This window comes from Melanerpes formicivorus, unplaced genomic scaffold, assembly GCF_026170545.1.
Source record: "Melanerpes formicivorus ecotype bairdi unplaced genomic scaffold, bMelFor1.0.p_v2 SCAF_23, whole genome shotgun sequence".
Taxonomy (NCBI): Eukaryota; Metazoa; Chordata; class Aves; order Piciformes; family Picidae; genus Melanerpes; species Melanerpes formicivorus.
The window spans coordinates 4431774-4574859 of record NW_027142375.1 but is presented as its reverse complement, the minus strand read 5'-3'; the positions used below and the strand labels follow the sequence as shown (position 1 = coordinate 4574859).

General features: G+C 46.6%; 2 protein-coding genes across 5 annotated transcripts; one reads left to right on the top strand and one right to left on the bottom strand.

The window, feature by feature from the left end:
* Positions 1 to 29487: 29487 nt before the first annotated feature.
* On the top strand, positions 29488 to 75463 carry WIPF3 (WAS/WASL interacting protein family member 3). Of its 3 annotated transcripts, none has more exons than XM_068152365.1 (8): positions 29488 to 29555; positions 44088 to 44229; positions 63315 to 63447; positions 64074 to 64202; positions 66763 to 67527; positions 69833 to 69979; positions 71029 to 71130; positions 72258 to 75463. In XM_068152365.1, exons 2-8 carry the CDS (start codon positions 44143 to 44145, stop codon positions 72296 to 72298), a joined length of 1404 nt encoding a protein of 467 aa, XP_068008466.1. In that variant the 5' UTR covers positions 29488 to 29555; positions 44088 to 44142; the 3' UTR covers positions 72299 to 75463. The 3 variants fall into 3 exon arrangements, with proteins under 3 accessions (XP_068008466.1, XP_068008467.1, XP_068008468.1); XM_068152366.1 differs by lacking the exon at positions 29488 to 29555 and adding an exon at positions 30123 to 30925; XM_068152367.1 differs by lacking the exons at positions 29488 to 29555; positions 44088 to 44229 and adding an exon at positions 60651 to 61240.
* A 702-nt stretch (positions 75464 to 76165) lies between these two features.
* SCRN1 (secernin 1) lies at positions 76166 to 129643 on the bottom strand. 2 transcript variants are annotated; one of them, XM_068152363.1, is made up of 9 exons: positions 129322 to 129643; positions 117933 to 118092; positions 103776 to 103957; positions 95356 to 95558; positions 88079 to 88273; positions 86392 to 86557; positions 83991 to 84171; positions 80166 to 80325; positions 76167 to 78640 (listed from the first exon to the last, which is right to left on the bottom strand). In XM_068152363.1, the coding sequence occupies exons 2-8, from the start codon at positions 118089 to 118091 to the stop codon at positions 80167 to 80169; spliced, it is 1245 nt and encodes a 414-aa protein (XP_068008464.1). In that variant the 5' UTR covers position 118092; positions 129322 to 129643; the 3' UTR covers positions 76167 to 78640; position 80166. The 2 variants fall into 2 exon arrangements, with proteins under 2 accessions (XP_068008465.1, XP_068008464.1); XM_068152364.1 differs by lacking the exon at positions 129322 to 129643 and having other exon boundaries at positions 76166 to 78640.
* Between the last annotated feature and the right edge of the window lie 13443 nt (positions 129644 to 143086).

Here is a 143086-nt window from a genome sequence, read left to right as displayed (position 1 = left end):
AGATCAGGGGACATAATGGTCTCAGAACACCTATAAAATTGCTGCGAAAGAGAAGAACCTGCTTCCTGTGTCCTTGGTAGCTAATGCAAGGAGTAATGGCTCTCAACTAGCCAGCAGTGTGGCCAGGTGGCCAAGAGGGCCAATGGCATCCTGGCCTGCATTAGGAATAGTGTGGCCAGCAGGAGCAGGGAAGTCATTGTGCCCCTGTACTCTGCATTGGTTAGGCCACACCTTGAGTCCTGTGTCCAGTTCTGGGCTCCTCAGTTTAAGAAGGACATTGAGACACTTGAATGTGTCCAGAGAAGGGCAACAAGGCTGGGGAGAGGCCTTGAGCACAGCCCTGTGAGGAGAGGCTGAGGGAGCTGGGATTGTTTAGCCTGGAGAAGAGGAGGCTCAGGGGTGACCTCATTGCCCTCTACAACTACCTGAAAGGTGGTTGTAGCCAGGAAGGGGTTGGTCTCTTCTCCCAGGCAACCAGCACCAGAACAAGAGGACACAGTCTCAAGTTGTGCCAGGGGAGGTTTAGACTTGAGGTGAGGAGAAAGTTCTTCACCGAGCGAGTCGTTCGTCATTGGAATGTGCTGCCCAGGGAGGTGGTGGAGTCACCACCCCTGGAGGTGTTCAAGAGGGGATCGGACGTGGCACTTGGTGCCATGGTCTAGTCATGAGGTCTGTGTTGATAGGTTGGGCTCGATGATCCTCGAGGTCTCTTCCAACCTTAGTGATACTGTGATACTGTGAACTAAAGAAAGGAAGCCTAGCTTTGACATTTGAGAACAGCAAGACTTGGAAGGCTGAGCCTTTGCCATACATGGCTTTAAAATAAGGGCCTCTCTGAAATATGTCTGACACTGCCTTGGGGCACGAGACTGCAGCCAGCCATCGCTTGGGATTCCTTCCAGCCTTCCAAGCAATCGGCTGTAAAGGGAGAAATACTGGCTGGCTGGCTCTGCTGGTTTATGGACACAGGAGGAGCAGTCCCACTGAGGAGACAAAATGTATTCTAGTCTGATCTTGCTGAGAACATTTGTTTAGCCCTGGGAAACGTGCTGAATGATTGCAATCCCTGTATGGACCTGGGATGATTTTGACACCAGCAAAGAGCATAAGCACCTTCACAATACCTGGGAAGGCAGAGGAGCAGCAAGAAAAGCCCTTGACTGAGAATTATGGAGGATCTTTCTCAGCAGCAAGATTTGTAGGGGGTCGTAGCTGCCAAATGCAGCCCTTTCCAGAATGACTCTGAGGAGCGCAGCCATCTGGCCTTGGGGAAGCTGAAGCCATAAATGACTTCTGCAAAGTGCATGCTAAAAGGAATTACTAGCTCAGATAAAGAAGACATAGATAAGGCTCCCTAAGAAGCAGAGAGGGCAGGTGTTTCCAGGCTCCAGAGCAAACCAGAAGGGGAGGATTCCAAATTTCACACCAGCCTGTGTGCTTTGCCACCACTTCTCATAGTGTGCCCACAAGCATTTACCTCTCCCAGTCTGAGCTGAAGCTAATAATTTTCTAACCAAACAAAAATGCTTTTCAGGGAGTTTGGTCTGCAGCTAGGGAACCTTAAACCAGCTGTGAATCGGTGAGAGGGAATGCCTCCGCGCGGCAGGCATCACAGTGCCCACCCTGGAGCGGCACAAATCCAAGGAGACAGCAAACATTCACAATCACATCTGTCAGCAGCAAGCACAGCCTTGGAGCAGTCAATCTGCCAACTCAGATTAGCAATTAGCAATAAAATTTCAATTATTAAATAGCAGCTAAAGACCTTGGCTGAGAAGGTTGAGAGTACAGAGCGGGAACTGCCGTTTGCTGGCCACCCATTCAGCTAGCAGGAGGTTCATCTGTTCACCTAATGTGTCTCTGGGTCTCCTCAGAGCAAGAGGAGGAGAGGCTCTCACTGCTTACTTGTAAACTGGTTTCACAGACTTCTCACTTTCTTAGGGGAAAAAGGAGAGCAGGTTACAAGGATGGTTAGAGGGCTTAAGCACCTCCTCTATGAAGAGAGTCTGAGAGACCTGGGCCTGTTTAGTCTTGAGAAGACTGAGAGGAGATCTGATCAATACCTGTAAATATCTGAGGGCTGGGTGTCAAGTGGAGGGGGGCAAGCTATTTTCAGTGGTGCACAACAATAAGCCAAGGAACAACAGGTTCAAACTTGAACATAGAAGGTTTCACCTCAACATGAGGAGAAACTTCTGTAGAGTGAGGGTGAGGGAGCACTGGAGCAGGCTGCCCAGAGAGGTTGTGGAGTCTCCTTCTCTGGACACATTCAAAACCCCTCTGGATGCATTCCTGTGCAGACTACCCTGGGTGATCCTGCTTGGGCAGGGGGGTTGGACTCAATGATCTCTGGAGACCCCTTCCAACATCTAATGTACGTGATATTGTGATACAAAGTTGTCTGGGTACACCTGTGTCCTGTTCAAACACCAAAATACCAGCATCTTCAAGTAAGGCTTACAGAAGTGAAGGAGAGGAGCTAGCTGCAGTACTAGTGCCAGTCCAAGCACAGGCCAAAACTGTCAAGAGGAAGGGAGACTGCAGAGGAGCATGTCCCTGAAGCAGGGAGGTTTAAGCATGGATGGGTGCTCCTTTAGGAGCACAGGCTCTGCAGGAAAGGCCTGCTTCCAGCTGCTCCTCTGGTTTTGATGTGGAGTTGACCTAGCTTTCCTTCTAAACAGAAAGATTTGGCCAGTGTCCTGGTGCTTGCTGAGCTAGAAACCTGCCTCACTCCCCTCTGTCTCTACACACAGCAATGGAGATGGGACACTGAGGGTATTCTTTCCCTTCCAAAGGTGTTTGGATTTCAGTTTTAAACACCATATGGAGAACCTGCAGAGGCTGGGGGGGGGGGGGGGGGGGGGGGGAAGATTAAATACCTTGACTATAAAGTAGAAGCCCTTATGCACAGAGCTATTAATGGAAAGAGACTAGCTTTTTAGTAAGTCAAAAGACTAGAAAATAATGTTAAACATATTTTTAACAGTTACAACTTGGCAGACACAAAATCTCACTGTCAGTGGGAAATTAGCATGGCTGTGTTGCCAGTAAAATCTCACATCAATTTGCCTCTTATTTTCATGTCATTTAATTTTTCTCCAGCAGTGACAGAGAATAAAAAATAATTCCCAGCCTCAACAATTACTGAAAGCTTGAGCTGAGAGAGAACTGGAGTTAGTGGATACAAACCAAAGACAAGCTGTCATGGAGAGAGACCAGTCTGGGTCTTTTGGTCACATCAAGCAATATGTAGTAAGAAAAATTAATTCTTAGAGAGATCCTAGGGCAGCCAGCCCATGAAGCCTTCTTTTCAAGCCTCCAGTGGCCAAAATATCTACTACCAATTGACACTAACCTTGTTGTGTGAGCAGGAGAATGGTAAGGATGAGTGCAGTAGGTGTATGGCCTCCATTGTTCCACTGGTGTAGCCATTGCTTAAAGAACATCAAGTTAGAATAGAATAGGATAGGATAGGATAGGATAGGATAGGATAGGATAGGATAGGATAGGATAGGATAGGATAGGATAGGATAGGATAGGATAGGATAGACCAGGTTGGAAGAGAGCTTCAAGATCATCGTGTCCAACCTATCATCCAACACCACCCAACCAACTATGCAACCAAGCACCCCATCAAGTCTCCTCCTGAACACCTCCAGTGATGGTGACTCCATTCCAATGGGCAATCACTCTCTCTGTATAGAACTTCCTCCTAACCTTCTGACCTCCAGCCTAAACCTCCCCTGGTGCAGCCTGAGACTGTGTCCTCTTGTTCTGCTGCTGGTTGCCTGGGAGAAGAGACCAGCCTCTGCCTGTCTACAACCTCCCTTCAGGTAGTTGTAGAGAGCAATAAGGTCACCCCTGAGTCTCCTCTTCTCCAGGCTAAGCAACCCCAGCTCCCTCAGCCTCTCCTCATAGGGCTGTGTTCCAAGCCCCTCACCAACTTCGTTGCCCTTCTCTGGACTCATTCCAGCAAGTCAACCTCCTTCCTAAACTGAGGGGCCCAGAACTGGACACAGTACTCGAGGTGTGGCCTAACCAGTGCAGTGTACCGGGGCAGAATGACCTCCCTGCTCCTGCTGGCCACACTGTTACTGATGCAGGCCAGGATGCCATTGGCCCTCCTGGCTGCCTGGGCACACTGCAGGCTCATGTTCAGCCTACCATCAACCAGCAAAGTTCATTTATCTGGGAATGATTAGAGAGAAGACTGATCATACAGGAGTGATTAAAGCACTGGAAAAAATACCTCACAGTGTAAGACAAGAGGATTTCAATCTGTTTAGCTTAACAGAGGAGCCACAGCATGACAAAACTTTGATCTCAGGCTCCTTGATCTAGCAGGTGAAGATATAACAAGATCTGGCAGCAAAGCTAGATTATAAAGAAGATGTAATTTTTTATTGGATTGTTGCCATTTTAAACTGGTAATAGAAGTATTTGTAGAGAAGAAGCTCTAGTTCAAGCAAGAAACGATTCATGGTACATACAAAATCAGATTGGATAACCAAAATAATCCCTTGACACATCAACTAGGGGTCACTAAGAAAAACTCCCACAACTACTACATTATCATTTCATTAAATGTTACAAGGATGTCACAAGGCTCTCAATAAAAGCCACATTTCTTTGTAGCCAATACTGCACAGCTATCTCTGAGCAAGAAAGTCTCTGCCCCAAAGGGCTTCTAAAAGGAATTATTTTATGCCTTATTTTGCACATTAAGTAATTTGACCACAGTCTGGCAGGAAGCTTGTGCAGCAGATGGATTTGAGTTTACATAGTATCATAGTATCATTCAGGGTTGGAAGGGACCACATGGATCATCTAGTTCCAACCCCCCTGCCATGGGCAGGGACACCTCACACTAGATCAGGCTGGACAGAGCCTCATCCAGCCTGGGCTTAAACACCTCCAGGGACGGGGCCTCGACCACCTCCCTGGACAACCCATTCCAGGGCTTCACCACTCTCATGGGGAAGAACTTCCTCCTCACCTCCAGCCTGAATCTCCCCACCTCCAGCTTCATTCCATTCCCCTAGTCCTATCACTACCTGACATCCTGAGCAGCCCCTCCCCAGCCTTCCTGTAGGCCCCCTTCAGATACTGGAAGGCCACAATGAGGTCACCTGGGAGCCTTCTCTTCTCCAGACTGAACAGCCCCAACTCCTTCAGTCTGTCCTCATAGGAGAGGTGCTCCAGCCCTCTGCTCATCCTCGTGGCCCTTCTCTGGACACGTTCCAGCACCTCCACATCCCTCTTGTAATAGGGGCTCCAGAACTGGACACAGTACTCCAGGTGGGGTCTCAGCAGAGCTGAGTAGAGGGGGAGGATCACCTCCCTTGACCTGCTGGCCACACTTCTGATGCAGCCTGATCCTGATACATAGTCCTCAGTGCTGTCTTAACCAACATCTGCCAATATTATGTTCCTGCAGAGTGTACTTACAGCCCTTCCTAAGACCTTTGCAGTGCCCACATGCTGCTGGCTGATCCCTTGCACTGCAAAATGATGATGGAGGAGTGCAGAAGGACTATTGCTATGCACAGAGTTCACAGGGAAGGCATATTGGTTGTTGTTGGTGGGATGCTATGGATGGGATTTCTGGATTGGTGTTCATGCTTTTCATTAGGCCCTGCAGAGGGCAATGAAGTAAGAATCACACAGTGTGAATGAGCTGTTAACCTGCATGTGTCAGAAACAGAGATACAGAGTGGGGTGCATGGTAAATGCAGGTCCACGCTCCTGATGTGGGCAAAGCTGAGAAGGCTTTCAGGACTGCTATTGCTCTGAAAGCATCTGAAATGCAGCCCAACAGCTATGTCTCAGCTCACTAAGGATGCAACCACACTTTGCTTGTGGGAAGCCATTGTGTCAGAAACTTGTACCCAGCTACTGGCTGGCTTCAAACTAGAGAAGGGCAGATTTAAGTTGGATATCAGGAACAAGTTCTTTACTATGAGGGTGGTGGAACACTTGAACAGGTTGCCCAGGGGGGTGGTTGAGGCCCACTTCCCCAGAGATATTCAAGGTGAGGCTCAATGAGGCCCTGAGCAGCCTGATCTAGTTGGGGATGTCCCTGCTGACTGCAGGGAGGTCAGACTGGATGATTCTTTGAGGTCCCTCCCAGCCTGGACCATTCCGTGATTCTATGATTGCATAGTGCAGGGTGCCCTGTGGTCCTAATGCCATTAGTTTCTCCCCAGTTTCCTGTGCCTGTGTTGCTCCCTGAGCACTAACAGCAGTACAATGGGATGGGGCAGAGAGGCTGGGTACACAGCAAGAGCTCACACCAACTTGCCCCCCACACAGCACAATGGATGCATTCCCAAACTATGGATTACCTTTGCAAGTGGCTTCAACTCATCCTGAGATTATAACTGCTCCAGGTTTGTCCTGTGCATGTGGACAGCCTGGCACAGAGCAGCCCTGAACAAGGCAGGCAGGCAGTGGAACTGTGATGGGAAAGATTTTTCTTGGAGATCTGAGCATACTTCAAGAACTGAAGGGAACTGTTTTTTGTTGACAGCTATTGCTAAAAATACTGAACCACTTTAGGTTTAAATTTATTCCCTGTCTTCCTTCTTCTCCCCATTTACAGAAAAGGAGGAAATTATTTTTCTCTGCCTTCATTTTAATTTTCTTTTTTCATCCTGCACTTTCAGACTGCATTCCTAATGAATCACAACACTTTGAGTGCTCCTGGATGGGAGAGGAAGCAAAAATCTAGGCATTTCACTGGAAAAATGGAGGCCTGTTGTCAGAGAGCTCTTTTACAGCTGCTACTGGAATGTATATGCATCCTCTGGGGACATTAACTGCGTAGGAAGAATCACCCATCCTGGCCTGTATCAGGAATAGTGTGGCCAGCAGGAGCAGGGAGGTCATTCTGCCCCTGGACTCTGCACTGGTTAGGCCACACCTTGAGTCCTGTGTCCAGTTCTGGGCCCCTCAGTTCAAGAAAAATGTTGAGATGCTGGAAGGTGTCCAGAGAAGGACAACAAAGCTGGGGAGGGGTCTGGAGCACAGCCCTGTGAGGAGAGGCTGAGGGAGCTGGGGTTGCTTAGCCTGGAGAAGAGGAGACTCAGGGGAGACCTTATGGCTCTCTACAACTACCTGAAGGGAGGTTGTAGACAGGTGGGGGTTGGTCTCTTCTCCCAGGCAGCCAGCACCAGAACAAGAGGACACAGTCTCAAGCTGTGCCAGGGGAAGTTTAGGCTTGACCTTAGAAAGAAGTTCTTCACAGAAAGAGGGTTGGAACACAAGCCCTATGAGGAGAGGCTGAGGGAGCTGGGGGTGTTTAGCCTGGAGAAGAGGAGACTCAGGGGTGACCTTATTGCTCTCTACAACTACCTGAAGGGAGGTTGTAGACAGGCAGAGGTTGGTCTCTTCTCCCAGGCAGCCAGCACCAGAACAAGAGGACACAGTCTCAAGCTGCACCAGGGAAGGTTCAGGTTGGATGTTAAGAAGAAGTTCTATACAGAGAGAGTGATTGCCCATTGGAATGGGCTGCCTGGGGAGGTGGTGGAGTCACCATCATTGGAGGTGTTCAGGAGGAGACTTGATGGGGTGCTTGGTGCCATGGGTTAGATGTTTGGGTGGGTTGGATTGGTTGATGGGTTGGATGCAATGATCTTGAAGGTCTCTTCCAACCTGGGTTATTCTATGTATTCTATGTGTTCTGTGTATTCTAAGAGAGATTGCCCATTGGAATGGGCTGCCCAGGGAAGTGGTGGGGTCAATGTTCCTGGAGGTGTTTAAGAGACTGGATGAGGCACTTAGTTGATTAGTTAGGGTTGGGTGATGGGTTGGACTTGATGATCTTGGAGGTCTCTTCCAACCTGTCTGATTCTGTGGCTCTGTGTAACTCAATGGCTCTTCCTGCAGTGGAGACATCCATATGCTTCATGGCTAGATGTGGTAGAGAGTGGAGAAGAGAAGACTTTTCACGTGTAGTGCCTTCAGAGATGCACATGGACATGCACACACATTCAAGACACACTGTGCTTTGCCCTGCATCCCAAGGATCGGGCTGGTGCTGTCAAGTGTTTATGTAACACTCTCATTGCCAGCTAATGCATTGGAAATGCTGATCAGCAATTAAATAGCAATTAGCATGCCGAATGCTTTATTGTGGGCATAATTCCTCTCGTTATCCTCAGCGAAGGCAAGAATGTCTTGGCTGCAAGCCAAGTGATGGCTCAGAAGGGAGATTATGCATTTCCACAGCATCCAGAGGGTTAAGTCTCCTGATGAAACCCCAAAGCCAGCAAGGAAGAATTAATTCTGTGAGGAGTAACTACTATAGCTTGTTACATATGGACAAACAATTCTGTGGGAGAGGAGTCATGCTCCACTGGGCTTGTAGCTAAGTGAAGGACATGTTTGCCCCTTAACAGCATTTTTATTGTTTTATACTTTGAACACTGATGAATTCCAAAAATTACAGCACTTACTTTCTTATCTCATTAGGATAAGCAAGAGATGAAAGACTGTGGAGATCCAAAGACCTGTCGATTTGCTCTTGTGGACTGCTCCAGCCTGCCATGTGACTGCAAGAAGCCATATCACAAGCTGTTGAGCTGAACTAAGCTGACTAAATGAAAATAAAAGAGCTAAGGGTAGCTGGGTGTGGTGCCAACCTTTGCTCATGTGCTTTTGTTTGCAGTTGGCAGGGTCCAGGCTCAACTTACTTATCTTATTCACTGAAAACCATATCTCTGTTTTTAATTGTTGTGAGAAGGAAATGGGCATGTCCCATAGCTCCTGATTGGGCTGGGGAAAGACAGTGGTCACCTTATGCTAAATCTAAGGTTCTCTCTGCAAGGCTGTGGTGTCATTGAGGACAAATGTGGAGCTCCTTAGCACTGGAGTTTTTAAACAGTAGTTGAAAAAAAACTATAGCTATATAAAAAAAGACTTCCTCAGTCATGTTGCAACATTAGTCAGAGTTATCCTTAATCTTCAAGTACCTTTTCAAATGGATGCAGTACAATAATCCACTCATCTACCAGGTATCACTTCTGTAAACCTTCTCCAACCTGGGAGAGCCTTGCAAGACTGGCTGCCAGTTTTGTGCCTAACCTGCACCTCACTCTCATTTGAAAAAGCAGTTAAGAGATCTTGAAGTACTCGTTGGTGCTCCTGTACAGACAGTGGCATTTTAAAGCTATGTTATAAACTCACTGAGAAATGAGTGGACCATGCATACACTTAGGATATTGAGAACCTTACTTGCTAGGTTTCTTGAGAAAGAAATCACTACCTTTGTCCATCTGGTTGCTCACATTGTCTCCTCTCCTTTCATATGACAAAGGAACGAATGCAGATGCAGAACTGCACTTGGTATGCCATCACCCTTGGCTCCTGATCTGGACAGTACCCAAAGAATCAGGGGAAATATATTTTAAGCAGCTAATCCACTCTGTCCAATGCAGAGAAGGATGGCAAATGACAAGCACAGTGACATTACATGTATTGAAAGTATGGTGAAAACCCAAAGGGCTTTGACTTTAGGAAGCAGCACTTTGTTGTGAGAGAATGGCCAGAGTTCTCTCTCAATATTATAGAATGAAAACTCTTTAAAAGGAAAGACAAATTCAAAGATAGATTAGCTAATGTGCCATTGCAGTCCTAGAGAGCTTGATTTCATTTAGGTGTCACCTTTAATAGTTCTTATACTAAATAGGTACACATTTGGGGCTTACTGATGTGACAAAGTCCCTTAAAGCTCTAAGCAGAAAAGTTTTGCTGACCTTCCAATGTGTCCAGATCAACAAAATCTCAGCCAGTGATTGCAAAGCAGCTACAATTCACTTCAAAATGCATGTCAGGCAGAGAGGATTTCCACCCAAAAGATTTCTCCATAGCTGTGAGTTACATTTGTCTGTGCAGGAAGCCCTTTGCTGCTTCTGAGAAGTCCTAAGAAACCCTGCAGTATTTGAATGCTTTGGCACAGGTGCCACATAATGATGGCATTTTTTATCAGTGTAGTCTGATCTGAGATGCCTCACGCTTAGAAAGCAGACCGAGGGATGTTATTTTCCTTTAGACTGACTTTACCACTGCTGTTCGGAAGAACTGAAGTCTTACCACTCAGTTTTGCTTTAGTTATACCGGAATTAGAAGCTACTTTGAGCTTTGATAACTGTTAAGCGATCGCCCCCCGGTGGCAGAGGAGAATCAGTGCCGGTGCTGAGCTGCTGCAGGCAGCAGCGAGGTGTGTGCGCGGCGCGCTGAGCAAGGACGCTGCAGGTGAAACACCGCCCTCGTAACACATTCAAACAAACATTAGGTTGAACCTGATGATCTCGAAGGTCTTTTCCAACCTGGTTAATTCTGTATTCTGTATTAAGGATCGTGCAAACAATCCTTCTTTTTCTAATTGTTTTTTTTTTTAGGCTAGTGGTAAACTATTTGGAACGTGTCCAGAGAAGGGCCACGAGGATGAGCAGAGGGCTGGAGCTCCTCTCCTGTGAGGTCAGAATGAGGGAGTTGGGGCTGTTCAGTCTGGAGAAGAGAAGGCTCTGAGGAGACCTTCTTGTGGCCTTCCAGTATCTGAAGGGGAGCTACAAGAAAGCTGCTGAAGGACTTTTTAGGTTGTCAGGGAGTGATAGGACTAGGGAGAATGGAACAGAACTAGAAATGGGTAGATTCAGACTGGATGTTAGGAAGAAATTCTTCCCCATGAGGGTGGTGAGACACTGGAACAGGTTGCCCAGCAAGGTGGTAGAAGCCTCATCCTTGGAGGTTTTTAAGGCCGGGCTGGATGCAGCTGTGAGCAACCTGATGTAGTGTGAGGAGTCCCTGCCCATGGCAGGGGGGTTGGAACTGGCTGATCCTTGAGGTCCCTTCCAACCCTGACAATTATATGATTCTATTTGAAATATAGATGGCATAGCTTTCACTACCATTCTCTGCTGTAAAAGACAGAGCCCTAAGAGGGTGACTTATTATTTGCACTACTGGCAATGGTTATCATGAAGACAAGGACCACCTGGAGTGCACAGCTATGACTTGTCATCATTCAGAAAACTCAATAGAAGTGATTGCAGTAATACTTCTGCTTCTTTGCTGTCTGGGTTCCAAGCAGCTAATTCTCTTTAAAAGATTCTCGTAGTGCAACCAGAGATGTCTTTGAAACAAAGTCATCTTTTCAGACCAGTTTGCTTCTGTGTTCCACAAGCACCATTGGAGGGGTCTGCAAACAGGAGGCACATCATCTGATTTCACATTACTTATTGTTCAGAAAAGCCAACTGTGCAGAAAGAAAAGTCTCTGTTTAGGTGCAGCTACAGAACCCACCATCACTACACTGCACACAGAGGGTATCCTCCCCATGTGCCTTGAATTCAGGAGAAGTCACTGCATCCAAAAATTCTGCAGGCTAGGATCTGCCACCTACCAAAAGCAAAGGTACTAGGGATCCTGCCCTTTGTGAAATGCAGTGCTCATTTGTTTATCCCAGGTAAATTTCACTCACAATGTGGGGGACAAGTCTCTAGTTTCACATGATTTATTCAATAAAAATTAAAATGCCAACCAGCAACTTTTTCCTGGGCACTTAGACAAAGAAAGTCTTTTATGTCACCAGTGATCCATGAATCTTATCATCATGAGATCTTTGTGATAGCAATTCATTGTGATATAACCAATCACAGACCCCACCTGATGCAATCAGCTCCATGGATGGCAAACCACACACCTACACAAGATCAGTTTCTCCTGGTTCTCTGGAACAAAGAGCCTCACGCAGCTATGTTGTACCCTGCTTTGAGCCAGTGATCCAACACAGACAGTCCTGGCTTGGGAACCCTGGCTTGTGTTTCAGCAAAGGTCATTCTCCAAACTGCTGATACCAACAGGACCCAGTGCCTCTGAGGAGTGGATCCAAAGAAAATGTTACATAAGGATTGCTGCCCTGTGAAACAGCTTTATCTTTCAAGACAGACTGCAGGTTAAGTCCAGCTTCTGGCAGTTGTGTTGGAAGTCAAACCTGAAAACAAACTCCAGATCCAGTCACCCCATGGGGACCAGAGCAGACTGCTCAGGTTGTGGCTACTACTACTGTCCTGATCACTGTCCTGCTGCACAGTTCATGTCCTGAAGACACCTGAAGATACGTGACAGTACTGACATTCCCAGTGATTTGTCATGCATGTAGTTATACAAACATCACTCCCAGTCAGAATATGTTCATAAAGCCATGCAGCCAGGCATGTGTTTGTTTAAGACCTGGGAGGATGCCAGAACTGTATTTTCCTGCTTCCTGTTGCTTAAAGGAACAGGGTGTAGTTGAAATTTGTTCTGTAGTGGGCAGGATGTACTCCTGAAGAGTGTGGGAGATGCAAGGCTCCACTGCTCATGGGTGCACACCAACTGTGAGGATTCTGTTAGATTATGACAGTGGCCTTGGTGCAAATGGACAAATTTGGAACAAATTTTAAATTCAATGAACTGTCAGCCTTGCTTGAGCAGGATGATGGGTAGAATGTGAATTGTATTGGGGTTTAAGCTGCTATGGTGTAAGCAATACAAAACCTAGAGTTAAATTGGGCAGCATTAGGGAATGCAGATGCAAAGCACCTCAATACCAGTGTATCAGTATCTGTCCTCCACTCATGAAGCTGTTGCTGGACTAAATCCCCTGATTTGTGCACCTTGTAATAATTATGCTTCCAAATTAATCAAACAATTGCAATTCCTTGATTAGTGTAAAGCTTGACTTGGTGAAGGCACCATTCAAATTTAATGCCCCAGTCCATGACATGAAAATCTCATGATGATCAGAGGGCTGGAGCACCCCTCCTAGGAAGTCAGACTGAAGGAGTTGGGGCTGTTCAGTCTGGAGAAGAGAAGGCTCTGAGGAGACCTTCTTGTGGCTTTTCAGTATTTGAAGGGGGCCTACAAGAAAGTTTGGGAGAGACTTTTTAGGGTGCCAGGGAGTGATAGGACTGGGGGGAATGTTAAAAACAAACTAGAAATGGGTAGATTGAGATTGGATGTTAGGAAGAAGTTTTTCCCCAGGAGGGTGGTGAGACACTGGAACAGGTTGTCCAGGGAGGTGGTAGAAGCTTTATCCCTGGAGGCTTTTAAGGCCAGGCTGGATGTGGCTCTGAGCAACCTGATGTAGTGTGTGGTGTCCCTGCCCATGGCAGTGGGGTTGGAACTAGATGCTGCTTGTGGTCCCTTCCAACCCTGACAATTCTATGATTCTATACCCCAAAAGCTGCTGATGCTGTGGTGTTGTCCAATCAGATTTCCTAGGCTATCTTCTCAATCATACCAAGGTCTCATATGCCATTTTTTTTGCAACTGACATTCACATGCAGTCTGCTGCCTTTACTGATACATTGATAAATGAACCATGGACCTTGGGAGAAAAAACCCAAATCTCCAGGATCTATGTGCTGCTGCAGTTTGAGATGAAGAGTTAACAGCAGTGTAGCTGTGAGCTGTAAAGTGCTGCTGTGAATCAGCACAGATGGGATCTGTATCATATGCCACAAGGGGTTTGCACTTCAGTTCAGATGCATCTGGCTACCACAAGCAGGTGAAATTTGGCCAGGGGATTGAACAATGAACTGCTGTGTTTAAACTCCTGCTCTTTTAATGAATTCATCATGCTATCAGAATGGTCTCTCAGTCTATTTGCCTTTATTCTCATTTCCAGTTGCTGCTACAGTGTCAGCTTGTGACTTACAACCTGTGTGATGTGACAAGGTTATTAATACGTTGGTCAGCTTAAGCCATGCTGTGAGAGATTGAAGCAGAAAACAGGGACCAGCTTTCATTACCAGAATCCTCTTGTGTTTGGGTGGGTGCATACCTCACTGCAGAAATTAGTCACATTTATGTCAAGCCAACCCCTTGTTTCTTTTTAGACACTCATATACACAAATGGCAATATAATATGGCTCATGCAGATTTTATTTCTCTGTGTGGAAGAGGATGATAAAAATGGTCACAATTTTGGCAGCTGCCTCGGAATAGAAAGATCTGCTCAGGGGTCTAAGGCAATGTTTGGTTGTTTCCATTTGATCTGTGCAATTCCCTTGATTATGATGTGCTTCATTCAAGTGAAAGTTATGAAATACTGCAGTAGGCCTACTGTCTTTTCTTCACAGACCCAACATCACAGTGAACAACCTGTCAAAAAGATAAAAACTCTTACAGAAACTAGTCACTCAATCACTAATCACACCTAGGTGCCCCATGGTCACACTAATCTATTCTGAATGTGTGGCAGCCTCCTGCTGCCTTGGCAGGATGATATTGCTGCACCCAGCATTCTTCATTTCATGGTGGTCACCTAAATGACTGCTTCACTTATTAGACAAATGAGATGAGAGAAGAATAGTCCTAGAGTTATCAACCACAGGGAAGACCCTGGGGTGCAAAAATTCACTCCACATTCAGCCCATATTTAGTTCATTTTCGGAAAGAAGGCTGAGTTCAGACTCTAGTGAGACTTGGATTTCAGGATTGCTTTAGTTCCACCTTGGTGTGTTTGCAGGGTAAGACAAGGCCCCAAAGGCTGAAAATGTGGACAGGAAAAAATTAATAGAATAGAATAGAATAGAATAGAATAGAATAGAATAGAATAGACCAGACCAGGTTGGAAGAGAGCTTCAAGATCATCGTGTCCAACCTATCATCCAACACCACCCAACCAACTATGCAACCATGCAACCAAGCACCCCATCAAGTCTCCTCCTGAACACCTCCAATGATGGTGACTTCACCACCTCCCCAGGCAGCCCATTCCAATGGGCAATCACTCTCTCTGTGTAAAACTTCTTCCTAACCTCCAGCCTAAACATCCCCTGGCACAGCCTGAGACTGTGTCCTCTTGTTCTGGTACTGGTTGCCTGGGAGAAGAGACCAACCTCTCCTGTCTACAACCTCCCTTCAGGTAGTTGTAGAGAGCAATAAGGTCACCCCTGAGCCTCCTCTTCTCCAGGCTAAGCAATCCCAGCTCCCTCAGCCTCTCCTCATAGGACTTGTTCAAAACCAGTTCTGTTCATTTGTTTCAGACATGCTGATTTTCATGCCATGAGAACAAAGTGCTCTCAACCCAATACTTCCCAGAGGTGTCCCCCTCTAATAGCTGCACCCCCAAAGTATAGCCCACTCCTGATGCTGTGCAGCTGCTAAACCACAATTGGCTGGTCCTAAATTGATTTCAAATCCTATTTTCCCAAGAACCAAATTCACTCACAGACTTGCTCAGCCACAGACCTCAACCTGACACTAGATTTATCATTAGCCTTATTTTATTAAGGCAGGATAACAAACATCAGTTGTTTGCTGTCAATCAAGCAGTGGTCAGCTGTCCAGCTACCTGAATCCCACAACCCTTAAGCTGCAAGCCTCTTTTCTATACATTTATTTAGCTTCTTATAACTTGTAGCATATTGTTGGGCATTATCTTTTATCACACCCTTTCTAAATGGTTACACACTTAGCTCAAGCCTTGAAGAGGCACACAAGCAACAGGCCTCAGTCATGATGGGGAGTCAGGTCAGGCTATGTTTCTTTTAACACTGTTCTGGTTTGCAGATGCAATACTACAGGTTCTGGTTTGCAGATGCAATACTACAGGTATCTTTTGTAGATCATTCTTAGTTCCTGGGTGGACTACAGGCATTCTGCTCAATTTTCTGCTATCTGAGCCCTTAGCAGTCAGACTCTCCTCTTTACTTCAGTTGCAGAACTGCCATAATTAGACTTGCTGTTTTCCAGGCCTTCTTTGCATTGCATTAACCTGTGTCTCACTGCAGAGTCTGCACCTCTAGCATTTGCAATACAAATGTACCTGATGTGGCCTGCAGCTCCAGCAGGGCCTCCAACACTTGCATCGTAACCAAAGAACTGCACCAAAGTCACCCCCAAGCAGCAGCCACGCACCCCAATCTTGCATCTGTCAGGCAGTCTCACGCTCTTGGGTACACCCATTATACTTCTCTCTTCATCCATCACTTCTGACCAGACCTTTGGAGTCTCATGCCTCAGCAGTCAGGTAAGATGAGAGGTCTGGTATACAGCAGGCGTTTGTTTGGGAAAGGGTTCGCTGCCTTTGTGTACAGACTTGTTTGCATCTACTCTTGTTCTTGCTTTCCTTTGTACTGAAAACCTGCCTCTAGCCAGCCTGTAATGTTTAGTACAGGCTTCCATGAAAGAGCAGAGTATGATAAGGTATAAATGGCCAGCAGGAGCAGGGAAGTCTTTGTGCCCCTGTACTCTGCATTGGTTAGGCCACACTTTGAGTCCTGTGTCCAGTTCTGGGCCCCTCAGTTTAAGAAGGACACTGAGACACTTAAACGTGTCCAGAGAAGGGCAATGAGGCTGGGGAGAGGCCTTGAGTACAGCCCTGTGAGGAGAGGCTCAGGGAGCTGGGATTGTTTAGCCTGCAGAAGAGGAGGCTCAGGGGTGACCTCATTGCTCTCTACAACTCCCTGAAGGGAGGTTGTAGCCAGGAAGGGGTTGGTCTCTTCTCCCAGGCAACCAGCACCAGAACAAGAAGACACAGTCTCAAGCTGTGCCAGGGGAAGTTTAGGCTGGAGGTGAGGAGAAAGTTCTTCACTGAGAGAGTCATTGGTCATTGGAATGTGCTGCTCAGGGAGGTGGTGGAGTCACCATCCCTGGAGGTGTTCAAGAGGGGATTGGATGTGGCACTTGGTGCCATGGTCTAGTCATGAGGTCTGTGGTGACAGGTTGGACTCGATGATCTTTGAGGTCTCTTCCAACCTTAGTGATACTGTGATACTGTGAAATGCATAGCAGGAGGTGATTTAATTCCTTACAGGATAGGGGCATAAAGAGTCCAAACAGACAAATCAGTGCAACTGGAATGACAACACTCAGCAGACTCCCAGGAAAGTAGAGAGAGTGAAGTCCATCGTGAAACAAGCTTAAGATAACTCACACTATATCATACTTGCTGTGGGCTGAGCCTGGACACAGGACAGTTGCCATGGCTTAGCTGATGTGCAGTACCTTCTGAAGTACCTTCTTAACATCAATTGTGCTTGAGCCCTACGACTGCAGAAACACAACACTAGAGCAGATTTGCAGAGTTCCATAAAAACATGCAGAACTTTAAACATGAGGAAAAGAAAACTGAATTTGATTTAGAAACAGAGAGAAAAATGCTCTCTTCTGCCTTTTGTAGATTCAGTTCAAATCTGCAACACCTTAACCTTGCACATTGCTGTTAAATAATGTGGAACTTGTAAAACCAATTCCATTTGTGTGCTGAATTGGGTGAAAAGCAGACTGGAGAAAAGGGTATTTTGGTGTGACTCACAGAATGAGTTGAGTTGGAAGAGACCTTTAAAGGTCTTTAAGGGCTGTTGCTTAAACAGGGAATCAGCCATTTCAAAATCAGCAGTTGTCATCCTCACCCGTTCCTCCAGCAGCAGCAATTCTGGCTCTCCTGAACTGTCCTCTCAGATCCTCATCATAGCTCTCTCCCTTCCTCTCTTCCTCTGGTAGGAAAAACCACAGTATAACTAAGGTTGGAAAGGACCTCGAGGATCATCGAGCCCAACCTATAAACACAGACCCCATGACTAGACCATGGCACCAAGTGCCACGTCCGATCCCCTCTTGAACACCTCCAGGGACGGTGACTCCACCACCTCCCTGGGCAGCACATTCCAATGACGAACGACTCGCTTGGTGAAGAACTTCCTCCTCACCTCGAGTCTAAACCTCCCCTGGTGCAGCTTGAGACTGTGTCCTCTTGTTCTGGTGCTGGTTGCCTGGGAGAAGAGACCAACCCCTTCCTGGCCACAACCACCTTTCAGGTAGTTGTAGAGGGCAATGAGGTCACCCCTGAGCCTCCTCTTCTGCAGGCTAAACAATCCCAGCTCCCTCAGCCTCTCCTCACAGGGCTGTGCTCAAGGCCTCTCCCCAGCCTTGTTACCCTTCTCTGGACACGCTCAAGTGTTTCAATGTCCTTCTTAAACTGGGGGGCCCAGAACTGGACACAGTACTCAAGGTGTGGCCTAACCAATGCAGAGTACAGGGGCACAATGACCTCCCTGCTCCTGCTGGCCACACTATTCCTAATGCAGGCCAGGATGCCATTGGCCCTCTTGGCCACCTGGGCACACTGCTGGCTCATATTCAGGCCAGATACCTTCTCCAGGCAGCAAGACTCAGTTTTGCTGCTGCTGCTAAGATGCTTTAAGCTGAATCTGGTATAAGCGTGACATTGCTGTCTGAGAAGTCTAATTTCATTCCAAACTGTATGTGCTTTTCTCACAGCTTACAAAGAAATGTATCACCCTCCAAAAAGGGAAATAAGTTTGTTTCATTCATAGGATAACTATAAACTGTAAATTTATAAATTGAAGTTTTTTAGTTAAACTGAAGGGATTTTTGGTAGTGTTTTTGTTTCAAGTACCAAGCCAAACCCTCAGGAATCTTAGAAAGAAGGGAAAGTGCAACCTATTGTAAATCAGAATGAAAGAGACATAGATGACCTCAGAGATGAGTAGAAACAGCTATCTGTGAAAGACAGAAAACTAACTACATGAAAGGCAGAAGATGTGGCAGAATCCACTTGGTGTGAAACCTCCACTTTCAACAAATTCTGCACCAAAATCCCTCTTTTTTTTTAGTGAGGTCTCCAAAACTCTCCCACAACGGGAGAAGAGGATGGTATTCACAAGCTGGAGAGTACTAGAAGGCAAAGAAAAGGCAGAAATTAGCTAAGAGAAAATAGTTTCCTGCTGGGTAAAAAGCAAATGGCATAACTGGTGAATACAAGGTGACCTCGTTGCCTGGAAACATTTGAAGTGTGTTTTGTTAGTGACTTTTCAGTTGGCTGGGGTAGGCTTGGCAGCCCAGTGCAACCTAAAGGTGTTGCCTGATTGCTAGCAATGCTCCAGCAGCACGTTTCTGGGGGGTCACTCTGCCTTTTGTATCAAGACTAATCAACCTGGAGAAACGTGCTGCAGGAGGTTTGCTGCTGCAGAGCACTCACAGAGTTTGGCACATGCCCTGCTGCAGAGTTTTCCAGAGGGAAAGGGAAGTACAGGCTACACAGGTAGCTTCAGGGGAAGACTATCCAGCTTAGCCCTCTCGTGCTAAACACTGGAATAATCAGCCTGCTTAGCATGGAGCTGCTCCTCTGCACTGTGTCTTTGCTAACCTTGGAAACTCAATTAGAAAGTATTTCATCTGATCTGGATTTGTTCTGTTTAGTTATTCATTTAGCTTGTGGGCTAAAGTGCACACCATGCTTGCAGGATGATCTGGCTGGGCAGTTCTGGATACTGAAACACTTTAAAGGAACAACTATTCTTCTATTTTTTCTACTGTTGCAATATCTACACTCCTCAGCATCCTTCTCTGACCCTAACATAATCACAGACAACAGCTGGTTGGAAGAGACCTCAAAGATCATCCAGTCTAACCTTTGATCAGCACTGGGTCCACATGCTGCTTGAACACCTACAGGGACACTGGCTCCATCACTGCCCTGGGCAGACCATTCCAATGTTTGATAGCCCTCTCTGGGAAGAAATATTTCCCAGCATCCAGCCTGAACCCCCCCTGGTGAAGCTTGAAATCATTTCCTCTAGTCCTGTCGCTTGACACCAAGGAGAAGAGGCTGCCCCCTCCTCACTCCAACCTCCCTTCAGGTAGTTGCAGAGAGCAACGAAGTCTTCCCTCAGCTTCCTCTTCTCCAGACTGAACAACCCCAGCTCCCTCAGACACTTCTCATAGGCCATGTGCTCCAGGCCCCTTACCAGCCTCCTTGCTCTTATTTGAGCAGGTTGCAGCACCTCAAAGTCCCTCTTGCAGTTAGGGGCCCAGAACTGAACACAGTACCCTTGGTGGGGCCTCACTGGTGCTGAGTACAGGAGGATAATCATCTCCCTGTTCCTGCTGGCCACCGTGTTTCTAATACAAGCCGGGATGCCATTGCCTTATGTAAAGCACAGTCCAGCCTCAGAATAGGAAGGAGATCTCTGCCTTGATACATTTAATCTACCAGTATTTTCTGAGAATATGTTCAGCTTTGTCCCATTTACCTCATGTGCAGGTAAACTTTCTTTATTTGTAAGAGCATATCTGAGGATGAACATAGTGACTTGATAAATATATGATCAAAACCAAATGACAAAGCACAATAATAGCAGTAAATGAAAGAGAATGTGATGGCAAAGTTTTATAACAGAGAAAGTGGGAAAAAAGATCTGGTCCCAAAATCTCTTCATACATTTTCTACCTGGGACTTTGGCATCTTTATAAATAATCACCTCCTCTGCACAAGTCTCAAGCTGCACCAGGGGAGGCTTGGGCTGGATGTTAGGAAGAAATTCTTCACAGAAAAAGTGATTGGCCATTGGAATGTGCTGCCCAAGGAGGTGGTGGAGTCACCATCACTGGAGGTGTTTAAGAAGAAACTGGATGAGGCACTTAGTGCCATGGTTTAGTTGATCAAATGCTGTTGGGTGATAGGTTGGACTTGAGGATCTCAAAGGTCTTTTCCAACCTGGTTAATTCTGTGATTCTGTGAGAATTATTAATGCTTGTGGTCATGTGGGCTGGGTTAGCACAGGTGGAGAAATCAGAGGGTAAGAGCTGGGTTATTTTCTTTGTGGGTTTTTTCCTCCTTACACAGGGCAGCAGCAGATCTCACAACAGCAGTTTTTTGCTTGCCAATGAAGGCAAGGCCTCTTTGTCTGCATCAGTAAGAACTGTACTGGAGTTCTCTCAAACTCACACCAACTCAAAGCGATCCTGCTGCCTCAGTAATGGCATTCTGTTTTCCCTTCCATCCTTTAAAGTCATTTACTTCACAACTAGATGAAACCCACAATTTTATTTTCATCTCAGCATTTAGAAAAGATGAGCTGGCAATTAAGCCTTTTCTGTGTCCTACAGGGGAAGTGGATGCAAACAAGAAGATGAAAAGAGTGTTTTTGACACATGCTGCCTTTTACACCTTACCACAAGGTAACTGAATGCCTTCTCTGGAGAGTTTTACCCCAGAGACCTAAACATCTGGCTGTTAATGCAGATTTCATTAGCGCTTTAAGTTATTATAAGCGGAAAGTGCATTGAGACCCTGAAACAAAAACAGTTGTTATTGCAAAGCATCAAACACTGAGCAAGAGAACCAGCTCCTCAGTGGCACGTAATAGTTACAGCTCTTATTCCACAAATCACTTAAAGCCACTTATAACTACTATTATTAGCTATAAAAGCCCACTTGGGTTTTATGAACGCTGGAGAACTGAGACAAAAAAATGGCTTTGAAAAGGATTGTGTCTTGATCACCGTTAAGTCTTTTGGCCCCTGCACAGGCACAGTCTAAAGAAAAAATGGAGATTATATGAGTACAATTACTCAGAAAAAATGCCTCAAGATTCAAAGGCAGGGTATCTAGGAAGATTTTATTCTAATTAGAACCCAGCAGAGTAACAGCAATCTGCAGTGATATCATCAAATCAAGGCTGTTTCTATGGGAACACCACCAACTCCCAGAAATTACCCTGTCAGTTTGCCATAAATAGAAAACACAAGATTTAAATTAAAAAAAAATAAAAAGACAGATAGAGAGAGAGAGAGAGAAAGGAAAGGAAAAAAAGACCAAGGGAAAAAGAGGAGAATCCAGTCCTCTCCTTTTGATGCTTATTGCCAATATGTTGTCAAGTCTTATTCTCCAAAAAGACAAAAAAAAGAGTTACAAATTTCAGTAAATTTATGTTGCTTCTGCCGCACATGTGAGGCCTTTAACACCTTTTCTGAAGACTTTCTAAAGGGTTTTACTGGAAAAAGACCCAAACATGCAGTGCACCATTCTATAGTGGTCTCCCCACTTCCTGCACTTTCTACCGTCCAAGGGAGTTCATGATTGGGGCGGGAGAGAAATGCCTTTGTTCATAGATGTTCACTCTGCTTCCATTTTTCTGCTCTGTACTTTGACAGTCTGGTCTGAAAGGGATACAACTCCAGAGCAAGAAAAGGAAACAATGAATATCACAAACACAAACTAGTCTTTCTATCTGCTTAGCTGATTGTCTCCCTTCTCCAGCAGACTTCCTCACAACAGCTGCCTCCAGCCTAGTGCCTTCACCACCACATAAACACAACGGAAACCACTCATGTTCCTCCCAGGAATATCTAGAGATGTTCTATCCCTTTGAGACTCCAGTCCAACAGCATTTCTGCACTCTGGCACTCAGCAGGCTTGTATTTCTGGCTTTCTTCACCACTGCAACACACTCCCTTCCCCAGAGGAAGTGCCTTCCTGATGAGCTGCCCAGGCCAGAGGCAACAGCTTCCTGATGCTGTATTCCTAGCTATAAAACTCCCTCTTGCTTCTGGTTTGTGACTACCATTTTTCTGCTTACAAGATATCTGTTCTATTCTCAGTGAGTCTCATTTATTTCCCCTTTGCCAGCCACTACTCCTGCAATTATTCATTATAATCTTTTTCAGCCCTGCCCTATTGTGGCTAGTAATAATACCTGAATGTCACACCATAACCTGTATCATTTGTTTCCTATGTAGCGAGAAGAAATTCTCCACTTAGAAGTAGCCCATGATAATAAATTATTATTGAATTTTGTCTTATTGAATGACTGAAAGTAATAATGTCACTTTGGACAAAACCAGACAGTGATATTATCAGTAAGTGCTGCTGAGAATATTGATGGTGAATTTGATGATAGTCTTTCAAATGTAATCTTTCCCCTTCAGCAAGTGGATTAAGCTCCGGTCTGCACATAGCGCAGCAGAGGGCATTCCCTTCCTCAGATCCCTGTAATGTCTAAAGTACATTAAGCACTCTTGTGGGCTGGGAGAGGTATCAACTATATTTCAAAGAGAAAAATGCCTTTAAACACCCTTTTAAAATGTTGATAGCATCACTTTTAAAGAATATGAGTGAGTCTAATTGTTCCACCAGGACATATCTGTAAACTGCTTCAGGTTTGGTTAAGTGCTCAAAAGCTGAATAGGTATTTACCAACAGTATGTTTAAACCTAGGTTTCAAATGAGATTACATCCTTCCTTAGATACAAAAGGCCAAATGACTACTTCCAAGACAATCTGAAGGATTCACAATAATATAACCACATGCCAAAGCTGCAAATTTGCTTATGCAAGCAAACCATGAGACCTGCTGCCTGTCCACCTCCCTCTGTCCAACACAGACTGGTCCTACTATGTGAACTTGATTTCAGTATTCAGTATCACTAAGGTTGGAAGAGACCTCAAAGATCATTGAGTCCAACCTGTCACCACAGACCTCATGACTAGAGTAGGGAGGACACTACAGTATTTCAGTACTGGTGGTGACCTAGGTGAAGAAAAGGTGCAGTCCAGAGGCAGAGTATAAAGGAAGTACAACAATGTGCTGAGAACAGTCAGATCTGCCTGAGTTACAGTCAGGAACTGCAGGGTCTGCGTGGGCACTTGTACCCAAGATGAACAGATAGAGCCTTGTACCTCACTTTGACTAAACTAATACTGTGTGCAATATTAATAGCTGTGTACACCACGATGTAGGAGACTTTCATTTGCCGTTTAGCATCCTGTGCAGGGTAAACTCAGAGCTAAATCTTTTACCCAACATCAATGCTTAAAAAAAGAAATGTTCAAAATCTGTTTAAAGCCCAGGATGCAGAAAAACATTCCTGCTGCTTCTTTGCCATGATGTGATAGCTGAAGCAAAAGTAATTTCGGGGGGGAAGAAAATTGCTAGTAAAGATCACAAAGTCCCTTTCTATTTCAGGAAAATGGCAAAGGAAACCATCCTCTTTAGACAGACTACTTGTGCCTACTAATTAACATCTTCAAGTACACTCCCCCTGGTGGGGATGAAAAGATTTCACTCTGAAACGCAAGATTCAGAAATGGTGCTCTGATTCCTGCCATATTTAACTTTTCACCCTAATTGCAGGCCAGCACTGGGCACGCTTTCAGCTCATTATTCTCTGCAGAGGCCTGCTAATGGTATTTCGTCAACTGCCTAATTCTGCGGCTTTAAGGTGGAAAAATTCCTCTTGAATTCAATACCAATGGAGAGCAAACAGTAGGTCTGCCTCTCTGCTTTTTTGTTTAGCTGTTCAGTAACTGGATAAACATTAACCAGCTGGGTAGTGCAATTATAATTTTTTTTAAGGTACTGTAAATGCCTGCAACAGCATACTGTCTGGCACCCTCACAGATATTAATGAATGCTTTCTTGTTCCACTCATGCTATTAAGAGCGATTAAGTACTTTCACAGAGGTCATGCAGAAAATGGTTGTCAGGACCAAGCACTGAAGAAAACCCAAGGCTTTTTTTAGCTAGGAGAGCTTTTTAAGACAACTCACAACAAAAACAGACATGAGCAAAAGAAATACCATTAGTGGAATACATTGACATTAGGTACTAATTATTTGCAATGAGCATGATGAACATGTTTCCAACGAACTCTGCAAACAGCTTGCTCAGTAAGATCAGGAGCAAGGGTTTAGGATTTGGATTAAAAACACAGGAAAAAAGTAAACACTAATATTCCCCACTAGGGAAATCATCTCTGCTAATTATTTGTCTACAGCTTTCCTCTGCATTGCACTCTAGATTGCATTTGTAAACATCACTGTTCTGCAACAAGCAACCCAGTCACTGTAATGAATTTCTGACTGAAACGCGTCAGAGCAAAATTAGATTTGAGTTACTATCAACAAGGAAAAGATCAATCCAAATACACAGGAATATTTCTCTTCATACATAGAAACATCTCTTTTCATTGTGGAATTAGAACTAACAAAGTCTCATAGTTTCATAGTTTCATTCAGGGTTAGAAGGGACCACAAGGATCATCTAGTTCCAACCCCCCTGCCATGGGCAGGGACACCCCACACTAGATCAGCCTGGCCAGAGCCTCATCCAGCCTGGTCTTAAACACCCCGAGGGACGGGGCCTCGACCACCTCCCTGGACAACACATTCCAGGGTTTCACCACTCTCATGGTGAAGAACCTCCTTCTCACATCTAGCCTGAATCTCCCCACCTCCAGCTTCATTCCATTCCCCCTAGTCCTATCACTACCTGAGATCCTGAGAAGTCCCTCCCCAGCCTTCCTGTAGGCCATCAAACAATGGCTGAGACTATTGTTCCAGAGTTTTCAAGGGCTGAAAGCTGTTCAGAAGTGTAAACAAATGGCAGGCTAAGAGCAAGAAACTTAATTTCTTTCGGCTCTTACCTTTTAAGTTCCCTGCATTTCAATGCAAAACCTAATCTTCACATTATGCACAAATGCCCCAACCTATAAAATGCCTTAAAAATACATGCATAAATAATGACAGATATAAACCAAGCCATATTTTCTGAGAGATGCATTAAGCCCTGACCAAAGTTTAAAGCATTTTCTTACTTCCAACTTCAGTATTTTTTGCTTTTGTTCAGTAGTGATTAGAGAGCTTTACATGAGCCTCTTATGCAAAATACAAAGGTTAAAATTATGTAAGGGACTGAAGATTTTCACCTTTTTATTATATTTGCTGGAAAGAATAAAAGTACCAATACTTATGAGGAGTGCTTTCTTTGGCAAGCACTTATGTTGACACATGACAGTGAATCATCCCAGATCTTTCTACCCCAAATCAGTAACAGTACACCAAATGGGAGATCCAGTACTGCTTCCTCTGTTTCAGACACCCTTTAACTCTTCTTAATTTTTGGTTTATTTCTGGTATTTTTCATGTTCTTGTGTGGGATTTTGAGGAGTCTTGAAGACAACAGCCTCAAACCTTCTTAAAGAAGAAATGGTCGGCAACGTATTTGCTATGGATAATTGTAATTTAGTATTGAACAAGGTGATTCTCCCTCTCCACTCTGCTGTGGTGAGACCCCACCTGGAGTACTGTGCCCAGTTCTGGAGCCACTGTTTCAGGGAGGATCTGGACATGCTAGAGCGTGTCCAGAGAAGGGCCATGAGGATGGTTAGAGGGCTGGAGCACCTCTCCTATGGAGACAGACTGAGAGAGTTGGGAGTGTTCAGTCCGGAGAAAAGAAGGCCCTGAGGAGACCTCATTGTGGCCTTCCAGTATCTGAAGGGGGCCTACATGAAAGCTGCTGAGGGACATTTTAGGGTGCAGGTAATGCTAGAACTAGGGGGAATGGAACAAATTTGCCATTGGAGTGTGCTGCCCAGGGAGGTGGTGGAGTCCCAATCCCTGGAGGTGTTCAAAAAAAAGATTGGAAACCATGGTTTAGTTGTCACAAGGTATTAGGTAATAGATTGGACTTGATGATCTCGGAGGTCTTTTCCAACCTGGCTGATACTATGATTCTATGAAAACTAGAAATGGGTAGATTGGGTGTTAGGAAGGTGTTCTTCCCCATCAGGGTGATGAGACACTGGAACAGGTTGCCCAGGGAGGTGGTGGAAACCTCATCCCTTGAGGTTTTTAAGGCCAGGCTGGATATGGCTCTGAGCAACCTGATGTAGTGTGAAGTATCCCTGCCCATAGCAGGGGGGTTGGAACTAGATGATCTTTGAGGTCCCTTCCAACCCTAACAATTCTATGATTCTAAGTTATGAATGGGAGGAATCTTAACTGAATTTTAAAATTTGTTTTAATTTAAATTTGTTTATAGCAAAACCAAATCAATCAGAATGGAATTTCTTTTGCTACAATGCATCACTTAACCACTACATACTATAGCAGGTCACCATAGGCCATTCACACCTCTCCTGTCTTTAATGGTAATGGCTTCTCAGTATAGAGGACCAAGGTACTGCTTCTTCCTAGTTTAGGTTACATTGATCCTGCCTTTCACTTGCACTCTTGTGAAACTACACACTTATAATCTCTTAGAAATTTTAGGCTTGTAGTGAATGGAGCTTTCTACAGAAGGGCTAGAACCAGAAATGGAAGGGTGTAAAATTTCACATTTAAGCTGTCAAGGCTGAAGGTATGAGCTGGAGTTCAGCTGTGCAAGACACAGCAAGGCAAGGAAACGTAGAAGAAAAGCACCAGGTATAGCAGCTGTGTGTGCCAAAATAAAAGGATGGCAGACTGGGCCTGTTAGGCTGTTCAGCACAGCCACCCAGAAAGTACTGCCTAGATCAGCATGCTGAGACATGTTCCCAACCTGTGGCAAAACCCAACATAAGCCTTGAGGTTGCTTGCAACATGGTAGCAAGGAGCTATGGAGAATGTCGCACCAGTAGCCTGCTTCTGGGTTCTCCTTTTCTGTAAAAATGGATATATTGAGACACAGACACATTGTTTGAGTCCTGTTTAAATGCATTTGCCAAGTAAAATAAAATTTCAGTAGACAGCATAATTTTTTAGTTACACAGATGGGACGGATGGAAAATAAACTTGTGTTTATGGCAATGTTTTGTAAAACATAAGAGTGTTAGCTACAAATATGTTTGAGGCAAGTTTTCTGTCTGAAGTTCTTCAAATAACCTTAAACTGGGAGATAATAAACCCCAGAGAAAGCAGATCCTATATAATTATCTGAGGTCACTTTTGTCCCTGTTGCATTGTCCTTTCAGTGATCTTGGATGCAGCTGTGAGGAGGAGGATTTAATGTGGGTAACCACTCAAAAAATAAAGATTTCAGTGCATTAACCTTCACAAAGCTACTTGGAGTTTGTACAGAAGTCTTTAGCCTCTTCCACTGTGTGCTCCAGAAATGCCTTTGTTCCAACTCAGCATTGGAAAGGGAGCACTTTTTTTCCCCTGCATGTTTGCAGTTTGTTCCTCTGAACCTCTGTTTTGATCTAAAACAAAAGGTGGACTAAGTCAGCATTAGCAATCTAAAATCAAATCTCAGCTGAGATTAATTTGCATGAATACTGAATGCTGCTTCCAGGTGTGGTGTCTTATATACACATATATATATTTATGGCTTTTTGTTGGTGGTTTGGTTTGGGCATGTTTCTTTTTCTAGGACACTACCTATGGCACTCTTGGCTTTGTTTTGTGCTTTGAAGATCAAACTAGTGACCAGCTGGTCACTAAACCAATGGGTTTAGAGCTCCCTAACCACTGTGGAAGCAATCAGGACAGATACTTAGGACTAAGAATTATTTAGTCTGACAAGCAACCAGGAGTGAGAAGAGGGACAGCCTCTTCTCCTTGGTGTCAAGCTACAGGACCAGAGGAAAATATTTCAAGCTGCACCACGGGAGATTCAGGCTGGATGCTAAGAAATACTTCTTCACAGAGAGGGTTATCAAAGACCAGAATGGTCTCCCCAGGGCAGTGGTGGAGTCATTGTCCTTGGAGGTATTGAGGCAGCGTGTGGACCTGGTGCTTAGGGACATGGCTTAGTGTTGACCCTTCAGTGATGGTTGAAGGTTGGACTGGATGACATTTGAGGTCTCTTCCAACCAGATGTTTTCTGTGATTCTGTGATTGTGTGATAATTTCAAAATAATTTACACATCTAGACCAAAAGGACAGAGGTATCTAGAGTATGGATTTTTGTGCCCCTGCCAGGTCAAGCAGAGGTACCACAGTCCACCAATGACATTCCACCAGTCTGAGTGGCTGGTATTGTCAGAATCCAAGTGATGCTGACTTCTCCAGACTTCTTCATCATGAGTCAGGGCAATGAAAACCTCAATTTTACATCTCTACAATACAACAGGTTTTCCAGGAAAATTCAGAGATGAACCTACCCTCTTGGTCTCCTGCATGCACGATCCAAAGGCCACTGGGCAGACAAGAGCCCGCTGCCATTTTGAAGTAATTTAGCAGCATCCTCATTCCTGAGGTGTTCGCTGTATGATATAAGTGGGGTGCCTTGGAGGCCAGCAGCAACTTCCTCACCCTGACAGCGACATGGAAGGTTCACTAGGGTGAGGCCATAATGTTTCCATCGGCAAACCACACTAGCACAATCTGGGGCACAAGAAACGAGGACACCTAGCTGGCTCCAAGTGGAGGTCCTGATGAGCCTGCTAGGCCGAGGCAGTTTCGCAGGTGGATGGCTTTTGGCAGGTGGACAGTACAGTGGTTATCTTTTCTCTGTGACGCGGAGCAGCATCTTGGCTTCCACATGGAAGGCATCTAGGGGTGAGAGAGTGCGAACTGCTGCTGAGCTTCACCCTCCCGAAAGCTGCCGCACTTCACGGGCAGGGATGGGACACAGGGCCCCCAGCTGCACGCCCGCAGCACGCAGCACGCATCCCGCCGAGGCTCGGCCTCGCCAAGGCAGGCGCCAGAGCCAGGCGCCGTGGGGCTGCTGCTGCCAGAGCCGCCCGGATCCGGCCAGCGGTCACCTGACGCCGCGCTCCCTCTTCAGTTCGTTTCTTGCTCGGGGCGGCGTGTGTTAAATTACTACTGAAATATAAAGAAATAAATAATCAAATAGTTGTTTTCCCCGAGGACCGGGACGGCCTTTTTCCCCCTCAAGATCTTAAGATCCTCCCCCTGTCCCCGCTGCTTCCCCCCGCCCCCCCAGCTAACTCCCCTGAGGGGAGGCGGGCGGCCGCCGTACCTGGCGCCCTCTGCCCGGGGAGGAGCGCGCAGCGCCGCCCCGGCCCCGGCGACACCGACACCGGCCGCCGAGCAGGTGGGCACGGACGGGGCGCGGCGGCTGGGGTTGGGAGGTGCCCGGTGCCTCTGTCCTGTCTCGCCGCCCCAGTCAGCCGGAGGCGCCGGGGTGGTGGGCGCGCTTCCTCCCGCCGCTGGGGCCGGGGGCCGCGGTGGGCGAGGCGGGACGGAGCTCCCGCCGCTGGGGCCGGGGCTGAGGCAACTCCGCCGATAAACTTGCTGCCGCGGCCGGCCGCCGCCGCCCCACTCACCCGCTCCTCACCGGCAGGGCCCTGCCCTCCCGGTCAGCGGCCGGTCTTTGGGCCCAGGAGGGTGCCGGGGGTAGCCAAGCCTCTGAGGTGCGGGTACTCACCGCCGTGGAGTAAGCATTGGCTGCGTGTTAGATACGGGCTTCGCGGGGTGCTGCTCTTCTGTTCTGCCAAGTGACGGAAAACAGGCTGTTTTCAGGCGGTGGTGCAGAGGATGAACTTTTTCCCTCCTAGCTTTCAGCCTTGAAATAGATGTACTGGACTAGGTCAGCTGAGAAAAAGGGGGGGGATGAGTAACAGCCAAAGCTACCGTGTATCGAATGCGTGTGCGCCTATTGCAAGGGGAATGCTGCAGAAGCGCTGGAAAGAAGCACTGACGGCTTTGATGATAATTAGCATGGGTGAAAATGAGACCGAAATCTTGTCACATGCATCAGCCTGTCTGCACTGATACAGAGTGAGGGGGAATGTGTTGGTGAAAGGTAGCCAGGGAGTTTGTTGTCATGATTCTGAGGGTATGCTTGGAGTTGCAAAGGCACCGCAGCTGAGGGTTATGTCACAGCCCGGGTGGGGAGGAGTGGAGGAAGGGTGTCTTTGTGTCACGCAAGAAGTTCAGGAGTTCTAGGAATAGGAAGGGCACAATTGGGCCAGCATACCTTTGTGTGTGTGTCTGTGTGTGTCTGTGTTCATTACTGAAAGTGGAATGTTACTAAGCAAGATTTCTGAAGGGTAGCGAAATAAGTCTAATTTAGGAGAGAAGACACAGATGTAAGACAAGGGTTGGTGATTTCAACACAGAAGAGTCTTGGGACGGTCTGCGTTTATGGGCTAGAATTTGTAAGTGCTTCTTCTGATTCAGACAGTGAGACATTACTGAAATTATGATAACAGTGATACCTGTTACTGTGCATGCTGCATGGATCGAATTGTTGAACTGCTTCCTGATACAGACTGTGTTCAGCGGCTCCATCTGTTTATCCAGCACAAACTCCTGTGCATTTAACACCTTGTGTTTGTATCATCAGTGTTAATGTTGTCAGTTTGCATCTTTTGTACTGAAAGACGTGAGTCAAGGAAGATGATGAAGAAAATGAGTACAACTTGATTCCACGATGGCAGTAGGAGCAGAGACACTTGTTAGGTATGTGTGGGTGAGGATGGTTCCCGTTCACCGCGTGAACCTGTGACCCAAAACGGTGCCCCCGCTGTGGAATGTGCAAGCGCTGCAGACGCTGCTGCCACCCACGGCTCGTAAGGGACATTGCCCAGCGTGAGGTGGAAGGAGTGAGTCTGCTTTGACATTATCACCTTCTGGTACAAGATACCATACAAGAAGCTCAGCTTTGGCTCTTAAAGAGGATTGCATGAAGCGTTTTGTTTCTCCCATAGAATGCTTTGGGTGCTTTGCTGTAGGTGATGACAAAATGCATCTAAGGAAATTGTGTGGGAGGCAATTGTTTTACTTTTGAAGATTCTGGTCAAGGAATGGGGCTGAGTGGCCATCCTGCAATGCCTCTCAATGTTCCAGTGAGGTTGATATTAAACATTTTGAAGTATTTTCTACATCACTGTGTTGAGATTGAGGGCCCAGTAAGGCTAAGTGGCATGCAAACTTGCACAGAAGGGCCAGTACCAATTTGCAGTTTCAAAAAATCAGTCGAGGATACACATCATTCTGTGCAGGCCGGTGTATACAAATAGTTTGATTAGCTTTGCATACAGACTTTGGTTCCTTAGGGGCAGATGCAAAGCTTAATTCGTTAGCTACAGTGCTCAGGTCATTGCTGGTTTGAATCTTTCTGATTTGAGATGCACTTGAGATTCTGATTCTGTGATTGTACTGCACTGGAAAGAGCAACACATGACTGTATTTATCAAATAGTGTAATACAAAGCAACTTCCTCTTATTATTTTTCTCTCTGTTGGCAGATCTGAAAGGAAATGCAAATAAAGGTCATGTAACATCTTAATTTCTCTTACTGCAGTACATTAGGAAGGGCCATGCTAGGATTGTGTACATAACGACTGCTAAATCGGAACTTGCAGGAAGTCCTTAGGTAAATCAGACATAATTCAGTAACACAAACACAGCAGTGTCACATCTCAGTTATCACACCATAAAAGTCAGAAGTGTTTGTTGAATGTCCTTAACAGAATATAGCATGGATCCTAATAGACACTCTTTATACTGATGAAGAATTGGTTTCAATGGTTGAGGAGATGGGTGTTTTGGGAAGCTCGTTGTCCTCTGAAAAGGAGACCTTGAACTGAAAATAATACCATAGTCACAACAAAGAGGAAACTGCTTGCACATTTTAAGGCAAATATTAGAAGCTTCAAAGTTGAGTAAGACCATTTACTATTTTTTATTATACTTAAAATTATTAACTGATGTTAAATTGTTTAATATAACTATCTAAAAATAGTCTAGCTCTAAAGAGATGCAGAGCAGCCAAAGGATTGGTGTCACATTTCTTTGTGTGTTTGTTAGTCATAACTCACTGATGAGAATTACATGATTTTGCAGAAGCAGCTGCTTCTGTGAAGGAGATGAGACTGCACTAGCACAGCACAGCTCTCCTAACCTTGACTTATGTAAGTTCCTGATCTGGCTGCTGCATTATTATGTGGGTATTTTATGCCATTCATTTTAAGGTCTAATAAATGAGATCACAGGTGAAAAGTTAAAGCAGATGATTGCTTTAATGGTAGTCAGATCTGTTGTGCCAGAGTAAAGATTCAAGGCTTCTTCAGAATATATGTAAAATGAATAGCTAAATAAAGGTAGCAATCAAATAGTGCAGCAAATAAATGATTTTATCTGAAAGTCTTCAATACTCACAAGAAGTTACTCTGCAGTTTTGAGATACAGCTTTCTGGGGGTGGGTAAAAATGCCTTCTTTGCCAATATTCTTATAGTCTGTGCTCTTACCCAGAGTACTTACTCTCTTTGGGGGAAAAGAAATGAAGCTTTCTGAAAATTGACTTATAATAGCAAAACCTTAATGAGACTTCACAGTTACTTTTTCATTTGTGGTCATTCTGCTTCAGGATTGTCCAGTGGCTTCATCACAGCCAGAATGAAGAGTGATGGAAGCAATGCTGTGTTTGCAAATAGGGGGGTGGGGGAAAAAGTCATCCATGGAGTTTCCAAATTAGAGAGAAAAAGAGGGTTTTTATTTAGACAAAATCGGGGGTTCTTTTTTTTAACATGCCCACCTTAATTTCTGAGTATCATTGAGTAAACTCTTGCAGTATTACATACATGACAGCTGTAAATCTGCCTTTGGATTGCTTTGGAAGTATGTGAAGCACCTAAAGAATCTTCATAAGGTGTGAAAGGCGTGTGTTCATGCCTCGGTAATACAGACAACAGCTGAAATGGTTTTCCTTTAGACTACCAGCAATATCTCTCTCTCAAATAAGATCATGCATGGGGAGCCTGAGTCTTTGCACTGACCCTGTGTCATCTTTCACAGCTGTTAGGCGTAGTTGTATAACCTTTTGTGGTGAGAATGGGATCATTTTGTAGCCAGCCCAGGCAGGGGTGAGCAATGCAACAACTATACTGTAGCTACAGCGTAAGTGATACTACAAAGTAAAAGGCAGAAGGGGATTGGACCAAGGGTCCCTATGAGATAAATCATAGAATCATAAGATCAGTAAGGTTGGAAAAGACCTCAGAGATCAAGTCCAACCTATTACCTAATACCTAACACCTCATGACTAACTAAACCATGGCTTCAAGTGCCACATCCAATCCTTTTTTGAACACTGCCAGGCATGGTGACTCCACCGCCTCTCTGGGCAGCACATTCCAATGGCCAATTACTCTTTCTGTGAAGAACTTTCTCCTCACCTTGAGCCTAAACTTCCCCTGGTGCACCTTGAGACTGTGTCCTCTTGTTCTGGTGCTGGTTGTCTGGGAGAGGAGACCAACCCCCACCTTTCTACATCCTTTGAGGTAGTTGTAGAGAGCAATAAGGTGTCCCCTGAGCCTCCTCTTCTCCAGGCTAAACAATCCCAGCTCCCTCAGCCTCTCCTCATAGGGCTTGTGCCTAAATTTCACTGAACATAAGAACAGAAAATTCTCCATAAAAGCACTTGCTCGATCTTGACACTGCTCTTAAACACATCTGAGGAAAGTACCTCCTGTGTCTGCTCTGCAGCTTCCATGTAATGGATATGCTGTGTCCTTCATTTACACTGTTGGCAATTGCAATGTCTGCCTGGATAAATTAAAGTGTTGGCTAGAAATTACAGTGCTTCTGCTTGAGACACAAGATAGGAGTCAAATGCTTCCTTCTAGATGGACAAAGTGAATGAATGGGTCTAGGGATAGTACTCCCTTTGTGCTGGCCCCTTACGCAATCTGTACGCAGGTGTGTATGACTGCTGCACCATTACACATTTTCTGGTTACTGTATCATGTTTTACTATTCATTAAAAGCAACAACAGCAACAAAAAAGGGGGGAAAAGGGGGCAGAATATGGTACTGCATCACAAGGGAGGTCTTGGGATCTTTTGTTCCTCCTTTTTATCCTCTGGCTTGGAAGGTGTTATCTTACCGGCTTTCCTAACTGGCATAATTTGTGCCGTGAAAAATTTGCATGCACCAGTCTGCTGCCTGCATATAAAACGGTCCTGGCAGGTTTTGGGCTTTTGTCCAAGCCAGTTACACTTTTGTTGTGTGCTAAAGAAGAGAAGAAGCAACACTTTATCCGTACCAAATCCATAGATCTGCTGTGCTAGTCGAGTAGACACAAAATCGTGAGGTGCAGAGAAAGCACGCTAGGCTTCCACCTAAGGAAAACAGACTGATGTTGTTTTTAGCAACTTATTTTCAGTAGGGATATTTTTCTCCTCTTGGGGTGCATGAATCCCTGCAAAAATATCTTGTCAAATTCTGCCCAGGATTTGAGCAGAAAGTTGCCTTAATTGTCCACTTGTGCGAGCGTAAACAGCTAAACACATCAGTGGTGGTGCTTGTGCTTCTGCAGATTTTATTTGCTTGGGTGTTTTCAGACTTAAGCCCTAAAGAGATGACCTCACTTCTGCTCAAGGAAAATCTGGCATAAAAATGAATAATATGGATCAGTCCCTAAATTGATAAATTGACAGAGAGGGTGGAGAATATCAGTGAAGTGTGGTGTGTGAATGACAGCTGTAGGGCCCGACAGGGTATTTAATGCAGAATGAAAGCCTTTTTTTAGCCTTGAAATGACTGTTGAGCAAGGAAATTATGCAGAAGCCGATGGTACAAAATGTATTGGATCGAGTAATCATGAGTTTACATTGACTTAACCGTGGGATGAATGATGCAGTGCCATGTGGGGATACTCGAGCTTGCTCTGAACAGGCTGTTCCAGGAGCTGCAAAGGCCTAATGTAGCTGCAGCATGTGTACACTGTGGTTGCTTTGCTGCTTTCCTCAGCCCAGACTTGTTTTACCTAGGTGTTTTTCTTCAGTATTTCAATCTTTCATGCAGTCCATCAGGTGAGGCTTTGTATGTTGGCTCTAATACTTTCTGTGTCACAGTCCAAACAGTGGACTCATGATGGTTCGTTAGTGCAGTCTCAAAGTGCGCACACCAGGGGGTTCACTTCAGTCAGCAGTAAAACTTTATTGTTTGCCCATGAGAGGTAGAGAAAAGTCAGAGGAGAAAGCTGAAAAGTAAAATAAAGTGGAATGAAAATGGAAAAGAGAAAGAGGTCTATAGCTATCGATGTGAGGGTCCAAAGACACCTCTCTGGTCCAAGATCCAGTCCTGCTGTTCCTTCTGATCTTTTCTTGATCTTGGTGGGGAAAGCTTTCCTTCAAAGTCTTCTTTGTCACATTACTTTTCCACCTGCTTTTTGTTACTTGTCCTATTGCTAGGGAGACATCTTTTAGAATCAATTTCACACCCACTGATGTCCAAACTCCAACTCCCTCTGCCCCTCATGCTCCCCATGAGTAAAGCTCCCATGCGTGCCCAAGGAAGAGTGGCCAAGGTGTGGTCTAGGCCCAAGGGCGTGTGCCCAAGGTGTGGTCTGCCTTAGAGGCAGGTAGCCTTAGGCCAGGAGGTATATTTTCATATTATAATGACATTGTAATGAGCAGAGTTCACTAAGGTTCATGGTTCCCTTAGCTACACCAGGGCGTCAGTCTCTTATGGCAGAAGTTATATTCCCTCATTCTGAAGCAATAATCATGGACAGTGAAATTGTCCATCATACTTGGCAGGTACAGACCATTGGTACCAGGCAGGTCTCTTCCCTTGGGGCCTGCACCTGTAAATCCATGGAGACTGCACTCTGTTGTACAGGCTCAGTAATTTAACCAGTAACTTATTATGGAGTAGGCTGCTGCAAAACTCATGCTAAGATGGTAGCCTGAATATCAGTCCAAGTCTTTGGGGTATGGGGGTCCCAATTCCTGATGACAGATAATGCTCTTCAGACCACTCCTTGCAAGCTGTAGTCAGGATATGACTGCTTATACTTCCTAGAATCACATTGTGGGGTTTTGTTTCAGAGCCAGATGAGCCTAGTTCTGCATTTCTTAGGTCTTTTCCAACCAAACTGATTCTATGAATCTGCTGTTTTTCTCAGTACCAGGAACCTGTGCTGAACCTCTAGTATCATCATGCAGAGTTGCCTACTTTTGTAGGATGTGCAGTGTCATTTCAGCAGCATTGACAGCTAAGAGCATGAATGTAGTACATAAGCACATTCAGAAGTTGTTGTTTGATTTGCTAGGACCTTGGGGATAGCTTTTTTACCAGTGGAAATAGATTTGGAAGGCAAATGGGTAGTCACAACTTCACTGAAAACCAGGATCATAGCTTCTTGGAGGAGGTGCCTGGGAGACCAGCAGCCTTCCAGTACCTGAAGGGGGCCTACAGGAATGATGGAGAGAGACTGATTGTAAAGGCCTGCAGGGACAGGACAAGGGGCAATGCCTTCAAACTAGAGAAGAGCAGATTTAGATTGGATGTTAGGAACAAGTTCTTTACTGTGAGCGTGGTAGATCACTGGAACAGGTTGCCTCGGGACATGGTTGAGGCCTCTCCCCTGGAGATATTCAATGTGAGGCCTTGGGCAACCTAATCTAGTTTGGAATGTCCCTGCTGACTGGGGGGAGGTTAAACTGACCTTTGGAGGTCCCTTCCAGCCCAGCCCATTCTATGATTCTATGATTCCCATTCTTTGAGGTGAAGATTGACTACCCTAGGTGATCCTGCTTTGGCAAGGGGGTTGGACTTGATGATCTCTGGAGGGGTCCCTTCCAGCTTCTAATGTTCTGTGATTTTATAGTTTCCCTGGTAACTTATTTTTGCAGGTGAGCAGATCATCACATTTTACATCCCTTATGAGAGACAATTCTCCTTCCAGCATAGGGTGACCACAGCCCATGCTGGGGCATGATGCTGATACTCTATTGTAGGGAAGAATGGCTCACACTGAGTTGCCAGATTTATTTCCCTTGTATTACCAGTGTTAGACCATGTTTCTTAAGCTGGTAGGTATAAGCCCTACATGACAGGCAGACAGGTTGCTATAAATTCATGCTTTCAAGATGGAAGGCACCAAAAATTGGATCTCTGATGAAACATCATCTGGCTAAAAGTGAAAATTTTAGAGCTGAGACATGAGTTGTGAAAGTCCTGTGGCCTCCTCATAGCCACGTTTGCAAAGTGCCTTTAGCTGGCTGCCTGTGAGAACAGACATTTGTTGAACAGTGTATGTAGCACAGTTGAACACTAGCTACTTACCTGGAAAGCAAAGCTTTCCTCTGTTAAGGGAATTTATTTGGTGGGAATCATTCTGTGTACAGGTTATGCTTCTCAAAGATAATATGAATTACAGTAAATATAGGAACGACTGTAAAGAAACATATCAATAACAATTCTGTGGAAACATGCAATTTACTTCTCTGCAGAGACCAGAAACCTTGCAAGTGCTAACTTGGAAACGTGGAGAGCTCAAGTGCTGCTCACAGTGAAACTCCTGAGGAGTGTGTGAAGAAACAGCTGTCTTCAGAATGTGGCAGTGACCTTGAACTTCCCCCGAGCAGCACTTTATTTAGCTTAGGCTGATGATTAACTTTGCTAATGAGTATATCAAATTCACCATTGTTTAGGTCTCTGGCAGTGTCTGTCTGTGCGGGGACATTGAGGTACGTTTAAAGGAAACCCTTTGTTAAATCGTTTCTGTTGCAAAGTTATGTCTGTGCAAGTCCTAATTGCTTCTAATTTACCTCATTTGTCTTTGGGCTCTTTAACTTATTCAGGTGAACAATGACACTTACAGTAGGCATAATATAGTTCTTTTGTGTTGCTCTTTACTCTTCAGAGGATAATGAATTCTCTTACTCTGCACCCTTAGAGCAATTAGTCTTCTATGGCAGATCCCCATGGAGCAGAGGAAGCTACACCCTGAAATAGTCATGTACAGGGATGTGAAGTCATCTGCACAGCTTCGCCCCTCAGGGGAGGTTTGTTGAGACATATCACTTTCATTTCTAGCCTCAGCGCCATGGGGAGCCCAGCAGAAGTCTGCCCACAGCACACATGGAAGCGAGGCATCTTCAAATGCCTGTAATCCGTGCTAGGTCAGCCCTGGACAGTTTGTTGCAGTGTTGTCAGGCTCCTCAGAATTAGTTGCAGTCTTTCTTCAGGCAGAATAGGGATGGAGCCCTTAGCTGGATCAAACTGGGTGGAAATAGTCCAAGATGAGAAGAACTTGGCTTAAAGGCAGGATACTGTTATGTGCTGAGACAATCCCACAGACCCAAAGTGCTTGAGAGTGTTTAATCAGATAGTAAACGGGGGAAGAACCCTCAAGGTTTGTACATTTCAATGGAATTGACAGAGTCAGATTCTGCCTTTAGTTGCAGTGATCTTAAGAGTGACTGAAACTAGGAATTCCTCTCTTAAGCTGCATACAATCCAAGTACCTTCTGAGATGAAAGGATGGAAGGCTGGAGTTTTCTTACCTAGTTGTAAGAATATTCCTATGAATGTCTTAAAAGATAGTAAGGTAGGTGTGTACCCAGGTGTTAGCCTTTGTTCTGTAAGATAAGAGTGTAACAGTTTGGCATTTCTGCACTGCCCTTAAAGGCACCAGAGACTGTCAAGGGTTTCTTTTGTGGACAGGGTTATTTTGCAGAGGCAAAAAAGACTATGAAGATACTCAGATATGCTCCACCTTGATTCTTCCTTGTTCTGTCCTCTAAACACAGTCACACTGAGAGACAGTGGAAAGAAATACAGCACCTGATGCTTTAAAATGGCATGCTTTGATTCTGTCACATTAAAAATACAGTCATTCCAAGCAGACTCTCTTTCCAAGCAGTTTTCATTTGTGCAATAGTGGCAGCAGAAAAGAATTATCTGTGCAACACATGGCTACCCTCTTCTGTTCTTTCTCCTTTCTGTCTCTACATGTGCTGTACTGTCTTTAAAAGATTTGTGGCGTGGCTGTTGCAGTGATTTCAGCTGTTCGTCGGTGGTGTTCCACATGAGCAGCAAGTAAGGGCACAATCAGGCTCATTCTGTGCTTTTCAGACCCTGGAAGTTGAGCAGAGGCTTAGTTGATGCTGTTTCTCCTGTGTGATTTTGAAATTCTATTAGTTTCCTGTTAAAATATAAGGCCTAAAAAGCTGTAACTCAGTATAGTTAATGGGGAAATCATATCTGCTTATTTAAAACTATCTGAAGGGGGCCTGCAAGAAAGCTGGGGAGGGACTTGTCAGGGTGTCAGGTAGTGATAGGACTGGGGGGAATGGAAAACAAAAATAGAGATGCGTAGATTCAGATTGGATGTTAGGTAGAAATTCTTCCCCACGAGGATGGTGAGACACTGGAACAGGTTGCCCGGGGGGGGGGGGTGGAAGCCTCATCCCTGGAGGTTTCTAAGGCCAGGCTGGATGTGGCTCTGAGCAACCTGATGTATCACAGTATCACAGTATCACAGTATCACTTAGGTTGGAAAGGACCTCGAGGATCATCGAGTCCAACCTGACACCACAGACCCCATGACTAGACCATGGCACCAAGTGCCACGTCCAATCTCCCAATCTCTCAATCTAGTGTGAGGTGTCCCTGCCCATGGCAGTGGGGTTGGAACTAGATGTTCCTTGAGGTGCCTTCCAACCCTAACAATTCTATGCTTCTCTGCTAAACACCCCTAGTTCCCTCAGCCTCTCCTCACAGGGCTGTGCTCCAGACCCCTCCCCAGCTTTGTTGTCCTTCTCTGGACACCTTCCAGCAGCTCAAAATCTTTACTAAACTGAGGAGCCCAGAACTGGACACAGGACTCAAGGTGTGGCCTAACCAGTGCTGAGTACAGGGGCAGAATGACCTCCCTGCTCCTACTGGCCACACTGTTCCTCCTACAGGCCAGGATGCCATTGGCCTTCTTGGCCACCTGGGCACACTGCTGGCTCATGTTCAGCTTCTGTCAGCCAGTACCCCCCAGGTCCCTTTCTGCCTGGCTGCTCTCCAGCCACTCTGTCCCCAGCTGATGCAGAGGAGTAGGAGAAACTCTTTTGCTTTGTACAAGGAAGAGTTATATGCAGTGCAGTGCAAATGGGTTCAAACTAAGCAAAGGAGAAATTAGGCTGAGTGTCAGGCAATCTGAATTATGAGTTATCTGACTGAGAAAGAGCTTCCCAAGAGAAATAATAGAAGCCACATTATATGGGACACCTAAAATTAGACTTCAGAAAGCACCAAAAAAAAAAGAAAAGCACAACCTTGCTTTGGTGGGGAAGTGGACTAGAAAAGGCAGGGTTTGTCATTTCCTTTCCTTTTTTCCCCCCAATAAATTCTGCAATTGTTGGGCCTGATTCTGCTCTGTGATGTGGAAGTTGAGGGAATATATACATTAACTTTTGACTGAGAAAACTGAGGCTAAACACACAGGCTTCTCCCCTCCACCTGCTGCCATTTTCTTTTAACTGTGTTTGTTTCCACCCCTCAGGGATAGGTCAGACCCCTCTCTTCCAGTGATGTATGTTTAGAGGAGAGAAGAATGGATGTGTGGGCCTTCATTACTGTTTGTGGCATTTCCCTCTTGTCTGGCTCTTAACAGACAACTAAAACTGATCAACATGATGCTCCTTTTTTATTTTTAATTCAGAATATTTTTAGCTTCTAATGTGCAAATCCACAAACCCAGCATGTTCTGAAGCCATTGCCTGAAATTACCAGTGATGGTTTAACTAGCACCTTGCCAGAGGGGGGGAGAAAGAGGCAAATGAAACACAGCCTTTAACCAAGGAACAGAGGGCCTAGAGGTAACCTCTGCTAATATATTCAAAGTGCTGCAGTCTTCTCCATAATTTTCTTTAAATGCAAACTGGCTCACAGGATGTTAGGGGTTGGAAGGGTACTCTGGAGATTATCATCAAGTCCACCCCTCCTGCCAGAGCAGGACCATAGAATCTAGCACAGGTCACACAGGAATGCATCCAGATGGGGCCTGAAAGTCTCCAGAGAAGGAGACTCCACAACCTCTCTGGGCAGCCTGTTCCAGTGCTCTGCGACCCTCCCAGTGAAGAAGTTCCTCCTCATGTTGAGGTGGAACCTCCTGTGCTGTAGTTTCTATCTATTGCCTCTTGTCCTATCCTAGGGTGCAAGTGAGCAGAGCCTGTCCTCTCTCTCTTGACACCCAGCCCTCAGATATTTAGAACCATTTATTAAATCCCCTCTCAGTCTTCTCTTCTCCAGACTGAACAGCCCCAGGGCTCTCAGCCTCTCCTCATAGAGCAGTGCTCCAGTGCCTTCATCATCCTCATAGCCCTCTGTTGGACTCTCTCAAGTAGATCTTTGTCCCTCCTGAACTGGGGAGCCCAAAACTGGATGCAAAATTTCAGGTGAGGTCTCATCATGGCAGAGTAGAGGGGGAGGAGAACCTCCCTTGATCTGCTGGACACACTCCTCTTAGGCACCCCAGGATGCCATTGGCCCTTTTGGCCACAACTGCACACTGCTGTCCCATGGACAACTTGTTCTCCACCAGCACTCCCAGGTCCTTCCACATAAATAAGACAGGTGCAGTAAGGCAACAAAGGTCCTTGTAGTCAGTCCTTACACACTAAAATCATGCTGTTATGGCCAATTATTGTTACTGTAAGTTAGTTTGAAGCTGCCTGCCTGTATCTACATACAGTCCTTTGCTAGCAGTGTCTATGTGAATGGCAGAGCTCCTTCCAAAGCCTGCTTGAACAGATGAAACCCTTATGTGGACAATGGTTCCTCACTGTGCAGGTGTCAGATGTGACCACCTTCCTGTTGCAAAAGTATTGGAATAACAAACACAGGAGGGAGTGTGTGTGTGCAAAAGCAGGACAGGTCAGGGCATCAAGGCTCTGAATCTGTGACAAGAGACAGGGGAAGGCACATACACAGAATCTCCTGAAAGACAGTTCATTTGTGGGGGATTCAAAACAGCAAGGGGGGAAAAGTATAAGGCACCTGTAACATTTCATTCCAGGGTTGTGGGCTAGAGCTCCCTGAAATGCATTCTTCTCTGTCACTGGACAAGAGGATTCAGGATAGGGGAGTGGGATACCAATGAAGTGAACAATTCCTCTTGCATTGAATCTTGCCTTGTAAACTGGCACAGTTTCTGGTCCTGGAACTTAGGCTGCACAAATGGGGGCTGGGGCAGGAACTGGTAAGAGAGGCAGCTAGAAAAGTCATCTCATTGTATTTCAGACTGTGACTTCTAAATGCAAAGAGCATATTCCCCTTTCCTTTCTCCCACTGCTGCTTGCCTCCAGTGTGCTTTACCTCCTGCTGCCATGCACATGGTCTGCCACAGAAGCGTGGGTTGTGGTTTTTTTTCTCCCTAATTTGACTACGAGCGCATTTCCCAAACTAAATCCTTAATGAAGACAAAAGGCCTCTATTGCAGGCTAGGAAGATACTAACCTGGAACAGAGTATTAGCAGGGAAGATTCATTCTCCTTATGTCTGTGCTTTTCAATTACTTCATTGAGGAAAAAGAGATATCTTCTGATAACAGCTTTTTGCATGGGGCAGCAGTGAGGGTGGAATGGTGGAGATGCTGTGATGCTGCCTTTCTTGGAAAGCTTTGTTAAACCATTATTAAAGTGCTTGTAACCAATTCTGTTACAGATCCAGGCTGCTCTGAGAGGCTAGTCCCTTGCAGAGCACTCTTAAATTACTTAAGCACAAAATTTCAGGCAGCTGGAAAAGCACAGAGGGCCTGGTTTAAGAAAAGGAGGAATGAGGCCTTGGAATTGTGGTCCTTTCAGCTTTACATCAGTTGGCAGGAAAGCATCAAAATGAGTGGCTTGGACAGCAGCACTCTGTGCTGGGTTAGGAAGTGGCTGGAGGGCTGAGCCCAGAGAGTGGTGGTGAATGGTGCCACATCCAGCTGGAGGGCAGTCAGTAGTGGTGTCCCCCAGGGATCAGTGCTGGGCCCCATCCTGTTCAATATCTTTATTGATGATCTGGATGAGGGGATTGAGACAGTCATCAGCAAATTTGCAGATGACACCAAGCTGAGAGCAGGTGTTGATCTGTTAGAGGGTAGGAGATCTCTCCAGAGGGACCTTGACAGGCTGGACAGATGGGCAGAGTCCAACAGGATGGCATTCAACAAGTCCAAGTGCCAGGTGCTGCACTTTGGCCACAACAACCCCATGCAGAGCTACAGACTGGGGTCAGAGTGGCTGGAGAGCAGCCAGGCAGAAAGGGACCTGGGGGTACTGGCTGACAGCTGGCTGAACATGAGCCAGCAGTGTGCCCAGGTGGCCAAGAAGGCCAGTGGCTGGTTGGTTGGTTTGGAGTTTGGTTTTGAGGTTTTTTTGTTCTTTTTAAAATTTGAGCATGTCCAGTGACCTTTGCAAAGTTCTTTATCCTTAGAGTAGCCAACCTCTGGCTTAAAGTCAACGGAGGTTTAGTCCCAGCAGGAGTCTCTCTGTGTGGTTTGTTGTGATTTGTTCTCTGCAGAATTGTATTTCTGGGCTATGGGTAGAGTAAGGCAAGGCATTGCAGTCCAAGCTAGACAGGCTGGCATCCATGTATTTGGCATTCATGGCAGTTGTCCAGATCTGTGAGCTTGCTCTTCAGATGAATGTTGTCACCAGATAACTGTAACGAGACTGTTCGTACTGTAGTTTGGGGAGCAGTGCAGAAGCAAAGTCTTCAGTCTGCTGAGTGCCAGAGATTTGGCTGATCTTCAGCTTATACTGTATAAACACATTCCTTTTCTCTTCTCTCCTTTTTTTTTCCCCCTCTTCCCCCCTCCCCCCTTTTCTTTCTCCTCCCTCCCTTCCCCTCAAGGACAGAGACCTTGGCTGCATTATTCATAACTGCGTGAAGCCAGCAATCGTAACGGATGCCTGTGCCGCCGCCACCACCTCCTCCACCACCCCCTCCACCACCACCACCACCTTCTGGAGGGCCTCCTCCACCACCACCTCTGGTAAGACTGACTTTTTCATCTCTGATAGCAAAACCATAGTGATAGGAGCCAGCTCAGAGACTCCAGAATTTCGGCATGGATATTCATTGGATGTTAGGAAGAAGTTCTTCCCCATGAGGGTGGTGAGACACTGGAACAGGTTGCCCAGGGAGGTGGTAAATATCTGAGCACTGAGTGTCAAGAAGGAGGGGACAGGCTCTGCTCACTTGCACCCTGGGATAGGACAAGGGGCAGAGGATAGGAACTCCAGCACAGGAGGTTCCACCTCAACATGAGGAGGAACCTCTTCACTGGGAGGGTCACAGAGCACTGGAACAGGCTGCCCAGAGAGATTGTGGAGTCTCCTTCTCTGGAGATTTGCAAGCCCCATCTGGATGCATTCTTGTGTGACCTGTGCTAGATTCTATGGTCCTGCTCTGGCAGGGGGGTTGGACTTGATGATCTCCAGAGGTCCCTTCCAACCCCTAATGACCTGTGGTCTTCTGTGGTGGAAGCCTTATCCCTGGAGGTTTTTAAGGCCAGGCTGGATGTGGCTCTGGGCAGCCTGATGTAGTGTGAGGTGTCCCTGCCCATGACAGGGAGGTTGGAACTAGATGATCCTTGAGGTGCCTGCCAACCCTGACAATTCTATGATTCTGTGATCCTTAGTGAAGGGCTGCAGAGCACAGGCAGTATCTCTCAGTTCAAGTGTAAGAGATAAATGCAGCATTGCTGTGATTCCATAGCCAATATCTGGGGCAGGTGTTTGTTTTGCTGGCTTTTGTTCTTGTCTTCATTGAAGCAGTGGTCTCCAAAGCGGGGTGCCTGAGATGACACACTGGGCTTTGGGGAAAAAATACTAACCCTTTGGTCATACATGGGTATCATTTGTAAAGAAGCAAATACACTTATATTGGGGTGCATCCTCAAAAGTTGGTTTGTTTTTTTTACTGCCAGGGATGTGGGATCCAAAAATTTTGGAGGTGATTGCCTTAGGATGCATATAGTGAGAACGGGCTGCCCAGGCAGGTGATGGAGTCACCATCCCTGGAGGTGTTCAGAAGGGGTTTGAATGTGGCACTTGAAGCCATGGTTTACTTGTCAGTTGGAGGTGTTAGGTAATAGGTTGGACTTGATGATCTCTGAGGTCTTTTCCAAGCTGGTTGATTCTATGAATCTAGCATTATGACTACTTCTCCAGCCACAGGGAACTCATTCTTTTATTGATAACATGCAGACTGGTAAGTGCTGATTTCTTCATCCTCTTTCTTAGAGCTTCTGTTAAGACTCACAGTGTTCAGCTGTAGGTGTTGCTCCTGCTGTCTTCTTGGGGCTACAGCACAATATGCTTTTATACATGTGCAGGAGCAATTACTGCTTGTAACAGATGATTACTGTGTGTGTCATGGAGGGGAACATGTGCCCTGCCAGCCTGCTTGCAAGAAGCGGAGGATGTTCTGAGTGGAGTATTCAGGGTATTACATTTTCATACCTTCCCAATCAATTATTGCACCTGGGGTAAGTAAGACATGGTAAAATCCTTCCTTGTGCTTTGCACTGATTTGTTCACAGCCTGCTCCTGCAAGGAACCATTTTTTGAAGCAGTGAAAACCTGGCATGGTTAATACTCAAGACACAGAATTTCTCCTGCCTTCCCCCCCCCCCCCCTAGATTTTTTTCTGTCACTGCTGTACTTCCTTGCAGTGTATCTAAAGTCCCTGTAGCAAAACTGTAGATGGTACTTCAAATGCACTTAAGTTGTTATGAACTTTATTTCTCCCTTGTGTTCTCTGGCATCTCTCTGCCTGTTTTGTTCCCGTGAGGATCTGTTGGTTGGGGGTTTATGTTTTCTTCCAGAAGGAGGTTTCCTTCCATATTTCTCTCTGCTGCTTTCAGGATGAACCACTTTGTGAAAAAACACTCCATGAATTGTGGAGATGGAGAGGAGGAAGATGAAGACAGTACATAAAATAAGCAATGCTTGATTCCCTTGGTCATTTTGCTTCCAGTTTGGGCACCACGAGCAGTGTTTTTGATTCATTAGCAGCTCTTCTGGGTTGGTAAACAACCAACAGTTAGATACTGCAATAAGTGAGCTGAATTTTGTGAGCAATGGAATGCCCACAACTGCAGTGAGAGTCAACAGAAGCTGCAAGTGTTCCTATCCTCACAAATTTAGCTCAGTAAAGTATCTGTAAACATTTGTAGAACCTAGTGTACCAACTGTAACTGACATGAGACAGCTAAGAGGACCCTTAAGAATCACTAGGAACAACTTTGGGGTTTTTTTTGTTTCCCCTCCTTTTCTGATGACTAAACATGGTGCCATGATAGGGTTTTGATATAAGAAGGCTTATGCTGTATTTCCATGTTTTATATACAGAATTAACCAGGTTGGAAAAGACCTTTGAGATCATTGAGTCCAACCTATCACCCAAAACCACCTAATCAACTAAACCATGGCACTAAGTGCCTCATCCAGTCTCTTTTTAAACACTTCAGGTGATGGTGACTCCACCACCTCCCTGGGCAGCACATTCCAAGGGCCAGTCTCTCTTTCTGTGAAGAATTTCTTCCTAGCATCCAGCCTAAACCTCCCCTGGCACAGCCTGAGACTCTGTCCTCTTGTTCTATCATAGATTAGGAGAAGAGACCAACCCCCACCTGGCTACAACCTCCCTTCAGGTAGTTGTAGAGAGCAGTAAGGTCTCCCCTGAGCCTCCTCTTCTCCCCAGCTCCCTCAGCCTCTCCTCACAGGGCTGTGCTCCAGACCCCTCCCCAGCTTTGTTGCCCTTCTCTGGACACCTTCAAGCATCTCCACAAGCTGTGACTATCTCGACCTAACACATATGGAATTCAGGGTCAGTTTTATCTTGGTGATAACAATACAAATGAAGCATTTCTCAGCAATCTCTTATATCAAGGCTTTTCTTTTAGTAAGTGTGGCATTAAAAAAGAGCATATGACCCAAGGTAAAGAATTAGCATAATGATGTGGCAGATCATTGTTTCTGCTGCAACACCAAAAGGTTGTTTTTTTCCAGTCAAAACTGGATGGAAGAGGGCTAACTCTGAGGGGATCTGAGGCCTGCCTGATGAGCTATAAATCATATCCATAAATCCTATAAATCATTTTAACTTGATGAACCTCTGTTTATATTAAGGCATTTTCAATTAATGTGTATCAAAAGAAAAAAGATTACAACTTATAGCTTGGATTTAAGTCCAGGTGGGACTGGGCTGGGGTCAGAGTGGCTGGGAGCGACCAGGTAGAGAGGGACCTGGGGGTACTGGTCAATGGTAGGCTGAACATGAGCCTGCAGTGTGCCCAGGCAGCCAAGAGGGCCAATGGCATCCTGGCCTGCATCAGGAACAGTGTGGCCAGCAGGAGCAGGGAGGTCATTCTGCCCCTGTGCACTGCACTGGTTAGGCCACACCTTGAGTCCTGTGTCCAGTTCTGGGCCCCTCAGTTTAGGAAGGAGGTTGACTTGCTGGAATGAGTCCAGAGAAGAGCAACAAAATTGGTGAGGGGCTTGGAACACAGCCCTGTGAGGAGAGGCTGAGGGAGCTGGGGTTGCTTAGCCTGGAGAGGAGGAGACTCAGGGGTGACCTTATTGCTCTCTACAACTACGTGAAGGGAGGTTGTAGACAGGCAGAGGTTGGTCTCTTCTCCCAGGCACTCAGCACCAGAACAAGAGGACACAGTCTCAAGCTGTGCCAGGGGAGGTTTAAGCTGCATGTTAGGAATAAGTTCTTCACAGAAAGAGTGATTGCCCATTGCAATGTGATGCCTGGGGAGGTGGTGGAGTCACCATCATGTTTAGGAAGAGACTGGATGGGGTGCTTGGTGCCATGGTTTAGTTGATTAGATGGTGTTGGATGATAGGTTGGACTTGATGATCTCAAAGGTCTTTTCCAACCTGGTTAGTTCAGTTCAGTTCAATTCAGTTCAGTTCTGTTCTGTTCTATTCTATTCTATTCTATTCTATTCTATTCTATTCTATTCTATTCTATTCTATTCTATTCTATTCTATTCTAAGCTTGACAGAAGCAGGCAGCTGTCCAGTCGGTGCCAAGCTACAGAGTAAAATCTCTTCATTGGGAAATCCATGCAGCCTTGTTACAGAATCTGTTTTCTTTTCCTAGGGACCTGTTTTATAGAAATTGGCTTCTGTCTTTCACAGCTGCTGAACTTGCCCAGCTGTTGCTACAGCTGCTAAATCTACAGTGGGGAGGGTGGAGGAAGGAAAAATCCTAACAGGCACATTGCTTCAAGAAAAGCCTTCAGCACAAATAACTTTGATTTGGCCAACACCTGAAAAGGTTTCAAAGTAAACAGCACTGTGGTTTTTATTACTCTGACATAATTAAGCCAAAGTAACATTTCTATGTTAACAGCTAAAAGAGGTTTTCATTTCACTGCTGTTTGACTTGGTGACTGTTAAAAGAGAAATGTCCACACATAGCTCAAGGCTTTAGAGCTCTGTCATTCTGCATGTTGCCATTCCATGGGTACCACAGACCTGCCTTGCTTCTTTAGTTATGTGGATAATAGCTGTAATTTCCTCTTGCTTTCATTAAGAGACTTGTAGCAGAAGTACTCACCACTTCTTTTTTCCCCCCTACACATTTTCTTAGTGGCTATTATGAGCCATGGTGGCAAAGGATTTTGTAGCCCTTACCTCATTGAAATCCTAAGCACTGGTGGCACTTTCTTGTACTGCTAAGGCAGAAGAAAGTTAGATGCTTTTCCCTCCTGTTTGCCAAGATTTTGGAGTTGCAGATACTCTGTAGGTATTCATACCGAATTCTGCTCACAGCAAGGCACAAATCCAGGCTGGGCAGTGTCTGGCTGGAAAGCAGCCCTGAGGAGAGAGACTTGGGGGTGCTGGTGGACAAAAAGCCCAACAGGAGCTCTCTGTGCACTTGCAGCCCAGAAAGCCAACCACATCCTGGCTGCATCAGGAGAAGTGTGGCCAGCAGGTCAAGGGAGGTGATCCCCCCCCTCTACTCAGCTCTGGTGAGACCCCACCTGGAGTACTGCATCCAGTTCTGGAGCCCCTATTACAAGAGGGATCTGGAGGTGCTGGAAGGTGTCCAGAGAAGGGCCAGGAGGATGATCAGAGGGCTGGAGCACCTCTCCTATGAGGACAGACTGAGTTGGGGCTGTTCAGTCTAGAGAAGAGAAGGCTCCAAGGTGACCTCATTGTGGCCTTCCAGTATCTGAAGGGGGCTACAGGAAGGCTGGGGAGGGACTGCTCAGGATCTCAGGTAGTGATAGGACTAGGGGGAATGGAATGAAGCTGGAGGTGGGGAGGAATTTCTTCCCCAGGAGAGTGGTGAAGCCCTGGAATGGGTTGTCCAGGGAGGTGGTTGGGGTGCCGTCCCTGGAGGTGTTTAAGCCCAGGCTGGATGAGGCTCTGGGCAGCCTGATGTAGTGTGGGGTGTCCCTGCCCATGGCAGGGGGGTTGGAACTAGATGATCCTTGTGGTGCCTTCCAACCCTGACTGATACTATGATACTATGAAATTGTTGCAGGACAATACTAAAGTGATTTGGAGATGGTATTTGGGGCATGCTAGGAGCCACCTGTGCCCAACAGCTGAGTAGCTACTGACTCTTACAGTGTACTTAAAAGGAAATGAGGTGGATTTTTCAGGGGAGAAGTGGGGGTGGTAGTAGTAGTATTTGAATTAGCAGGTGTAGGTGGCTGAAACAAAATATAAGTAGAGTTAATTGGATTAATTGAGCATGTCTTCAAATGCCTGTCTGCTGGGGGTCACAGGTAAACATGAGATGGATGAGTAGGCACAATAGAGCTGTGGCCCAATGTGTTTTCTGGCACTGGCTCATGGAATTCAGGTCTTTTCCCTTTGCCTTTTCTCCTCCACCCTAACAAAGGAAACTTGTAAAGGATGTTTGTTCTAAAGCTCCTTCAGTTGTGTAGGTATATGTGTGTCGTGTGAGGTGAGGTGAGGTTTCTCATGGGGGTTTGTTGGGTTTTAGAGAGAGTGCTTTGGGTTTGGGGGGGTTATTTTAAAACTTCCAACTCCTGAACAACTTCTTTTTATTACTCCTTTAGTTCTCTTACTCCTTTTGCCTTTTAATTTTGGTGTATGGGGCGTTCTGGCCAGTTTGGGTTGATTGTATTTCCCAGAGCAGCTGGCATCAGGGAGACTGATTGAAAGTTTTCTCAGTTTAACCTCCAAAGAGAGGATCAAGAGAGAATTTTGCTTTGATAAACCATGTTTGCTTTTTACATGCAGTGGGGGCTGCTCACTGCCTTTGTCTGTACTCCTGAGCTCCTAGTGTTATGATCAGTCACCATGTAATGTTGAAGGAAGTGTGCATGTGTGGCAGCCCTGCTGGGTTGTGCCTTATTCAGGGAAGGGGTGTTTTTCTAATGGCTCACACATTTGTGGAGTTGAAGAAAATACTTCTGTTCTCTTCAGAACTGTTGTTTAAGTCTTTGCATCGAAATTAAACCCCCAAAATCACAATGGATGAGATGATGAAAGCTGGGAAAGTAACACCAGGAGTTTCTGTGCCTTATTGGCATGCTCAAAAATGGTAGAGCAGGAGGGTAAAGGAATAGGCTTACTTGGGGGAGAGTCAGGTGAAACTTGAAGTCATGCTGAATGAATATCCATTGGCAGTTGGGTTAATGTTAATTATTACCTCACTCTTATTTGGCTTAAAAATGTATATAAAAATCCAAGAGCAACAGGATTCCTGCACACTGCACACTGCATGCCAGTCTTTACCAAGTTTGTTGTCCTGACCTTATTTTGTACCCTTGTAATAAAAGGGAAAAAAAAAAATCAGCAATGCAATTCCTCATGATCTCAAAGTGTGATCAATGCATCATTGGGCAGCATTTCAAGAGACCTGATGGCTCAGTTGGTAGTGCATGAGACCCTTATTGGGAAGGTCGTGAGCTCAAGCCTGCAGTGGGCAGTAGTGTCCTCCCTACTCTAGTCATGAGGTCTGTGGTGACAGGTTGGACTTGATGATCTTTGAGGTCCCTTCCAACCTTAGTGATACTGAATTTACACAGAGGGAGGGCTTCCAAGGTTAACATCAGCTGATAGCTTGGTTTGGGAGGATGGGGTTCCCCCCCCCCCCTTCCCCCCCCCCCCCCCTTCAAACAGTTGTCAGAGTGCAAAACTTCAGCTGTTTCCTTCAACCTTCCCATGCAGTTCACAGTGCTTCTCTGAAGCTTGTGTGGGAGTTGGTTTTGCTCCTATGACATTTAGCACTCCTGTTCTTTGGAAGGAGAAATAACAACGTGTGTGGAACAGCTTGCCTGAAGATAATGCTGATTGATGATAGGCTGATGTGCTCGTACCCAATAGAATGTGTGCAGATAAGTGGGTGTGTGGATAAATGTGTGTGCATGCCTGCTAATTAGTTACTGTAAAATTGAAGGTGATTTCTCAGGCTCTCTCAGGGTCTCTCCCTCTAGATGTGCAACTGGCTCTGGCCAGGCTGATCTAGTGTGGGGTGTCCCTGCCCATGGCAGGGGGGTTGGAACTAGGTGATCCTTGTGGTCCCTTCCAACCCTGACTGATACTGTGATACTAAGTGTAGTGCTGAAAGAACACTAGCATGCCTAGGGACCATCGCAAAATACATAGGAAGGTATTAAAAATCTGTGCATGCTGTGAGAGGACCACAGGATGTCAGGGGTTGGAAGGGACACAGAGAGATCATTGAGTCCAACCCCCCTGCCAGAGCAGGACCATACAATATAGCTCAGGTCACAGAGGAATTCATCCAGACAGGCCTTGAAAGTCTCCAGAGAAGGAGACTCCACAACCTCTCTGGGCAGCCTGTTCCAGTGCTCTGTGACCCTCACAGTGAAGGAGTTCCTCCTCATGTTGTTGTGGAACCTCCTGTGCTGGAGTTTCTCTCCATTGCCCCTTGTCCTAGCACAGGGTGCAAGTGAGCAGAGCCTGGCCCCTCCTATGTTGTAAACATCTGTTAAATCCCCTCTCAGCCTTATCTTTCCCAGACTAAACAGCCCCAGGTCCCTCAGCCTCTCCTCATAAGGCACGTGCTCCAGTCCCCTAATCATCCTTGTAGCCCTATGATATTTAGCATTTTGTCATGAAGGTCAGGAGCTTTAGTATTTTAGTGTTTTGTCCCTAGGTCAGGAGATACTAAAAGATAATAATCATTGCTGCTATGTAAAATATACTGGGGTGAGAGAGAGTGCAGGCTTGGTGATCTTGTTGCTGACTGACCATCATATAGACTCTCCCTGAGGGCAGGGCAAAGCACAGCTGAGATTCTTGAGAATGCTTTGTTCCAGCCAAAATAAGGGAAGCTGATTTGTGGTGTTTTACTAAGGTATCACATCTCACAGCAGTCTGCTGTCATAAAAATGTGAGAGGCATTTACATGGGGAAAAAAAACTGCTGTGTATTTTGGGTGGCTTATTTGGCTTAATTTTCAGATGGTGGAAAAAGGTGGACTGCATCACTGTGGCATCTTGAGGTGTTGCTGCTGCAGCCTTCTACTCTTCTAGCCAACCAATGTAAAAAGGCTAAGTGGGAGGTGTGGAAGGTGGGGAAGATGTAGAGAAAACATAAATACTAGACTGGCATTGTTCCCTGTGTTTCCTCTGGACAGGTACAGGGGCAGGTACTGCATATGTTCATATGTGCTAATCTTGAATGGTGAGCCAGAATAGAATAGAATAGAATAGAATAGAATAGAATAGACCAGGTTGGAAGAGACCTTCAAGATGATTGTGTCCAACCTATTATCCAACACCACCTAATCAACTAAACCATGCAACCAAGCACCCTGTCAAGTCTCCTCCTGAACACCTCCAGCGATGGTGACTCCACCACCTCCCCGGGCAGCCCATTCCAATGGGCAATCACTCTCTGTGTAAAACTTCCTCCTGACCTCCAGCCTGAACCTCCCCTGGCGCAGCCTGAGACTGTGTCCTCTTGTTCTGGTACTGGCTGCCTGGGAGAAGAGACCAACCTCTGCCTGTCTACAACCTCCCTTCAGGTAGTTGTAGAGAGCAATAAGGTCACCCCTTAGGTGGTGAGTTCTGGTTTTGCAGGGCTCTTCTTAATGTCATGCTGTCTGAATGCAGTGCCCAGGCTCTGTTCAGTAGTGCTCAGCAACAGGACATGGGGCAGTGGATGCTAGCTGGAACACAGGAAGTTCCATCTGAACATGACAGAAAACATCTTTACTTTGAGAGTGATGAAGCACTACAACAGGCTGCCTAGAGAGGTCATGGAGTTCCCTTCCCTGGAGATGTGCAAAGCCTGCCTGGATATGACCCTGGGCAGCCTGCTTTAGGTAAATCTTGTTTGGAATGGAGTGGAATGGAGTGGAATGGAATGGAATGGAATGGAATGGACCAGACCAGGTTGGAAGAGACCTTCAAGATCATCGAGTCCAACCTATCATCCAACACTATCTAATCAACTAATCCATGGCGCCCAGCACCCCATCAAGTCTCTTCTTAAACACCTCCAGTGATGTAGACTCCACCACCTCCCTGGGCAGCACATTCCAATGGGCAATCTCTCTTTCTATGAAGAACTTCTTCCTAACATCCAGCCTGAACCTCCCCTGGCGCCTCAAGTGGGTTGGACTTAGAACTCCAGAGATCCCACCCAAACCCTAGCATTCTGTGGTTCTGTAATGGAGGGCATTTAAATATATTTAAATGCACTTTTATTCCTCATGTTTTTCATCTGTATAACTTTCCATATAAAATAGCAGCTTGTGGCAGAAGTGTCAGCTGTAAACGATCAAGCTTGGGTACTCAAAGCAGCTAACCTGCAGAGATCCAAGGAGTTCATTTACTATTCTAATCACAAGATAATATTGCCTGGAAAAAAATTAGTACCCCATCTGTAGTGTATGCAGTGGCTACATACTAAATTCCATCTGCCAATTAATATTACATTTGTAGCCTTTTTAATGAAAAGAGAAACCAGAATTATAGCCATAGCTGAGTTGGAATTCTTTGCAGGGCTGGAAGGTGACATTGCAAGGGTGACACAGAATGTTAGGGCTTGGAAGGGACCTCAGAAGGACATCCAGTCCAATCCCCCTGCCAGAGCAGGATCACCTAGAGCAGGTTACACAAAGATGCAGCCAGGTGGGTTTTGAAAGCCTCTAGAAAAGGAGACTCCCCAACCTCTCTGGGCAGCCTGTTCCAATGTTCTGTTCCCCTCAGAGTGAAAAAGCTTTTCCTTGTGTTCATGTGGCACCTCCTCTGCTCCAGCTTGCACCTATTGTCCCTTGTCCTATCACTGGGCATCACTGGCTCCATCCTTCCAGCACTCAGCCTTTTCACTGTTCTCCTCTCTGGAGCTGGCCACAGGTTTGCATGGATGCTAACAGGCATTTCGGAAAGATCAGTAGCTTCTACACAGGTAAGTGGGTGGGAGAAATGGCCTGGTATCCTTAGAGGGAGATTAAAGTGTGGTACATGCTGTTTGTCACAGGTTGAATGTTTGCCTTTGCCATTCTGGGGACTCTGCTGTGGTGGATAGAGAGAATAAACAGCAGCAGTGTCACCAGCTCCAACAGCAGTGCTTCCAGCCCTGTGCTCTGTGACATTCTCATTGCAATGCCAGGGCCTCAGCTTTTCTTGTTTGTGTAAGGATTTTCACTTCCATTTTCATGGACGAAGAGGGAATCTTGGGAACCTGAATCTCAACCTTTCAGAAATCAGAAGATCAAGTTCAACATGAATTTGCTTAGGCCAGCCTCGGGGTATTTTTGGTATCAGACTTGTGATCTTCCTGAGCTGCTAGGAAACATGTTTAGAATTAGAAGATTAGACTAGGTTTGATTTTTTTGTGCTGCCTCCATTTTGGTGGCTTCTGTTCCTGCAGGTTTTCTTTCAGTGAAAGAACAGCCAGAATGTATGGTGCAAATGTGAATGTCAGAAAGTGAAATGCCGACAGAACAGCTTCAATGGCTCAGCAGGTGTAAATCATCGTATTGATTCTGCTGTACTTTTGTGTGCTGGTGTAGAAATTTAGCAGCCCACGCTGGAAAACTCCTAAGTACAGCCTTGTTAATAAGCACACCACTCCACTGGTAGCAGGAGCAATTGAACCTGTTAAGAATACAAGAGTTTACATTGCCTGCTGGAGGGGTGGTAGTGTAAAATGAAGAGAGGTTTAGCGGTGCAGTGGCATTGATTACTGGTGGTGTTTGAAAGGAGCACTGGAATAGAGAGGTCAAACAGAGTAACTCCTGCTGTGCCATGATTTTGTCTTTCCTTCCCTGCCATTGTGTCTTGCTGGTGCACTTCAGGCAGGTGGGTTCTAGCGCAGAGCGGGCGCTAGGGTCTGCTCACACTGAAGCACCTCATTGTTTGGGACTCATGCTAGCACAAATCACAGCATGGGAGGGGTTGGAAGGGACCTCTGGAGATCATTGAGTCCAACACCCCTGCCAGAACAGGACTATAGAATCAGGTTGGACAGGAACACATCCAGATGGGTCTTGAAAGTCTCCAGAGAAGGAGACCCCACAAGCCCTCTGGGGAGCCTGTTCCAGTGCTCTGTGACCCTCACAGTGAAGAAGTTCCTCCTCATGTTGAGGTGGAACCTGCTGTGCTGGAGTTTATATCTATTGCCCCTTGTCCTATCCCAGGGTGCAAGTGAGCAGAGCTGTCCCCTCCCTCTTGACACCCAGCCTTCAGAGATTTAGAAACATTTATTAAATCCCCTCCCAGTCTTCACTTCTCCAGACTAAACAGCCCCAGGGCTCTCAGCCTCTCCTCATAGGGCAGTGCTCCAGTCCCTTCACCATCCTCCATGTCTAGGCGGCGGCTGTAACACCAAGAAGAGATCTGTAAGGATGTCTGCACAGTACTCTCCTTGCTAGGAGTTGAGGAACAAGGCTGGTGTAGATGCAGCCTATCTAAGTACACACATTGCTTGATGACCTTTTCAACCCACCAGGCTCAGATTGCAGAACTTCGTGCAATGGAGACTGAGGTCATGGTTAATCGTTAGTGGGCTGGGTGTAGATGAAATCGTGAAGTGCTGGTCCTTGCATTCTCTTGAAACAATGGCTTCATTAGCTGCCAGGAAGCTGTTTGGCAGGGCCCTTCATGTGGGTTCCCTCAGAAAAGTTGTCTGGAGAGTGACACAGTTGAAGCTCAGCTGACTAGAAGAAGTCTGAGAGCTTGCTGTGTTTACCCAGGTAGGCAAGTGCCAAGAATTAATTAGTTCCATTCTGTGCTCCACAGGGGGAACACGTGAAGCAGCTCTGATCTTGCCATTGACTGTGCAGGTGGAGTCTTGCCCTGTGGCGAGCTTTCCCATAATTAAAAAGCTTTAAATCAGGGGTCAAGGCTCTGTTGTGAACAGATAGAACAGAATAGAATAGAATTAACCAGGTTGGAAAAGACCTTTGAGATCATCAAGTCCAACCTATCACCCAACACCATCTAATCAAGTAAACCATGGCAACAAGCACCCTATCCAGTCTCTTCCTAAACACCTCCAGTGATGGTTACTTCACCACCTCCCTGGGCAGCACATTACACACACAGTATCACAAAGGTTGGAAGAGACCTTGAGGATCATCGAGTCCAACCTGTCACCACAGACCTCGTGACTAGACCATGGCACCAAGTGCCACGTCCCATCTGATGAACCAAAACTCACAAGTACCAGATCTTGGAAGCATCTTTATAAATGAAGAGTTGAAAATATACAACAACTTCTATAAGAAGTTCTTCCCCATGAGGGTGGTGAGACCCTGGAACAGGTTGCCCAGGGAGGTGGTGGAAACCTCATCCCTGGAGGTTCTTAAGGCCAGGCTGGATGTGGCTCTGGGTAACCTGATGTAGTGTGAGGTGTCCCTGCCCATGGCATGGAGGTTGGAACTAGATGATGCTTGAGGTGCCTTCCAACCCTGACAATTCTATGATTCTGTGATCCTTAGTGAAGGGCTGCAGAGCACAGGCAGTATCTCCCAGTTCAAGTGTAAGAGATAAATGCAGCATTGCTGTGATTCCATAGCCAATATCTGGGGCAGGTGTTTGTTTTGCTGGCTTTTGTTCTTGTCTTCATTGAAGCAGTGGTCTCCAAAGCAGAGTGCCTGAGATGACACATTGGGCTTTGGGGCTTGGTTGATTGGTGGTGGTTGACTGGTGGTGGTTGGGGGGTGGTGGTGGTGGTTGAGTAGGGGTGGTGGTTGTTGTTGGTGGTGGTTGTGTGGGGGTGGTGGTTGGTTGGTGGTTGGTGGTGGCAGTGGTTGTTGAGCGGTGGTGCTTGGTTGTTGATTGTTGTTGGTGGTTGGTTTTTATTGGTTGGTTGGTGGTTGTTGTTGGTTTTGGGTTTTTTGGGGGGGTGTTTTGGGTTTCTTTTGCAGCTGTATTTCTTGGCACATTCCTGGGGGAGACTTTGGCTGCCAGTTTGAGAGCTGTTTTTGAAAGCAATGCTCTTGCCTGCTGGGCAAACCGTTTCTGGGTCAAATGTAACATCCTGAATTCTTGACATAATTCTAATCTACCCACAGTGGATTTCTTTTGGGGAAACACATTTCTGAGGTGTTGCCTACAAATGCAGAGGTGGCTTCTGTAATCTGGTGCTTTGTCAGGGAAGACATGCTGGGTAGCTTATGCTGAGATCTCTGGTCACCTTCCATATTCTGCCTTGTTCCAAAACAACCTCATTCTTTTGATCAAAAGTTAGGACGTGGCTGGATGGAGACCCAGTGATCATCTCTCTCTCTCTGTGCTCTCCTACTTGGAGAGCTTTGCTATGCCATATGGGTGGAGGGAACATTCATCAGCCTTCCTCAGATGGTTTAGCAACCCCAAGCAAGCTATGTTATCCTCTCAGTATTCCCAGCTATCTCTGATGTGATGCCCATACAGCATTACACAGCTGCCTCACCTTTGTTTTCCTCTTTCCTTAACAATATGGACTTGACTCCACAAAAATTCCTGTTATTGTTAATATAGAAATAATATTGGGGGTGTGGTGTTTTATTCCCAGGTGTTTGGGCACTTCCTTGATGCTTTGCAAGTCCTTGAATTAAGGTTTAGATGCTTCAGTTGGCTCTGCACAGTGTCTTTGGCCAGGCTTGGCACTCTCCCATTACTGACTGCATATTGCTGGGTTTCACACGCTGATTTTAATTGTCCCTTGCCATGTTTGTAGACTTCTGCATTTCTTAGTTTAAATTTGGCCTCTGAATGATGTCAGGCTGGATGCCAGAGAAGGCCAGCACTGACCCAGGAACTTCTTTCCATGAGAGTGTGTCTCAGTGATCAAATAGCCTTTGACCTAGAGCTTTCTATTTATCTCTCCTTTCTCTTGCTGCAACATCTTTTCCTTCTTTAAAAGCCAGACCTGAGGTGTTGGTGAAGTTCCTTTGCTTCAGTTCCTGTCTATGCAGTTTTGGCTGAGTATGGCAGGGAAAAATAATAACAAAGGAAGAGTTTGTTAAGGGCTGTCCTCAAACTCTTCTCTTACTGAAGTACATGCTGCACATGCCTTTGGCCAATATATCTGCTTGATCACTGCTCTGATTTTTTAAATTTCTTTACTTATTTTGGTCTAGGGGGAAAAAAAATACAGAATACAGAATTAACCAGGTTGGAAAAGACCTTCGAGAATCACAAGTCCAACCCATCACCCAACACCATCTAATCAGCTAAACCATGGCACCAACTGCCTCATTCAGTCTCTTCTTAAACACTTCCAGTGATGGAGACTCCACCACCTCCCTGGGCAGCCCATTCCAAAGACCAATCACTCTTTCTGTGAAGAATTTCTTCCTCACATCCAGCCTAAACCTCCCCTGGTGCAGCTTGAGACTGTGTCCTCTTGTTCTGTCACAGGTTGCCTGGGAGAAGAAACCAACCCCCACCTGGCTACAGCCTCCCTTCAGGTAGTTGTAGATAGCAATAAAGTCTCCCCTGAGCCTCCTCTTTTCCAGGCTAAGCAATCCCAGCTCCCTCAGCCTCTCCTCACAGGGCTGTGCTCCAGACCCCTCACCAGCTTTGTTGCCCTTCTCTGGACACCTTCCAGCAACTCAACATCTTTCCTAAACTGAGGGGCCCAGAACTGGACACAGGACTCAGGGTGTGGCCTGACCAGTGATGAGTCCAGGGGCAGAATGACTTCCCTGCTCCTGTTGGCCACACTATTCCTGATGCAGGCCAGGATGCCATTGGCCTTCTTGGCCACCTGGGCACACTGATGGCTCATGTTCAGCTACTGTCAACGAGAACCCCCAGGTCCCTTTCCGCTTGGCTGCTCTCCAGCCACTCTGTCCCCAGCCTGTAGTGCTGCATGGGGTTCTTGTGGCCAGTGTGTAGAACTTGGCACTTAGATGTGTTAAATCTCATGTCCTTGGGCTCTGCCCATCTGTCCAGCCTTGTTCTGTAGGACATCACTCTAAATATTGTGCTTTGATGGCCTTTTCCTGCTTACAGGTGCTTTGGAGACCTGTCAGGTAGCTCAGACACTGGTCCTACACACTACTGAATGCCCTACGAGAGGATATGCTTTAGGACACTGAAGAGAAATGTAATGTGATGAAATGGAAAGGGAGCAGTCCTCTTATGTTAAGGGTTATTTAGTGAGGGTTTGTTCCCTCCTGTTCCCAAGTATGTGTTGAATGTGGCATTCTTTGTGTGAAACAGCAGCAGAATAACCTGGCCCATGGTTACTGAGGTGATGAGAACTCGCCCTTCCCTGACCAATTCATCTAAATAAAGTATGGAATTTAATTTCACTCTGTGTTACCTGAGGCAGCTCTGGCATCTGATAAAACCAACCATCTTCACATTCTCCTCCACTTCCCTTCTTAGTTTCCTTGGAAGTCTGCAATGTTTCTCTTTTTGTGAGGCTGCCCTACAGGTGGAGGGGTAGAGAGTAGCCTAAGAACTTCATCTTTTGTCTTGCAGCTGTTTTCCCTCTGTGACCCAAACTATATTTGTCTTCCTGCTGAATTGCTTCCTTTGCATGCCATCAGGATTGAAGATTTGACACCCCCATAAGAATTCCTCTTTCTGGTTTAATCTTGACACCCAACTTAAACTTTTGTCATCGCTTCTTGTGCTATGCAGGCGTAGCATGAGTACCAACCCCAGATTAATTTCTTAACCAAAGGAAGGAAAGTGCCTTTCTGCTTGTATTATCAGAAAGCAGTATGATTAAAAACATGCATTTGCAAACACAGAACACCAGCAGAGGAGGGGGTGAGATAAACACCTAGTGAAATGATTGCTGACAAGAATTGTCTCTGGCCTTGGGGGTGCAGGCAGCAAGCAAGAAATCCAAAGGAGCTCCGACTACTGTGCAATCAGGCAACACTATACTCAGACCATCTTGACTTGGTAATGGAAACAGAGAATCCCTATCAAGCTACTCAGCAGCTAATCAATCACCTGAGTCCACCAGGCTGGGCACAGAAGATTGTATCTCTTAGGTACATGAGGAGGAAGAAGAAACAGCTGTGGCATGGATGGAGTTGTCCTTGAAGTAAGGGGATCTGTTGCAAGAGATAGGCAGCTCCTTACCGTGTGTTATGGGCCTGCAGAATTGTGTTCCCTGTGGGGGTTGTTTGGTTTGGTTCTTGTTTTGGTTTGGCTTTGTTTGTTTTCTCTCTTTGTGCCACAGACTGTGAACAGATTAATACCTTAGCCACGGTAAAGTACTATCAGGTCCTGGGTCACTCACAAATACAAGTTGCCACAAGTTGGGGTCTTTAGGCTAATAGCTGTTTGGGTATCCAAACTATAATTCAGAAGCCTACCTGCTGGAGAAGTGAAATGGGGAGATGAAGTGGACAGCTGGCTTAATATATGGACACTTGAACCAGGAAACAAAAAGACAGCTGCTGGGTCTAATTTTAAACATAGGTCTTGATCAGACCCTTCCAGATCCTCGCTGCCCTGCTACAGCAGAGTCATTAGTGGGAGGAAAGAGGTGTGAAGCTGGAGATACCGGTGGAAAGCTTTGGTGAAAGGGGGAGTCACCCTTGTTGCAGGGATGGTGTTTCCATTTTTCACAGTAAGTAGTGTCAGCTTGGAGAAAAATGTGGGTGGCATGTTGTGTAAGCTGCTGCTGACACAGAGAGCTGCTGTGGCGTGTCCTGGCGGGCAGGGAGGCTCCCTGCCCTGAGCGCAGGAGGGCAGGCAGCCCTGTCCCCAGTCAGGAAGCTGTGGAACAGTGTGGGGGTTTCACTAACATGTTAAAAACCATAATGGTTCCCAGATTAGTCACAAGAGTATCGTTCTGAGCTTTTTACCTCAGGTGTCAGGAATGCAGCCGGCGTTAGCAGCGATCTGGAGTGCCACCTCGTGGAACGCTGCAAGTTTAGCCTGCTTTGCCTTTCTTTATTTATTTAGCAAGTACAAAAATAGCCACAAGCAAGGCTGGCCTGCTATAATTTCTCCTGTTGAACTAGCAAGTTAGGCCTATTACTAATTCAGCAGCTGTTTAAGCAATTTTGTTTCTGTCTGGCTTCCAGAGCGCTATTAACAAGTTGGGGTTTGTGTTTTGAAGTGTGACAATGTGTTCTGCTCTTATTATGGCTGTGATGCTAAGGGCTATGGGAACATTCCTGGCGTGGGTTCCTTTTAGGAAGTCAGCTAAGCTACAGAGATTTGCTGTAGCAGAAGCAGCACCCTGCCTCTCTGACATGGAGGTGCTCCTCTGTTACGACTGCTCTGTTAGCCATGTGATAGGTCTAGAAATAAGAGCTTTGCTGGTTAGGATCTGCTCCAGGAAAGCAAAATGTCCACACTTTTCAGAGGCTGTGATTGCTTTAATAACAGGAAGCTTGATGAAATAAGAATGCAAACCATTCATTTTGAGTTTGCTTTCTTACAATACTTCAAACTGGAACCTGACTGTACTGCCTAATAGAAAAGCAGGCTGTCCAGAGATAGTCTGCTTACTCAAACTGGTGTAAGTCTAAATGATCACATTCAAAGGTAAGCACAGAATGCAGTTATCTGTATGTTTTTTTTCCCTAAGGCAGAGTGAGTAAACCAGAGGATGTTTGTCTTCAGGTGGCATATGTGGTGGGTTGATGTTTCCCCCCCAGCATTAGCTTTGCCAGACCAGCTCAGCTGGAAGCAAATGAAAGCTGTATTTACAAGCAAAACTACAACCTACAACAGAATACAATGAATATCTACAAAATATACAGGATTTACAATTCATAAACAGCATAAGAACCCCCCTGGCCAAGGACCAGGGGAGGCTACCAGCTTCTCCCTCTCTGCCTCCCCCTCTTACCTCCCTGTACAAAAGGGAGAAGAGACAGAAACAGAGAAGTTAATACCAAAACAATGCAGCCAAGGTCAAGCAGAAAGAAGTTAGTTTGCCTACCAGAGTCAGGGAGGGAGAGGAGAGGGAGGGGAGGGGGAGAGGAGAGGGAGAGGGAGGGGGGAGGAGAGGGAGAGGAGAGGAGGGGAGAGGAGAGAAGAGGAGGGGAGAGGGAGAGGAGGGGAGGGGAGAGGGAGAGGAGAGGAGAGGGAGAGGAGAGGAGAGGGTGAGGCAGAGGAGAGGGAGAGGGTGAGGCAGAGGAGAGGAGAAGGTGAGGCAGAGGAGAGGGAGAGGGTAAGGGAGTTTTAGTCCCATATCTTTTCCAATGGCATTGTTTAGAATGATCTTTATTTTCCTTTTCACACCCAGTAGTGATTCATTTACCTTTTACTACTTGTCTGCTCAAGATCTCTGAAAATTTTCAGAGGCATAGGCTGAAACTGCCACAGCATATAAAATCTTCGTGGTGAGGCATTGTAAACAGAAGGAAAAGAGCTTGAGTTGGAGCTGGAGTTGTGGGGTAGAGACTGTAAATGGCCAAGCAGGAGGTCACCTTTCATTTATGTATACTCCCTAATTTCCTTTCAACAGCATTAGCACAGCTGGTACTGGATTTGTGCTCTATTTAGGCTCTCAGGTTTTCTGCCTCCTGTACAACTGAACACTGCCCTGGTGGAGTCGACTCTAAGGCTTTGAAATGGCAGCTGCCAAAGATGGTTTATTGCAAATCTTGTATCCTGTGTTTGCTCACATGCCCTCCGTGTATGCCTTTTTGACTCCACTTGCCATCTGATGCTCTTGCTGTCAACAGGCAAGTTCAGAAGTCCCCAAACTGCGGCCGGAAGACCAGAAGGCTCGGAATGCACTCCTAGCCGATATCCAGCAGGGGACTCGCTTGAGGAAAGTGACTCAAATCAACGACCGTAGTGCTCCTCAGATTGAAAGTAAGTGCTCCTGACTAAGGGCTCTTGGATGAGCTCTGCTGAGGCTTTTCAAATGGAACTTTCCAAATTGAAGAGCAGGCTTGAAGTTCAGCAAAGGTCTGCATCTTCATATGGCTTCATAGGGTGTGGAGAGGGGACTCTGCCTAAACTTCATCCTGCTCTAAGATCAACAGCTCTTAACATTTCATAGTAAGTCTATAACTGGCTATTCCTTAAGCTTATTCCTTGACAGGAACCCCCTGGCCAAGTAAAATCACAAATTATGGAATACTTGAGAGTTTCTCATTAAAATAATTGTTTAAGTGGGAATTGTTGGCTTTGGCAGAAGAATTGCTCTCTACTGCATGAATTAAAAATGCCAGCAAATTCTGGGAACATCAATTTGATGTTGTCTACCACAGCTTCCTGTTGGTGTCACTACTGATGTGAGATTAAAAAGCACCAGAGGATGCAGTGCTCCAGGATATGGGTGGCAGAGTAATGGCAGTTTATATATTAGCAGCAACTTTCCTTGCTGAGCCTACCTAAAGAGGGCTATGTTCATTGGTGCCAGGTCTCAGCAGTCTGAGAGTGAGGATAGAATTACTTTCTGATACAGCCTCATTTTGGTCTGTTCTTTTTAACAGAACCCAAAGGAGCTGCCAGAGATGGAGTTAACCCAGCCATTAACAAGGGTGGCTCTCAGCCGCCTCTGGGAGGTTTATTTGCTGGTGGCTTTCCTGTTCTCAGACCAGCAGGCCAGAGAGAGATGCCAGGTAAGGGCTTCATTTTCATGAAAGAATAGCTGGGGAAACTGTGCTGTGGGATAAAAGTACTTCAGTGTTAGCTTTGGTGATTGATTGTTATTGTGGCTTTTGTGCTGATTTTTCCCAAGCCCTTAGTTCATCATTTCACCATGGAGACCTCTATTAATAACATGCCTCAGATCATCTGTCTACATCCCAGGTGCCTTATGCCTTAAAATGTAAATAAGAAGGTGTCTCTGCTCTGGGTAGGAAGGAGATTGAATAGATTGTACAGAGTTTTTGGGGAGACTTTAATTTTTGAGGCCCAATGACAAGTTTTCATTAGAGAGTACTGAAATCCCAACTCACCAACTTCAGCACCAGTGACAACAGAGTTATTTCATAGTATCATACTATCAGTCAGGGTTGAAAGGGACCACAAGGATCATCTAGTTCCAACCCCCCTGCCATGGGCAGGGACACCCCACACTAGATCAGCCTGGCCAGAGCCTCAGCCAGCCTGGGCTTAAACACCTCCAGGGATGGGGCCCCAACCACCTCCCTGCACAACCCATTCCAGGGCTTCACCACTCTCATGGTGAAGAACTTCCTCCTCACATCCAGCCTGAATCTCCCCACCTCCAGCTTCATTCCATTCCCCCTAGTCCTATCACTACCTGAGATCCTGAGCAGTCCCTCCCCAGCCTTCCTGTAGGCCCCCTTCAGATACTGGAAGGCCACAATGAGGTCACCTCGGAGCCTTCTCTTCTCCAGACTGAACAGCCCCAACTCCTTCAGTCTGTCTCCATAGCAGAGCGGCTCCAGCATTCTGATCATCCTTGTGGCCCTTCTCTGGACATGTTCCAGCACCTCCAGATCCCTCTTGTAATAGGGGCTCCACAACTGGATGCAGTACTCCAGGTGGGGTCTCAGCAGAGCTGAGTAGAGGGGGAGAATCACCTCCCTTGCCCTGCTGGCCACACTTCTCCTGATGCAGCCCAGGATCTGATTGGCCTTGCAGGCTGCAAGTGCACATTGAGAGCTCATGTTGAGCTTCTTGTCCACCAGCACCCCCAAGTCTCTCTCCTCAGGGCTGCTTTCCAGCCAGTCACTGCCCAGCCTGGATTTGTGCCTGGGGTTGCCTCGACCCAGATGCAGGACCCTGCACTTGCTCTTACTGAACTTCATGAGGTTGGCTTGTGCCCACCTCTCCAGCCTGTCAAGGTCCCTCTGGATGGCCTCCCTTCCCTCCAGTGTGTCTGCTGCACCACACAGCTTGGTGTCATCAGCAAACTTGCTGAGGGTGCACTCAATGCCACTGTCCATGTCACTGACAAAGATGTTGAACAAGGCAGGTCCCAGGACTGATCCCTGAGGGACTCCGCTTGTCCCTGGCCTCCACTGGGACATGGAGCCATTGACAGCCACTCTTTGGCTGCGGCCATCAAGCCAGTTCTTTCTCTCCATTAGCATGTGTTCCAGGCTTGTGTGCTACTTTAAAGATTCCTATTTAAGATTTTTGCCCTCTGGATTTTATAAAATACAGCTTTGATCCAGCAGGGGAAGTTACTGACCTAAAAAAATAGAAGGCACTTCACAAAGGCAGGAGAAAAACCAAACTGCTGCTTTCACCTCAAGAACTGCCATCTCAGCGAGGGGTGACTTTCAGAGTCACAGCAATGATCTTGGGCACAGTTGGGCAGCTGGTGCCTGCTCAGGCAGCACAGAACTAGGTGGGCATCTGCAGGGACAGACAGCACCTGGCTCTACCTGCAGGTTTCCTGTTTACTGGAAGGAGAACCCAAGATGCACAGCAGTGCTTGTGACAGGGCTTCCTCACATGGCTTCAGCTGCAGTTTCTACTTTGTTCTTCAGACTACGACCACACCTGTCCAACTATGTGAATACAGAATCAGATCCCTCCTTTGACATCTTGCTTTGTGAAAAATCATTGCTATTTACTCAAGAAAATGTACTTTGTAAGGCCAAAGGGCTTGGGGGCATTTGCTGTTGCAAAGGAAACATTTGAACCTGTGCCTTCTCAGAAGCCTTTCGAGGCACTGCTTTCAAGAACTTGGCTTTTATCCCTGGGACTGAGACTTATGTAACAGTTGTGTGAGTTCTTCAATCTTCAGCAAGTACTTGAAGGATGCAAGCTGATGTCTGTCAGGCTGCTTGTGTTCTTTGAGGCTTTTTCTGTAGGACTCTGCGTTCCCTCAGGCAGGCAGGGCTCAGTGGGCTGTGCCAGGCAGGTGAGGCTGCTGTGAAGGACCCCAGGTCACTGCAGTAAAGCAGCCTCTCCTTAAAGGGCTTCATTTTGCAGGAACGAAGAGCGCGGAGCAGGGTCTCTCAGCAGGTCATCATGTAACTAAACAGAGCCCCTGGTGCCCACTGGAATGCATCCCTCCCTAAGCTCCATCACACCAGGGGCAACCTTTGGAGAGGAGATGGTTTGGGAGAATTAGTCAGAGTAACCACTGAGGAGGGGAGGATGAAGAGCTGGGGGGTGTGTGTGTGTGTGCACTGTTTTAAAAGACCTATGAGTGGGAACAAAATGCTAATGGTGTGCTGTGCGGTACCTGTTTTTCAGGCAGTAAACCAGGGCAGCTGCCTGGAGCCCGGGCAGCGGCTCCCAAGCCCTCCGCCCCACCGAACGGCAGCGCGGCACGGCCGAGCGGCAGCGCCTCGCTGCCGGCCGAAGGGCCGCGGGTGTCTGTCCCGCCGGAGCCTCCCGGCACCTCCCGAGCCGGCGCCGGAGCCAGCCCTGGGCGCCCCAGCCTGCCCGCCCCGCCTCCGCCGCCTCCTGCCTCCAGCAAACCGACCCTCACCTTCCCTCCCCCTCCGGCGCTGCCGCCTCCAGCCGAGCGCCCGCTCAAGGCGGTGTCCCCCGGCGCTGCCCCTCCGCCCCCGCCGCCTCCTCCTCAGGCCGACAAACACAAGTGTCCGGCAGCCACTGCACAGCCGCCCCCGCCGCCCCCTCCTCCTCCTCCTCCGCTGCCCCTCGTCCCTGCCTGCGGCTTCCCAGGCAGGACAGCCGACTCGTCTGCAGCTGCCGCTTCCTCTCCCCCGGAGGGAAGGGACTGTCCGCCCCCCGCACCGCCCCCGCCGCCGCCGCCTCCGCCACACTCGCACTCCGCGGCCCCAAACAGGCTCTCCTTTCCCCCCTCCCCAGCCCTCAGCGGCGCTCTCGGCAATGCTGACGTGCCCCCTCCGCTGCCCCCCAAGTCTCCCCACCTGCTGTCACAGCTCCATAAGCCAAGCAGTATCCAGTCGCTGCCGCTCCCACCCACCCCCAGCCTTCCTCAGCCCGCAGCGGCGGCGGAGACCAGAAAGAGGAGACCTGGGCGAGGAGCAGGTGAGAGCAGCACATTTGAGGGAGCTGGGGGTGTTTAGCCTGCAGAAAAGGAGGCTCAGGGGAGACCTTATTGCTGTCTACAGCTACCTGAAGGGAGGTTGTAGCCAGGTGGGGATTGATCTCTTCTCCCAGGCAACCTGTGACAGAACAAGAGGACACAGTCTGAAGCTGTGCCAGGGGTGGTTTAGAATGGAACAGAATTAACCAGGTTGGAAAGACCTTCAAGATCATCAAGTCCAACCTATCACCCAACACCATCTAATCAACTAGCCCATGTTTAGGCTCAGTGTGGGGAAGAAACTCTTCACAGAAAGAGAGTTTGGCCATTGGAATGGGCTGTCCGGGGAATTGGTGGAGTCTCCATCCCTGAAATGTTTAAAATAAGACTGGATGAAGCACTTACCAACTCAACCATGGCACTTAGATGGTGCTGGGTGATAGGTTGGACTTGATCTCAGGTCTTTTCCAACCTGGTTGACTCTCTATGAACAAGGGGCCTGTTTCTGCCTTTGGTTGGTGAGGGAGAGTGCACTGATGGCTGGAGCACTTGGAAGGGTGGGGTGAAGAGCACACAAAGCAGGAAGGTGAGGTCCATCACATGGGAAGAATACCTGCAGCCCTCAGATATTTATAAATCCCCTCTCAGTCTTCTCTTCTCCAGACTGAACAGCCCCAGGGCTCTCAGCCTCTCCTCACAGGGCAGTGCTCCAGTCCCTTAATCATCCTTGTAGCCCTCTGTTGGACTCTCTCCAGTAGATCCTTGTCCCTCTTGAGCTAGGGAGCCCAAAGCTGGATGCAGTATTCATGTAACTATGGATGCAGTCCTCTGCTTTTCAACAAAGAGGAGCAGCTGGTACCTCTTGTTGTCGAGGTGGTAGGGCCAAAGGTTTCTCTGACTGCTTGGGAAGTGGGGATATTGGCTAGGGTTTCCTTGAGCAGATGGCAGAAGGAACTCTTAGCAGACTTCTCTGATGTAATGAAGACTTTAAAAATGAGCTTAGGTCTGTGTGGGTTTGAGAAATGGAAACAGCTACTTAATAAGGAACATCTGAAGAGGATGTTCTGTACCCTGTATTTTAGCAGCCACATGTCAGCAGAAAGATTACTGGTTCCCTTTGACAGCAATGGGAAAGGCCATGTAAGTACAGCAGATCAGGTGCTCCAGGGTGGTGATTAATGCTGCTCTGGAGCTGGCTGATGAACTACTGTTGCTTTATCAAGATGCCTGTTTCTCAGGGTGGTTCATCTTTTGAGGTATTCATAAAATTAGCCTGCCTTTCTCATACTTAGCTGGCAGGAGAAGCAGTTTTGAGAGGCTGTTAACTTGAAGGCTCCCTTCCCCTTACACAGTTCCTGTGGCAAGTCTGCTCAGAAGAGGTAAGCGTTGGCTTTGCAGCTCCCCAGTGAAATGCACAAGAGTAACAGTAGTTCCACTGTCTGGTTGTCAGAGTACCAGGAAGTCATTTGCTTTCAGAGATATCATCTAATGTGGTTAGGCTGCACCTCGAGTCCTGTGTCCAGTTCTGGGCCCCTCAGTTTAGGAAGGAGGTTGACTTGCTGGAGCGAGTCCAGAGAAGGGCAACAAAGTTGGTGAGGGGTTTGGAACACAAGCCCTATGAGGAGAGGCTGAGGGAGCTGGGGCTGCTTAGCCTGAAGAAGAGGAGACTCAGGAGTGACCTTATTGCTCTCTACAACTACCTGAAGGGAGGTTGTAGACAGGCAGAGGTTGGTCTTTGCTCCCAGGCAGCCAGTACCAGAACAAGAGGACACAGTCTCAGGCTGCGCCAGGGGAGGTTCAGGTTGGATGTTAGGGAGAAGTTCTATACAGAGAGAGTGATTGCCCATTGGAATGGGCTGCCTGGGGAGGTGGTGGAGTCACCATCACTGGAGGTGTTCAGGAGGAGACTTGGTGGGGTGCTTGGTGCCATGGGTTAGTTGTTTAGGTGGGTTGGATTGGTTGATGGGTTGGACAGGATGATCTTGAAGGTCTCTTCCAACCTGGTTTGGTTTATTCTAAATAAAGGTTTATTCTAAATAAAGGTTTGGGGCTTGTAGGGGTTTTTGTGTGTGTTAAAATGCTTGTTCTTGTGAAAGTGGAAGGCTAGCCTCCCCCTCCAGAATGGGACAAAGCCATACTTCATAATGTCAGAATTTCCCTAAAATTAGAAAGAGCAAGCCCCAGCCACTGCAGTAGTGACTTACCTTTAATGTTCCATGCTATAAAGCTATGATGACTTCTGTGCAAAGCTTGCTGTTGGGTTTGTGAAGTCATGATGACTGTGTGCATCTGCTGCTTCTTTTGAAGGAACCGGTGCTGGTAAGCTGGCCACTCCTCCCCAGCCACCAGCAAGATCCCCAACAACTGAGCTTACAAGCAAGTCTGGAGTCTCAGCCTGGGCTGCACCTCATGACCCTTACCCACCACTGAAGAATGGAAACATGCACATCATTGGTAATACCTGCATCAGATCTCTTAGATTTGGTTAATGTGTTTTAGTACAAAAGTTTGTGTGTCTCTCAAGCCCTCCAAAACTCCTGTAAGGCTCTCTCATTGCTGTAACAGGGCTGTATAACTAGAGCATCAGAAACAGTTTTGTGCAACCTTATACAATGAGAGAAAAATTAAGGATTTCTCACAAGAAAAGCCTGCACTGCCTGCAAAATGATTGCAGATAGTGAAAAGCTGCTGAGCTGTGTATTACTGCTGACTGCAGGGAGGTCCCTTCTGGCCTGGACCATTCTCAGCCTCAGGCTGTGCCAGGGGAGGTTTAGGCTGGATGTTAGGAAGAAGTTCTATACAGAGAGAGTGATTGCCCATTGGAATGGGCTGCCTGGGGAGGTGGTGGAGTCCCCATCATTGGAGGTGTTCAGGAGGAGACTTGATGGGGTGCTTGGTGCCATGGTTTAGTTGTTCAGGTGGGTTGGATTGGTTGATGGGTTGGACGTGATGATCTTGAAGGTCTCTTCCAATCTGGTTTATTCTGTTCTGTTCTATTAATTCTGTTCTGTTCTATTAATTCTGTTCTGTTCTGTTCTATTCTGTTCTGTTCTATTCATTCTGTTCTGTTCTATTCATTCTGTTCTGTTCTGTTCTATTCAATTCTATGATTCTACTGTTCTTAAAACCAGTTCACAGACAATTAGTAGCTTCAATCCTGTAGAGCAAAGACCAAGAAGAATGATTATTGTGGTCTGATGACTTGGCCACTTGTTCTGACTCAAAAACCACTTAGGAATACCTCTGCTCCTGCAGAACATGGGAACAGCAGCCAGAAGCTTAACTTTGGTTAGTAGCAGGCAGCACTCACAAGTGAGCCAGACGACTTGGATGGCTCACAGAAGTGCTCATCAAGATTGTTCATATGGGATGAGCCACTCTTAATTCCAGGGGGCTATGAGTCAGCATTTTGAGTTGAAATGACTTGTGGCAATTTAATTTTTATGGTTTCATTGAAGCATGTCTCTGGCAGTGACTGTTGTTCATTTCATTGATCCTCCCAGATGACTTTGAATCGAAATTCACTTTCCATTCTGTGGAAGACTTCCCCCCACCTGATGAGTTCAAGCCGTTTCAGAAAGTATATCCCAGCAAGATAGCTAGAGGTGAGTGTGTCCACATGGGAAAGTCACAAATCAGTGTGGTAGTCTTAGGCTGTGCCTTCGAAGTTTTTCACAGATCTTGAGCAGAAAAACAGTGAAATGCAAATGAGTCACTGTTGGGTGTAAAAAGGGAAACAAAGATAGTTCTAAACAAAGGAGGTGCTTAAGCCCAGGCTGGATGAGGCTCTGGGCAGCCTGATCTAGTGTGGGGTGTCCCTGCCCATGGCAGGAGGGTTGGAACTAGATGATCCTTGTGGTCCCTTCCAACCCTGACTGATACTATGAATCCCACTGGAGAGATAAGGAACTTAAACTGCTTGTACCAAAACAATTTCTCTTCTCTTCTTGCATCTTGGCTCTGGGAGAGACACTAACTTGCTTCTGCTTGACCTTGGCTGCATTGTTTTGGCATTAAGTTCTCTGCTTCTGTCTCTTCTCCCTTTTGTACAGGGGTGTAAGAGAGGGACAAGCTAGTAGCTTCCCCTGGTCTTTGGCCAGGGGGGTTCTTGTGCTGTTTATTACTTGTACATATTGTAACTCCTGTGTATTTTGTACACATTCCTTGCATTCCATAGTAGATTGTAGTTCTGCTTGTAAACACAGCTTTCATTTCCTTCCAAGCTGAATCTACCCATTTCTAATTTTGTTCCATTCCCCCCAGTCCTACCATTACTTAACATCCTAAAAAGTCCCTCCCTAGCTTTCTTGTAGCCCCCTTCAGATACTGGAAGGCCACAATAAGGTCTCCTCAGACCTTTCTCTTCTCCATTCAGATTGGATGTTAGGAAGAAGTTCTTCCCCAGGAGGATGGTGAGACACTGGAACAGGTTGCCCAGGGGGGTGGTGGAAGCCTCATCCTTGGAGGTTTTTAAGGCCAGGCTGGCTGTGTCTCTGAGCAACCTGCTGTAGTGTGAGGTGTCCCTGCCCATGGCAGGGGGGTTGGAACTAGATGATCCTTGAGGCCCCTTCCAACCCTAGCAATTCTGTGACTCTATGATCCTTAGTGAAGGGCTGCAGAGCACAGGCAGTGTCACTCAGTTCAAGTGTGAGAGATAAATGCAGCATCCAAAATACATAGCAAAAAAAATGTATGTATCTCCTCTGATTAAACCTCTCCTATCTATTCACAGATCCCTCTAAGAATCCTCCATTAAGAACACATGTGAGATGAGGAGAGGCTTCTGAAGCTGGCTGGATTGGTATTACAAAAGAACATCAAGCTAATATCTGTAAATCAGAAGGGGTCTCCCTTACAGCAATAGAGATGATATTTGAATTGCCAGTGCTGCCATGCTGGCAAGCCCCACAAAAATGCTACTTGTTGAACTGGGCTACATACTACAGGAATGCTAGTCCAGGCTTTTAAATTATTGTGTCTAGGTGGATGTTTCTGAAGCAAAGGTGTGTAACATTTGAGTTTTGTAGTGTTGAACCAATTCTCATCATGCTGACAGATGTTACCTCAGAACACTCTGTGCACAATGTGCCTGTAAGTGATTTTTCCCCCCCTTCCATCATCATTTTTGAGGTATTCCAGAATGTCTGCAGTTATTATCCAGGCATTTTTTAATGAACTGTCAGGAACTAATGTGCTACCTTCAGTCTCTCTGTGGTTCTTCACTCTTTTGATTCTGCCTGTCTTCAGCTGGCAGCAGAATGGGCCCACAATCCTTTTCTCATCAAGCATGAAGAGGAAAGAGATGCCTAGTAGCTGTGGCTGCTGCTGAGCCACCTCCCATTGATTACAGATCCTTATAGGATGGTTTGAAGAAGCCCAGCTGGGTAGAGCGGTCATGGACTTGACAGAGGTGACAGAGCTTTTCCAAACTGGAGGAAAAGAAAGTTGTTCTGCTGTAGGCAAAACCCAAACTGCCCCAAACCATGGTGCATGTGAATGCCTATGCCATGAAGCATGGTGTGAAAGAGCACCTGTCCTGTTTTTTCCTGCCTGCATAGTGGATATTCACCAGTCAGTTGTGTGACAGGCTGTCTTTACCCAGCAGCTAGCAGGCTCTTGGATGGGTCCAACACCTACATTTGAAAGAGACAACTGGAGCTACTATTGTTCACCCAGAGCCCAGTGAGGATTCAAAATACACCACCTGGAACAAGCAGTCCCCCAAACCCATTGCTCCCTTGAGTAGAGCTGGTTGAATAAAGTAACAGCCTAGCAGTGGGTGAGACTTCAGCTGCTGCTTTTAATATGCAGCCTAAGGCAAGGCCTTTGGTTCCCAGATGTTCAGAGGTGGTGGTGCCTGCTTCCACAAAGAATTGCCCTTGCTCTTGTGCATTTCACTGCATTAGTAGGAGTGTTGCCAGGAGTTTAGTGGGGTGATCCTTCCCCTCTGCTCAATACTGCTGAGGCCACACCTGGAGGGCTGGGGCCAGTGCTGGGCTCCCCACTACAAAAGACATGGAAATACTCCAGAGTCCAACAAACATCCACTAAGATGACAAAGGGACTGGAGCATCTCTTCTGTGAGGAAACACTGAGAGAGCTGGGACTGCTTAGCTTGGAGAGGAGAAGGATCACAGGGGATCTCATCAGTGCCGATCAATATCTGAAGGGATGGTATGAAAATGGAGCCAGGCTCTATCAGTGGTGCCCAGTGACAAGAGTAGAGGCAGGAGGCTCTGAACACCAGGAAACACTTTTTCATTGTGAGAGTGACCAAGAACTGGCACAGGTTTGCCAGGGAGATTTTGGAGTGCCCATCCTTGCAGGTATTCAAGTTGTCTGGATGTGTCCCTGGACAGCCTGCTCTAGGTGACCTGGGTGAGCAAGAGGATTGGACCAGATGGCCTCCAGAGGTCCCTCCCACTCTCAGCTACCCTGATATCCCTTCTGACAGCTTTCTTGGGTTCCTGCACTTGGGTCACAACAACCCCCTGCAATGCTACAGGCTTGTGGAAGAGAACCTGGGAAGGTGCCTGGGGGTGTTGGTCAGCCACTGACTGAAGGTGAATCAGCAATGTGGCCAAGAGATCCAACTGTCCTTGTTTGTAGCAGAAATAGTGTGCCCAGCAGGACTAGGGAAGTGGTTGTCCCCTCCTACTTGGCTGAAGGTGAGGTGCAGCATATCCAAAGACGGGCAGCAAAGCTGGTGAAGGATGTAGGGCACAAGTCTTAGAGGAACAGATGAAGGAACTGGAGTTGTTCCCCCTTGAAGAAAAGAAGCTGAAGGGAGACCTTATTACTCTCTACAGGTACCTGAAAGGAGGCTGGAACAAGGTTTTCTTGTCTCTTCTCCCAAGGAACAAGTGATAGGACAAGAGGAAATGGCCTCAAGTCATGTTAGGGGAGGTTTAGATTAGATATCAGGAAAACTTTCTTCACCAAAAAGGTTGTCAAGTGTTGGAACAGGCTGCTCAGGGAAGTGGCTACATCACTGCCCCTGGAAGTGTTTAAAAGACACCTAGATGTGGTGCTGAGGGATGTGGTTCGGTGGTGGACTTGGCAGTGCTAGGTTAATGGTGGGACTCAATGATCCTGAAGGTCTTTCCCAACCAAAATGGTTTTATGATTCACCAGCTTGAAAAAGGGCACTGCTGTTCCAGGGTGAGCCTGGTGCCAACAGCCAGGCTGTTCACAGCATGGCATTGCATTGTGGAAGTGCCAGAAGTGCCCCTCAGCTGTACTAGCAGGAGAGATCACACTGTTAGCTGTACTAGCAGGAGAGATCACACTGTTAGCTGTACAAACATGAGAGATCACACTGTTAGCTGTACTAGCAGGAGAGATCACACTGTTAGCTGTACTAGCAGGAGAGATCACACTGTTAGCTGTACTAGCATGAGAGATCACACTGTTAGCTGTACAAACACGAGAGATCACACTGTTAGCTGTACTAGCAGGAGAGATCACAGGTAAAGCCATGCCTTTGACCAAACCTATTTGGAAAAGACAGGTAACTGCATCTTTACATCCCTCTGCTTTCCTCTCAGTCCTTGCTCACTCAGTGCTGTAGCTCCTACACATGCATGCTCATGGTGTGGAGGTGGTGTGAGGGCAAGAAGCTTTTCACCTGTAAAAGTCTTTTAAGAAAGCATCCTTAGTCTTTTTCTAGCTGCTTATGCTACCTAGCTGCATGTTATGTGAAAAGACAAAAAAGAAAGAGATCAGTGCTGCTTTGCCCAACACTTCCTGACACTGTCACTGTTACATGATAAACATGCATGAACCTGGCACTAAGCAGGGCTCACGTGTACATGGCTTCACTGACAACTGGAAAAGTTCAGTACTGCTTTGAAGAGTGTTTTGTTATAGCACTATTAAAGAGTGACTTCTTGTTGGTTCTCATTTGTCCTGGAACTTCTGTACTGCTCTGTGGCAAATAACCTGCATAAGGATTTCAAGATGGTTTCATACTGTTCTGCCTGCTAGAAGACACACAAAGCAACTTCACTCTTGTTTTTATGATGATTGCAAGAGTTGCTGGCACATTATTTCCATACATACTGGGCTGATGTTTAAGGTCCATTGAAGCTTCTGAAGCAGCTGTTACCTGGAGAAGAACATCACCTTGGCTGTTACCCAGTGGCAGTTGGTCCCACTACTTCCACCATGTATACAGAGAGAGTGATTGCCCTTTGGAATGGGCTGCCTGGGGAGGTGGTGGAGTCACCATCATTGGAGGTGGAGACTTGAAGGGGTGCTTGGTGCCATGGGTTAGTTGTTTAGATGGGTTGAATTGGTTGATGGGTTGGACACCATGATCTTGAAGGTCTCTTCCAACCTGGTCTGGTCTATTCTATTCCTATCCTATTCCTATTCCTATCCTATTCCTTTCCTGTCCTATTCCTTTCCTATCCTATTCCTTTCCTATCCTATTCCTTTCCTATCCTATTCCTTTCCTATCCTATTCTTACACTGAGCCACAGCTATGCTCAAGCCCACTGGAAGCGTTAAGGCCCATCCATGAGTGTGCTCTGGTTTCTCAGACTGGTAGGGTGGGATTAGTGATTGCATTCAAGCATCTGGTGAGAGCACGTGTTTTTTGGGTGGGGGGTGGTTTGTGGGTTTGGTTTTTCTTACATTACAGAGCAGAAGCAGAAGCAGGATGCTACTAGAAAGTTACTACCTGGATCACTGTGCTCAAAACAATTTATTAGTTGTGTCACAGGAGCAGTTCCAAATCAGAACACAAGTTCCCACAAGATAACCACAAACATTGGCTTCTTTCTTAAGAAACAGGTGAGTGTCTTCAGCTTCTTTCAGCTTGCCTCCCTCCCAGCTCTCCAAGGATAGGGGTCTTAGTTGTGCAAGAGTTAGAGAAGAAGTGCTATACCCTAATTTCACCCCCCTGGCCGTGGTAGACGCTTTATCCCTCCTCTCCTCTTGCTCACAAATATCCAGCTTCTCCTCTCAGGAGGCAAAATGCTCTACAAGCAACAGGTCACAGAAGTAGCTTTGAAGTTCAACATGGAATGTGTTGTGTACTCTGACTACAGGAGTGTTTCCATTCAACAGATCCATATAAGTGGAGTTATTGGATACTCCATTTACTGAAGCTGGGGGCAAGAGCCAAGAGCAGACAGCTCATTCAGCTGGCTTCATCCAGCACAATACCCTCTGAAATGAAGAGTGCTCTTTGCAGACACTATTCAGGGTAGGTAGAGAGAAGCTAAGTGTTAAGGTTCACTTGCCTATTTTCTCCTTCCCTCTTTCCATTTTTCAGACTACAGAGGCATTGTTTTGTTCCTGTAATAGCATAGGAGGAGTATATGGTGAAGGGGATGATCAGTGGGTTGGCCCTAAGAGAAAAATCTCTTTGTGCTTGGTTTCCATAAATGAAAAGGGCCAAGGCTTTCTTGTCCAGTTGCCAGAGAAGGCAACAAGAAAGTAGTGAGTTGGGATGGAGCAATTTCATTAACAAAAGCATTGAGGATACAGCATGCCACAATGGCAATGCCTGATTCCCTAATGCACAGCCCTCAACTGAGGTGTCACAGCCTTCTAAGCAGCTTTTATTTCCTCAGTACTGAGGTCCATGGTTCTTCACTATGCCCTTCCCTGAACAGTGAAGGGTTTCAGTCCCATATGCTAACTTTCATGCAGTAAAGACATGGACTTCCTGTCAGAACCTTCTGTTAACCCCCCCCCCCACCAAACTATCTCCACAGGACATGAACAGGAGGTCTGTCTGTAAGACTCTCAAGGAAGGGAAGCATGCTGCAAAACTGCACTTAATGTAAGGAAGCATGAGACAGCCTAACCAGTTGGACTGCCACACCCCCCCACTGTCACTGAATAGATTGATTCATCAGCCTTGTATGCTCACCACAGATCAGGGGGCTGGAGCACCTTGCCTATGAGGACAGACTGAGGGAGTTGGGGCTGTTCAGTCTGGAGAAGAGAAGGCTGCAAGGAGACCTTATTGTGGCCTTCCAGTATCTGAAGGGGGCTACAAGAAAGCTGGGGAGGGACTTTTGAGGGTGTCAGATAGTGATAGGACTAGGGGGGATGGAAAAAAACTAGAAATGGGTAGAAGAAGTTCTTCCCCAGGAAGGTGGTGAGACACTGGAACAGGTTGCCCAGGGAGGTGGTGGAAGCCTCATCCCTGGAGGTTTTTAAGGCCAGGCTGAATGTGGCTCTGAGCAACCTGCTGTAGTGTGAGGTGTCCCTGCCCATGGCAGGGGGGTTGGAACTAGATGATCCTTGAGGTCCCTTCCAACCCTGACAATTCTATGATTCTGTGACTTTACTGGGCACTGTATTGGGTACTGTTCAGCAGTACAAAGGCAGAAAGATGGAGAATAGTCAGGTATTGATCAATGTCTGGCATCTGTTCCTTCAAAACACTCCACATTTGTGGCACCTTAAGAGCCCACAGGTTATGTGTACATGTCTTGTGCATCCAGGTGGCCCTGTGCTCATAGTACTCAGTACTAGTGGCAGCCACATGCATTATGAACACAACCTTCCCTAAGCTGGCTGCAAAATTTACCCTGGGAGACCTAATTCTGAGGGGTTGAACAGGTATAATGTTAGATGCTGAATGATTGTAACCAGATACAGCCATCTGAGGCCAGTACAGAGCCAGGACTTACCTTCCTGCCCCTCAAAAGTGGGATGTCACCTCTATCATTCTTTGCATGAATTAGCAAGAAGAGAAAAATGTGAGTCAGCTTTGCTGCAAGCCTAGTCTTGAGCAATGGAGGAGAAAATAGATTGCTTTCAATGACCATATGGCAGCTAGCCTGAGGAAGTTAAGTTTTGCTTTAATTGGTTGCCCAACATACATATTTAAACATTCTGTGCTAAATTAGCCAGCATGCACAACGGTAACTGGACCAGTCAGTGACTTTCTTCTTTCACTATGTATATGTACACAAACAGGAACACCACAAGATTGGACAAAGGAAAGCAATTTGTTAACTGGATACAGCTAGCAAGTAACATTTTTTCCCTCTAGAAATGTTTTTCCTGCAATTCACAAGTGTGGAGACTTCCTTTCAAGGTGTGGAGAACTTTGCAGTCTTCCAGGGAAAAGGCTTACAATAGCCACTCTAGCTGAAAAGAGATTCAATTGGTTTAAAATCCATTCCAAGCAAGACTGAAATTGGGGGGGAAAAAACCCAAACCAACCAAAATCCCCCAAACCAAACCCAAAACCAACACAACACAAACCCAACCCAAACCAAAAAACCCAAACCCAACCAAAAAACCCAAACCCAAACCAAAAAACCCAAACCCAAACCAAAAAAACCAACCCCAACCCAAACCCAAAACCCCAAACCAACACAACACAAACCCAACCCAAAAAACCAAACCCAACCAAAAATCCCAAACCAAAACCCAGCCAAAAAACCCAAACCACAATCCAAAACACCAAAACAAAAAACCCAAATCAAAACCAAACAGAAACCCACAAACCAAACCCAAACCACCAGAAAACCAAACCAAAAACCCCCCCACAAACCCAAACCAAAAAACCCAAACCCAACCAAAAACTCCAAATCCAAAACACCAAAACCCCAACCAGGACAAAAAACCCCAGTCAAGACCAAACAAAAACCCACAAACCAAACCCAAACCACCAGAAAATCAAACCAAAACCCCCCACAAACCCAAACCAAAAAAGCCCAAACCCAACCAAAAAACCAAACCCAAAACATCAAAAAACTCCAACCAAAACAAAAAACCCCAACCAAAACCAACCCAAAACCTGCAAACCAAACCCAAACCCCCAGAAAACCAAAACAAAAAACCCCCACAAACCCCAACCAAAAACCCCAAACCATCAAAAACCCCCAACCAAAACAACAAACCCCAACCAAACCCAAACAAAAACCCACAAACCAAACCCAAACCACCAGAAAACCAAAACAAAAACCCCCACAAACCCAAAACCCAACCACAAAACCCAAACCAAAAACACCAAAACACCAAAAGCCAAACCAAAACAAAACCCCAACCATACCCAAACAAAAACCCACAAACCAAACCCAAACCACCAGAAAACCAAAACAAACCCCCCCACAAACCCAACCAAAAACCCCAAACCAAAACACCCAAACCAAAACAAAAAACCCAACCAAAACCAAACCACCAGAAAACCAAACCAAAAAAATCACAAACCCAAACCCAACCAAAAATCCCAAACCATCAAAAAAACCCCACCAAAACAACAAACCCCAACCAAACCCAACCAAAACCCAAACCCAACCAAAACCCCAACCCAACCCAAACCCCAAAAACCTAACAAAACCCCAACCAAACCAAAAGCCCGACCCCCAACCAACCAAAAAACCAAACAAAAAAAAACCCCAACCCCAACCCAACCAAAGAAACAAGAAGCTCAAACCCAAAGCAAACCAAACCCAAACCCCACCCAGCCTGCCATAGAGCCCAGGGAAAAGGGACTTTGGAGGCAATCCAAGCAGAGACACTGAGGCAGGAAGGTGGCTTTGGACCCAGTTCTGAACACCCTTAGCTTAGTGTAGAGGAGAATGAGGAGGCTGAGAGTGGGATCCAACATTTCACATTCCCAGACAGCAGGAATCTCTGCCTCTAAGGAACCGAAGCGTTTGCTTACGTTATTTGAAGAACTTTAGCTCTGTGTCAACACAGTCATAGAAAAGATCCACTACTTCAGCAGGATCCAGGATCTCTGTACGAGTAAGGATATCTTCCATCGCTTCCAAGCCTTGCTTTTCAAGGTCTAACATAATCCTCATCAGTTTCTGGCCTTTATCCTGAAGGCACCAAACAACCAAACTCAGTTCACAGCAAGCAGGCTTGTTAAGGCATTTTACTGTCCTCTATTGGTATGGAGATCTCCTCAAGCATTTTTAGCAAGGAGAAAGCCTTTGGAAGCACAAAACATTCCTGTTAAGAGGTTTTTGGGATAGTCAAAGGCTAAAGAGGAACAGTGCTGGGCAATTTGGGCTTTAAAAATCAACCAAGAAGGAGCTGCTATATTTAAAGAAAAGAAGGAAGATGGAGAGAGGAAAAAAGGTACAAAGCTTGTACATGTGGTTAAGAGTGAAGCAACTTCTTAAGCCTGTAAACCCACAAACAGAACTACATGAGAAGACTAAAAGCCCTGAGTGCTGGAGGGCAGGAGCACCTCTCCTGTGAGGACAGCATGAGAGACTTGGGGCTGTTTAGTCTGGAGAAGAGAAGGCTCCAAGGAGACCTAATTGTGGCCTTCCAGTATCTGAAGGGGGCTTACAAGAAAGCTGGGGAGGGACTTTTTAGGGTGTCAGGTAGTGATAGGACTGGGGGGGATGGAACAAAACTAGAAATGGGTGAATTCAGATTGGATATTAGGAAGAAATTCTTCTCCATGAGGGTGGTGAGACACTGGAAGAGGTTGCCCAGGGAGGAGGTAGAAGCCTCATCCCTGGAGATTTTTAAGGCCAGGCTGGATGTGGCTCTGAGCAACCTGCTGTAGTGTGGGGTGTCCCTGCCCATGGCAGGGGGCTTGGAACTAGACGATCCTTGAGGTCCCTTCCAACCCTGACAATTCTATCATTCTGTGACTGTACAGATCATGGTATGTGCATGGAATTCCCTCAGATCTTCACCTGCAAGATGATGATTAGATCTGAAATTACATGTCTTGTCACAGCATTAAGACACCAGAGCCCAGGGAAGGCTTTGGTGATTTACTGCTAGTCATGGTTTTGGGCATGGTGTGCTAATGGTGGACTCAATCCCCTTGTCCAGATCATCAATAAAGATATTCAATAGGATCAGGCCCAACACTGATCCCTTGGGGGCACCACTAAAAGCAGTTATCTGTAAGTTATTTAGAAGCAGTTATCCAGTGTCCTGCTGTAATTGTAATTGCAAACCTCAAAAACAGCTATTTAGCTACTTGCAGAATAGAATAGAATAGAATAGAATAGAATAGAATAGAATAGAATAGAATAGAATAGAATAGAATAGACCAGACCAGACCAAGCTGGAAAAGACCTTTGAGATCATTGAGTCCAACCTATCACCCAACACCACCTAATCAACTAACCCATGGTACCAAGCACCCCATCCAGTCTCCTCCTGACCACCTCCAGTGATGGTGACTCCACCACCTCCCCAGGCAGCCCATTCCAATGGCCAATCACTCTCTCTGTGAAGAACTTCTTCCTAACATCCAGCCTAAAGCAAAACTTCTGTCTCACTCAGTTGGGAAAGCTGTATAGAATAATCCCCTGCCTGCCTTTGCTTCAAAAATGATTCCTTTGAGAGATCTTTAGGTTTTCACACTGGCAGGTTTTCAGCCCTCAGGTACCTGTGCCCTTCCTTCCTTGCATGGCATTTTCAGTTAATTCTTCAAAACTGAACAGAATTGCAATAAATTGAGGCTGGCAACATTGGCATGTGCAAAGTATTCCTTAAAGATGAAAGACAGGAAGGAAGGAAAGAAAGAAAGGAAAGAAAGGAAAGAAAGGAATGAAAGGAAAGAAGGAAAGGAAAGGAAGGAAGGAAAGGAAAGAAAGGAAGGAAAGGAAAGAAAGGAAGGAAAGAAAAGAAAGGAAGGAAAGAAAAGGAAAGAAAGGAAAGAAAAGGAAAGAAAGGAAAAGAAAGAAAGAAAGGAAGGAAAAGAAAGAAAGAGAGAAAGGAAAGAAAGAAAGAAAGAGAGAAAGGAAAGAAAGAAAGGAAGGAAGGAAAGAAGGAAAGAAAGAAAGAAAAGAAAGAAAGAAAGAAAGAAAGAAAGAAAGAAAGAAAGAAAGAAAGAAAGAAAGAAAGAAAGAAAGAAAGAAAGAAAGAAAGAAAGAAAGGAAGAAAGGAAGGAAAGAAGGAAAGAAGGAAAGAAAGAAAGAAAAAGAAAGAAAGAAAGAAAAGAAAGAAAGGAAGAAAGGAAGGAAGGAAAGAAGGAAAGAAGGAAAGAAAGAAAGAAAGGAAGGAAAGAAGGAAAGAAGGAAAGAAAAAGAAAGAAAGAAAGAAAAAGAAAGAAAGAAAGAAAAGAAAGAAAGGAAGGAAGGAAAGAAGGAAGGAAAGAAAGAAAGAAAGAAAGAAAGAAAGAAAGAAAGAAAGAAAGAAAGAAAGAAAGAAAGAAAGAAAGAAAGAAAGAAAGAAAGAAAGAAAGAAAGAAAGAAAGAAAGAAAGAAAGAAAGAAAGAAAGAAAGAAAGAAAGAGAAAGAAAGAAAGAGAAAGAAAGAAAGAATTAATTGATTGGTAGTTATTGGTTTGTCACAGAATTGAAGTTCCAACATTCTGCCATCACCCTATCCTGTAACTGATATCATGTGGTGGTAGGTTGAGGCCTTTAAGACAAAAACAAAACCAAAGGAAACAAACAGAGTTGAGTCCTCCAGGAGGACCAGAAAGGTCCAGGGATGGGCCAGAAAACTGTCACCTTGCTATTGAATCCCATAACCCTGGTAGCTCTTTATAACTTGGCAGCAAGGCCAACTTGGTCTCTTGTTTTTGTGCCTCCTGTCTGCTGTCTGGAGGGACTCCTTATCTGGTAAGCCATGGGGGAGGAGGCCTCTTTGTGGCTTTTCCCTGCACAGTCTTGACCCGCTCAGGCCTACAGGAAGGGAGGCAATGAGAGGAGGGGAGAAAAGGAGCACTGGGATGTGTGGTTTAGTCTGGTTGGGGGAAGGTTTGGGGGGGGTTTCATGTCTCCTGTGTATGTATTAGGTGTTGAGGGTTCCTGTGTTCTGTGTTTTCCTGTATATTTTTGAACACAGTTCTGTATTTCTCTCCAATTCAACGAGAGCCTCTTTATTTTACTTCCTTTGGGGGTAAAATCATTTCTGTCCACTCTTTAGACTAAGACACAGGTGATCACTTCAAAAGGCAATACACAATGGGAACTGAACAAGCTAATCGGTGTGTCAGCTTGACTCTTCAGGTCGTCAAAACCAGCAGAGCAACAGCCTGGAGACACCAGAACAACTGTGCAGAATAGCTTGGCCTGTCCTCCAGAGGGTGCTGTTACTCCTGCGAGGAGAGGCTGAGGGAGCTGGGATCGTTTAGCCTGGAGAAGAGGAGGCTCAGGGGTGACCTCATTGCTCTCTACAACTACCTGAAGGGAGGTTGTAGCCAGGAGGGAGTTGGTCTTTCTCTCTCAAGCAACCAGCACCAGAACAAGAGGACACAGTCTCAAGCTGTGCCAGGGGAAGTTTAGGCTGGAGGTGAGGAGAAAGTTCTTCACAGAGTTAGTTGTTAGCCACTGGAATGTGCTGCCCAGGGAGGTGGTGGAGTCACCATCCCTGGAGGTGTTCAAGAGGGGATTGGATGTGGCACTTGGTGCCATGGTGTAGTCATGAGGTCTGTGGTGACAGGTTGGACTTGATGATATTGAGGTCTCTTCCAACCTTGGTGATTTCTGTGAATCTAAGAATATTCAGAGAATGTTTCTGGCATCCACATTTACTTCTTCAATTCCAGGTCATAGAGCTCTTACCTGATCATTCTCCAGGAGAGATCTTGCCCACTCGTGTGCCTTGTACAACTCGTGCCTGCGGTCAGGCTTCTCCTGGAACCGAGGTATCTTTTTAGCAGGATCATCATTGCCAAAAGAAGGAGACTGCACTTTTGGTACTGATTTGACATCATCAACAAAAATGAAGGGTTTAAATATGGACCTGAAAGAAATGAGAATGATTGCTTGCAGAAATCAGAGAGGTTATGTGTGCTATTTCAAAGGGATGGATACAGGCAATTCATCTGCACTAGGCACAGACTAGGTTAAGAGAGATGGTACTGGCCACAAGCAGAATAACTCTGTGTGCTTTAAAAGCACTGGGGTTGTCAATGACTCTAAAACTATTACTCCTCTGGGCTTTCTTTGTCTCCTTCATGCCAGTTCTGCCCCTTCTTTAAAAGAAACTAGAACTGCATTTTCCTCTCCAAGTTTGTTTGCTTGTTTGTTTGAACAAGTCCCAGTGTTCACCTTTGCATCAGTTTTTCTCCTCAGTTCCCTCTGTCATCTCTGATTCTCCTCCCAGGTTTAACTTGCTTTAAAATAAACCCCACAGTTGTGTGGAGCAAGGAAGACTATATGCCTTGCTCAGTGTCAGAGTACTTGGCATATAACCAGCAACACTGGGCTACCAGGGTGATGAAGGGACTGGAGCACTGCCCTGTGAGAAGAGGCTGAGAGCCCTGGGGCTGTTCAGTCTGGAGAAGAGAAGACTGAGAGGGGATTTAATCAATGTTTCTAAATATCTGAGCACTGAGTGTCAAGAGGGAGGGGACAGGCTCTGCTCACTTGCACCCTGGGATAGGACAAGGGGCAATGGATAGGAACTACAGCACAGGAGGTTCCACCTCAACATGAGGAGGAACTTCTTCACTGGGAGAATCACAGAGCACTGGAACAGGCTGCCCAGAGAGGTTGTGGAGTCTCCTTCCCTGGAGACTTTCAAGCCCCATCTGGATGCATTCCTGTGTGACCTGTGCTGGATTCTGTGGTCCTGCTCTGACAGGGGGGGTTGGACTCGATGATCTCTGGAGGTCCCTTCCAACCCCTAACAGCCTGTGCTCCTATGAACACCTTCAGATTTTACCTCAAACGGGGAAGGCATAGCTACCAACACTGAGCTTAGATCTAAATGCCAGGGAAAGAGACAACAAAACCCCAGCAATGCAGAAACCTAATTCCTGAGAGCAGGTACTGGCAAGTGCATGGCAAAGCTGCCTTCCCTTCAGATGCACAACAAAACAGGACCTTGTGTTTTGCAGTGAAGAAGCTGACAGACGTGCAAGGCTTCTGCAAACATCATTAATAACCACTGCCTGCATACAGTCAGCAAGTTCATTGCTGCTATCCTTTCCATGACTGTCCTGAAGCCTTGCTGACTAAGAGTGTGTGTGACTCACTAGCTGCACTTAAAAGAATGCTAATTTTAATGCACTGAGAGTGCAAAACAAAGCAAGAAAGGCCTCTACAGTTTCTGGGGTTTTTAACAGCTAGACTCTCCCCCTTCAAAAAGGAGAGACATCCCACCAGAGCAATGTAAAGACTCAGTCCTTTTTATCTCAAAGGATCTGCATCAAGTCAAAGGAAACTTCTGGCAGGCAAGCTTAAACTTCATAGCTAGCCCACGAGGCTTGAGCTGCATAATGCAAGGTGGGTGGAAAGTGGCTTTGGCACCGGTGACTTCTGTAGCACTCAGCAGAACCTAATGCTTACTACTGCTCTTCTTACAGGACTGACAGTCAGCTGCTCAAGGGCACCAGTTTCTCCTCCCCATAACCTCTTTACCTCAATGCAAGTGGCAGATCTCCTGAATAACTGCAAGTGCTTTAGTTTAATGTCTGTGAATCCCAGGTGGATTCTGTTCAAAACACAAGCTAATTAATTAGTTCTTTGATGATCTGGTCCAGGAGTTCCATTACCTCCTCTGCTGCCTTCAGCTACAGAAGACATATTTTAGACCAGCTGGAAACAGTCCCTTGGGATACCTGAGAGTTGCAGATCTTTCACTCTGTGAACATTTTGGTGTTCTATGTGGCTACACAGCCCCTCTTGGCTATTTACACTCTTTGTTTCAGTGTTGCACTCACCTGTTAAAAGCACTGACTGGAATTTGTCATCTCAACAAGAACCCACTGGAAACAACACTACAGGAGTAGTAGCTCCAGGGTTCTCCAGACACTGCTGTCACTCTAGAAGCTCTGAATTCAGGCAGAGCTCCAGATCTGGCCTTTCAGTCCGTGACATGGGGCAGCTGCACACCAAGAGCTACTGCTGATTGCATTCCTGGTTAGAACATGCATTGAAGAATGTTCTGGATTTGAGTAGCAGCATTTACTTAGTATCACCTGCTCTGCCCCCAGGAAACCCCAACACCATGGCTTACCTTGAAGGGTCTGGTGTGCCAGTAAAGTAATGAACACAGGGAAAACTAGAGTCCTGAGGCAGAACAGACACTATGCTAGCTGTAGTAAGGAAAGATTCAGAGTCCACACAGACACCACTGTCCTTGTCTCTCAGAACATCAATCATAGCTTGTGCAGAAACATCACCTACATGAAGGGGGAAGAAAAAAATTCCTGAGTGTTTGATGTCTTGAACTCCAGGTAGATTTTTGGCTGAACAGGTGTGGCCATTTAGGCTGGGTGCCTCCAAATAAAGAAGCCACAGAGCTGAGACCTCCTGTGTCTACAGCCCAGAGGGTGGCCACAGGCAATAGTGTATTGCTACCCATAAGTCCTGCACCCTTATCAATCTGGCTGCAAAGTTATTGTCTCTCTCTTTCTTCCTCCTCTGCTCCCCTGGGAGAGACTCTCATCTGGTAATGATGAGGCAGTATCTCAGGCCTCTTTGGCATGAGTAACCTTTTTTTCCTGCACAATCTTGGCCTGCTTAAGCCTAATGCCAGGGTAAAAAGGAGAGGGGGGTCAGTGCTACCCTTGGACTATTTTGTGCTATAATCCAGGTTTATGAAGACCTTCTACCCATGGTCCTTCAGAATTACTCTGTCTGCTGCTTAAGACACAAACCACACTTCATGTAATTCTGTAGCCTTAGCAGGACTTCTGCAATGCAGTCAATATTTCACCTCTACACTCTTCCTGACACTGGCCAACATGTGAATTTGTTGCATTTTCTCCTTTTTATAAAAGGAAAACTAGTAGCATGTACTGCACATGAGAGAGCAGCCCTGTGTCAGCCATGCACTGCTGCAGGCTGGGCACTTCTGAGCTATTTTGGCCAGCTGCAGTGAGCTTAAGTCATCAATAAATGTTGGTCTTGAATCAAGCCATCCTTTGAATGAAGGGCATTGGCATGCTGTCTGTTCTGCTGGGCAACAAAAAAGGGACTTCACAGCTGACTAGCATTGCTCTTCCTCAAACTATGATCTTAATTCCTTCCCCAAAAAGCCAAAGCAAGCCTCTCAAAATGCAGAATCCAAACTCTCATACTTCAGGCCTTTTCCTTGTTTTTCAACACTACAATTTTCAGTAGTAGGTAGGGCCACTCTGAATTAAACCAAAGCACATCATGCACATCAGAACAGCACTGAAGAGAATTACTTTATCATTACAATCCTGGTTTTGAGGGAGATATTAAGGGCTTCATCCTAAATTGTGGCAAGTTTAGGGGCAGTCTTCAGTTCTGGTCTTCCTTTCCACAGTTTTTATGTTGAGGTGTTCCTGGTCACATATAGCACTGGACAGAATGCCTGTAAGGAGGCAGCAGTGGTTAAAGATCCTATGTTGAGGTGTTCCTGGTCACATATAGCTCTGGACAGAATGCCTGTAAGGAGGCAGCAGTGGTTAAAGATCCTATGTTGAGGTGTTCCTGGTCACATACAGCTCTGGACAGAATGCCTGTAGGGAGGCAGCAGTGGTTAAAGATCCTATGTTGAGGTGTTCCTGGTCACACATAGCTCTGGACAGAATGCCTGTAGGGAGGCAGCAGTGATTAAAGATCCTATGTTGAGGTGTTCCTGGTCACATATAGCTCTGGACAGAATGCCTGTAAGGAGGCAGCAGTGGTTAAAGATCCCTCTGCACATAGAGGAAGGTGTTTCCAACACTTACCACCTTGCTTTTCTAGGCTCTCCCTGCCAGAAGAGCAGGCTAAATGGTCATCAGCAAGAGAGAACACTTCAGAGAAATTGAAGTCTGAGTCTCCGCTCCACCAGCCTTGGCTTCTCACGTAGTTCCGTAGCTCAGGATGCTCAGCATCAATTTTGGTAGTCAATGAAAGCTGATTGCAAATGCATTTCACACCCTCTGCAGAAAAAGACAGACATCAAAAAGAGAGCATTAGCAGCTTTTCTGGGAAAAGCTGGAAGGACAATGTCATTTCAGTTAGGACACAAACTAAACCACAGATTGTGACAGCCTGGTGAGGTAATGGTCCCCCAATGGCAAAAGCACCTGCTTGACCTGGGCAAGCTTGAGAAGTGGGCCTCTGTGAACCTCAGGAGGTTCAAGGCCAAGTGCAAGGTCCTGCACCTGGTGGGAGCAATTCATAGTACCAATACAGGCTGGGGATGAAAGGATTTGAGAGCAGCCCTGCAGAGCCCTGGGAGTACTGCTGGAGAAAAGGCTGGGTATGAGCCAGCAATGTACACTTGCAGCCCAGAAAGGCAACCATAGCCTGGGAGGCTACAAAAGAAGTGTGGCCAGCAGATAGGATAGGATAGGATTCTGCTCCTCTAGAGAATAGAATAGGATAGAATAGAATAGAATAGAATAGAATAGAATAGAATAGAATAGAATAGAATAGAATAGAATAGAATAGAATAGAACAGAACAGAACCAGGTTGGAAGAGACCTTTAAGATCATCGTGTTTAACCTATCATCCACCACCACCTAACCAACTAAACCATACAACCAAGCACCCTGTCAAGTCTCCTCCTGAACACCTCCAGTCCATGTAACTATGACAATGAAGGGAGGTGGAGGGATTGACTGTAAATTGGTCATCTTCCAGAGAAATAACTAAGGGCTAGATATAACCCATAAGGGGGGCAGATTAACTCCATAGTTACATGGACACCTCTAGTCCACTCTGGTGAGGTCCCACCTGGAGTACTGCATCTATCTCTGGAGGCATCAGCACAGCAAAGACAGGGACCTGTTTGACTGGCCCAGGAGGGCCACCAAAGTGATCAGAAGGCTGGAACAGCCCTCCTGTGAGGAAAGGCTGAGAGTGTGGGGGTTGTTCAGCCTGAAGAAGAGAAGGCTGCAGGGAGACAGCCTTTCAGTACTTAAAAGGGGCCTACAGGAAAGATGGGGACAATCCTTTTAGCAGGACCTATTGTGACCAGGCAGGGGGTAATGGTTGTAAACTGGAAGAGGGTAGGTTTAGACTAGATGTATGGAAGAATGTTTTTACAGTGAGGGTGGTGAAGCACTGCAACAGGTTGCCCAGGGAGGTGGTAGATACCTCACCCTTGGAAACATTTAAGGTCAGGTTGGTTGGGGCTCTAAGCAACATGACCTAGCTGAATATGTTCCTGCTCACTGCAGGTTGGTTGGACTAGATGACCTTTAAAGGTCTCTTCCAATCCAAAGCATTCTATGATCTTTTCTCCAGTGATTGTTTTTCCTCCACTGGCTTGATGTCTGACTCAGTTCCAAAATATATTCCAGCAGAGCTGCACTTACTCCAGTGACCCTTCTTTGCCCCTCCAAACTGAAAATTTAACTTGGAAAATGCTTTTAAAACTTTACAAATTGCTTTAAGATTGATGGCTGCAAGCTTATTGTAAGCAGCAAGATAAGATTAAGAACAGAGCTTAACTTAAGCATGAAGGGAGAGCAACCTTCAAAGAATCATAGAATTGTTAGGGTTGGAAGGGATCTCAAGGAGCATCTAGATCCAGCCTCCCTGCCATGGCAGGGACACCTCACACTACAGCAGGTTGCTCAGAGCCACATCCAGCCTGGCCTTAAACACCTCCAGAGATGAGGCTTCCACCACCTCCCTGGGCAACCTGTTCCACTGTCTCACCATCCTCATGGGGAAGAACTTCTTCCTAATATCCAATCTGAATCTACCCATTTCTAGTTTTGCTCCATTCCCTCTAGTCCTATCACTCCCTGACACCCTAAAAAGTCCCTCCCCAGCTTTCTTGTAGCCCCCTTCAGATACTGGAAGGATAGAATTTGGTCTCCTCAGAGCCTTCTCATCTCCAAACTCAACAACCCTCAGCCTGTCCTCATAGGAGAGGAGCTCCAGCCCTCTCATCATCCTCATGGCCCTTCTCTGGACATGTTCCAGCATGTCCAGATCCTTCCTGTAACAGGGGCTCCAGAACTGGACACAGTACTCCAGGTGGGGTCTCACCAGAGCGGAGTAGAGGGGGAGAATCACCTCCCTTGCCCTGCTGGCTATGCTTCTCTTGATGCAGCCCAGGATGTGATTGGCTTTCTGGGCTGCAAGTGCACACTGCTGGCTCCTGCTGAGCTTCTCATCCACCACATTGAAGGGTTTTGTAACTGGCTTTTCTCAGAAGTACTGCAGTGCTTGCACCCATAGATCTACAGCATGACTAACAGTGGCTGCTGCAGACACTCCTCAGAGAGAACGAAGAAAATGCCAAGTTGGAAGCCAAGTAAAGAGCAGACAAAGTAAATCTGTAAACTAACTAACTAACTAAATAACTAAATAAAATCAAACCACCCCAGATCCTGGAATCTGGCACAAACTTTGTCTTAAACAGAACCCAAAGCAGTATTTGTGAGAGTCATTAATGCTGCCTTCCACAAAGGCCAAAGCTTGCTTTTGCAATGCCTCATACATGCCACTGAAGTAATGAATAGCAACTTGGAGTAGGAAGTTCTGTGCATCTGGCTGTCATTCAGTTCTGTCTTATGCTAGGGGCACTGCCAGCTTGTTCTGATTCACAGTTTCAAACAGCCTACCTACCCTTCAGGGAATTCTCCTGACTTGAGTGGCAGGGGTATTTGTGTCCATCTCAAGCTAGGCAAGCCCCTCCTTAAGAGCACTTTAAACATTGCATTTAATAACTCATGCACAAGAGGATTTCATGGGGTTTCTCCTCTTAAAAAAGAAAAGAAATGAAAATTTATCAAACAAAGACATTTTTCCACTCAGAATGAAAAACAGTAACAGGAAGGAAGGATTTTGTGCTGGATCCATGGCCAGTGTTAGCAGGAGGAGCTTCAACAAGGCCAAATGCCAGGTCCTGCACTTGGGCCACAACAGACCCAAGGAACGCTGCAGGCTTAGGGCAGTGGGGCTGAAAACTGTCTGGCAGAAAGGGCCCTGGGGGTGCTAATGGACAAGCAGCTGACTGGGAGCCAGCAGTGTGCCCAGGTGGGCAAGAAAGCCAATGGCAGCCTGGCTGGGATTAGAAATGTGTCCAGCAGGAGCAGGGAGGTGATTGTCCCCTGGTACTCAGCTCTGGGCAGGCCACACCTTGAGTATTGTGTCCAGTTTTGGATACCTCAATACAAGAGAGATGTGGAGGGGCTGGAGCCAGTGCAGAGGAGGGCAAGGAAGCTGGGAAGGGCCTGGAGAATAAATCTGATGAGGAGTGACTGAAGGAGCTGGGAATGATGAGTGTGAAAAAGAGGAGGCTGAGGGGAGACCTCATGGCTCTCTACAACTACCTGAAAGGACATTGTGGAGAGGCTGGTGCTGCTCTCTTCTCACAGGTAATCAGTGATACAACAAGAGGGAAAAGCCTCAAGCTGTGACTGGGTAGGTTTAGTCTGAGCATTAGGAAACCTTTTTTCAGGGCAAGAGTGGTCAGGCATTGGAATGTGCTGCCCAGGGAGGTGGTTGAGTCACCAAGCCTGGATGTGTTGAAAGGTGGTTTGGACGTGGTGCTGGGGATATGGTTTAGGGGTGAGCCTTGCAGAGTAGGGTTCTGGGTTGGACTTGGTGATCCTGAGGGTCTCTTCCAACCTGAATGTTCTCTGTGATTCTGTGATTTTAAAGTGTTTATCCTTGCATTACTGTTAAGAGTTCTTGATAAACATTCATTACAAACTTCCCAGAACTGCAGCACTATAATTAGAAGAACAACTCTGAGAGCAGAGGGGGAAAATGCCTTCACACTGGGGAATGACACATTTTCCCTGTTTCAGTAGCATTTGTGCATTCATTTGAAAGCTTAAGAGGCACAGTTAAGGTTGCAAAAAAGAACTCCCTGAACACAGTATGAAATAGAGCTCTCACACAGCTAGCAGCCTTTCCTCCTGGCAGGCTCCAGGAGCTGGAAACTTCTCTTATCTGCAGCTCACAAGGGCCTCCTGAAGAGAAATGCACTGGCAAAAATCAGAGCAGAGCTGCAGTGTCATCTCAAAACGCTGCAAGCAGCAGAGGAAGGCAAGGGTTCCTTTGCTGGGAAGAAGGACACAAAGGTTATGTATTGCTGATGCAGCTCAAAAGACTAAGTAAAAACCACTCCTCTTCAAGTGGCAGCCAGGTAAGTCAACAGAAGTCAGGCTGTCACTGCATAATCCTAGCAACCTGAGGAGCCAGCTGCTTGCCTGATTTGGGATGTTTCTTGAGGACAGCATTGTCAGTTTTTCCTCCTCTGTGTTTGTCATCCCCTTGGGTTAGAAGGTGTCCTTCACCTTGTGGGTATCCTTAATGCAAACTGTGCTTGAGGAAACACCATCCCTGCTAAGGGTCATATTCATATTTGATGGCAGGAGCTGACAGCAGGTCAGCACACACAACCTTACAGAGCCTGGTGCTCTCTCTTTCCTTTGGTGTTTGCAGCACGTCTGCTGTAGCCTACCTTTCCATGAAGGGGAAATGAAGACAATCCAATGTCATAGCTCAAAACACAATGACAAAAAATCCCTTCAACACAACAACTCAGAATGATTTAAATGTATGCCTGAGACAATCATACTAAGGCAGTACACATTTAGAATAGAATAAGACGGTTAGAATAGAATAGACCAGGTTGGAAGAGACCTTCAAGATCATCGTGTCCAACCCATCATCCAACACCACCTAATCAACTAAACCATGGCACCAAGCACCCTATCAAGTCTCCTCCTGAACACCTCCAGGGACGGTGACTCCACCACCTCCCCAGGCAGCCCATTCCAATGGGCAATCACTCTCTCTGTGTAGAACTCCTCCTAACCTCCAGCCTAAACCTCCCCTGGCGCAGCCTGAGACTGTGTCCTCTTGTTCTGGTACTGGTTGCCTGGGAGAAGAGACCAACCTCTGCCTGTCTACAACCTCCCTTCACATAGTCGTAGACAGCAATAAGGTCACGCCTGAGCCTCCTCTTCTCCAGGCTAAGCAACCCCAGCTCCCTCAGCCTCTCCTCACAGGGCTGTGTTCCAAGCCCCTCACCAACTTCATTGCCCTTCTCTGGACTCGCTCCAGCAAGTCAACCTCCTTCCTAAACTGAGGGCCCAGAACTGGACACAGGACTCGAGGTGTGGCCTAACCAGTGCAGTGTACAGGGGCAGAATGACCTCCCTGCTCCTGCTGGCCATGCTGTTCCTGGCTGCCTGGGCACACTGCAGGCTCATGTTCAGCCTACCATCGACCAGCACCCCCAGGTACCTCTCTGCCTGGCTGCTCCCCAGCCACTCTGACCCCAGCCTGCAGCACTGCATGGGGTTGCTGTGGCCAACGTGCAGAACCTGGCACTTGCCAGCTGCCAAGCCAGAGACATCTTGAATTTAGTTTGGCAGCTCTGGTTTCACATACACAGAAAAAGAAACCACCTGTAGGTTTAAAGAGCATGAAGGGATTACATCCATTGGAGCAAAGCAGTGAGAACACAAGCCTGCTTCTCAAAGCTAGCAATGCTTATCCTCCCCTCTTAATAGTTTAGATCTGCAGGTAACAATGGGAGCATTAACTCCATCACAAAGACACTTGACACATCCCAGATAGCAAATACATCTGGGAAAATACAACACTTCCCAACCATAAAAGCTAAAGCATGGCAGTTATTACACAGCTGGTGCATACAGGTGACAATCTCCAGCTTGACAGAAGAGGTCATGAGGCAGCCCATGCAAACCAACATTTTTAAAGAGTAAGAGTAGTACAAATAGAAAGGATTTAAATCAGTTGTTTAATCAAACACTGGCATAAATCAATCCCTTCAGCTGGCTGACTTTTTAAAACCAATCCTTCCAAGGCAATGCTTTTTTAACAGCTATTTAATAATTACAGACTCAGAGAATCACAGAATCAACCAGGTTGGGAAAGACCTTTGAGATCATCAAGCCCAACCTATCACCCAGCACCACCTAATCAACTAAACCATGGCACTGAGTGCCTCATCCAGCCTTATTTTAAACACCTCCAGTGATGGTGACTCCACCACCTCCCTGGGCAGCCCATTCCAAGAGCCAATCACTCTTTCTGTGAGGAATTTCTTCCTAACATCCAGCCTGAACTGCAAAATTGGTTTAGAATCATAAAATTGTTGGGGTTGGAAGGGACCACAGCAAGGATGCTGCATTTATCTCTTACACTTGAACTGAGAGATACTGCCTGTGCTCTGCAGCCCTTCACTAAGGATCACAGAATCATAGAATTGTTAGGGTTGGAAGGCACCTCAAGGATCACCCAGTTCCAACCCCCCTGCCATGGGCAGGGACACCTCACACTACATCAGGCTGCCCAGAGCCACATGCAGCCTGGCCTTAAAAACCTCCAGGGATGAGGCTTCTACCACCTCCCTGGGCAACCTGTTCCAGTGTCTCACCACTCCCAACATCCAAGCTGAATCTACCCATTTCTTTTTTTTGTCATTCCCCCTACTCCTGTCATTCCCTAACACCCTCAAAGTCCCTCACCTGCCCCATTTTCCCCTCAAACCCCAGAGCACCTGGGCTCTGTTGGAGTCTCCTCCCACCCCAGCTGTGGCCACTTGGCCCTCCCCGCCCACTCCCCTTTTTAATCCCCCCCAGGAAAGGCACAAGCCCCAAGCTGAGCCCATCTGGGCTGGAGGATCCTCCTCTCATCTCTGGTGAGTGCCCCTGGTGCACACTGGGTGATGGTGGTGGTGACAACAAAGGCCGGGGGGCCTGGTGGCCCCCCGGTTAGCTAGGAAAAGAATTGATGACCACTCCAATATCCTCCATGGGTGCTGCCTGGGTCTCCTCACTGGAGCTGAGCTCCTCTGTGTGGTTATCTTGGCTGGTTGAGGGTCTTGCCCCTGGCTCTGGTATGGGTACAAAACTGGTGGTGGTGGAGCAGGAGCTGTTTAGTCATATGATATGATGCCAATGACACTATTGTTACCTGGAGGCCCCTTGAGTCCGCTCTCATCATTCAATAAAGCTCTGCTTTTGTGCCTCATCTACAAAGAGGTTATAAGAGGTTTGCTGTGAATGACAAACTGACCAGTGATTTTTTCTGCTGCCCAGTACTTTCCAGAAGTCTCCAGTACCCAGGCTTCGTTTCTGTCCACAATCAAAAATGCACTTTGGAACGTATGGCACGAACTCCCATCCTCATAGTAATTTCCACCTTGTCCATGCTCTTCCAACAGAGCAACTATTACATCCAATGCTTCTTTAGCTGTTGCCCCTCTTTCTAGGCCAAGCCTGTAAGAAAAGGGTAAAGAGATTCAGACAGACATGTAACAGAAAGCTCTCCATAAGGTATTTGCTTGAAACATCAGCACTGACATGGTGTTAAAGTACCACAGTGTCAGGTGTGCCTAGTGTAAGGAATCTTGCTCTAAGAAGTTACTGGGGTTACAGGATGAGATACTAACTTAGTTCAAGTCCATTTTCTATGCTGGTTCTTTATTCTCAAGCCTGTCATAGCTGGCTTAAGGTTTTTAAAGAGGGTCCCATTGCCAACCCATGGTCTCAACTGCACTGTGAAGATGCATTGCTCTATTTATTCCCCTCCTCAGGCAGAAGAACTTTGAAAGAGAGTTTGCAAAGAGGTCTTTTTGAAGTAACAGCTGTATGCAGGCTTACTTTCTTTACAAAAGGGTGGGTGGGAAATTGCAAATTAATGTTACCAGAGGTCCAAAAAGAGAACAGGTATTCACAGAATCAGCCAGGTTGGAAGAGACCTCCAAGGTCACCAAGTCCAACTGATCACCCAGTCCTATGTAATCAGCTAGACCATGGCACTAAGTGCCTCACCCAGGCTCTTCTTAAACACCTCCAGGGACATCAACCCCCACTGCCTCCCTGGGCAGCCCATTCCAATGGCAAATCTCTTACTGTGAAGAGCTTCTTTCTACGATCAAGCCTAAACTTCTCTCTATGCAGCTCACTAGTTGCCTGGGAGAAGAGATCAACCCCCACCTGGCTACAGCATGAAGGTCTCCCCTGAGCCTCCTCTTTATTCAGTATTGCAATCTCTCTATGACCTTGCTTTCCCAGCACTCCAATATTTAATTGGTCATGGAAACTAGATGTATGTAATGCCTCTGAATATTGCACACTGTAGACAGAAGCATTTGGGCAGAATCACGCTTCAGTATTCCTGTGGAGGCCTCCCAACACCCCGCCCCCCCGCTGCCTTTCAATGGTTAAACACCAAATGTGACTTTTCTCTGGAGTAGGAGTCAGCATGTGTCTAAAAGAACAGGGCTTTAAAAGGAACTCTGAGCAAAGCAAGAGTGTTTTAGGGAAACATAAACAATGACAAAGCCATTCTGACTGATGGAGCTTTCAAGGAAATTCATCTTTTTCAGTGCAAGAACTGTGTGAGCTGTTTCCCTTTCCTGGGAAGTCACGACAAGACAAGACTGCCCTGTGCCTTACCTAGTAGGTACAAATCAGATCCTGCTGATTTGAACACAAAGCTATTCATCTAAACACTTTTCAACCTGATCTCTACACTGGACCTGCTTCCTTAAACAGCTGACCACCCACTAGTAGCCTTGGTTTAGGTTGAATTGTTGAAAGCAGTATTTTTGTCTCCCACAGCAGCATCTGTTTATCTCTCAGTGACAAAGGAGAGGCAATGAGAATTTTAAGTCCTAATTTGCAGTGATCACTTCTCCCCCATCACCTTCTTACTTTCCCATTGTAGAGTCTCTCTTTCTCTCTTATTTCTCTTACTAGCTGAAATGTATGTATTGTTATCTCCTTTTCTACTCCCTATTTATGTCACTCCTCTTTTTCCATCACTGGTGCAATTGCTTTTTCAGAGCAATACAGCGATGCCAGTCTCAGCACATCACACAGACACCATTTAAAAGCCAGGCCAGAAGCATGTCTTACTTATTCTCCAAGAATAGCTCCAGGAACTGTCACTGACACAGATAAATGAATGGGCTGAGAATTACCTTGGTGACCACATAGTCACTGCATTGAGTGAGAATCTATCTGCTCCCTTCTCCTCAATTTGTGACCAAAGCAATTAGATTATAATTAGATCAAAACTTGCCAGGAGACATAACACTAAAAGATTCAATAATGTCTCCTTGAGATTTGCTTCAGGGGATGTTACAGCTATGGTTTAGCTTTCTCTGTCAAAACTGCAGCAGACATTCAGGCTGAAGAAGTATGTTTCAGATTGTTTTAATCATTAAGATTTTTTTGGCCAACAGCTCCAATGTTACATTTAGCTTCATTTAGCAAAGGCTCTGGGGTTACTGCATGTGTTCTCCTCTCTGTCTCTCACAAGGGACAGCAAGAAAGAAAGAAATCCCACCCTGACAAAAACCACCACTGGGCTCATCTCTGCAAAGCTGTAGGCTTTGCCCATTTTCTGGGCATTAGTCTTCTGGGAACCACAGCATAAACCTCCCAGCCACACGTGCCAGAGTACCCTGCAAGGTGAGCTGAAAGAAGAGTTTTTAAGCCATTTCACCCCTAGATGAGAGCTTCAATGGTTCATTTAAAAAAAAAGTGGTGCCTTAGTTCCATCCACTGCCTCAGTAGCTCCAATGTTTTATCACAGCATACTGCAATTTTGGCAACCCAACATCATCTTAAGCTTTCCACCTTCACCTATCCGTCACAGAGGCAGACTTGCCAAAGTGACTAACATGATGATGATGTCTCTAAGGAAAGAAATTGGTAAACAAATGAATACCATTTTAAAGACCTCTCCTGACTCCCTGCCACTATTTGCATCTCTCTGAGGATCTCAAAAGTGCCACTGCAGCAGCGATGAACAAAGAAATGACACAAACACATGGCAGCCATGCTAAAATGAGCTTGTACTTCACAGGTTGCTTCATACATGCCTTCTGCATCATAATCTTGTCCTGTTCTAACTGTATCAGCATAAGCAAAACAGTACACCACCTCTTCACATGAATGTCCTTCCCTAAGCAAAAAGGTACTTGACAGAAGTAACTGCCTTAAAAACCAACCAACAAAGCCCACCCAACCACATACCCACTCAGCAAGCACACAAGCAAGCCACCTATACACCCGGCCACCCAGCAAGCAAGCCAGCCAGCTGCCTATACACCCAGCCACCCATACACCCACCCAGCAAGCAAGCCAGCCAGCCACCTATACACACAGCCACCCAGCAAGCCAGCCAGCCACCTATACACACAGCCACCCAGCAAGCAAGCCAGCCAGCCACCTATACAGACAGCCACCCATACACACAGCCACCCAGCAAGCCAGCCAGCCACCTATACACACAGCCACCCAGCAAGCAAGCCAGCCAGCCACCTATACAGACAGCCACCCAGCAAGCAAGCCAGCCAGCCACCTATACACACAGCCACCCAGCAAGCAAGCCAGCCAGCCACCTACCTAAACACCCAGCAAGCAAGCCAGCCACCTATACAGCCAGCCACCTATATGCCCAGCCACCCAGCAAGCAAGCCAGCCAGCCACCTATCCACCCAGCCACCCATACACCCAGCAAGCCAGCCAGCCACCTATCCACTCAGCAAGCAAGCCAGCCAGCCAGCCACCTATCCACTCAGCAAGCAAGCCAGCCAGCCAGCCACCTACCCACCAGCAAGCAAGCAAGCCAGCCAGGCAGCCAGCCAGCCACCCAGCCAGCCACCTATCCACCCAGCCACCCATACACCCAGCAAGCCAGCCAGCCAGCCAGCCACCTATCCGCAAGCAAGCAAGCCAGCCAGCCACCTATCCGCAAGCAAGCCAGCCAGCCACCTATCCACCCAGCAAGCAAGCCACCACAAACTCCTGCAGCCACACTAGGAGGATTATCTGAAAAATGCCCTGCCAAGGTAAGCAATGCTCCAATATTGGTGCAGCCTTCAAAGCCCAGCTTTTGAATAAAGCCCTAGAACAGCAAAGCAGCATTTCCCTAGGCACTTGTGCTGGCACCTGTTTTCTCTCAATTGTCTTGTCTGTTGTGACTAGGTTCCCCATTTAGATAAACTGTGATGGGAGAATCCTGGATGGAGTAGGAACAACTTGTACCCCTCATGTCAACCACAGAAATTTTATCTTTAAAGGATCATGCATATGTTCTGACATGCTGTGATGTACTATCAAGCTACAAACCTGGAGCTAGGTCTTCATTCTCAAGTACAGCAGCATACCAGGTGAGACAGTTTTCAGCCATTAAGCCAGCAGCCAGTTACTAACCAAGCTAAAAACTGTGAAATAAGTCTTTACTGATGCCCATTGTAATCTTCAATGGGGGGGGAAAAAAGGTTTCAGAATGACTTTTCCATTCCCTATTTCAACAGAACATGCTGACTTCAGAATGACACCACCCTGCTGAAAGATTCCTCTGGCCTGGCTAGGGCCATGTGCTCTCAAGACACCCACCTACAGCCTTTGCCCACGTTGGCTGGAATTGAAATCCTAACTAAAATGCAACAATTCCAGATGGCATCAAAGAGAGAGGAAGTCTCCCCTGTGGAGAAAAGAGTCATGACTTTAATCATGACTTCACTGAGAGAGTCATTTGTCATTGGAGTGTGCTGCCCAGGGAGGTGGTGGAGTCACCGTCCCTGGAGGTGTTCAGGAAGGGATTGGACGTGGCACTTGGTGCCAGGGTCTAGTCATGAGGTCTGTGGTGACAGGTTGGACTCGATGATCTTTGAGGTCTCTTCCAACCTTGGTGATACTGTGAAAAGAAATGTAGAAGCAAACTGTAAGGGGACCCTGAGCATCCAAGAAAAATGTGATTCTACTACCTGGATGTCCAGAGAAAGGGCCACAGGAATGATCAGAGGGCTGGAGCACCTCTCCTATGAGGACAGACTGAGGGAGTTGGGGTTGTTCAGTCTGGAGAAGAGAAGGCTCCAAGGAGACCTAACTGTGGCTTTCCAGTATCTGAAGGGGGCTTACAAGAAAGCTGGGGAGGGACTTTGTAGGGTGTCAGGTAGGGATAGGACTAGGGGGAATGGAACAAAACTAGAAATGGGTAGATTCAGGTTGGGTGTTAGGAAGAAGTTCTTCCCCATGAGGGTGGTGAGAGACTAGAACAGGTTGCCTAGGGAGGTGGTAGAAGCCAGGCCAGGCTGGATGTGGCTCTGAGCAACCTGACGTAGTGTGAGGTGTCCCTGGCCATGGCAGGGGGGTTAGAACTCGAGGTCCCTTCCAACCCTGAGAATTCTATGATTCTGGGCTGATGAGTTAAATCTACTCTGAAGAGCATCTTTCAGGGTATAAAGCTTTGCATTTCTTTTGCAAGCAGGTAAGTCATACAGATAAGACATACACAAAGTGTCAGCTAAGATCTGGCACAGAAGTCCTACACACACAAAGGTGTGAGGAAAATGCAGCCAGCCGAGCTGTGCATTTTGTGATTAGGCTTAGAATGCCTCTGCTTATTTTTATCCCAATAAATCCTGAAAGATAAAATTGGCCTCTTCTGTAGATGGGTAAAAAAGAGGCAGAGTCGCTGCCATCTGCTTCACTGAAGCCTACATGACTGGTTTTATACTTGATGGGTCTCTGTTCTGTGAGGTGATCCAAACCAGACCAGGCAGCCAGGAGGGCCAATGGCATCCTGGCCTGCATCAGGAGCAGTGTGGCCAGCAGGAGCAGGGAGGTCATTCTGCCCCTGTACACTGCACTGGTTAGGCCACATCTTGAGTACTGTGTCCAGTTCTGGGCCCCTCAGTTTAGGAAGGAGGTTGACTTGCTGGAACGAGTCCAGAGGAGGACAATGAAGTTGGTGAGGGGTTTGGAACACAGCCCTGTGAGGAGAGGCTGAGGGAGCTGGGGCTGCTTAGCCTGGAGAAGAAGAGACTCAGGGGTGACCTTATTGCTGTCTACAACTACCTGAAGGGAGGTTGTAGACAGGCAGAGGTTGGTCTCTTCTCCCAGGCAACCAGTACCAGAACAAGAGGACACAGTCTCAGGCTGCACCGGGGAGGTTTAGGCTGGAGGTTAAGAGGAAGTTCTACACAGAGAGAGTGATTGCCCATTGGAATGGGCTGCCCGGGGAGGTGGTGGAGTCACCATCACTGGAGATGTTCAGGAGGAGACTTGACAGGGTGCTTGGTTGCATGGTTTAGTTGATTAGGTGGTGTTGGATGTTAGGTTGGACACAATGATCTTGAAGGTCTCTTCCAACCTGGGCTATTCCTATTCTATTCCTATTCTATTCCTGCAACTTTCCAAGTCATCTGCAATACACCTCTAGCTCTCCTGGCCTGAAACACTCTCTGCATTCGAGCTATGGAGGAGGATAAAGCTACAGGTGATGGTCACTCATAGTTCCTGAGCAGTTTCTCCTGACCTGCTCGTGTGGGTAAATCTGGAGCTGCTAGATGACACACATGTATTTGAATGTGAAACAGTATTTTGAGAGTGCAGCGACTCGGGACCAAAGCAAGCAGCACTCTGCACATCATCCAATGGTTTGTTGATGTTTCAAAAGGGCAGTAGTAGGAGAGGGAAAAATAAAGCTGGAGCTTGGGAAAACCACCTAATCATCATTCTCTTGACAATAGCTTGCCCTGTATTGTTTTAAAGGAGCCCCAAGTCTATTCACTCTTCCCTGGCACAATTAAACTTACTCTTTCTCCTAGGTACAACTTCTCCACACATCCCTTCAGTAGCACAGAGTGTAGATAAAACACCAAAGAGAAACATAAGCCAAATCCCCCCATGACTTTCTCCTTGATCAGATTTCCCATTCCCACTGCATTCTCTACACCAGGCTCATACTCCTCTGGCAGCAGATCCTGTATTTCTGCAGAGACATCCTTAGAGAGCGTTTACAATTGCAGTTTTGGGCACTGAAGCAACACTGAACAACAATTTCTTCTAACTCGCACTTCCCAGCTTGGCTTTAAGAAAACTTTTTAATGCCCTCTTGAAAGTGTAGTTATCTATTCCCTATCCTCTCTCCATAAAATTTCTTAACTCATTACAGAAGTGGAATGGCTTGACAGGGTTTTTCTTGACCAGCAGTTATTATTGTACACATATCAATGCCTTAATACTCAAGTGGATCTTTTTTCCCCCTTCAGCAGCTGAGGTTAAGCTGGCCTATAACCACAGCTCTTTTAAACTCTATTAAGGAGAGCCACAACATTTAGCCTTTCCCACTCATGCTGGAACCACTCCCTTCTTTCACTCAGTTCTCAAGAAAAATGATAGTTCACCTGAAATTGATTCAGCTTGCTCATTAAGTATCGTAGGGCAAATTCCAGAAGGACCAGCAGGTCTACCACAGATTCATTTAAACAAGTGGATGCTGTCCTGTCCCATCTTTAACTATACAGAGTCCATTGGCTCCTCTTCCCTTCACCATTTTCTCCTGTTCTTTCTTTTTCAGCTCTCTTTCCCCACCCAACTCTCCTTTAAGTTCTCTTCACTACAAGATCTGCATGCAGGTTGAGATTTACAGTGCAGCACAAGCCTGTTAGGCAGACAGCCCTCAATGAACAGACTTACAAGAGTGTGTTTGCCAGCATTTAAATAAGGGCAATGGTTTGCATTGGAAGGCATGGGCTGAAGCAAGGCATAGTAGTTTGTTTATGCCTACAGTTGGCTATAAGCCCAGGATAAGCTTTTTAAGTCAGAGTAGGCTGTTGTAAAGTGGGGGAGAATGAAAGGCACACTAGCAATCTGATGTTCCAAAGTATTTATCAGTTCCTTACTAACATTTCTCTTACCCTGTCAGAATGCCAGCATGGATTTAGGAAGGGCAGGTCCTGCCTGACCAACCTGGTCTCCTTCTATGATCAGGTGACCTGCCTGATGGATGTGGGGAGGCCTGTGGATGTAGTCTACCTGGACCTCAGCAAGGCCTTTGACACCATCCCCCATAGCAAACTCCTGGCCAAGCTGTCAGCCCATGGCTTGGACAGCAGCACTCTGAGCTGGGTTAGGAACTGGCTGGATGGCCGAACCCAGAGAGTGGTGGTGAATGGTGCCACAGCCAGCTGGCAGCCAGTCATCAGTGGTGTGCCCCAGGGATCAGTGCTGGGCCCTGTGCTCTTTAACATCTTTATTGATGATCTGGATGAGGGCATTGAGTCCATCATCAGTAAATTTGCTGACAACACCAAGCTGGGGGCAGGAGTTGATCTGCTGGAGGGTAGAGAGGCTCTGCAGAGGGACCTCAACAGGCTGGACAGATGGGCAGAGTCCAAGGGCATGAGATTTAATAGCCCTGCCAGACTGCAGGGTAGACAGATGAGGTAAGTTCAGTGAACCCACATTAGACTGATGCATACTTGTATTTGGTAGCCAAAACTGGAGCTTGGTATCCCCAGGTGTTTCAAGTGTTAACTCAGCTGTGTCTGGAGCTCGGCCAAGACAGGTCTCCCGCTCATAGTGTTTTAAAATCTCCTAATGTCAACATCACAAAGCTCCTGCCCAGTATCCCCCTCACCTAAGCCTTTGGTGTTGGAAAGGCTGGTCACAGCTTGGCGAGCCACCCACCTGACAAGGTCCATTCCCAGCAAGGCTTCAGATTCAGAAGCTGGTTCTCTGGTCACGACGGCTTCGTTAGCCACACAGACTCCATGCTCGTTAGCTCCCATTTCTGCCCCCCAAAGCCAGGAGGGCCTGCTCAGTACAACAGCATGAGTCTTTGGCACCTGCTCAATCTCAATATATGTGCACTGCAGAGAGAGCAGGAAGAGAGAAAGCAAAACAGTTGCTAGCACTTTATCTACTGCTGTGACTCAAGTAAACACAAGGCTTGGAGGTGCAGACAGGACACATGTTATGTAAAAACAGTCCGTGTCTTGGGTAGGGAAGGTTTTTAAACAACAGTGAAGTGTCACATGCAAACCTTTACATCCTTTTATTGCAAAAGTCTGGGGAAATCACCCCTCTCTCTGATAGCTGGCTGCTTCAAAGAGACAAGCAGAACCCAAGTGCTAGAATCAGTGGAAAGCAGAAGTAGACAGCCTCTTCTGTTGCAGTAAAGAAACCCAGATCATGTTTGCACATCATCAAACAGTGCTACTCTCTCACCTAAGCACACCCTCCAGTACTTTATTAAGTTCATAGTGTTAACAACAGTAACCAAATAAAGTGCACTGCAAGGCTTTCCCCAGTCCTTTGCTGAGTTCCCTGCAGCTGCCCCTAGGGCTGAGACTGCTGGTGGAAAGAAACACAAATAAATAAATAACCAAGACTTGAAAAGAGCCAGTGGAATGTTTTGGTCCACAGTCACATGAAATAAAATAGAGGCATTGTTTTGGCTTTAAACTGATGTTTCCACTCTTTCAAATGGTCCACTGTAATCGGAGGTCTATGGAAGCATTCTGACAAATCAAAACTACAGAGAAAGGCTGCAGAGAAGTCACTGAGACTGCAAGGAAGAAATTATGTATTATCTTTCAGATACATTTACTTTTCCCTTGCTCTAGGACTTACAAACAAGCACTGCTTTTCCCAGACAACATGGAAGAGAGCCTGATCCATCACTAGATTGTTGGCTTGTGCAAGCCAAAGGAATGAGCTTTACATTTTACTACTGAGGTTCCATCAAGTTCTTCAAGGTCCAAACTCCACAGAATTTTCTTCTGAGGACACTGAAGCTGTCTGTGGCTGACAGTGTCGAGCATTCCTGTCATAACACCATCCTTGCAGGAAGCTATCTGCACCAGCAGGGCAAGGGAGGTGATTCTCCCCCTCTACTCAGCTCTGGTGAGACCCCACCTGGAGTACTGTGTCCAGTTCTGGAACCCCTATTACAAGAGGAATATGGAAGTGCTGGAACATGTCCAGAGAAGGGCCAGGAGGATGATCAGAGGGCTGGAGCACCTCTCCTATGAGGACAGACTGAAGGAGTTGGGGCTGTTCAGTCTGCAGAAGAGAAGGCTCCCAGGTGACCTCATTGTGGCCTTCCAGTATCTGAAGGGGGCCTACAGGAAGGCTGGGGAGGGACTGCTCAGGATCTCAGGTAGTGATAGGACTAGGGGGAATGGAATGAAGCTGGAGGTGGGGAGATTCAGGCTGGAGGTGAGGAGGAAGTTCTTCCCCATGAGAGTGGTGAAGCCCTGGAATGGGTTGTCCAGGCAGGTGGTTGGGGCACCGTCCCTGGAGGTGTTTAAGCCCGGGCTGGATGAGGCTGTGGCCAGGCTGATCTAGTGTGGGGTGTCCCTGCCCATGGCAGGGGGGCTGGAACTAGATAATCCTTGTGGTCCCTTCCAACCCTGACAGATACTATGATACCATGATTTTTCATCAGGAATATTTGGTCACACACATCAAACTGAGCAGGATGAGCAGAACTGACTTGTGGAATTAAAACTGTTCACCATGAAAATAAATGCTGTGTCTGTGATAGAAGTAAAGCTAAAGGAACCAGTCCCAGATTATTAGCAGTGAGAAACAATTCTTTTTTCTAGCCTATCTTTCCCCCTCTAAGGATTGCACAGCATGGTCACCTTCAGCCTCCAATCTTGAGCAATTATGGTTACAATAATACTCTAGCATGCAATTAAAATGTTTAACAGATCATCCTGGATCAGAAAGTGCATTTTTTGAGTCCTTCATTCCTTCTTCTCCCATGCAAGAGGGACACAAGGAATAAGCTTGCCACCTTTCACCAGAAACTGTGTGCAAACAGGTCAAAAGGTCACCTTGCCATAAAACCCAACGACAAGCAAACATGGACCCTAGTTTCTTGTGTCCTTAACCATAAACCTCTCAATGCTTCATAGCTCCACCCTTCAAATGACATCATAAAAGTCTTTTCCAGATATCAGATATAAGGATCTCTCCTTTATATATATATACACATCAGATATAAGGATCTCTCCTTTACATATATATGTTAGATATAAGGATCTCTCCTTTATATATATATATATACACACATCAGATATAAGGATCTGTCCTTTACATATATATATCAGATATAAGGATCTGTCCTTTACATATATATATATCAGATATAAGGATCTGTCCTTTACATATATATATATATATCAGATATAAGGATCTCTCCTTTATATATATATATATATATATCAGATATAACAATCTCTCCTTTATATATATATATATATCAGATATAAGGATCTCTCCTTTATATATATATATATATCAGATATAAGGATCTCTCCTTTATATATATATATATATATATCAGATATAAGGATCTCTCCTTTACATATATATATATATCAGATATAAGGATCTCTCCTTTATATATATATATATATCAGATAAAAGGATCTCTCCTTTATATATATATATATATATATATATATATATATATATATATATATATATATCAGATATAAGGATCTCTCCTTTACATATATATATATCAGACATAAGGATCTCTCCTTTACATATATATATATATATCAGATATAAGGATCTCTCCTTTATATATATATATATATATCAGGTATAAGGATATCTCATACAGGAAACTATAAACTGGGCTGTCCACCTGCAGTCAAAAATACATCCATTACATAGGTAGGCCAAGTGAAGCCAGTTACTGGATTTGCATTGCAGCAAACTGCTACTTATTCCACAGAAATCAGAGTGGGTGCTTATAACATGGAAGGAAATACCAGCCACCAAAAAACCTCACTGGCCACTAGACCTTTAGAAACAGGAGCTCAGATGCAAGTACAAACCACAGCGTCCCTGTGCTCTCTCCTGCACCCCACCTATCTGGCAAGGCCCTCCAGCACAGCAGCATAGCAGCCTGTTCTGCTGAGAGCTGTGCCAAACTAGGCAAGCAGAAGAGGTAGTGCTGTGATTCTGCTTGCTGTCCGCCCTACCTTTACACTTCCCGAAGCACCCAGCCGCAGCATTTCCTAACACTGACGTTTTCCTGTCAATGTGAAGGCTAAAAACAGAAGAGCACTGATACATTTGGTGGCAAAGGCTGTCAGTGAGCGGTGTCAGGCTCCATTGATTTGCTAGAATTCCAGCCCAGAAAGCAGCATAACTGGCATCATGCCCTGTGACAGTAAATTCCCATCAGGAAATAGAAAAGCAAAGAACAGAGACTTCACCTATGAGAGATGCATCCAACAACTTTAAAGAGGATTCAGCAGGCTGGATACTAATAACATTTCTTTTATTTCACTTACAGTGTCAAGAAAAGAACCTTATCAAGGCAGTTCTAAGTATAGTACAAGGCACAAATGTACCTCCTGCTCTAGTTAGGGCATGCAGTTATGTTGGAGGTATTCCAAAGCCAGACCAAACAGCCATAAGCACAAGAGATTTCTTCTTTCATTAATGAAAAGAAACTATTGTGTGGCTTCTACTGTACTCAGGCTGCAGAAGCCAGATTCCTAGCACTGTCAGTCAAGTCATTATGAAATATCAATGAAATCACATAGGCTTTGGCCCTGGTTGACAAAGAAAATAGTCAGGGAATGCTTTAGAAAGAAATGATCTTTGAAGAAGGGCCATGAGACTCTAGATTACAGCAGAGATTGTCCCACATCACCCACACATCAGACCCAGGCTCTAAACTGGCATTAGCTCTCTGCTTAACTTCTTAAAGCACTACTGTACCACAGCACATACTGGAAAGTAAGCAAAATGTGTGTACTGGTGGAGCGACTTGGGAAGTTGTACTGTTCTTGCTTTTAACCCCTTCCAAACGTCAGATAGCAAACTTGTGATGAGGCAGTCTCACAGCCTGCTGCCTTTGTGCCCATCACAGCTGGCAGCCTGCTTGGAACTGTCTAGGGAGGCAAGCCCACTGGTGAGACCCCACCTGGAGTACTGCCTCCAGTTCTGGAGCCCCTATTACAAGAGGGATCTGGAGGTGCTGGAAGGTGTCCAGAGAAGGGCCAGGAGGATGAGCAGAGGGCTGGAGCACCTCTCCTATGAGGACAGACTGAAGGAGTTGGGGCTGTTCAGTCTGGAGAAGAGAAGGCTCCCAGGTGACCTCATTGTGGCCTTCCAGTATCTGAAGGGGGCCTACAGGAAGGCTGGGGAGGGACTGCTCAGGATCTCAGGTAGTGATAGGACTAGGGGGAATGGAATGAAGCTGGAGGTGGGGAGATTCAGGCTGGAGGTGAGGAGGAAGTTCTTCCCCATGAGAGTGGTGAAGCCCTGGAATGGGTTGTCCGGGGTTGGGGTGCCGTCCCTGGAGGTGTTTAAGCCTAGGCTGGATGAGGCTGTGGCCAGGCTGATCTAGTGTGGGGTGTCCCTGCCCATGGCAGGGGGGTTGGAACTAGATGATCCTTGTGGTCCTTTCCAACCTTGACTGATACTATGATACTATGACATGGGCTGTCTGGGCCCTCCCATCATGGTGGAGGAGTGGAAAGCTAGAATGTGGTTGCTCAAGGAAGCCCCCTGGATCATCTCCTGTGGATGTACCTGATAGAATGTGTCCTACAAATCATTCCTTTTGCTGTTTAGAGAAACAAATGCAACAGAGATCAAGGGAGTGGGAATAACCATTCTCTGAAAAATTCAATGTTCAAGCAGTAGAAGCAGTACAGAAGGTGTGGCCAGCTGGCACCACTGCTGCTGCTTGTTTGTGCACTAAGCAGCACTAGGTATACAGTGGAAAACACCTGGATGGTTTTACAACAGCCATTAAGCATGGCCATGACATCTACCAGCAGCAAAACTGTTGTGCCACAGTGGAGGGGACAGCCCTACAGGAGGATAAACCTAGCCTGGGTACATCTCAAGTAGTCAGCCCTTGCTCTAGTGGCCACAGAGTCAAACTGGAATGGTGAATAGAAGTCTCTCCAGTGGCAGGATGAAGCCTCAGGTAGCAAGCTTTCAAAAACACACACAGAGGGAGTTGGGGCTGTTCAGTCTGCAGAAGAGAAGGCTCCAAGGAGGCCTAATTGTGGTCTTCCAGTATCTTAAAGGGGCCTACAAGAAAGCTGGGTGGGGACATTTTAGGGTATCAGGCTGGATGTGGCTGTGAGCAACCTGATCTAGTGTGAGGTGTCCCTGCCCATGGCAGGGGGGGTGGAGCTAGATAATTCTTGAGGTCCCTTCCAAACCTAACAATTCTATGCTAGCACCTGTATCCTCATGCTACAGCCAAAGAGAAACACCAGCAGCAGCATTTAGTAAATGGACAAATACAGAACAAACCCACTTTCTGCCACAGTAGAGTGTCTCTAATTTGTTCATCTTAAGATGAACAAAGATGAAGCCTTTTATGAAGGCTCACACTTACAGCAGCTTCTGTATTTGTGGATTAGAATCATAGAATTGTCAGGGCTGGAAGGGATCTCAAGGATCATCTAGTTCCAAGCCCCCTGCCATGGGCAGGGACACCCCACACTAGATCAGGTTGCTCAGAGCAACATCCAGCCTGGCCTTAAAAACCTCCAGGGATGAGGCTTCCACCACCTCCCTGGGCAACCTCTTCCAGTGTCTCACCACCCTCATGGGGAAAAATTCCTTCCTAACATCCAATCTGAATCTACCCATTCCTAGTTTTGCTCTATTCCCCTATTCCTATGACTCCCTGACACCCTAAAAAGTCCCTCCCCAGCTTTCTTGTAGGCCCCCTTCAGACACTGGAAGGCCACAATAAGGTCTCCTTGGAGCCTTCTCCAGACTGAACAGGCTGCACGCAATTCACTGAAGAGTGTATTGGTCTGAGCTGTATCTAATCACTGCAACCAATACCTGTAAAATCTGAGTCTTTATGCCTGTGATCTTCAGCAGGGTCACATTTATCTTGAAGACTAAGCATGACACATTTTATTCTAGAAAAGCTTTAGGGAAGGTAGAAAAGTTCCCCTGCCACAAAGCAGAACTGCACATTCTCTGACCTACTCTAACATACTCTCTCAAGCCACCAAGGAGGCTCAGGCATGTGGGACACAGCATGGAAATGTGTTCCACAAAGTGACATATAAAAGTATTTAAACAAATGAAATACCACAAAGTGCAGCAAGAGAACACTCTCTGGAGGCTCTGTGTGTCAGAGTTGATTTAGCAGTCACAGAATCACAGAATGTTAGAGGTTGGAAGGGACCTACAGAGATCATCGAGTCCAACCCCCTGCCAAAAGCACGATCACCTACAATTCACCTCTTGGGTTTTTAAGTTGCAAATCCAGCTGTCTCCTGGGGGATGAGCAAAAGTAAAATTGAAACAGGGATGAAACTCAGTTATTTTTTTTTTTAAACAGAAAGAAGCAGAGTTCAAAGAAGCCACAAAAACCTACCACAGAGATCACCTTGGAGCTCCCAGGTATCCTAGGGCTGATTTCTTTGCCTGGACACTTCAAAATGCCTGCTCCCACACCTCTTTTGCCACAAATAAGGCATTTGGGGTTGGAAGTAGATGATCCTTGGGGTCCCCTCCAACCCTAACAATTCACAGTATCACAGTATCACTAAGGTTGGAAGAGACCTTGAGGATCATCGAGTCCAACCTATAAAACACAGACCTCATGACTAGACCATGGCACCACATCCAATCCCCTCTTGAACAGCTCCAGGGATGGTGACTCCACCACCTCCCTGGGCAGCACATTCCAATGACCAATGACTCGCTCGGTAAAGAACTTTCTCCTCACCTCGAGTCTAAACCTCCCCTGGCACAGCTTGAGACTGTGTCCTCTTGTTCTGGTGCTGGTTGCCTGGGAGAAGAGACCAACCCCTTCCTGGCTACAACCTCCCCTTCAGATAGTTGTAGAGGGCAATGAGGTCACCCCTGAGTCTCCTCTTCTCCAGGCTAAACAACCCCAGCTCCCTCAGCCTCTCCTCACAGGGCTGTGCTCAAGGCCTCTCCCCAGCCTTGTTGCCCTTCTCTGGACACATTCAAGTGTCTCAGTGTCCTTCTTAAACTGAGGGGCCCAGAACTGGACACAGGACTCAAGGTGTGGCCTAACCAATGCAGAGTCCAGGGGCACAATGACTTCCCTGCTCCTGCTGGCCACACTATTCCTGATCCAGGCCAGGATGCCATTGGCCTTCTTGGCCACCTGGGCACACTGCTGGCTCATGTTTAGGCAGCTGTCAATCAGCACCCCCAGGTCCCTCTCTGTTTGGGAGCTCTCAGCCACTCTCACCCCAGCCTGTATCTCTGCATGAGGTTGTTGTGGCCAAAGTGCAGCCCCTGGCACTTGGACTTGTTGAATGCCATCCTGTTGGACTCTGCCCATCTGTCCAGTCGGTCGAGGTCCCTCTGCAGAGCCTTTCTACCCTCTAACTGACCAACATCTGCTCCTAACTTGGTGTCATCTGCAAACTTGCTGATGACTGACTCAACCCCCTCTAAGATGGGATAGTTAGTGTTTGGGGTTTTTTGACCCCACATGACTGCAGCCCTCTCTCTCCTCTTCCTCTCTGTTCCAATTAAAGAAAATAAAAATTGAGGAGATTAAGGAAAAAAGTGGTTCAAGCTAAGCAGTTTTGTAGCAGAAGGGAGCAAAGCAGCAGCAGCATTCCTACAGTAGAAACAGGGACTTTGGGAGGGCAGAAACATCCAAGCAATTATGGCTTCTACCTCTGAATGGCTGCTGGCTTGCACATTGTGTTACAAAGCAAAGTCAAACTCATTAGTTTAAAGGCCAGTGGCCTGCAATGAAGCAGAACAGAGGAAAAGCTCACATTAGCCAAGCAACACACTCTGCTGAGGGCAGCAACCACTTTCTCTTTTTTATTAGTTGCTGTCTTCCTGCATAGTGCATCTTCTTTGTCTCTGTGTGAAGTCTAAAGGTTAGCTTCAAGCACGTGGCTTGAGGTAAGCCTCTGACTGCATGTGTCATGAGATAGGCTGCTTACACAGCCAGTTATCAGGTCTCAGCTGAGAGACAAGAAGCAGCAGCTTCCTAAACTATCTCTGAATTGCAAATCTTCCTATAGATATAAACAGTTGTACTATGGAGTTCAAGACCAAGTGCAGGGGCCAGGATCTGGGTTGGGACAATCCCAAGCACCAGTATGGGCTGAGCAGGGACTGGCTTGAGAGCAGCCCTGATGGAAAGGACTTGGGGGTGCTGGTGGATGAGAAGCTCAGCATGAGCTACCAGTGTGCACTTGCAGCCCAGAATGCCAATCACATCCTGGGCTGCATCCAGAGAAGCATAGCCAGCAGGTTGAGGGAGGTGATTCTCCCCCTCTACTCTGCTCTGGTGAGACCCCACCTGGAGTACTGCATCCAGTTCTGGAGCCCCTGTTACAGGAAGGAGCTGGATGTGCTGGACAGACTGAGGGAATTGTGGCTGTTCAGTCTGGAGAAGAGAAGGCTCCAAGGAGGCCTTATTGTGGCCTTCCAGTATCTGAAAGCTGGGGAGGAACTTTTGAGGGTATCAGGTAGTGATAGGACTAGACTGGATGTGGCTCTGATCGACCTGATGTAGTGTGAGGTGTCCCTGTCCTTGAGGCCCCTTCCAACCCTAACAATTCTGTGATTCTATAGACTATACCAAAAGTGTCATCATGGGCACAAACACTGCTGTGTTTCATCAGGATATCCTGCAGTCAGCACTTACCCACAGTGGGAGTGCTCAGGGTCAAGTTTGCAGCTGCAGCAACACCACTGTAAGAGTGGCACTGTCAAGTCTAATCTGAAGGTTCCCCAACCAGCAAATCCCCAGCAGATTCAGCTGCTGCTTGGCTTCTGTTACCAGACTCTGGCCACTTTACCCCAAGATACCCTGCTAGTATAAGCAAGAAACAAAGCACACCAGAACTGAACTGTGGCACTGGCGTGATGCCTGGGGGTTATGTTACAAATACCACAATTAAGATACTTCCAGGTTGTGGTGGTTTGAGCCTTAACTGGGACTTAAGAGCTCAGATGGGGGCCAGGCTGAGAATCCCTCCCCTGCTCCCCCCTCCTCTTTCCCAATAGAGAGGAAAAAGAAAGGAAAGGAGCAAATCCACCAAGAAATAATTTGGATTCAGCTTGGGAGTAGAGAGGTAAAGAATTTTCTTTAAACAGTGTGTATATATATATTTGTAACAAGAACAGGCAGGGTTCACAAGGGTAAGGAACAAGGATGGATGGAAGAAGAAAGGAAACATGAAATAGAAAAGCAGTGCTTTGCAAAGGCATGGGGTGCAGCAGGGAGGACCACGTGGCAGAGAAGCAGGGGAAGCAGAGGCAGTCCTCATCCAGGCAAAGGCAGGGCCCCAAAAGAGCCAATGGCTGCACTATCCTCCTTTTTATAGCCTTGCTGGGCAGGGAGGGGGAGTGGAACAGACTAATTTACTTTCCCAGGGGGAAAACATCCTCCAGGGAGGGCAAAAGCTCTCACAAGCCCTCCCCCCAGGCTTCCAGGATGGGTGTAGCCCATCACACACAGAATCACAGATATCACCAAGGTTGGAAGAGACCTCAAAGATCATCGAGTCCAACCTGTCACCCAACACCTCATGACTAGACCATGGCACCAAGTGCCATGTCCAATCCCCTCTGGAACACCTCCAGGGATAGTGACTCCACCACCTCCCTGGGCAGCACATCCCAATGACAAATGACTCCCTCGGTGAAGAACTTTCTCCTCACCCCGAGCCTACACTTCCCCTGGTGCAGCTTGAGACTGTGTCCTCTTGTTCTGGTGCTGGTTGCCTGGGAGAAGAGACCAACCCCCTCCTGGCTACAACCCTTCAGGTAGTTGTAGAGAGCAATAAGGTCTCCCCTGAGCCTCCTCTTCTGCAGGCTAACAACCCCAGCTCCCTCAGCCTCTCCTCTTAGGGCTTGTGCTCGAGGCCTCTCATGCAGGTAATACAAAATCATCTTCAATACACTCAAAGTCTAATTTCCAAGCTTTATATCTGTCTTGCAGTGCCAGAGACCCCTCAGTTAGCTTCAGGTGGGGTTTTACATCTGTGGTGCTTGGACTAATGCACAGCAAAAAAAGAAACCCAACCCAAAGCAGCTTCCTGCTCCTCTGAAACCTCAGAGCAAGAGGAGGCAGAATGGAATCCTTTAAAAAAAGGAAAAAAAGAAGAAGAGGGAGAGAGAAAACAAAAGACTAATTAAGGCATAACTCTGCCCTGAAGTTCTAGAGAACACAAAATTCCTCCTACCCTACAGAGGGCTGGCTTGAAGCCCAGAGTAGTACTTAACGCCAACAGATCAGAAAAAGTTTGCACATTCCACAATCTGATAGACTTTGTCGTAGAGCATCCTTCCTGTTTGCACCCCCTTCTGCTCATCCCTGAAAACCTGCATGCTTTGAAGAGAAAAGAGCTTTATACTGAAAAGCAAGCAACCATCACTATTTTAAAATCATGGCTAAAAGGTCAAAGTAGAGGAAAAAACAAGGACAGGCTGAGGGAGCTGCTGTCTAAGCTGTCAGCTCGTGGCTTGGACCACAACACTCTGTGCTGGGTTAGGAACTGGCTGGAGGCTGAGCCCAGAGAGTGGTGGTGAATGGTACCACATCCAGCTGGCAGCCAGGCACCAGTGGTGTGCCCCAGGGATCAGTGCTGGGCCCCATCCTCTTTAACATCTTCATTGATGATCTGGATGAGGGGGGTCGAGTCAGTCATCAGCAAATTTGCAGATGACACCAAGTTAGGAGCAGATGTTGGTCAGTTAGAGGGTAGAGAAAGGCTCTGCAGAGGGACCTCGACCGACTGGACAGATGGGCAGAGTCCAACAGGATGGCATTCAACAAGTCCAAGTGCCAGGGGCTGCACTTTGGCCACAACAACCCCATGCAGAGGTACAGGCTGGGGTCAGAGTGGCTGGAGAGTTCCCAAACAGAGAGGGACCTGGGGGTGCTGATTGACAGCTGCCTAAACATGAGCCAGCAGTGTGCCCAGGTGGCCAAGAAGGCCAATGGCATCCTGGCCTGCATTAGGAATAGTGTGGCCAGCAGGAGCAGGGAAGTCATTGTGCCCTGGACTCTGCATTGGTTAGGCCACACCTTGAGTCCTGTGTCCAGTTCTGGGCCCCTCAGTTTAAGAAGGACATCGAAACACTTGAACATGTCCAGAGAAGGGCAACAAGGCTGGGGAGAGGCCTTGAGCACAGCCCTGTGAGGAGAGGCTGAGGGAGCTGGGATTGTTTAGCCTGGAGAAGAGGAGGCTCAGGGGAGACCTCATTGCCCTCTACAACTACCTGAAAGGTGGTAGTAGCCAGGAGGGGGTTGGTCTCTTCTCCCAGGCAACCAGCACCAGAACAAGGGGACACAGTCTCAAGCTGTGCCAGGGGCAGTTTAGACTCCAGGTGAGGAGAAAGTTCTTCACCGAGCGAGTCATTGGTCACTGGAATGTGCTGCCCAGGGAGGTGGTGGAGTCACCATCCCTGGAGGTGTTCAAGAGGGGATTGGATGTGGCACTTGGTGCCGTGGTCTAGTCATGAGGTCTGTGGTGATAGGTTGGACTCAATGATCCTTGAGGTCATTTCCAACCTTAGTTATACCATGATACTGTGATACTGTGAGTTGGGGCTGTTCAGTCTGGAGAAGAGAAGGCTCTGAGGAGGCTTCCAGTACCTGAAGGGGTCTACAAGAAGGATGGAGAGAGACTGTTTGCAAAGGCTTCTCATGATATTTTATTCTTTGCAGGTAATGTGATCCAGTGTGGATCAATTTTTGATTGCTCCTCTGTGACTGTCACTCACATTCTGCACCTCTGTTAAAGAGGTGGTTTTCAACACACTGACAACATGAGTTGCTTTAGAAAGCTCTCCCAGGAAGTCAGGCTTGGAAGGGATCACCTAGTTCCAACCCCCCTGCCACGGACAGGGACACTTTCCACTACATCAGGTTGCCCAGAGCTACATCCAGCCTGGCCTTAAAAGCTTCCAAGGATGGAGCTTCTACCACCTCCCTGAGCAACATATTTATGTTTCTTTCTGCTCATGTTTGTAAATGTGACAATGCACCAAAAATGAGACAGTAGTTCAGTTGGATTATTGCCACAAAGGCATCAGGCAGACTGTGCTGTACAGCCATCAGCTAGTTGGTGGCTGGGCTGTAGACAAGGAAATTCAGTGAATACTGCAAGTCATTTTAAGCTTGATCTTTGTGGCTCAATCTACCAGACAAGCAACGCTGCAGCTAACTCATCAACATAATTCCTTCCCTCTATGTCAGCAGGTTCCCAAGACCCTGAACAATGAGGCTTTTCATAAGGGTCTGCTGTGTGTGTGCATGTGTGACAATGTTCTCAGAAGGTTTTTTCTTGCCTTGCATTGTAATTCTGCAGGGGCAGATGCTGGGCAGTAGCTTCCTTGTAGTGATCAATCTAGTCAACTTGTGCATGCAGGTGAACTATTGCTGCCTTAAACATAAACAGGGCTCTTTTTTGAGTTCCTCTATTAAAAGTGTGTTCTTTTTTTTCCCCCCCAGAAGGGGATTTTAAGATTGTTTTCCTCCTGTGTTAGTGAGAATTCACATTGTGTGGATTTTAAGATGCAAGACACCCTTGCATTAAGGTGGATTTTACAGACTAGATTTCTCTTATTCTCTGGTAATTTTCTGCTTGCTGTGGTTTTCTTTTTTCCTGAAGAAATCAGAAATCTTGGGTAGATGACTTTTTCTTAGCTGAATTTTCCAAGTAGACTTCACTTCCCCCTTCCCCCCCCCCCCCTTTTTCATAGTGTAGTATCATAGTAACAGTCAGGGTTGGAAGGGAGCACAAGAATCATCTAGTTCCAACCCCCCTGCCATGGGCAGGGACACCCCACACTAGATCAGCCTGGCCACAGCCTCATCCAGCCTGGGCTTAAACACCTCCAGGGACAGCACCCCAACCACCTCCCTGGACAACCCATTCCAGGGCTTCACCACTCTCATGGGGAAGAACTTCCTCCTCACCTCCAGCCTGAATCTCCCCACCTCCAGCTTCATTCCATTCCCCCTAGTCCTATCACTACCTGAGATCCTGAGCAGTCCCTCCCCAGCCTTCTTGTAGGCCCCCTTTAGATACTGGAAGGCCACAATTGCCTCCTTCAGCCTGTCCTAATAGCAGAAGTGCTCCTACCCTCTGATCATTCTTGTCTGCTTTTCCTTTCATTTCTCCTGTCATTAAAGTGCAGCTGCAGTACAGACTGTAATTAAAATTACTTCCAGCAAAGTCTCCCTCAACCTGCACCCATGGCATCATCATTCAGCCTCAGGACTCCACATCCAGCCTGGATTCAGAAAGAAGCCACAGCACTAAAAACTGACCATGGTGCAGATGCTTCAGCTGCAGACCATCAGCAAAGCCAACCCTATGTACAAGAGTTATGTTTGGTTTACAAAGCTTGTGCTTGTTTTCCTCCTCTCACATTCCCTTACTAGAGCACAAGCTCTTTGAGGCTGAGATTTCTAGCTTCCTGTTTTGCAACATGCCTGGCACAGGTCAGGCCCCATTACAACTGTCAAGCAACAACCACAAGCAAGAAAAATTTGGAAGGCAAGTGACAAACTTTGAGAGTTTGTTTCTAGTTCCAGTTAGTCTGGACATTTTTCCCTTAAAAGGGAAAGGTGTGAACACTTCAGCCTGTCTGCTGGGGAAAGCACACATCATGGGGGTTTCCCTCCACTGTAACAAAGAAGTCACACTCCAATTTTCACTTTCAAGGATTTCAAAACTCTCCTCTACTCAGGAGAGGTTTGAGTGAAGGGAACAAGGGACTCCACAATCTGACAAGAAAAGAGGACAGCATTCATTTCTTCCAGTCATTGTCAAGTCCCCAGTTGGAATGTAAACAACTCACCCTTACCTCAACTTTGCTTCCCGGATCGTGATCTGCAGCAGCAAAGTAGACCACCTCCTGCACTTCATCCCTAGGCCGTGCAGAGTTCTTTCCAAACACCACCAGCCCATCTTTAGAACATGGGGGAAAGGCTACAAAACAGTAACTTGGAGGAGCTGCAGCCATCCTGGAAAGGAAAGGGAGAGCAAAGAAAGGCAATTAGTGTTTGACACATTCACCGTTGTGCGCGTTAGAGAATCCTCCAGGCACTGTTAACTTGTAGCTGGGAGACAACACATTCCCTCTGCCACTCACAAATGAACAGGTCAGAGCAGAAGCAGCTTACCTTCATTTAATAAAAAGAAGTATAGTGATTTTCAGACATTTTTTCACCTAAGCCCTCTGAAGGTATAAAGAAGTGGGGGGAAAGGAGGCAAGAGAGCTGTAGCTTAATGAATTTACTTAGCTCCCACAGAAAGAAGATCCTCTGCACTGGAGCTGCTCAGGAACACATGGCCTAGATGTATTCTGCTGACTCAGACAAGTGCAGAGACACAGAATCATTTTGAATAATTTATTGTCTCAGTTTGGTATCTGACAATAAGGAAAGAGGAAACATGTTTGAGGGGTACCTGAGGGAGGACAGTGGTCTAACTGGAAACAGAACAAAGGCACAGCACAATTAGATCAAAACCTGCCTGACAATTCATCTGCTGGTGATTAGGGAGAGACTGAAGCACCAATTGCACTTCATTTTCTCTGTGGTTTGTCTGCAGTGCTGCTCTTACCTACATGCAATTGATTGCAGTTTACTTGTTTATGCAGGCTAATGTGGATGTCCTTTGAAATGCTTGTAAGACAGTATGGATATTTGAAGAGTTTCAGTGTTTGCAATGACATATTAATGAAAAAGGTAAGCTGTTTCAGGACTATCAGGAACAGTGTGGCCAGCAGGAGCAGGGAGGTGTAGCCAGGGGGAGGTTGGTCTCTTCTCCCAGGCACCCAGCACCAGAACAAGAGGACACAGTCCCAAGCTGTGCCAGGGGAGGTTTAGGCTGGAGGTGAGGAGAATGTTCTACACAGCAAGGGGAATTGGCCACTAGGATGAGCTGCCCAAGGAGGTGGTGGAGTCCCCATCCCTGGAGGTGTTCAAGAGGCATTTGTATGTGGCACTTGGAGCTATGGTTTAATTGTCATGAGGTGTTGGGTGACAGGTTGGACTTGATGATCTCTGAGGTCTTTTCCCAACCTTATTGATTCTATCTATCTATCCTCCCCCTGTACACTGCACTGGTTAGGCCACACCTAGAGTCCTGTGTCCAGCTCTGGGCCCCTCAGTTTAGGAAGGAGGTTGACTTGCTGGAACATGTCCAGAGAAGGGCAACAAAGCTGGTGAGGGGTTTGGAGCACAGCCCTGTGAGGAGAGGCTGAGGGAGCTGGGGTTGCTTAGCCTGGAGAAGAGGAGACTCAGGGGTGACCTTATTGCTGTCTACGACTACGTGAAGGGAGGTTGTAGCCAGGTGGAGGTTGGTCTCTTCTCCCAGGCAACCAGCACCAGAACAAGAGGACACAGTCTCAAGCTGCACCAGGGGAGGTTTAGACAGGATGTTAGGAAGAAGTTCATAGAGACAGTGATTGCCCATTGGAATGGGCTGCCTGGGGAGGTGGTGGAGTCACCATCACTGGAGGTGTTTAGGAGGAGACTTGATGGGGTGCTTGGTGCCATGGGTGCTTTGTTTAGATGTCATTTTTCGCTGCTAAGAAAGGAAGAGACAACTATTGCTGTTGTGGGAACAGACATGGAGGGCAGGTTGCAGCATCCCATCCTCCTCTCATGAGCACAAGACTGTCAGCGACTGAAACCACACTCCTAGGAGAACAGGGATAGGCATAAATTATTCAGTGTGTTTTGGAGCCTCCCCTCAACCTAGGAAAACTGAAATAGCTATGTACCAACAACAAAGCACTCTGAGGAAGGAAGGTTTTTATACTGGCTTGCTCAGGATTGTTTTGAGGGTGTTTTTTTCTAAACACAGTAACACTTCTCTCAGAGCTGCAATTTGGTACTGAAACCATCTCTTTGTATCACAGTATCACAGTATCACTAAGGTTGGAAGAGACCTCGAGGATCATCGAGTCCAACCTATCAACACAGACCCCATGACTAGACCATGGCACCAAGTGCCACGTCCAATCCCCTCTTGAACACCTCCAGGGACGGTGACTCCACCACCTCCCTGGGCAGCACATTCCAATGATGAATGACTCTCTCAGTGAAGAACTTTCTCCCCACCTTGAGTCTAAACCTCCCCTGGCACAGCTTGAGACTGTGTCCTCTTGTTCTGGTGCTGGTTGCCTGGGAGAAGAGACCAACCCCTTCCTGGCTACAACCTCCCTTCAGGTAGTTGTAGAGGGCAATGAGGTCAGCCCTGAGCCTTCTCTTCTCCAGGCTAAACAATCCCAGCTCCCTCAGCCTCTTATAGGGCTGTGTTCAAGGCCTCTCCCCAGCCTTGTTGCCCTTCTCTGGACACATTCAAGTGTTTCAATGTCCTTCTTAAACTGAGGGGCCCAGAACTGGACACAGGACTCAAGGTGTGCCCTAACCAATGCAGAGTCCAGGGGCACAATGACTTCCCTGCTCCTGCTGGCCACACTGTTCCTGATGCAGGCCAGGATGCCATTGGCCCTCTTGGCCACCTGGGCAAGTTCAAACAACTGTAAAATTCAACAATTTGACTGCTGCAACAAAATTCCTCTTCAGAAACCTCCCTTCCAGCCAACTCATTTTCCTTGCTGGCTAAAACACCCTGAGGACATTAAGCACGGAGTAATTACTAGTTTCAGAGAGTTACAAACGTGAAAGCTGTCTTGCCCACAGTTGCTCTGTCTTATTTATTAAAGAAAGAAAAAAAACCAGCAAACCAACCAACTCCAACCCCCCCCCAAACAACATTATGAACTATTAGGTTTTTAAGCTCTCCTAACAACTTGTTGTTCAGGCAATTCCAGAGCTTGTTTCTAAAACAGTAAAACGCATTTGCCAACGGCAGAGTTCTTTTCTCTGCATTCTCTCTCAGCTGGAAAATAAAAGAATAGGCTCCTAATGAAAGTGCAGCACTCACTGGGAAGCAGTGGACAATAAAGAGGATTAGTGTGAGAGAGCAGTCCAAAAGAAAAGCATGCTTGAAGAAATTTAACCCACCTTTACTGAAGTGAACTAATATTTCCTCTCCACACTTTAACTGCTGCTCACTTAATGCCTTGCAACTTCATACCCTAAGCTTTCTGGAAGGTTAGTTTCTGAATTTACACCAAATGAAACATTCTGAAGTAGCTGCTCCTATGTGTAGAGCTACTGCTTTCCTGACAAAGCACCATTTAGGGCATGTTTCCTGCTGCACAGGCACAAACAGTTCTGCCCTGAACATGCTGTGCTGAACATGTGGTGAAGTTACCATCTCTGGAGGTGTTCAGGAGGAGACTTGATGGGGTGCTTGGTTGCATGGTTTAGTTGGTTGGGTGGTGTTGGATGATAGGTTGGATGTGATGATCTTGAAGGAGATCTGGAGAAAAGGAGACTCAGGTGTGACCTTATCACTCTCTACAACTACCTGAAGGGAGGTTGTAGACAGGCGGATGATGGTCTCTTCTCCCAGGCAGCCAGTACCAGAACAAGAGGACACAGTCTCAGGCTGCGCCAGGGGAGGTTCAGGTTGGATGTTAGGAAGAAGTTTTACACAGAGAGAGTGATTGCCCATTGGAATGGGCTGCCCGGGGAGGTGGTGGAGTTGCCGTCATTGAAGGTGTTCAGGAGGAGACTTGATGGGGTGCTTGGTGCCATGTGTTAGTTGTTTAGGTGGGTTGGATTGGTTGATGGGTTGGACACGATAATCTTGAAGGTCTCTTCCAACCTGGTTTGGTTTATTCTAATAAAGGTTTATTCTAATAAAGGTCTCTTCCAGCCTGGTTTATTCTATTTTTGTTTTCTGCACCCCTATAGTCTCTCCCCCTACAAACGTAATACTACCTAGACACCATCATGTAGAGCAATGTCAGAGCAGGAAAAGATATGGCATGAGCAGTCAGCTACCAGCACTACAGCTCCTCTTCACAAGAAATTAAAACAATAATTCAGCACTGAGTATGAGGAAAGGCTGAGAGAGCTGTGTTTGTTCAGCCTTGAGAAGAGAAGGCTTAGGAGAGACCTTATTACCACATACCAGCACATAAGGGGTGGCTACCAGGACAATTGTAGCAGATCTCCCTTTCTACGTGGAAAAGACAAAGGGTAAGGGGTACAAGTTATTCCTGGCGAGATTCCAATTGGAAATCCAGAAGAAAAATTTCCACAATGAGAACAGTTAGGCATTGGGATCCTCTCCCAAGAGACATAGTGAATTCCCCTACACTGCTCAGTTTTAAGACTCAGCTTGACAGGGTGCTGGGCTGTCTCATTTAAACCACACTATCACAGAATCACAGAGCAGTAAAGGTTGAATGGGACCTCCAGAGATCATCCGGTCCAGGCCCCCTGCCACAGCAGGATCACCCAGGGGAGTCTGCACAGCAATGCAGCCAGGTGGGTTTTGAAAGTCTCCAGAGAAGTAGACTCCACAACCTCTCTGGGCAGCCTGCTCCAGTGTTCCCTCACCCTCACTGTGCAGAAGTTTCTCCTCATGGTGAAATCTTCTATGTTTAAGCTTGTACCTGTTCTTCCTTGGCTTATCACTATGCACCACCAAAAAGAGCTTGGCCTCCTCCACTTGAACCCCACCTCTCACATATTGATAGACATTGATTAGATCCCCTCTCAGTCTTCTCTTCTCAAGACTAAACAGCTCCAGGGCTCTCAGTCTCTCTTCACCTAGAAAGGTTGGACCAGACGATCCTTGGGGTCCCTTCCAACCTGGCAGATTGTGATTCCATGAGAGATATTAAGAAAATTTCCAAGAGACCAAGCACTCAGCACTGACACCAGAAAAACCTTCACCTCCTGTGATGGTGAGCAGAATTTCAGTGCAGGATTTACCTTGTACCCATATGATTTGACTCGCAAGCTGGCAAGACTCCAACTTGATCGAGTCAAACCTCCACCTAGATACACCAAACCTTTCACAAAGGTTTCACACTTCAGTTCTGTGTGTTAATGGATGATTTTCAACTGTGTTTCAGGTTGACATCAAATAGAAATTCTCAGTTCCTCAGAACACTTCTCTTCTTCTTTCTCTTCAGCATCTCAGCTCATTAGCATGGGTCAAGCCAGCCTAACCTATCTGCAGAATCAATTGCCACACAAGCACAAGGCTGACAGCCACTCCAAATTTCTTTACTATGTAAAGATTTCAGTAAATCTGTTTTCATGGCTACCAGAAAGGGCAAGTGACCCTAACCTGCAGGTGACCTAACCTGCAGGTGACATCTACACATAAAAACTGAGAGGCAGCATCTGAACAAGGGTCCTCCAACTTGGATCAAAGCTGTCTCACCAGGAAGGAGAGAATATATCAAACAGGCCACCACATTCTTAACACTTCCATTTTTGTTTTCAATGGAGTGGCACAGTTACAGCTGTGAAAACTTTTGTTCAGAGAACAGTTGTTGGGTTTTCCATGTCTGTTTTAACTTTTAAATGAATATGCTCCCTGTGCCCAAGACAGGCTTGTATTTCCATTTACAAACCAAGCCTAGTGTCTGTGCACATAGAGACATGTATCATAGTATCATAGTATCAGTCAGGGTTGGAAGGGACCACAAGGATCAGCTAGTTCCAACCCCCTGCCATGGGCAGGGACAGCCCACACTAGATCAGCCTGGCCAGAGCCTCATCCAGCCTGGGCTTAAACACCTCCAGGGACAGCACCCCAACCACCTCCCTGGACAACCCATTCCAGGGCTTCACCACTCTCATGGGGAAGAACTTCCTCCTCACATCCAGCCTGAATCTCCCCACCTCCAGCTTCATTCCATTCCCCCTAGTCCTATCACTACCTGATATCCTGCATGTGATCTCTGTATCCTCCAGAAAAGCAATGTTCCCCAAAAATAAACCAGAAATGAAAAGCAAAATTCATTCAGCTGCAGGAACAGAACAAAGAGAGCAAACTGAAAGGCACAATAATAATATTGTTCCCCTCTTTGTTAACACTGGCAGGGTTATTTCTTTTAATAGACAATTTGGACAGTTTCAATGCATGACTTATCAGGAGAGAGGAAGGTTGCATTTAGTGAGAAATTAGAAAGCAGAGACTGTTGCTGAATATTAAGCACAAAGCCATGCCAGATCTCCATCTCCCTACGGTTTTTACATTGCATTATTAGACCTTAGTCAGGCCAGTTTGACTCTTTCATTACCATCAATGGATGACACCAATATAACACTTGAAGGTGACACACAGAGCTTTGTCTCTGTCCCTCTAAGCTCTGAGAAGATATCTAAGAGGAATTATCAACATCTGAAACTCAGCAAGTGTGGTGGGATGAAATTCCATCCCCCCCCCCACACCCAACATTAACTTTGCCAGACCAGCTCAGTTGGAAGCAAAATGTTTTGGGAACAGGATCTTATGGTAGATATCTGAAGGGGGCCTACAAGAAGGCTGGGGAGGGACTGCTCAGGATCTCAGGTAGTGATAGGACTAGGGGGAATGGAATGAAGCTGGAGGTGGGGAGATTCAGGCTGGATGTGAGGAAGTTCTTCCCCATGAGAGTGGTGAAGCCCTGGAATGGGTTGTCCAGGGAGGTGGTTGGGATGCCATCCCTGGAGGTGTTTAAGCCCAGGCTGGCTGAGGCTCTGGCCAGGCTGATGTAGTGTGGGGTGTCCCTGCCCGTGGCAGGGGTGTTGGAACTAGATGATCCTTGTGGTCCCTTCCAACCCTGACTGATACTACTATCCTGTCTCTCCAATGGGATTGTTTGGAATGATCTCTATTTTCCTTTTCACACCCAACAGTGATTTGTTTACATTTTGCTACTTTTCTACTCAAGATCTGTGAAAAATTTTAAAGGCTTAGCCTACAACTAGCACAATAAACCATGCTTAACTTTTCTTGTACATCAACTACATGCTATTGCTCAAAATGAGCAACATCTCACACTTCTAGTCAGAAAGCTGGGACGGCCTCTTTCTCCAGTTGTGGTAGTTTTAGCCTATGCCTTTAAAAATTTTTCACAGATCTTGAACAGAAAGCAGCAGAACATAAATAAATCACCATTGGGTGTAAAAAGGGAAATAATGATAGTTCTGAACAATCCCACTGGAAAGATATTGGACTTAAACTAGTTGTGCAAAACAACCAATCTCCCTCACTTCACTTCTTGGGCTCTGGCTTATGCTTCTCCTGGCTTTACTGACCTTGACTGCATCACTTAGCTCCCAAACAGAGAGTGACCTGGGGGTGCTGATTGACAGCCACCTAAACATGAGCCAGCAGTGTACCCAGGTGGCCAAGAGGGCCAATGGCATCCTGGCCTGCATTAGGAATAGTGTGGCCAGCAGGAGCAGGGAAGTCATTGTGCCCCTGGACTCTGCATTGGTTAGGCCACACCTTGAGTCCTGTGTCCAGTTCTGGGCCCCTCAGTTTAAGAAGGACATCGAAACACTTGAACATGTCCAGAGAAGGGCAACAAGGCTGGGGAGAGGCCTTGAGCACAGCCCTGTGAGGAGAGGCTGAGGGAGCTGGGATTGTTTAGCCTGGAGAAGAGGAGGCTCAGGGGTGACCTCATTGCTCTCTACAACTACCTGAAGGGAGGTTGTAGCCAGGAGGGGGTTGGTCTCTTCTCCCAGGCAGCCAGCACCAGAACAAGAGGACACAGTCTCAAGCTGTGCCAGGGGAAGTTTAGGCTCGAGGTGAGGAGAAAGTTCTTCACTGAGAGAGTCATTCATCATTGGAATGTGCTGCCCAGGGAGGTGGTGGAGTCACTGTCCCTGGAGGCGTTCAAGAGGGGATTGGATGTGGCACTTGGTGCCATGGTCTAGTCATGAGTTCTGTGGTGACAGATTGGACTCGATGATCCTCGAGGTCACTTCCAACCTTAGTTATACTGTGATACTGTGATAATGGACTTAAACCAGTTGTGCAAAACAACCAATCTCCCTCTCTTCATTTCTTGGGCTCTGGCTGATGCTTCTTCTGGTTTTACTGACCTTGACTGCATAACTTTTGCTGTGACTGGTATTACCAACAATGTCTCTCTGCTCTTCTTTTCTCTTGTCCCTTTGTGTACAGGGAGGAAGGGAAGGAGGCAAGGAGGGAGAAGCTGTTGCAGCTCCCCTGATCCTTGGCCAGGGGTGTCCTTGTGGTGTTTATTAATTGCAAATATTTGTAAACACTGCATATTTTGTACATTTTCATTGCATTCCATTATAGATTGTAGTTTTGCTGATAAATACAGCTTTCATTTGCTTCCAACTGAGCTGGTCTGGCAAAGTTAATGTTGGAGGGGAATTTGCAACCCACCACACCAGTAAGTTTACTTTCATTTTTTAATTACAAGAAGCAGCAATTCCCTACACAGGCATAAAAATCAAGTTGTGCTTCAAAGCTGTCCTAAGCAGTATGCCTGCTTTGGTCATCAAACTGAGCAAGTGCATAACAGGCCTGAAAGGATTTGAAAATCTCTCTCTCTTGCTGCATCTGGGAAAATTTAGAATATACCTGGCAAGAGCTGCCAGATTGCTTAAGACTGTCTAACAAATTAGATATTGGCCCATCAGATAAGCATGGCAAAACCCTTCAGCATTTAAAGTCCTAACAAATAGTCAGATTTCAGCTGTTAGAAAAGTTTAGTCCTTTGACCAACCAGTTCTGTTTTAGTTGTCTAATATGCCCTTGTCCAACCTCTCAAAGCAGGCATCTTTCAAAAGGAGACAGGATCTTATTCTGCCTCAAGTAATCTGAATTATGTTAATGAAAACATAGTTCTGTTTAAAAACAAATCAGGGTCAGTCATCCAGAAGACAGCAGGTTTCAGTCCCATTTCCATCACAGGCTGTGCATGCAGGAAAAATTCATTATTTATACAGACTTTTCATTGAGTGGATGTCAATGCACTTAATTAAGTCTCCAAGCAGTCACAGAACTCTATTCCTTTTGTAGCTGCTGTTGCAGCCTGCAGTCTAAGGTTGTACTTGTAACACTCTCCATTGCATAGAGAGAAGCAGCTGCTGTCCTGCTCGGGTCACTGGGGCAGAGACCCTTGGTAGGAGCTACTGGCATATAAAGCATCTTTGAACACACAACTTCACAGTATAATGAGAACTCACTAACTGCTGCCTAATACTTAGCCATGAGCCTCCCCTCTTTGCAAAGAGCCAGGACAATCTAGTTCTGCACTTCAGTTAGGTCTTCACAATTGCACAGGCAAAATTGTTTGCTTCCCCACGCAAGCGGCTAATGCACCCTGACTGGTAGTCATTTCAAATTAGCAACATTGTTATGTTAAGAAGGGGGGAAATACAAAGCATCAAAATATCCCGTAGGAAGTCTCAGTTTAGTTTAAAGTATAACCTAAAACCAAAAGCAAGTGTTGCAATGCTGGCAACTCAGTTTGCAGAGGTAAGGATGTAGGGCAACACATTGCGGCGGGAAGCAGTGTACGGGTACCTCACAGAGGGGCAGGTACAGACAGCAGCTCTGGGCAGTTCCTCAGTTTGTTCAATTTACAGAAAGACCAATACACTACAAAGACAATGTCTAGCTTGACAGCTCTTCAAGTCCATGATAAATACATTCTCACTGGAACCTTCTAGCATAAACTAGCACACTTTCCCACACACAAGCTGAATAAAGCATCCATGGTTGATGACTTTTGGAGGGGTAGGTGGGGAGCAAAATTCAGTATACTTTCCCCAAAATACCAAACTCAACAAGAGTAAACAAATGCAGCTTAAGCCATGCCCTACTTCACCAAGAAGAAAGTTACAAATATCTTTGAAAAAAAAAGAGTCACCATAAAAATCTTAGCCTCTAAGCATCAGAAATGCTCTTCTGGGGAGGATCAAATCTGCTTAAATGAATTCAGGATTTCCATCCACCACATTTGCCTCAGTACAGTCTTTTTGACTGCCTATGTAAGCTCTGGGATCTAAACTGCCTGGTTAGTTCACAGCACTACGAATGGTTTAAGTTAACTTCAGTTTTGATTCATCTCAAATTAGGGGAAGTCCTGTGTTCAAAGAGATAAATACATGTATACACACACAATAAATATATATGATTGAGAGTTTGTTTTGAGATTTCTTGTTATTTGGCTGGAGGGTTTGGGGTGCACACTATGAATATGCCAGGATGTTCTAAAATCCCTAATTCTAGAACAGCTTTTAGACCAATAGTAGAAATGGTAATAGTCTATAACTGAGTGAGCAAGATGCTCTACTTTAAAGTTCCTGTATATATTGTCTTCTAAATTACTGAGTAAGTTTAGCATACACAGATAGTTTGCATGATAGAATTTACCAAGTGCACTGCAGTACAACCACTTCTCTGGAATTACTGAAGTTTTACATCTTAGAGGTCTGGATAGCTTTACTCAGGTCTAAAGTCATCCTTCATAGGGATAGATTTGCACATATGTGCAATTGTAGGATCAAGGCCCTAACAAAGCTGTCTTCAGCTTGAGAAGCTGGTTTAATATGATTTTTTTCCCTCCCATCTAGTTACCAGTCCTGCAGAAAATGTTGGGGTTTAAAAGGCAGGTTGATCATAGCCTGTAGTATCACTATCACAGCACAAACAGCAGCCCGTTTTGCAGGCTCTTGCAGGAAGGTGTCTGCTCATCAGCCTGCTGAAATGAATGAAATCATCACATACCTACCTGAGTGTAACAGTATGCTTAGAAACCCACACGAAGGCGTCTAGATTTCAGGGTGATTATATGAAAAGGCACCTTCAAAATACACCAAAAAAAAAATAAAAGAAAAGGTGGTGGGGGAGGGAACACAACCCACGGCGAGTCCTTAAAGATCAGAAGGGGACGCAGCAGCTAGCAGAGAGAGTAGCCAGAGAAGACGGAGGCGAGAGACCCTTGCTTCAAACTGGAAGGCAGGCGACAGCCGCCGACGGCGTTTGTCGATGCCAGCCCCAAACGCCAAGTCTTCCTCCACCCCGGACCCCCCAGCCGCACCGCCGAGTCCTGCTGGCGCCCGGCTCGGGCCGGGGGCTGCCTGCGGAGCAGCCATGTTACGCGGTGCCCGCAGCGTCCGCCCAGAGCGGCGCGGTCCCTCCTGCCGCCGCCGCGGGAGCAGGTGCGCGGAGCCTCCTGGGGACATCGCCACCCAGAGCCATCGCCGCCTTAGGACGGTGCCCGCGCCGACCGGGAAACCGGCTTTGCGACATCCTCCCCCGCCACCCCTCCTACCGCCGCCCGGCGCTATCGGGGCGAACCCCGCCGGGCAGGTCGCTGTCCGCAGACCCCGCACCTTCTCCCCCCGCACGCAGCAGTAAAGCACCGGCCAGGTCCGGCCTCGCCGCTCAGAGGAAGATGGAGATGTGGAGATGCCGCCCTGCTCCTCGGGGTCACCGTTACCGCGCCTCAGCACTCTTCTCACGCTACCCTGCTCCGCTCGGCTCGGCTCGGCTCCGCTCAGCCTGGCGGCGGCGGCGGCAGCTCCTGCCGATGGAACCAGGCGCGGCCCCCTCCCCTGAGCGCGCAGCCGCGGCCGAACCGTTCCGCGCGGCGAGTCCCGGCTGGTGCTGCGGCTCGTACGCGGGCGAGCATCCGGCGCTGTTGAGCCGCCCCGCTGCTCCCCTCTCCCGCGTCTCTACCCCAGGGGCGCCGCGGACCTCAGGGACCGCCCTTTTCTGGCGTTTCCCTGTGGAAGCGGCCGGCTGTCGTGTTGGCACCGAGCCTTCCCTCAGAGCCATGCCTGCCCTTGGTCGGGGTCTTCCCGAAGTCTCACATGAGAGAGAGTGCCTTCCCTGCCTCCTCCTGCATGCTACGTTTAGGGCGAAAGGTGTTGGGTGCCAGTGCCTGGCGCCTTTGTGCGTACCCACCCACAGAGGCCGCCACAAGGCATGAGGACGTGAAAAGTGCCGAGAAGCATCCACGTTTCAACTGCATGGGTGGAATGCAGTGCATGCAGCCTTGTTTCTCAACCCACTGGGGGACCGAGAGGACATATGCTCCCTTCACATTAGGTGGTGCTCAAAGAGGCTCATTTCTCCAGATTTAGTCATAACTGCACAGGTAACTTGTGTTCCTCTGTCTCACACAAAGCATAAGTCATCAAACTTTGGAAATCTGAGGGCATGACCTTGCAACAGGAGACATCACAGAATCAACCAGGTTGGAAGAGAACTCCAATATCATCGAGTCCAACTGAACACCCAACACCATCTAATCAGCTAAACCATGGCACCAAGTACCTCATCCAGTCTCTTCTTAAATACCTCCAGGGACATTGACCCCACCACCTCCATGGGCAGCCCATTCCAATGGGCAATCTCTCTTTCTGTGAAGAATTTACAAGATCAAGCCTAAACCTCCCCCTGCACAGCCTGAGACTGTGTCCTCTTGTTCTGGTGCTGGTTGCCTGGGAGAAGAGACCAACCCCCACCTGGCTACATCGTCCCTTCAGGTAGTTCATAGAATCACCAAGGTTGGAAGAGACCTCAAAGATCATCAAGTCCAACCTAGTTGTAGTCAGCAGTAAGGTCTCCCCTGAGCCTCCTCTTCTCCAGGCTAAGCAACCCCAGCTCCCTCAGCCTCTCCTCACAGGGCTGTGCTCCAAATCCCTCAGCTCCCCAGCTTTGTTGCCTTTCTCTGGACATGTTCCAGCATCTCAACATCTTTATTGAATTGAGGGGCCCAGAACTGGACACAGCACTCAAGGTGTGGCCTAACCAGTGGTGTGTACAGGGGCAGAATGACTTCCCTGCTCCTGCTGGCCACACTGTTCCTGATCCAGGGCAGGATGCCCCTGGCCTTCGTGGCCACCTGGGCACACTGCTGGATGCATGTGATTCATCATGGTGGGCTTCTGCCCTTTCAGCAGCTGACCTTCAGAGGACCTCTCAGCTCTTAAGGTACAAGAGCACCCACACCACCAGGCCCAGAGCAAGACTACACTGGCTGTTGCCCTGAGGCCCCCTGCAGAACATCGCATCCCTCAGGCCTGGTGCATGAAGCAGGTATTCTGTTCTGTTTGCCAGACCCACCCAAATGATAGAATCATAGAATGGGGCTGTCCTGCATTCCCCATCATCAGCACATAACCTGTGCCTCCACACAGAGGTGAAAATAGTTTCCCTGCTAGCTGTAATCATGCAGATGTCCTGTTATCTGGTTAAACAGTTCTGGGTTTGGATAATAACCATGGTTTACTGGTGTGAAGGCAGCATCTTTGGCTTTCTGTGTCTGTGTTTAAGGAGAGGAATCTTGCTGCACGCTCCACCAATGCCTGCCTCAGACAGTGTGAAGGGACTGCCAAGTATGTTTGATTGGAAGACAGTAAGGTTAAAAGGAAACTAGAGAGGAGGTCAGAATGGCAAAGATGTGCCAGTAGGTGGAACAAACAGCATTAGAAGTGTGAGCATTTCAGTGTTAGAGAGGGAAGAAATAAATATGGTAGGTTGGTGCAGCAGCTTGGAACTTGAAGAAGACGCAGAAAATACAGAAATCTATAAAAGAGCTTTTTAACGAAGTCCAAGAGGTTTGTCTTCAAATATTGCCTCATTTCACAAGTTTTAATGCTTTTTGCCAGCAGAATTACTGAAAGTACCCTGTCAGCATGTCCTCCTTAGTGGTGCACAACTTGGTGGTCAGAGTTGAGTTCCTCAGAATACTTCTCTTCCTCTTTCTCTTCAGAATCTCAGCTCATTAACATGGGTCAAGCCAGCCTAACATATCTGCAGAATAAATTGTCATACAAACACAGGGCCGACAGTCACTCCACCTCCCATCCCTGGAGGTGTTTAAGACCAGGCTGGATGAGGCTCTGGCCAGGCTGATCTAGTGTGGGGTGTCCCTGCCCCATGGCAGGGGGGTTGGAACTAGCTGATCCTTGTGGTCCCTTCCAACCCTGACTGATACTATGATACTAGGAAATTTGAGTTGGTATTACATGTCATTCACTCCTACAAGGTAGTAATCAAGACACTTAAATATCACACTACTTATCAGATCAGAAGATCTAATTTAAGTAATCTGACAAAAGAAGAACTAAAAGCCAGACAGAATCTGCACAAAAGATCCTGCACAAAAAGAAAACATGGTAGGAAAAAATGCTGGGGTCATATGCAGCAAAAAGAATTTCCTCTCATCACCACAAGAAGCAGAAGAATCCATGGGTCTGCATGTGCTTAGAAAGAAGGATGAACTTTAGCCACTTGCTGTCAAATGTGACTGAAAAGCAGTTATACAACCAAGAGAAAACAATTTTGCTGTTTCCATTCTAAATCTCAGGGAAAATGAATTGTGGCATCTGCACCTTTTGGGGGTTCATCAGTAACCTGAAGAGGAATTAATTTAAAAGTCATTCCTTAGGCTCAATGTTTTTGATTAAAAAGCAGAGCTCATCCTTAGCAGCATGGAGGCCTTTATACACTAACATCTTCCATCATGTATTTTAGGCAAGAACTTTGTTTTCCTCTACTGTTAGTTTGCTGTGATCAGGACAACTGTGTATTTTGCAACAGGAAAAAAAAGGCAAGATATCTCCTGCTTAAAATATCCAACTGAAAGGTGGTTTGACTCACTGAAAAGCTGATGAGTTTATAGTCATTTAACAGTAACAACTTCAGCTGAACATAACAACCCAAATTCCCTGCTCCAGAGTTACATCGAGCATGAACTGCGTCAGATGCAGCTTGCTGCTTAGAATCAGAAAGATAGCCAATGAAAAGAGCAGGTGCAACTTAAAAGGGAGTTTAAATTATGTTCTATAACACTCCACTTGCATTACCCACATTATGCTCACTTAGATGACTAAGTCTATTCTCTAATTACACTGGAGATGATTATGGCTGAGTATAATCTACCTAAGAATTATTAGACTGTCTACAGAGTGATTACATACTGGTGACAGAGAAATCTCTGATGCTTCTTTTCTGTGTAAGCTGTCATGAGCTACATAAAGCAGCAAGGATGAGTGGTTAGAGCATGGCCCTGGGAATCTGGAGAGCCTGAGGTTTATGCCATTCTGCCATAAGCTTGCTGCTTGGCTTTGGATAAATCACAGCATCTAAACTACCTCATAAATTAAAAGGGGACAGTATTTACTCACAGCTGCTATCTTTGAATGGAGATTGCTGCATAAACAGAAAGTACAAAATTACAATAATTGGGACAAAGCCACGGTGCTAATCTATTGATTATTTGCTCTTTTTCTTTAATAACATGACAGCAGAATATCTGAATATTTTTAAAGGTTTCTTTCTCCTGTAAGAGATGAGTTTCCAATGGGGTGCAACATCAAAGAAAGGGAGCAGGAAGGATATATCTTTAGAAGAGAGAATTTCATCGAACCTTTGTTGCAGGTTTTCTCTGTGAAAGGCAGAGAACAAAAGGCACACACAGTATCATCTGGATTAAGTTACAGTTTAGTTTTGTTCTTCTTCAAACACCTCTGTAGTTGCACATCAAAGCCTATTCAGCAGAACTAGTAGCCCAAATCCTCAAGACACTGCAGTACTAATCTTTGATTCATCATATCCAAAACACTTTCCTCTGCAAGTTCAAGACAGCTGCCATGCAGGCTTACAAACTATGGAATTAGCTTTCACAGCAAATGTGTTTGGAAGGAGAGCAGTAGGCTTAATGCAGACCATGGAAGTGTTGAAATTGTATTTTTTAAGTGCACCGTGACAGATCTTGGTGAAAGGGAGTTTGACTCGATGATCTCTGGAGGTCCCTTCCAAGCCTTAGTATTCTGTGAGTCTGTGATACAGAAGGTCCAACGGTGGGTAATTTGGCAGAAGTTAAACCCCCTTGCGTTCCAGTTTGTCCTCAGCTATCAAAGGGACTGGGTGCGGCTGAGCTTAACCCCCGAGTGATGCCCAGTTGGACCTTTAATGTGACTGACTTCACACTCTCGGAAACAACTGAATTAATACTCAAACGGAGACAAGTGCCACACCGGTTTATTTCACAGGCTGCATATACAAATCCCGCGGGGGTCAAGCCGCTAACAGGGGCGGCGAGCTGGGCCAGGCAGGAAGGCAGCTCTCGCTCGCTCTCTGCTGCAGGCAGGGCGGCCGGCCGGCCGGGAGGCAGGCGGGGAGCACGGCAGGGCAACACGGTGCTTCTCGATGGTCCCGATCTCTAGCCGCTGACTTCTCAGCAACCCAGTCTTTGTATGCGGCTCCCTCGCAAAACGGCTTTCCGCTAGCAGCGGCTCCTCAGGGCAGGCAGTGACACCCCCCGAACCCGACCCCAGCAGATCCCCAAGCAGGTCTTCCAGCCCGCCACACCGTGACGCGTTCTGTAGTTTCACACTGTTACTAACAGCAGCCACCCGCCCTGGTTCCACAGTGGAGCGCATGCCTGACGCAATCTCCAAGGGCTCCACACCGTGTCTCTGCCTCCGGAGCTCTGAACTGTCCCTCTCCTATCTGCGGCCAGGGTCCTAAAGTCCGGCCAGGGAGCCTCCCAGGCCCCAAAGCCTCTCAGGGGGCAAAGTGCCAAGCTCCCCCTATCCCAAACGATTCTCCCAATAATGTTGAGCCACATATATAATGATTTCTGGTCCCTAACCTTGTGAGATGCTAAGATAATAGTTGTATCTTAGGCCAGTAAGTTCAACTGATACTGTAAAACAAATTTAGTACCTGGTTGGTTTGGGGTTTTTATAGACAGGATACTGGAGCAGGGAGTTGAGAATCCTTCTCCCACATTCATAAAAGAAAGGGGGTGGCAGGTGCAGTATGCTGCTGTGAAGTAAAGATGGCACCTGCTGTGTTCAGTGGATGTTCCAAATGAAAGACATAGGGAAAATCCTGCCCACAGCTCCTTTATCCAATTATACCATTGAAGATTAATCCATGGAAATGGCAGCAGCTGTACACAGATGTCATTGCAGACACAAGGGCTGGCTTAGATGCTGAACCCTTATGCACTGCAGAAGGTGATTGATTTCTCCCTTGCACAAGTGACATAACAGAACACCAGCGATTAGCCTGTGCCTCGGGGACAGAAGGCAGTATGCTACAAGGACTGAGAGTGCTGCAGTTCCCCTCAGTGTCTAGAAGCCAGTCTGGCACTGAACCACACAACAAGCAGCAGTTTCTTTATTTTAATTTACAGTAACTTGTGGCAGGCAGTGCACTTGTGTTTTCATAACTCTAAGAGGTATCACAGGACACATTTATTTATTACTGTCTTAGAAAATCTGTGAGCCTGGAGCTTTTTTTTTCCCCATGTGCTAGAACAGCACCTGTAACAATGAGGCTCGACAATAGCTTCAGATACACAATAATAAACAGTCAAGGGAGGTGGAAGAAGGTAATCTGTCATCCTGAGAAGATGAACCGTCCCTGGAGGTGTTCAATAGGGGATTGGATGTGGCACTTGGTGCCATGGTTTGGTCATGAGGTCTGTGGTGACAGGTTGGACTCGATGATCTTTGAGGTCTCTTCCAACCTTGGTGATACTGTGAACCAGTAATGCCCACCAAGAAGCAGAAAACACAGACAACAGCATTACTTCCTTACACAGTGATCCTGCTTAATCTTCATATATGCTTCCATTGTTGCCTGTACAGAAATGCTTGCAGCACAGCAATGAAACTGTAGAAGGCATCTGACTTCCCTCTGCAAGAAATGTGCTATAGAGACTATGTGCTGTGTAGTTACCTTGAGTACAATTATATTAACATTCAAGATTTAATTTTTTTCAGGCTTAATAATATTCATGAAATTGCAACAGCCTGAACATGAAGATGTAAGATGCAACAGTTCTGGTGCTATGCAGGTGACACAGGCATTCACTAAAAGAGACTGCATACATGAAGCTGTGTTCTATTTTATGTTAGTGTGGCATGTCTGTGTGTAAATTGCTGCAAGTTAAATCACTGGACTTAGAGAAAAGATCAGACAGTAATACCACTGTGTGATTTATCAGCCATGTAGTGCAGTGTAAACAGCCCTCCTTCAGGGGAGGTTACAGTCTGAGACCTAGAATCTAATGAGAATAGTTACCACAGCAACAGGTCTGCTGAGTATGCTTAAAAAGTTATGCACGCATCAGCAACCTTTATTTTCTCCTCACATACACGTCATGGACTGGGGGCTGTGAGCAGTGGTGTGTCCTTCCTTGGCTATGGATGGTTTTGCTGCATTATTCCATTCCATTATTCCATTCCTCAGAAGATGTAAAACTTGGGCACCTTTTCTTTTGTAAATATGACTTTAGGGAGTCCTAACTCAACTGCAAAACCCAGCCCCTGATGAGAAAGTGACTTTCCTTATTCATGGAAGTGGTGGATAGCTCAGATGAGAATAGACCTCTGCTGGCAGAAATGCTTCCAACTAAAATAGAGGAAAGAAGTCCTTTAGAATATAGAATACAGAATATAGAATAAACCAGGTTGGAAAAGGGTAGGGAAAAAAAGAAATTGAAATGTCCAGAACTGAGTATCCCTGTCATACAAGAACCCACATTTACAGAGATGTCCTTGTTCACAATGTACAACAGGGAAGTTAAGAAGAGATGGCAACATTAACAAATCTCAAACTGTTTCATCCCCAGAGGAATCACCCAGGAGTTTTCAAACTTCCTCACACTGTCTGTGGATATCAGCCAAGACAAACTGGCTGTTATAAAGAGCCATTCCCCTGCCTATTTTCTCTACTGTTTCTGCCAGTGCCAGGGCTGTTGGTGTTTCCTCTGAGCTTGCCCTTAGCTTTACCCACAGGCGGTGGTGTGACAGCGGGAGCCTGGCTGGTGCCACTTCATCTGTTCAGAGGCACCAACACATCCCTGAGCTGCCCTTCTGCAGCTGCTTGCTCAATAAGCAAGGTGTGATGGTTCAAAGCCAGCAGATGTCTGACAGCACATATTAATTAATGTTCCTGAGTCCCGCCCCCCAGCCTGCCTTCACACAGCCCCTCCACTGCACAAGGCTGGCTGTGGCTGTTTGGAAGAGTGCCATGCTGAGATTGTCTTGGCTTACTTAGCAACAGGACCTGCTACCAAAAGAAGAGAATTAGGCCATTTCTGCTTTGTATGTGCTCCCACTGCAGTCTGTGCTCATTTGTCAGCTGAAAGATGGGCACCATGCAGCTGGGAGCTTTGCTTCAGGGTTATGCAGGGGCAGAGCACTGAATTATTAGTCCATCAGCTATAGTCCTATAGATTCCATACCCAGAGATGGACACAGGGTCACCAAAACCACTTTGCACTGTATTTGTGGAATGAAAAACTGTTCCCTGAAAACATAGCCTGGTGGATTAGAGAGGCTAGACATAAACTCTGCTATTTACTCCCAGAGGGACAGCAGGCAAGCATGCAAAAGAAACAGGTATTACCTAGTTCATCACTCAGGGAAAGAGGCAGAAGAGGAAGCATCAGCTGCTTTAATGACATTTCAATGGCAACAAAATCTAAGAGGACAGGATTGATTTAATGCTTTCAGTCTGACTCCCAGATGAGGAATCAATTATCCTGCATCATTTAATCTCCTTAAACAGGTCATGACACAAAGTAGAAATTAGAAGCATTGTGTCTAATATGGAGAGCAGCTCTTAATGGTAGTTAGCACCAAATTTTTTATAGGAAAATCTAAGTGGGATTTGGGGATCTCTGAAGAGGTGGCTCCACCCGATTCCTGCTGCCAGATCCTAGTATCTTAAAAGTGAGTTTGTTGACTGTTTACCTAATGGAGATGCAGAACAGTTATGAGCAGGAAAAACAAAACAAACAAAAAGCCCCAACCAAACCAAACCCCCAAACCCCACACAATCCCTGTGGACAAACTCCAGCCCTCCAACAGGAACATGACCTTCAGAAACCTTGCAGAAAATACTTACCTGACATATTTCAAACTGTATCTTCATGACTAATTTCTCAGCTAAACCAAGCTCCTACTCCTTTTACATCACTCAAGAGACCAGAAATACCACATGGATCTTAACCAAGTATAACCCCCTAGCTAAACCAGCCTGCTTTTGGAACTGAACCTCCTAGAAGAAAGAAATGTGATGCATGAGGAGGCTGGGAGAGTTGGTAACGAAGGTCTTTATCCCTGTATACACTGAAATGCAGCTTCCCACTGAGATCTTCAACTCCATTTCTTGTGTGAGACTGTTGACATAATCAAGCAGTAGCATGAAAACAGAAGCAGGACAGCTGAAGAAGGATCCTTATTTTGCTAGAGTTGGTTTTCCTATGTGCCAGGAGAAAACTAGGGCACAGAATGCACGCATTAACTTCCAAGAGAGGCTAAAATTATCCAGGATTATACAAATATAAGCAGTTTTTGTTTTATTTCCTGTTACCAAAATCAACTCAGCGTTGAAGGCAAATGAAGGGTTTGGGAGTGTTAGGTTTTGGGGGGGGGTTGGGGGTTGTTGGGTTTGTCTGTGGAGTTTTTGCCTTTTGTGAAAAGCTCTGTGACAAGGAGGATGTATATTTAAGAAGCAAAACTCAACATGCCTATTCCAAATATTCTCTAGTGGAACTTGGAAATACAAATTTAAACTTTTGTCCTAAGAGTAAAAATCCATGCAGACACTGGCTGAAGCAGCGAGTTCTAAGCAAACTCTGATCAGGAACCAACCTTATTATCGCAGGACCTGGATCAGTGACTGCCGGTGGTTCTTGCTTCCAAGTAAACAGACGGCAGAGGATCAAGGAAACAAAATACTTTGTATTTCTCACACCACCCTGTGTGCTTCCACTCTATCTCACCCCATTTCCCCCAGCTTTGCTCCTTTTTCCCAGGATGCCCAAAATACTGGGCTCTCCCCACCCTGCTGATACTCTCCTGCCTTCTGAACCTGGGATTTCCCTGGGGGTGTTCAAAAAAGGATTGGATGTGGCACTTGAAGCCATGGTTTAGTTAGTATCATAGTATCAGTCAGGGTTGGAAGGGACCACAAGGATCATCTAGTTCCAACCCCCCTGCCATGGGCAGGGACACTCCACACTAGATCAGCCTGGCCAGAGCCTCATCCAGCCTGGGCTTAAACACCTCCAGGGACAGGGCCCCAACCACCTCCCTGGACAACCCATTCCAGGGCTTCACCACTCTCACCTTAAAGAACTTCTTCCTCACATCTAGCCTGAATCTCCCCACCTCCACCTTCATTCCATTCCCCCTAGTCCTATCACTACCTGAGATCCTGAGAAGTCCTTCCCCAGCCTTCCTGTAGGCCCCCTTCAGATACTGGAAGGCCACAATGAGGTCTCCTTGGAGCCTTCTCTTCTCCAGACTGAACAGCCCCAACTCCTTCAGTCTGTCCTCATAGGAGAGGTGTTCCAGCCCTCTGATCATCCTTGTGGCCCTTCTCTGGACACCTTCCAGCACCTCCAGATCCCTCTTGTATTAGGGGCTCCAGAACTGGATGCAGTACTCCAGGTGGGGTCTCACCAGAGCTGAGTAGAGGGGGAGAATCACCTCCCTTGCCCTGCTGGCCACACTTCTGATGCAGCCCAGGATCTGATTGGCTTTGCAGGCTGCAAGTGCACACTGAGAGCTCCTGTTGAGCTTCTCCTCCCCCAGCACCCCCAAGTCTCTCTCCTCAGGGCTGCTTTCCAGCCAGTCACTGCCCAGCCTGGATTTGTGCCTGGGATTGCCTCGACCCAGATGCAGGACCCTGCACTTGCTCTTGTTGAACCATGACTCTTGTTGACTCATGTAGTCATGAGGTGTTAGATACTAGGTAACAGGTTGGACTTGATGACCTCTCAGGTCTTTTCCAACCTGGACGATTCTATGATTCTGGGCCAACAAATAGATCACTTGGCACCTAAAAGCAGAAGCAATGGGGTGTGGGCAGCACAAATGACCATTTTTATTTAAAGACTCATTTGTGCCCCCTGTGTTTACACCAAAGGAAATGTCCTATAGAGATTGTTTTCATTTTAAATGTCATGAAGAGAGAACTAGGGCAGCATTTTGTTCCAGTTTTATGACTTTGTCACATACAGCACTCACCAAATCACTTCTATGCAGGAGGTGCTGCAGGTAGCACAAGGACATTACAGGAAGGATCTGGACACGCTGGAGCATGTCCAGAGAAGGGCCATGAGGATGATCAGAGGGCTGGAGCTCCTCTTATATGGAGACAAACTGAGAGAGTTGGGGCTGTTCAGTCTGGAGAAGGCTCTGAGGAGACTTTACTGTAGCCTTCCAATATCTGAAGGGGGCTACAAGAAAGCTGGGAAGGGACTTTCGAGGGTGTCAAGTAGGGATAGGACTAGGGGGAATGGAACAAAACTAAAAAATGGGTAGATTAGGAAGAAGTTAGGAAGTTAGGTTAGGAAGTTCTTCCCCATGAGGGTGGTGAGACACTGGAACAGGTTGCCCAGGGAGGTGGTAGAAGCCTGGAGGTTTTTAAGGCCAGGCTGGATGTGGCTCTGAGCAACCTGATGTGGTGTGAAGTGTCCCTGCCCACGGCACGGGGGGGTGGAACTGGACGATCCTTAAGGTCCCTTCCAACCCTAACAATTCTATAAGGTACACAAAAGAAAGATTTAGGACCTGGTAAAGTGGTTCCTTCATTTTCAACAGTTTGCCTTATCAGTTGGTCCCCAAGAAGAAAGCATTAAAAAGCACTTCAGACAGTAAGCACCATTCCTGAAGCTCTGCCAAAAGCTTTCTTCTGTCATCCCATTGCGTATCAAGCATTTTCAAACAAAATGAGCTCTGAAGGCTGCTTCTGTACCAACAGAAGCAGCAGCTCCTCCTGTAATTGTTAGGTAGTGGCTACCAACATCAGGCTGCAATTCTAAAGACCATCAGTACCTCTTTTGCTATATAACTGCAGAGCAATGAGAAACGTGTGAGGAATGCCAGTAAGGTTCAGCAGGAAAGTGCTCTGCTTTGAGCCCTCTCCACTTTTTCAAGTGCTGCAGTTTTACAGGCACACAGTGAGTGTTTGTTTCTTCAGAGGAAATACACCTTGGCCTTCACTGCAAGCCAGCCAAAATGTTGCTGACTGCCACTGAAGTCCCAGTATTTCTCCTGTCCTCAGGGGATGGGCAGCTGCCTGCCTTTGATCTCCTGCAGCCAACTAGTTAGCTGCTGCTGGCACTGCAGCAGCATGTCCTGTGGATTAGCAAGCAGATGCAACAGAAGTGCTATTTCTACCTAAGAAATCCCTTCATCTTCACAGAAGAACTTTACTGGCATCAAATAGTTGAAGGGGAGTCTCAAGTATGCTGCTGACCCTGCACTTCTGAAATTATTTTGGTTTGCTTTTGTTTTGTTTTCAGTTCAGATTTCAGAAATTTAATGCTGCTGTCAAGAGAAGCACTAAGAACAAAAACTATCCCCTCATCTTCTGGCATAAACCCACACACACCACCAAACAAAGCATCTTGGTCCTGCAGCTTTAATACTCTGCTGGCATTAACAAATTAACTACGTGTTCACTTGAAGTGATTGTTATTAAATGCTTGAAAAATTCAAGCAGGACATGTGTGCAGTTCACAGCATTTGCTGACTCTGAACTCCCACTTAATCCAAGGAAAACAACAGTTGGCCTTTACTGAAGGCAAAGACTGGCACCCCACTATTTATGCTTGACTTTTTGTATATTGGGTCAGTAATCTGGTCCAGGTTTTATTTTGTGCTTTTATGCTTTCATTTCCCAGCCAGATGTTCAGAGAAGATGCCAAACACTGCAAACAACCATCTAAAACCCTGACAGACCCAATGCAAATCTCACTTCTGCTCTCCCCAGCAGCACATGCACAGTATTTGCCCTTTGATTAGATGGGTACCTGCCAGTTCCAACTTCCTGGGCAAGATTGCCTTAAGGGTCAGCTTCATATCCTACCAGCCCTCCTTGGCCTAGGGCATGCTAATTTTCTAGGTTTCCTATGTAGTCAATGGAGAAAGACAGGAAAGTTATTTGGTAAGGCATCTACCCCAGCATAACATGAACAATATGCATGTGATGAGTTGTCCCCCAGCTGCCCAGTGCTCTGTTAGTGCAGGGGATATCAAGACACCCAGCACAGAACATGCAGGCAACCTTGGGAGAGATTAAGTCACACAAGCTTAATTTTCATAAGTGAAGAGAGAAAAAATATTGAAACAAAAACCAACCAAAAAACCCCCAAACCATCAATATTCAAAATCACAATTGGTAGCTACCTCTAAAGGGGTAATGATTATTCACCACTTCCTCACAATGCAAGAATCAGGACAGGCAACAAACCTAAAACCAAAAGGAAATATACTCCTACATTATTCTAACTTGAAACTGACTGCAATAGAACATTGTGGAAGCAAAAGTATAAATGGGTTCAAGAAAACTAGATGGCATCATTGAGCAAAACACATAAAGGTTACTGAAAACAAAGTGGTCCTCCTTAGTGACAGGATGAGAGGAAATGGGCTTAAGCTGTGCCAGGGGAGGTTTAGATTGGGTATTAGGAAAAATTGCTTCACTGACAGTAGTGAAGCATTGGAACAGGCTGCCCAGGGTGCTGGTGGAGGTGTCATCCCCAGAAGTGTTCAAGGAGCATGTAGATGTGGTGGTTCAGGATATAGTTTAGTGGTCATGGTATCTGGGTTACAGTTGGAGTCAGTAATCTTAAAGGTCTTTTCCAACCTTAATGAGGGACTTTTTAGTCCCAGGCTGCACTAGGGGAGGTTCAAGCTGGAGGTCAGGAGGAAGTTTTACACAGAGAGAGTGATTGCCCATTGGAATGGGCTGCCCGGGGAGGTGGTGGAATCGCCATCGCTGGAGGTGTTCAGGAGGAGACTTGACAAGGTGCTTGGTGCCATGGGTTAGTTGATTGGGTGGTGTTGGATGATAGGTTGGACACGATGATCTTGAAGGTCTCTTCCAACCTGGTTTATTCTATTCTATTGTATTAGGATGTTGGGTAGGGATAGGACTGGGGGGAATGAAGCAAAACTAGAAGTGGGTAGATTCAGATTGGATGTTAGGAAGGTGTTCTTCACCATGAGGTGAAGACACAGGAACAGGTTGCCCAGGGAGGTCACAGAAGCCCCATCCCTAGAGGTTTTTAAAGCCAAGCTGAATGGGGCTCTGAGCAGCCTGGTCTAGTGT

Coding starts and splice junctions, on each gene's coding strand:
- WIPF3 (XM_068152365.1), top strand. CDS start 44,143: ATGCCTGTGCCGCCGCCACCACCTCCTCCACCACCCCCTCCACCACCA. Junction 44,230..63,314: donor CTCCTCCACCACCACCTCTG/GTAAGACTGACT, acceptor TGCTGTCAACAG/GCAAGTTCAGAAGTCCCCAA. Junction 64,203..66,762: donor AGGCCAGAGAGAGATGCCAG/GTAAGGGCTTCA, acceptor CCTGTTTTTCAG/GCAGTAAACCAGGGCAGCTG.
- SCRN1 (XM_068152363.1), bottom strand. CDS start 118,091: ATGGCTGCAGCTCCTCCAAGTTACTGTTTTGTAGCCTTTCCCCCATGT. Junction 88,274..95,355: donor GGCAGCAGAAAAAATCACTG/GTCAGTTTGTCA, acceptor CTTTTTCTGCAG/AGGGTGTGAAATGCATTTGC. Junction 80,326..83,990: donor CTCTCCTGGAGAATGATCAG/GTAAGAGCTCTA, acceptor TGGTGCCTTCAG/GATAAAGGCCAGAAACTGAT.